The sequence below is a fragment of the Ceratotherium simum genome, chromosome 10 (genome assembly GCF_057802395.1).
Source record: "Ceratotherium simum simum isolate JZ-2026a chromosome 10, ASM5780239v1, whole genome shotgun sequence".
NCBI classification, from domain to species: domain Eukaryota; kingdom Metazoa; phylum Chordata; class Mammalia; order Perissodactyla; family Rhinocerotidae; genus Ceratotherium; species Ceratotherium simum.
The window spans coordinates 31,795,321-31,939,499 of record NC_141909.1 but is presented as its reverse complement, the minus strand read 5'-3'; the positions used below and the strand labels follow the sequence as shown (position 1 = coordinate 31,939,499).

Genomic DNA, 144,179 nt, shown 5'->3' with positions numbered 1-144,179 from the left:
GCTCCTTGTGCACACCCTGCCCCACTCAAGTCAGCTCAGTTGCCAGGCTGCAGAGAATCCAGTCACCAATCTATGCAGGCCCACACGTTGCCTGAGGGCTTGTTGTTGGGTGGGGCCAGTCTCTAGGGTGGGCTGCCTGCCCTGGCTGAGCTGGATTAAATCGGTGCTCTAGCGGGTGGAGCAGACCCTGGGCTAGCAGGTCTCAGGGAGAACTCCAATGGCGTCTGTGTCAGCACGCTCACACCAGGCCACAACAATGGCCGCCGCCAATGTCCCAGTCCCTGGAGAGGTCTCACCCCTCACCGAGATGCACTCAGGGCCTATTAGGTGAGTCTCTTTTCACCACGGCACTGTGCACCTTTCTTTCTGGTGATTTTAGGATGCTTTCTGGAACGGGTGAGTTTGTGCACGGGCCCTTTAAGAGCCAGTTTTAGTTTCTTTGTGAACCGGGTTTTCTGGGGGTGCTACCCAATGCTTTAGTAGCAGGCAAAGTCAGATATTATGCTGCTGGTCTCAATTGTGCTGGGTCCAAAAAATGCCCACAGCGGGGGCGCTCCCCGGCTCAGGGCCCCGCGCCTCCAGGGAGGGCTGCGTACCTGTGAGCTGCTCCCGGCGGCCGTGACGCTGGCGGCTTGTGAAGGCGGCGTTTTTCCTCTCCAGAAGGGAGTCTCTGCCTCTTCTACCCCAGTTAGGATTGTCCGTTGTTGCAGGAGTTCCTCTTATCCAGTATTTCAGTTCTGTCTCAGGGGTAATTTTTCCACGAGTAGTTGTAAATTGGCTGTGTCCACGGGAGGAGGTGAGTTCAGAGTCTGCCTACGCCGCCATCTTGACTCCGCCCCGCACGTCTTTTACATTTAAAGTAAACATATTTAAATGGTGCTCTGTTGTACACCATACCTAAGACCTAGTGAAAAAGCAAAAGTTTTGCAGTCACAGAGCTGAGATCATCCTCCAGCTCCTCTTCTTACTGTGTGGCCTTGGGCAAACCACTTAACCTTGTTGAGTTTTAGCATCCTTGTCCCTCAAAGGGCAATACTCTCCTGATTGTAAGAGTTTAATGATGCTGGATATTATCGAGCACATCGTCCCTTACCTGGAACTTAATAGAGTTGAATAGATGGCAGCTACTACCAGACAATAATAAATAATGTAGCAAACCCTGACCTCTAAAGTGCTTCAAATTCTATTAAAATAGACTACAGAAAGGGAGTCAGATAGAAAGGGAGTCAGGGGGTCATGTGAACAGGTTGAAAATAGGTACCAACCTTACCAAGGGAGGTAAAGTTTCAATTATTCTTGATTGTGGCATCCTATACCCAGGAATCCAAATTCCCAGAGGCCCATGGAGACATTTAATTTAAAGCTTCTGATATAAAAGGTGAGAAGCCAGGAGGCTATACACACTTTTTTCTCTATCATAGACAATTCTGCCTGCTAAACTGGCAGCACCAGTCACAACTCAGTAACTCAGCCTGTATAAAACTTGCTTCAAAAGAGTTCTAAAATACAAGATTAGGATTTCCAGTGGATGTGAAGGTTATGGGCTCTAAGGGAATGAATTCTTGAACTAACTGAAGACTAATGAAAGATTTGTCAGAAACCGGAAAAATAATTTTCTTTTCCACAGTTTCAGAGAGTACATTGCAAAACATTTCCATCTGAGAAACAGTAATGTGACAAAATAGTTTTTGTTTTGGTAGGTAGACAATAAATACAATGACAGTGATTTAATATAGCTGCATGAATTTCTTTCTCCTTTACTGACATGACATATGCATCATTTGTCATCTATCATGCTGGCTGCTTTGATCAATGTACTAATTTTGTACTCTTTAAAATAACCCATTTGACACCATTTGTGTGATATACAAAATCAGAACAAATTTGACATAGAAACCAAGTAACTACATATAACCTTCTATTATATGAGTCCATTTGGAGACTGAAATTTCTAATGAAGAACATTAATCAATTTATAATCCTGAGATATTGGAACTATGAAGGATCTCAGGGACCATCTAAACCAATCTCCTCATCTAACAAATGAAGAAACTGAATCTCAGAAAGGATAAGTGTTTTATACAGGGTCACACAACTAGTTAGAAGCAGAACAGGGACAAAAGCCCAGACCTCCTGACTCCACAGATAGTGCTCAAAACAGCGGGCTGGCAATCAATTTAAAGTAGAGAGACCATTCTAAGAAATAACAGATCCACTGAAAAACATCTTCATGTAAAGTATAAGGCAGCTCTATAAGCAGATAGTCTGAATCTTAATGAAATCAGGATGAGATTAATGAAAATTAAAAAGCCAGGCTAATGAAGACAAACAGAAATTATTAAACGAATAGTTAATATATGTTAATCCTTTTCCCCCACTTACTTTGTGTTGGCTTACTGGGAAATCTAACATTGTATGAGAGCTGTATACAGGTGTCTTCTATCTTTCATCTTAGGTTTTAGAAAATCTGGAAAGGAACCACAAACGCCAAGAAGCAGAAGAGGAAACAAAAGTAAACATAGCTGGGCAACCACATTAATTTGAGAAAACTTAGGAAAGAGCCTATGCATCAAATGTGATTTTGAGAACCAGGTGTTCTACAAACAGAAAGAATTGAGGCATCAAAATCCAATTTCAGCAATCCACTTTGTGCAAACCAAAGGAAATTGAGTGCAAGGCAGTTTGCGATAAGGTTGTCTGTCATTGCTGAGAACATTTTTACATTCATATGAGATTCATCGGCAAAATCATGCCAAGTATCACTATCTTTCAGGATGATGTTGTTAAAGAATATAGCCGTAAAGTCAATGCATTCACCACAATAAAAATTCTATTTAATTTAAATATTAAGAAATAACATTTTTAGATGTGAATTTTAGCTCCCAAATTTAAAAATCCAATTATAATATGGCTGCAATAAAAGAAATTAAGCCTATGATTATCTATATTCAGGCACCAAATCCCACCAGCAGAGCAAGCCAACCCTCAAGGTTCAGTCTCTTAGCGGCCAATAACAATATTCATGGCTAAAATTGATTGTGAGGTGACCCACACATACCCTTGAGAGGGCCAACAAGACTATTTCAGCATTGCCATGATCTATATACAGTTTAATCTCATAGTCACAACCTACAAAAGCAAGACTTCTACTGATATCTGAAATTTTAGAGCTACACATATACTTTATCTCAAGAAAGAGAATGCTAGAATTCTATCTGATTTATTTTTTTTAGCTGTGAATATTAGTTTCCATATTCAGAGATCAGCATTTCCTCTGTTTTTGATGATTTCTTACATAAGAAATAATGTGTTCATTACAGAAAATTAGAAAATATATACATAAATTAAAAAATTAAAATGAATTGCAAGTGACACACAGTGAGAACAACTCAAGGATGTCTGCTCTTTCCATCTCTATATATTATATTTGAGGTCCTAGCCAGTCTGGCTATAGGTTAAGAAAAAGAAAAGGCATTCCAATTGGAAAGAAAGAAGTAAAACTTTCTTTGTTCATAGATGACATAATTTTGTACATACTGAATTCTAAGGAATCTACAAATAAACTATCAGAACCCATAAGTGAATATATCAGAATCATAGGATACAAGGTAAATGTAAAAAATCAACCATATTTCTATAAACTACCAACAACAATGTTTATGTTCCAATAAACAATTGGAAAAAAAATTAAACGCCATTTGCAATAGTAATAAAAATGAAATACTGGGGATAAACTTAAAACATAGGTACATGACCTCTACACTGAAAACACAAAACATTGCTGAGAAAATGAATGAAGATCTAAATAAGTGGAGAAATATACCATGTCCATGGAACGATTGATTCAAAGTTAAGATATTCATTCTCCTCAAATTGATCTATAGAATCAATGCAATTTCAATAAAAATACCATGTCTTTTTTGAATTGACAAATTGATTCTAAAAATCACGTGGAAATGGAAAGGACCTAAAATAGCTGAAACAATTTTTAATATGAAGAGCAAAGTTCGAAGGTAATTTTAACATTTACTGTATAAAGCTACAGTTGTCAAAACAGTGTAATGGTAGCATAAAAATAGATATATAAAAAATGGAACAAAATAGAAAATCCAAATATAGATCCACATTTATCTGCTCAGTTTGGGGTTTTTGGTTGTTGTTGCTGTTTGGTTTTTGTTTACTTTTTTTTTAACAAAGTCACCAAGATAATTTAGGAAGAAAAAAATTGTTTTTTCAACAAATGGTACTGAACAACTAGATGTCAACGTGGAAAAAGAGATGAACTTTGACCCTTACTTCACATTGCATACAAAAATCAACTCCAAATGGATCATCAACTTAAATATAGACTTTAAAACTATAAAACTTCTAGAAAAAAACATGAAAGAAACCCTTTGAAATCTTGAGGGAGGCAAAGATTTCATAAGCAGAACACACAAAAATAAGCCATTTTTAAGGAATTAAGTAATTGGATTTTAGAAAATTTTAAAACTTTTGCTCTTCCATAAACACCACGAAGAAAGTAGAAAAGCCAAGCCAAAGACTGGGAAAAATTTTTGCAATACATATATCTGAGAAAGGACTTAGATCCAAAACATATATAGAACTCTTACAACCCAATAAGAAGAAGATAAACAACCCTATTAAAAACAATATAATCAAAAGATTTGAACAGACACTTTGCGAAAGAAGACATATGTATGGCTAATAAGTAAATAGAAGTGTGCTCAACATCTTTAGTCATCAGGGAAATGCTAATTAAAATAGCAATAAGATACCACTAGAAGCCCACTACAACTGCTAACATTAAAAAGACTAATTAGTACTTACTGTTGACGTAAATGTGGAGCGACTGGAACTCTTATACATTGCTCATGGCAGCGTAAAATGATACAATCACATTAGAGAATGTTTTGATCCAGCAATTGCACTCTGAGGTATTTACCAAAGAGACATAAAAACATGTATTTAAACAAAGTCTTGCAATAAATATTCATAGAAGTTATATTAATAATAGCCAAAAGATGGAATGACCCAAATATCTATCAAAAGATGAAATGATAAACAAACTGTGGTATATCCACACAATGGGGTAATACTCAGCAATAAAAAAGAATGAACTACCGATACATGCAACAACATAGCTAAATCTTGAAATCATTATGCTAAGCAAAATAAACCAGAATTCAAAGAGTATATACTGAAGGAGTCTATTTGTATAAAATCTTAGTGTATTCAAAACTAATCCATAGTGACAGAAAAAAATTAGTGGTTGCCTGAGACTAGGAGTCAAGAGCTTGACTGCAAAGGAGAATGCACAAACATTTTGGGGTGATGGAAATGTTGTATATCTTTTTTGTGGTGGTGGTTACATGGGTTTATACATTTGTCAAAACTTAAAAGTATAACAGAACTTCCAAACTGACAAACAGATAAAAAAGAAAGAAAGAAAATTTTAGCAAGCCAACAAAAGTAGGAAAATAGAGAGGGAAAAATAAATGGTAAATATCAAATAAAAAAATATAAAATCAAGTATGTTACATGATCTGACATATTTTAAAGAATGTTCTGGCTTCTGTTTCGAGAAGAGACTGAAAAGGTGGAAGCAAGATTTCTCCTATATGTTCCTTCTACAAAGAAGAAGTCTTCCCTGGCTTTCTTGTCTAAAGTAGTCACACAAAAGGATATGATTGTAATACATAGAAAAATTTGTAAACAAACAGATAAATTATTAAAATTAATGTGATACTAGCAAGAGTTCTGGATACAAAAATCAATTTTATTTCTGTATAATAAATAATTGTAAAATATTTTTTAAATAGCATTTACAATAGCATCAAAATAATAAATACCTAGGAATCAATAAATTATAAAACGTGATGTAATCTATGCATAAATAGAAGTACAATGATGTACACCTGAAATTTTTACAATGTTATAAACCAATGTTACTGCAATAAACAAAAAATTTTAAAAAAATAAATAAATAAAAAATAAAAAATAAAAAAAATAAAAAAACAGAAAAAAAAAACATTATTGAGAGAAATTAATTTAAGACCTAAATAAATGGAGAGCTATAATCAATTTTCATCAATTGAATGTCATGAATTCATTTCATGAATGTTTTAAAGACGTCAATTCTTCCAAAATTTGTGGATTCAAATTTCTACAGCTTTTGGTAGAAGTTGGCAATCTAAACTCCATAGTAAAATGCGAAAGACCAAAAATAACCATGATGAATAACAAGGTGGGAGTATTTACTCAGCTAAATATACAGCTGCAGTAACTAAAACAGTGTGATATTTCCTCAAGGATAGAGAAATAGACCTATACAACTAATTAAAGTGTCCAGAAAGAAACTTACACATGTCTGATGATTTATGATAAAGATAACACTGCAGGGCACTAGGGGAAAGGAGAATCTCGCAACAAATGGTTCTAGGCAATTGGATATCCAATTGGAAAAAAATGAAACTAGATTCCTACCTCATATCATATAGAAAAATCAATTTTAGGTCGATTGAAGACCTAAATATAAAATGCCAAACAAAGTTCCTAGATGAAAATGTTTACATATATCTTTAGGACTTGGAAGTAGTTTCAACTGAATATAAAACTTCCTAACGATAAAGCAAGAGATTGGTAAGTTAGATTACAATGAAATTATTAACCTCTATTGAAAGATCTCAATGCAAAACAGTAAACAGGCAAGTTACAGGAGTGGAGAAGAGATTTGCAGCACTTGTAATCAACGAAGGGCTCATTCGCAGACTAAAGAGCTACCACAAATCACCAATGAAGAGACGACCCTATAAACTTGAATAGGCATTTCACAAGAAAGGATGACCAAATGGCCAACAAAGTTATAAAAACTGTCCAACTTCAGTGGTAATCAAGGAAATGCAAGCTAAGATCATAAATCAATATCACTATAAACATACCAGAATGACAGAAATTAAAAAGACTGATGAGACCATTGTGATAATTCACTAACCTGTGTATTTATGATTTGTATGTATAGTGTCCTTTACGATAAAAGTTACAACTAATTAAAAAATAAATAGGGAGAATCAACATTAGAAAGTCATTTAAGAAAGCAAGCAATAATATTCTAATGAATGCACAAATACTCAAAAAAATGCTTATAAAAAGTACTTTTAAATTTTGATGAAAATTTAGTTCAACCAATATTAATTTATTAATTTAATGCAATTTCAATCAGAATCCTAATTTTGATGAGTCTTCTATTGTTTTGAGGGGGGATGGATAAAATTGTTTTAATATCTAATTCATAGATTAAAGAAGTGTCTGTGATAGAAAAGAAAATTATGAACAAAGAAATGTGGTAAGGGGAATATGTACCTTACCAGATATTTAAATTTACTATAAAGTCCCTGTAATCTCTGGCCCTGACACAGAGACAGACAAATATATTTGTGGAGCAAAATAGACAGTCCAGAAATAATCCACAAAAGTGACATTTTAATCCCGTGGGAAACAATTGGTTTATTAATAAGTGATCCTGGTGTAATTGGCTATCTGTCTAGAAGAAAACAAGCTAGATCATCTACCTCGCACCATATGCCAAAATGAATTTCAGATGGATAAAATTTAAATGCAAAAATATTTTTGAAGTTTTTAAAAATTAGGAAATTAAGATATTTTCACAAACTTGAAGTAGAGAAAAACTTCTTGTGCAAAACATAATTGTCTGAAGCCATAACTAAAAGAAAAGAGACATTTTTTGACTTCATAAAATTAAAATATATTATATGGCAAATCCACTATAAACATAGTCAAAATAAAAATGATTAACTAGGAAAACATTTGCGGTTCATGTGACAAAGAGCGACTACATCTAACAAGCAAAAAGAATGCCTCTAATTTGAAAAAAAAAAAAAAAGAAAAATGGACTAAAGCTATAAACAGGCAATTCACAGAAGATGAAACCTAACTGGCCAATAAACGTGAAAAGACGCTTAACTTCATTAGTATCTAGAGAAGTGGAAACTAAAGCACAATTAAAGTGGCATTTTTCACCCATATCAGCAAAAATAAGATTTATGGCATTCAGTGCTGATGAAGATACAGGGAAATGGGCACTCTTGTATTTTATCGCTGGCACCATGAGTTGCTCAAGCTCTTCATAGTAAGCTAACGTCAAGAGGTCCAGCAAGTGCTATGAACATTCAAAATATACTACCTTTTGACCAAGCAATTTCACTTGGGAAAATGGATCCTACGGAAACAAAAACACCAGCACATGATGAAGAATACAAGGATGTCTGTTGCAACGATTTTTGTGGAGATAAAAACAAAAGAAAAAGAAAAATCCCTGGTAATGAATGTCTACAATACAGACATAGTGAAATAGATTGTGGAATATCCATTCTATAAGGTAGCTCTTGAAAAAGAAAACAAAGGAAAGGGGAAATGGGGAGTTGCTAATCAATGGGTATAAAGTTACAGTAATGCAAGATGAATAAGTTCTGGAGCTATCCAACGTTGTGCCTATAGTTAACAATACTGTATTGTACACTTACTTAAACATCTGTTAAGAGGGTAGATCTCATGTTAAGTGTTCTTACCACAATTAAACAAAATTTTGAATTAAGAAAAGAAAGGAAAGGAATGGAAAGAAAAGAAAAAGAATCAGTTATCTATTCACTTACAGGGATATCCAAGATGTACTGCTAATTTGCATGTGAGTTAGTACACTATGATAATTTTTTTGTAAAAGAGAAAATGAGATCCTATATACTGAGAAAGCTATGGAATTTTAACATCCAACATGCATATTAGTTTGGAACACCTAGGAATAGAGGGCATGAAGAAAAATCATCTTTATATTGCATCTTTGCGTTGTTTCACCAATATCAATGAGCACACATTTTTATAACTACAAATTTTACTAAATAGCTTTTCCAGAATACTTGTTGGCTGATTGAAAATGTACATTTGACTCTGTTGACCTCACACATTCTAATACAAACTCTCCCTTAACCTCTCTATCAATCTCTTTCCTTTCCCCCTCTTTCTATCCCCTCTCTACCTCTCTTGTTAGCACATTTTCCTCACCCATTCTTGGAATGAATCATTTCTGCTAATTCCTTCTCGTAGTCATTCCTTTGCCGTGTGTTTGTGGTCTCTAATTTACTTATTCACTTTTCATGGTACGAAATCCCCCTACAAATTCAGAGAAATGTAGGAGACAAATATGGAAATTGAAAAATTAATATAGAGTAAGATAATCTCCTAATGTAACATACATTGGCTCCTAGAGGGAAGTATGCAAAAGTACATTTTGAAATACCAAAAACTAACCAGCCGCCTGGGGCTGAGCCTTTGGAGCAGAGTCCTGGAGAAAGAGGAGTGGCTTTGCCCGATGAACAAAGGGGAGGGCCGGCATTCCTGACACAAACAGAGGTTGTATGTTGCCATTCATTCATGAATGACACATGAATTATAACCACATGAATTATAGAAGACTGCCTATTGAACTAAAATTGTGCTAAAAATAAATTTCCTTTTCTGAAAAACATAGAGAAGTAAAGATGTTGCCTAGCTAGTAGAAATGGTCAATAAAAAGTATGAATTTGGAATTCAAATTCAGGAGAAGAAACAAGATCATGCAAATGTTTCCCTATTCTCCTGCAAGTTTCTCACATTTGTATTTTTACTCATTTTACAAGTGCAGTCCTTAGCCTCACAGAGCCTTGTAGGTATGATGAGTATACAAATAAAGGGAACACAGAGTGCCGTGGTTGTGCATACACTCGTCATCTTTTTGTTTAATTAACTAATTATAAAATATTTTGTTATATATATTGATTCTCATGATTTGTTGGGGGGGTAGTTTTTCTTTAAGGTTGGTTAGTTTTTTGTTTTAAGGAAAAATGAAGATGTTTGAATTGGGGAGTGGGCGGGAAAGAGGGGCTGAAAGATGACTGCTACTTGCAACTCCGCTATTGAAATGACAGACCTAGAAGAATGTGGGTAGAACTCGACTGATTTCTCCTCTTCCCATCACACCACGGAGCATCTCTGCTACAGGGACAGGAACCAAAGAAAGGAGGGAATGTGACAGAATCAGGTAGACAAGCCTCTTCTGCTCTTTGGCTGGTCATCCTCTAATACACAGAAATACCTTCACACAATAACACAAAAGAAAATTTTGTTACTTAGGAAACTTTTGTGTGTAGCAGAATTATAGACCTATAGAGAGGTTAACTGGAAGCTATCTTAGAAATACCTATCTCGGCTCTTTCCTTCTGTAGATCAGATCAGAGCAGAGCAATTAAATAAGATGCTTAAGATCTCACTGCTACTAAGTAATCTTTTCTCTCCATAATTCTACCTTCCTAACATAAATCTTTAGAATAAGATGAAAACAAATATTTCTTGAATTTCTGCAAGCATTAATTAAGATCTTTCTGAAAATTTGTACAGTAGGAATGCTACTTTAAATACACAAAGGAAATTTGCTATTAAACTCTGAAATGAATTTTTTTAATGCAAGTAAGTATCCTTTCATCAATATTAGGTTTGGATTTTCAAATACTACCGTACTTTTCTGAGAGAAGGAAGTATCTATATCATATTCTTAAACAATCAATGCTCTTGTCGCAATAGCTAGAGAAATCACTGCAATGATCCTATCGACTCTATCATTAGATAATTACTGAGAAATGTATAATGTTTCTATTCCACTAAATAACGTCCTCCAGTGTTTTTACCAATAGAGGAAATCTTAAAATTGTCCAATTAGAATAATATCAGCACATTTAACTGAATTCAACTTCCTTCAGAACTTCTGTTAATTCTGACTTGCCTTTTGCTTCTGCCTCCTGTAGACCTTTTTTTTTCCTGGGATTTTAATTTTTTTATTACACTTTTTTGTCAGCTGCAGGGCATCACCTGTTTCTAAACACTTGGCATTTATGACTGAAAAGTTGCTATATAAATACTTTGGGGCTTTCCTTTATAGCCCTTGTCAACCTTTTCCAACTACATTTCAATCTTCAGTGATTATATTTCCAAGCTAACCTTAAATAAAAGAAAAATATTCAGTCATGGTCTAAGAGAAGGCATGAAGTTTGTAAAGGAAAGTAAGTGAAATCATGTCATATTTTGGAGAAGGATGTGAAGTAATCACAGCATATTCTCTTCCTCCCTATCTTTATCCAAGGTCTTGGTTTTCCTTTCAGTGGTTATAGTGCAACTTCAACAACACCCTCATACTAGTGCAACATTTTATTTCAACAAATACTGCAGTAGGTTGCAGGTGCTGGAACTTCACAGTCAAATGGGACATGGCCCATCCCCTAGGAGCACACAGTCCCTCACAGGAGAGAGATAGTCCAGTTACTGTATTATAAGGGGATTAGTGCTATGTACAAGAGGTATTATCATGTGTTGGAAATTTTTAACTTTTAAAATGAATATATGGAGTAAAATACATGAATCATGTATAGATGAGAAATGAGAATCCAAGAAGGAAGATAACTTGCAGAGAAAAACTTTGCTTAGAAGACTCTGGCTGTGGCTACCTTTGGCCATTGAAAAACAGACTATTCTTGAATTAGGTCCTCCCTCCTTGAACATCCCAAAGTATTTAAATTCTCTTTCAAATTCCAGCCTACTTCTACCCCTTCCATAGATCAGTTTCCGTCCACTTCACCTGAGGGCTCTTTGAGATATATATACATAGACCTAAACTAGTCTCCAACTTCTTTGCTTGTTCCAAGCACTCTTCTCCCTGGCTGTTTCCACCACAGGCCTTCTCCAGTTCTTAGAGACTATAATTCCTCGCTCTTATCTCTAAACATCCATGTGGTGGCTGGAATTCAATTTAGAGTCTGGAACTAGAATCAATCACCGCTTTGAGGGAGCTCCGAAGCACCTTCTGCTCCCCCCTTACCCCCAACCCCCCACGAATAGTAACTGACGTTAGCACAAATAAGACATCAGCAAGAAATCACGAACTCAGGGGTATGAAACCTGCCAAAAAATAGAGATGAAAGAGATAGTAAAAGAGTTGAAGCCTATCAAGACAGGACAGAAACAAGATTTTAAATAGAACAGCAAAGTCTGATGGGGTAAATTTTCACAAGGTTCTCCAAGGTCAATGGTTGATTGCTTCCTTTTCTCCCGACTTGGGTTATTGTTGGAATTTGTTTTGTTTTGCTTTGAATGCCTCCAATAGCTTCTTCCCACATCTTGATCACCCAAAAGGAAAACAATATTTTTCTTGTCATCCAGATGCCACATTTAGCCACTTCAACCCATACTTAAAGCACCAAGAATTCTGTCTGGAGAATTGAGTGGGGAGAAAAAGGTAAGGGCTCTGGTTCCATCTGGGTTTGGTCAGTCCCAATCTTCCAGCAGGCACTTGAAAGAAGGAGGCTTTTAAGCCTCACAATACTTGGAAGCAATCCCTGCAGCTTCAAAGGAATGTCAACGGGAACCTTCCCTCAGTGTATTTTCTAGCTTCTCTGTGATCTAAATCTCCCTAGCTGAAGCTCTGAGGTGGAACCTGCTGTCTACAGTCTTCCTGTTTCAGCCTGACCCAAGAACACACAACCTGGGTTCTTTCTGTGGAAGGAGCTGTTGGACATTTTTCTGGTTGCCTCATGCCTTTTTTGAAACTATATATATCTTTGGGCAAGGAATTTCTTGTTTTCTAAGCAAAGCTTTAACGTTAGGTATTATCTAAGGGGAAATTCTAAAGACCTGCTTCTCACACAAGATATAGTGATTTCAAACATCATCTGGTCTATTATCTTATAATATACTCCCCAACTGAAACCATATTTATTTTTTATTTTTTGTGTGAGGAGATCAGCCCTGTGCTAACATCTGCCAATCCTCCTCTTTTCTTTTTTTTTTTTTTTTTTGCTGAGGAAGAGTGGCCCTGGGCTAACATCCGTGCCCATCTTCTTCCACTTTATGTGGGACACTGCCACAGCATGGCTTGCCAAGCAGTGCTTCGGTGTGCACCCAGGATCCGAACAGGCGAACCCCAGGCCACCGCAGGGAGCGCGCACCTAACTGCTTGCGCCATCAGGCCGGCCCCTGAAACCATATTTAGTAATTATTCATCATGATAATATTTCCTGTGTAAACTTGTGCCATGAAAATGTTAACTCATGAATATTAAATAATGAATGTGGAAAGATAAAATTATTCAGTATTTTCTCAGAAAACCTTAACTTCTTAATAGTTTCAACATATTCTACTCAAAAAAGCTTATATGAGTCCTATGCAGCTCAGACAAAATATAGACTAGTGGTGGGCCTAAAGTTTATTGTAAATTTTTTAGGATTCAGTGAATTTCTTCATAGAGACAGTGATATAAATGATGGCACCAAGCCCCGTTAGCACATTTGATTCCATTTGACATTAATTCTACCATTTCTGTTGTAGTAAACCTCCATGTATTCTCAAGAATCCTAAAACACATCACCCATGTCGTCATACCGCCTCCTCACACATACTTTTCCTTGTCCCACCTCCAGGACTGCATAAAGGGGGAGAAGAAAACTAATATTTATTTAGCAACTACTAAATAAGTGCCTAGATGGGGTAGTATGTTGAGGCCTACTTAATTCCCTATCAACAAGACATTTGAAAATCCGGTCATTAGAAGTCTGAAAGGGCCTATAATTATATAATCATATGTTAATATTGCAGTCTTTTGAGTTATTGCAGACCTAGAGCTTTTCTCTACGCACCAGGAGACAAAGCTTGGTGAGAAATGTAAAGATGACTAGGTTAGTGTTTCCATTCTCAGTGGATCTTATAGAAGAACGGACAAGGCAAACACCTAAATAGGTAACGCCCTTACAGCAATACTACATTCGTCCTGTATCTTCATAAGCAGCATGTGTCTAATACTGACCAGGAGGTTTGGAGTCAGAGCCAGCTGTGCAAAACAGTTTTAATAGGTATTAACCTTAGGATTTTAACACATTATCAAACTTAACTTCCACCATTGTCGTGAGGTTTCACGGGAGAACATATGGAAAGCATGATTTGCAGTGTCCTGTGTGAAATAAGAACTTTAAAAAATGCTGGCTCTCTTCCCTTCCCTCCCTGATATTTCACATCATATGTGGAATTTTAAAACACTTTTTAAAAAGATGAAATTCCAGATTTCTGAACCACAGAAGAAAATGTCCAAAGCTAGCAGCATAACTGCTACTCTCTTGGGCAGCCTACACAGTAGTTGTATCCTGCTGGTATCTTATTTCCACCGTATACAATTTTCCCCATCCAAAGAACTGTGGGAATGTGGGTCATCTATACAGAATGGGTCTTTCATCATCACTTAGCGCTGACCACAACTTGCCTTGGAGTGGAATCCGACATACAATTGCAAAAGTTGCATCGCTACAAAAGGACGTATTTCCAAGCTGATCCGATATCATTATTTAGAAATAACTTTCTATTATTTTCCTTTATTTTCTTGTTTACTAAGTGTCCCTTTGTTCAGAATGACCTGGCAAAGTGAGGATAACAGGAACTTGCAGTGAATTTTTAGAAATCCATTCAGAAGCCTCGGTGAGAGAGGGAAGAACTGAGAGCCTAGGAACATTTGAGAAAATGCCAGTAGCTTGTTCAGAACTTGCTTATTAAACCTCAGACCCAGTTAGCAATGAGGTCTTCTCTTTTAGGTGAATAAGGAATGATCTCTAAGGTGCCTTCTGGCTCTAAATTTCTGTGATTTAAAGTGAGTGGGATTTCCTTAAAAGAGCAAGCTTTTTAATGATATGAGCAGTGGATGTGAACCCTAAAGCTCTTCTTCAGAAATTCATTTCAAGGGACTGATTTCTGCTTTCAGTATTCATCAAAGCCCAAGCCTGTACTCACTCCGTGGAGGCGAGCTTCTTCAGAGGAGGATGCCTTTGTGTGATGCACACTGCCAAAGCAGCATGCATTTTTAACCCAGGCTCACAGTACGGGGTAAATCGACAGGAAATACTTCAAGCTGATCAGACCATTCTCTAACTTCTTCGCCCCAACCTGGGGCAAGGAATGAGATACAAAGTTCTATGAATTTTGTTTATCATTTTAATTAAAATTCTTATTTGTTTTCAGTCTAATTCTTAATCTAGGCTCATCTTAAATTCTTTTCAACATGGATGTCTGAGCTGCTTAGGATAACCCAAGACAAACACGAGTTACCATTCAAGTCTGAGCAGTCTTCTCTAAGAGGCCAAGTTAAGAGGAAGAAACTGACCTAAGAGAAACTAATAAGAGCTAACATTCCTGGCATTCGTCTAAGGGCCTTGCATAAACTCATTTAATCTTTGTAATTACCCTAGGAGGCAGGGACAATTAATATCACCATATTACAACTGGAGAAAATTGAGGCATGCATGATAAATTTCCCAAAGTTATATAAGATATTAAGTGATAGAGACAAGTTACAAATCCAGGGGCAGGTGCTGCCTTACAAGGGCTCTGTGTCAGACAGATATCCTCGGACTGATCCCCAGAGAGTCTGATTCATTTTATGGTGGAGTGGGACGAAGGACGAAGCAGTGGAGCTGGCTCACTATGCTCAGGAACCAGCCACTGCCCTCCTCCCACCTCACACAGAGGCACACCGCTGGGTAAAGACCAGGTATCAGTATTTTTTTAAAACTCTTTTGATAATTTTAACATGCAGATGGTGTTGGAAACTACTCCTGCTAGATTGTTAACTCCTAATTTCATCAAGGAGTGAGATCAGAGGAGAGAGAGAAGGTGGGCTATTCAATTTTTTGTATGCAATGTATTTGATACAAGCATGCATTTCATAAAATAATATGCTATATTTAAAGAAACCAATAAAGAAATATCTTTTTCAAGGTTGCCTCTGTCTTTTACTTCTAGATGTAGAACTAGCAGTCGATGTCACACTTCAGGCGTGGCAATGGAATGGCGATAGCAGGTAAGGAGGAAAGGTTCTTACCGCTGCCTAGAAGCAAAAGTCAAGAGCAGCAAAGAGTCAGTGTTGTGAATAGCCAAGAGTAGACAGTCAACAGACAGAACGGTTCCAGGGAGGAGACTCCGGGTGGCTCCAGTACCAGATAGGAAGTGAAGATTGAGGAAATTAGGCAGAGAGCTCTGATACCAAAGACCTGGAGTCCAGCTATGGTGCCTGGGCTTCAGAGACAAGAGAAGAGTTCAGACTTGAGAAGATTGGCAAGAACCAGGGGAAACCTTGGTCATGGAAGAACTTAGGTCCTAGGAAGGATGTCCAGATGTAAAAACAATATGGAGAAGTAACACTGAGGCCCAGTTCCTGAAAAGCCAATTAACTAAGCCAAGGTTCTAAGAGAACCAGAAACAAAACTGGCCTGACGATGAGCCTCTACTTGAGCTAGCTAGGTGCCTGGGGCCTTGGCCATGTCCCTACCATGTCCCCAGGAACAAAGACAATTTGACTTCTAGAACTGAAATTCTGCAGGGACAGTAGGCAAAGTTTGATATATATGATGTCATTTCAGCAATGTGACACTCTGTGAATTATAGTTTTTCTTGCTATGTAATTTCAGGTACATGGGCCAAAAAATAAAATAAATCAGAAGCCATTATAATTGATCAACATAATGAAGCTACACCATCCCTATTACAAAATTTCTTATGTAACACAAATTCTTTATCTTGCTCTAGCCTGATGATTTTTAGCAAAAACCAACCAGTGTAGTAAAAGTGAATAAATTAATAAGTAGAAAGTGTAGATGTCAACAGAGCAACATAGATGTGAAACACAAGGGATGTGTATCATATAAAAGCCAGATTATAGATCAGAGGACATGGCCCCATTATATTCATATAATGATTAAGTTATCTTTAAATTTTTCAGTTGACATGAGAGGAAACTTTTGAGAACGAAAAATGACCCCTAATGCTGACCACTAAGAAATATGTGGATATCATGCTGTACACCTTAAACTTATATAGTGATGTTTGTCAATTATTTCTCAATAAAATTGGAGGAAAAAAGTAATATATGGATAGACAAGAAACCTATTGTATTGGCAAAACTTTTTCAGCAGCCTAATTCAGATGTATTCTTTGAAAACGGTATCATCCTTTCAGTCTGATCCATTTGCTTAGAAGTGATGATGATAGATCAAATACAGTTGCTGTCCACAAAACCTCAAATTCATGGAGCCCCTTGGGGACAGAAACTCCAGTAATGCCTAACACATGGTAGATATTCCATGAAGATTTATTGAATTCAAAGGATGATATACAATGATCTCTATATTGCATATCACTGGGGCAGATCTGAGATTGCAAGGTAGACGTTTCAGAAGAAATTTACATGTTCGACCAGAACACACATTCTTGATGAAGGCTTTTTAGTCACTTATTGAAGTAAAATAGGAATCTTTGGAGGGATACACTTACTAGGATGATATGTACTACAGACATTTATAGTCTTTTAAATATCAGAATTACTTTGTGCCACACATGGGAACATATGGACTCGTTTCCTTACTAATCTCTCTAATGGTATATTTACCTAAAATCCATGTTTGTCAAAATTTATTATTTTATCTATGCTAGATCAGTGTAACTCCTCCTGAGATTTTTTTCTATCCCTTTAGTTTTCTATTTTGACAAACCAAATAATTCAAAAATGTCTTTAGCCAGTGTGGAGACACTTCTGTTTTAATTTCTTATTTCTATAAAGAGTTCAACAAATTAACAGCCTTTTATATATGTTAGCATTTTCTCAGCCTCTTTCATATTTTTGTCATCGTTTCAAAGGTATCCTTTTCTATTTTGTTCATATTCAGGATTTTTTTTTTTTTTTTTTTTTTGCCTGATTTATCTAAGACAACTTCCATTTTATTTAAATTTTTGCTGAGAAGTTCTGTGGCTGTGCCAAGAGGCTCAGCGTTGGAGACTTTGAAGCTACACAGCCAAAGAGGCATGAATCACTCCTTTTTGCCTAATAATCTCTAATTAGTTGGCAGGTGAACTTCACTTTAAACAGATGATTTGGCAAGGAGCTCAAGCTGTTAGACAGTGAGACAAAGACAGAGAAGGGTTTTCTAGGTTATTCTGCCCCAGGATCTCCATTCACCCCAGGTTCCACCCCAGAGAGGGTTTCCATTCATGTGGAGTCTTCAATTTAGTAGGAAGCCAAAGGCAACTCAAATTTCTTTTAAGGACTTCAGCACTTATATTAGTTTCCTATGACTACTGTCACAAAGTATCACAAATTTGGTGGCCTAAAACAACGCTTGTTTATTCTCACAATTCTGGAGACCAGAAGTCCAAAATGGTTTCACGAGCCTGAAACAAAGGTGTCAGCAGGACCATGATCTAGAGGAAAATCCATTACTTTGCCTTTCCCAGCTTCTAAAACTGCATTCTTTGCATTGTGGCTCTGGACCCATCTTCCATCTTTAAAATCTGCAGCATAGAATCTTGCTTCAGTGGTCACATTGCCTTCTTTGTCCATATTAAATCTCCCTTTGCCTCCTTCCTATAAGGACACTTATAATTGCATTTAAAGGCCACTCAGGTAATCCAGGATAACTCCTCTTCTCAAGATCCTTAATTTAACCAAATCTGAAAAGTCTTTTTTATCATATAAAGTAATATTCTTGGGTTCCAGGGATTAGAATCTGGATATCTTTAAGAGCCATTATTCAATCTATCACAGCATGTTTTCTTTCCAAAATTAATGACAGACACCAAACCACAGATCCAGGAAGTTCAGAGAACACAAAGCAGGATAAAAAGAAAATTCATTTCTTTCCATTTTTTAACTTGTTTTACTAAACATGTATTTGTGTGTGTTTTTTAAACCTTTGCACCTCAATACCACAGCTTTCTGTTATTCTTATTTATTCTATTTTTTTAATTCACTCACTCTTCCCACTTAGAGTTGAGCACTTACTTTGTGCCAGACAAAGCAATAATCAGAGCAGATTCAGATAGGACATAGATGTTGAAGTGATTAGAAAGGAAATTTAAGACAACTATGACTAATACATGAAGAGTTCTAACAGAAAAAGTAGACAACATGTAAGAATAGATGGGTAAGGTAAGCAGAGAGATGGAAACTATAAGAAAAAATCAAAAGGAAATATTACAAATCAAAAGCACTAGCAGAAATGAAGAATGCCTTTGATGAGCTCATTAGTAGACTGGACACAGCGAAGGAAAGAATGAGTAAGCTTGAATATAGGACAATAGAAACTTCCCAAAGTGAAATCAAAGAAAAAGCAATAATTTTAAAAAATAGAGCAGAACATCCAAGGACTGTGAGACAATGTAAAAAGATATAAGTACATGTAATTGGAATACCAGAAGGAAAAGAGAGAATGAATGAAGCAGAAGAAATATTTTAAGTAATAATGACCAAGAACTTTCCAAAATTAAAGATAGACACCAAACCACAAGTCCAGGAAGCTCAGAGAACACCAAGCAGAATGTTTTTTAAAAAAATCACCTTAAACCTAGGCATATCATATTCAAACTACAGAAAACCAAAGACAAAGAAAAAATCTTGAAAGAAGCCAGAGGGGGAAAAAATACCTTACCCCTAAAAGAACAAGCATACGAACTATAGTGCACTTCTTGCTAGAAATCGTGCAAGCAAGAAGCAAATGGTGTAAAATATGCAAAGTATTGAGAAAAAAACCCACCAACCTAAAATTTTATGTACAGCAAAATTATCTTTAAAAAATAAGAGAGATAAAGACTTTATCAGACAAACAAAAACATGGAACTTATCACCAGCAGAACTACAGGCAGAAGAAAAAGAATATTGGTCAGAAGCTTGTATCTACATTAAGAAAGGAAGAGTGCCAGGGAAGGAGTAAATGAAGGCATGATGGTCAGTTTTATGTGTCAATTTGGCTGAGCTACAGTCTTCAGTTGTTCAATCAAACACTAATCTAGATATTGTTATGATGGTATCTTGTAGATGTGATTAAAGTCCATAATCTGTTGACTTAAAGTAAGGGAGATTATTCTAGATAACCTGAATGGGCCTGTTTCAATCAGTTCAAAGTTTGTAAGAGCAGAGCTTGAGTTTTCCTAAAGAAGAAATTTCACATGTCGACAGTACCCTCAGCTTCAGCAGCCCAAGAGCTCCAGGCTGCCCTTCCTGACAGCCTGCCCTATGGATTTTGAACTTGCCTAGCCAGCCCTCAAAATCGCATAAGCCAATTCCTTGTAATAAATCTCAATATAAATCTCCTACTGGTTCTGTTTCTCTGATTGAATCCTGACAGATAAAGAGTTAAAATATTTTTTTAATTTTGCTTATTCTTATCTAAAAAATAACCGTTTGTTAAACAATATAGTAACAATGTATTGGGTGGTTATAGCATATAAATAAGTGAAATGAATGACAGCAACGTTAAAAGGGATGGGAGGGAGGAATTGGGATGCTTTAAGTTACCTGTATCTACATGATATGGTAGAGAGTTATTCAAAAGTAGACTTAGATTAGTTAAAAATATGTATTTTAAACTCTAGGACAACCACTAAAAATTTTTTTAAAGCATATATAATTGATACACTAAGAGAGAAGATAAAATTGAATCATATAAAATGCTCAACTGAAGAGGGGAGAATGAAACAAAGAAAAAATGCAAGGAATAGGCAACGGTTACAAATACTGTAGATGTTAGTACAATTATATTGGAGGGTGTTGTATAGATGAAGCATGGGGGAGTTTTAGGGTGGTGAGTCTATTCTTTATGATCCTGTAATAGTGGATACGTGACACTACACATTTGTCAAAACCCATAGAGCTTTACAGCTCAAAGAGTAAACATTAGCGTATGAAAAATTTTTTTAACATTTAGGAGGTCAGGGGATCCCAGGATGGAAAGTAGTATGTGACAAAAGAATGTAACTGTATTACAAATACATGAAACAATCTCACTGAACGGAGTGGGAGAACAAATGTTGATCTAAGTAACATCGGAAATGAGTGGAGACTGTAAGACTAAAGGCAAAAGAAATTGTAGATAAGTGCTATACTCTAGTTGACAAAGTTATTTCCCATAGGAGTACTGGCTAACAATTCAGAAACCACTGCACACGTGTACCGGAAGTTAGCAATTAAATAAATGGATGGTGGATGGTTGGAATCACATTTCTTACTTTGGAGTGAAAGCTTACAGACAAGCAAGGGAAGGAGGCTAGAATGATCCATGTGGATTAGAGTTGGAGACATAAGTATAAACTCATGGTTAGCTTAATGTAGATACAGATAGATATATTGTGGAAATATTTAAAGATATGTGTATATGCACAGATTAGTGCACACACATATATTTCTTCTCTCTGTCAGCTGAGAGGGCCAAGAAGCAAGAACACCCCAGTATTAACAAGCACACCTTGTTAAGACCTAGTACCCAGGTCTTAGTTTCTAACACCATTCTTCAATAAAAGAAACTAGGACTCCTTGGAGAAAGAGCCAAGGAGCAGGAAATATAAAAATTGTGTCTGGAGTATCTTGCACGTTCTTCCAGAATGTAAAGACATGGGGCAGGCCCGGTGGTGTGGGGGTTAAGTTCGCGCACTCTGCTTCTGTGGCCCAGGGTTCGCCAGTTCGGATCTTGGGCGCAAACCTACGCACTGCTCATCAAGCCATGCTGAAGCAGTATCTGACAGAGAGGAACTAGAAGGATGTACAACTATGACATACAACTCTCTACTGGGGCTTTGGGGAGAAAAAAGGGAAAAAAGAGGAAGATTGGCAACAGATGTTAGCTCAGGGCCATTGGTCCTCAAAAAAAAAAAAAAAATGCAAAGACGTATTAAACAACAAAAAAAAAGGAAAATCACAATGATAGGTGTATGTCAAAAGGACACCGGAGCCAACCAAAGGAGCTCAGAACGCCCTCGGCTGGAACAATATGAGTGACCAAATAAATAAAGTAGAATTGAATTATAACCCAGAATATAAAATAAATATCTACGAATCCATACTGGTATAAATAAATGATTGAGTAAATAAATAAATGAGGGAGAAAATACAAATCTCCTATGCAGCGAATTCCAAATTTACGTAAATATGCTGCCCTAGAGGAGGGGGATATCACTACCCTTAAATGTGGGCTACACACAGTGACTTCCTTCAAAAGAGCACAAGGAGGAAATGGGGGAAAGAGCCACTTTACAGTGGAGAAGCCTGACACACACTATGTCAACCAGGTGCTCGAGACTAAGAGCAACAAGGAGAAATCATGTTGATAGTACATACCTTTGACATGATATGATGAGAATGGTATTTTATCTCTGTGGTCTTCCTCCAAAAACTGGTCCTCTCAGTCTCATCAGGAGAAAAAGATCAGACAATTCCCAATTGAAAGACATTCTGCAAAATACTTGAGCAGTACTTCTCAAAACTTTCAAGGTCATCAAAAACAAGAAAAGTAAGAAACTGTCATAGCCAAGAAGAAAGTAAAGAGACATGGTAACTAAATGTAACGTGGTATCCTGGATGAGTTCCTGGAACACAAAAAGAACATTAGGTAAAAACCAAGGAAATCTGAATAAAGGATGGATTTTAGTATAAAATATATATATTATAGATGGGTATGTATATGTACTAACATATATATAATTGGAATTTTAACTGGAAAGTCTTTAATGTGAGTGAAATTTGTTATCTTTTCGTATGTTTAATTCTTTTTTATAAGGAGATGGTTTCTTTGAAAATCGATTCTTTGTGGAAGGAAGAAAGGCAGGATAGAAGGCAGGAAGGAGAGAGAAAACAAGACATAGGGATAAGGAATGCTGAAACAGAAAGTGGATTTCTCATTTTAATTTAATTCATTATGTTTCTATTATCCTTAACTTTGATTTGTTTTATTTTAGTTTAGTTTTTAAAACTTCCATTTTCTTTTATTTTTAATTGTTATAGTTTTAATTTACACTAATATCTTCATTGTTAATTTTCAATCACTTCATTTTTTAAATTACCATTCTTAACCTTTTGTCCTCTCCTTGGAACTCCATTCCCATGTCCTCATCTTTTATTCAAGCTTACTGTATCAACTTTGTTTATGAAGATGCATGTTCTGACTACAGCGGGAAAAAGCAGCAAACATGAGGGGTGGGAAAATTACTCTCCTGCCTGTATTATCTGCTGCAGAATAATAATCATCCCAAAATGCAGTGACTTAAAACAACAATAGTTGTTCATTAGCTCTCATGATTTCTGAGTCAGGAATTCATACAGGGCACCACAAGGCAACTTGTCTCTACTCTGTTGTCTGGGGCCTCAGCTGGAAGATTTAAACGCTGGCGCCTGGAATTGTCTGAAGGCTTGTTTACTCGCAAGTCTGGCATTTGATTCCGGCTGTCAGCTGCAACCTGAGCCAGGGCTGTTGTCCAGGACACGCACATGGCCTCACCATGTGGCCTGAGCTTCCGCACAACATGGTGGCTGTGTTCTAAAAGTGAGCAAGCTGAGAGAGAGAGAAAAAGAGAGCAAGGTAAAAGTATACTCCTTAATTATAACCTAGACTTGAAAGTCACACAGCATCACTTCCGCCACACTCTGTTGGTCAAGGCAGTTGCAAACACACATCTGGTTTTACTTGTTTATTTATTTATTTTTTGTGAGGACGATCAGCCCTGAGCTAATATCCATGCCAATCCTCCTCTTTTTGCTGAGGAAGACCGTCTCCAAGCCAACATCTATTGCCAATCCTCCTCCTCTTTTTTTCCCTTTTTCTCCCCAAAGCCCCAATAGATAGTTGTATGTCATGGTTCCACATCCTTCTAGTTGCTGTGGGACGCGTCCTCAGCAGGGCTAGAGAAGTGGCGTATCAGTGCGCGTCCAGGATCCGAACCCGGGCTGCCAATAGCGGAGGGCACGCACCCAACCGCTAAGCCACGGGGCCGGCCCCCACACATGTAGTTTTAATGGAGAAAGAATATTGTCAATGTCATAGTCCCTGAAGAGCAAAATGGGATGGGATATGTATTTTTAAATGTGCCACCACATTTAGAAAATACAATTTGTTAGAGTGCCAGAAGCATCTGAAGCAATCATTCAAGCTGCCCCTAAATGAACCTTCATGCCGTCCAAGTTTGGATAAATAAATAAATAATAAACAAATAAATAAATAAATAAGCTTCACCTGGTTAACTTAGACTGATTCAAGACAATACATTTCTCTGCCCTCCATCTGGTTTATTTCTCCCAGATATTGTCAACCACTCACGCGTTCTACAAATATTTTAGAGTGTCTGCCATGTCTCACTCACTGTGGTAGGGTCTGGAGAAATAACGGTAATGTTAAAGAATCCCTGTCCTTAATGAACGACTGTTTTGTGGGCAATACAGAGAGCAAACCAGAAATTATAATTCAATGTGTTTTGTATGAGAACAATGGTAAATACAGGGTTCCATGGAAGTACGTGAGATAGACACATTACCTAGGCGTGGGAATTTGGTAACAACTTCCCAAGGGAAGTGAACCTCTGACCTAGAAAGGATGAATAAGCAGGAGTTAGCAAGGAAATAAGTATCCATGATGGAGGAAAAGGAGGGGGCAGAATTATTTAAAACAGAAAGAAGAGCAGGTTCACAGTTCCAGAGGCAAGACAGAGTATGGCACAATCAGAAAAGAGTTCCTCATGGCTAGGAACAGCCATAAGTTTTCGAAAACAGCCATGGAAATAGTTGAGGTTAAATTGTTAAGTGAGAGCTAGATCAAGAAAGATATTGTAAGTCGTGTTAAGGAAGTTGGATATACTCCAGCAGTCAGACCTTTTAGTCCCAAGATGCTCTTTCCAAGGCTTCAGATGTCCTATGAAAAGCAGCTGGAGCTATCCTCTCTAGCACGGCCTCCTTCAGGCTCTACTCTACCCTCTACTGTACCCTTATATACCACGTAAGGATATGTGCTAGGTATACAGGTTTAGTATACCTAAACCTGCGCCTAATATATCCTGCTGCACACAAGGATGCAATAAATATTTGTTGAATGAATTGCCCACAAAACTGTAGCTCATTAGTTTCTATCTTATCTTTGTCCTATGGCTTCATACTTGGAACGCCCATCTCTACTCCAGTCCCTGACTATTCGCTTTGGATGAAAACACCACTGGACAGTCTTGCTGTCAGTCAGTTTCCACCTTAGATGCTGCCTTTGGACTCAGGCTCAGCTCTATAAGCTGTGGCCTGAAAACAAGACCCGTCCTCCTAGACTTCCCAGCCACTACTCCAAGCCAGGAGCAACCAGAGCTACTGCTCCTCTGAAGATTCTGTCAAGCACCTAAAGATAGTAATGCATTTGAAAATTCATGGTCTCCAACATCTTCAAGATTTGTCAAAAGTCATGGAGTAGACCCGGGTGTTGGTTACACCCAGGGAATGTTGGGGCTCACACAAGTACCATTGGCCTTCCTTGATAAGGAACAAGGAGGTGCTGAACCTCCTGATGTACATGCATGCAAGACAGTACAGTAGAAGGGCTACAGCCATACAGAAGTCTTATTGCATCAGCCTCGATCTGAAAGACTCATGTATAGTTTGGCTCATCTATTCATCTCCTTTATTAGTAGTAGCATTGAAAATATTATAGATATCACAATCACTACCACCCAGCTCTCTTTTCCTGTTTCATTCATCAAATTGCCTGGAATTAGAGCCTTCCATAACAGCAGGGAGTCTCAAAATTTAGAGTTTACTTGGAAAGCTCACACAAGTGATTCAATGAGATCGTGGAAGCAAGTTTCTCCAACATAGTGGCTGCTTAGATTTTGATGACCTGAGTTACGGCCATTGGAAATGGGAAAGCGAGAAAATTTGAGAAAATATTTATTTATGTTAGAAATAGGGTAAATCACATTGTGGAAGTTAAGATCCTGATTTTTACCTGGGTAATTCCTTTCTGGCAGCAATGTAAGCCAAGACCACCTGCTCCAAAGTGTGTGAGTCTTTGCGTCTGTATGCCTGGGCCAGGTTATGCTTCCTCCCATAAATGACTGTGACTAACACGCTTAAGCTGGACACAACATCCACTGATGGTTCCCTGTCTTCAGAATTGTTAAAAGCCACTCTGACTGGCAGGCACACATACTCATTATATGACTTACTGTCATTAATTCTGGGGATAACGTCTGAGGCAACCCTTATTTCCTGCAAATTTGGAGATACAAAGTTGTTCAACATCAGCCACAGACTTCCCCAAAACTGCCAGTCAGCTTCAGCCTTGGCCTTGGCCCTGGCCTTCAGAAGGCTGAATAGCCAAATGCATATTTCAACATCATTTCCAGCATCGCTAAACTTGCGGCTGATTTTCTTGAGAATGCTTGGTTATCATCGTAACTACTCAGTCTAGCAACATCTAATTATTTCTTGTTCACGTTCTTTATAGCCTTCATTATATCTGGATCAGAGATGATTTTCATAGATGTTAACATAATTTTGAAGATTTTCCTGCTTTTGAGGTCTTCAAGTGGCACAGTTGAACTTCTGCTTTTAATTTTTCCTCACAAACGTGAAGAAAGGATTTTTGTCTTCAAAGAGTTAAGCTCTAAATGAAATTAAATAAATAAAAATTAAATGCAGTTCTTACAAGTTATTTTGTTTACATTTATAAATGTTAATATCTCAAATGACTCCGCATAGTTTAAAATTATATCATCTGCTCCCTATTATCCCATCTTATATTATTTAAATTTCTATAAACACATACCTAAACTTATATACTATGCTTCCTAAAGTTATCAAGTTAAAACACTCAATATTTTAGTATGTGCCAATCTATCTCCCTACTCAATTACTTAAAGGTTCTCATTATTGCTTTTTTATAAAACTAACAACTTTCTTAATCATCTTTTATTACTGCACATTTGACTTCAGACATCTGTTAGAATTTCCAAACGTAAAGCACATAACGACATTATGTTGCTTCAAGATATAAGTAGCATGCATACCTATATTTGAAAGCGAAGTCAGATATTAACAAGGACTCCCAAATATGTCTTGCTCATGTCACTGATCTGTTATGTTGATAAGATATGTTATCTTGACAAGATATTGTGGAAATCTTCCTTATTAAAAGCACAAATGCCAGGATGCTAGAAATGAAGTAAACTTTCAGCTATTTGGCCTTTCAAGGGCTAAGATGGAGCATACAAGCATATCCGAGCCAAACATGGTGGCCCAAGGTGCCGTTTGCTGCACTTAGGAGTTCTGAGGGAAATCCTGGAATTTCCCAGCACTCAGTCAGCAGGTCAGTGTAAGAAGACATACTGGGTTGAAAACTTCAGCTTTGGGGTTGATTTAGATGCCTTCTCCCAAAGGTCTCTCTTATATTCTAGTTCTTATTCAACCCTGACGGGCCTTGACAAATATATAAAAAATGTTATTCATATGAAAGGTAATTACTTCACAGTAGCTACTTTTCTGCATCTTCCATATTTGTAATCATGCTGACTCTCTTCTGTTGTTTTTTTTTAATATAAAATATGCATACTAAAGTGTAGATAAAGGAAAACTCTTCCTTGATTGTCTCAGGTTTCCAACTGTCAGTGTCTTCGGTGGTCACTGTCCCCAAAATTTGTCTCCATCTTTAGGAACTCAGTTGGGTCTCAAAGAAAATAATCAAGGGAGCCAGCCCTGTGGCCAAGTGGTTAAAGTTCCACACACTCCACTTCGGCAGCCTCAGTTTGTGGGTTCAGATCCCAGGCGCGGACCCACTCCAGTCATCAGCCATGTCGTGGTGGCGACCCACATACAAAATAGAGGAAGATTGGCACAGATGTTAACTCAGGGCTAATCTTCCTCAAGCAAAAAAAAAAAAAAAAGGAAGATGGGCAACAGATGTTAGCTCAGGGTGAATCTTCCTCACCAAAAAAAAAAAAAAAAAAATCAAGTCATGGAAGTTTATCCTTAGCATCCAGTATACCCGCTACACACTCCCTCCGTCCTCCAGAGGAGTGCCATTCCAGACATCTGGGGCTCAACCTTTTCACCAACCTCTCCCAGCCTCTTCCCCACAATTCTTTTATCTCTGTTTATTTTCCCAAATCTCTGACCTGCCTCAGGTAACAAGGGAGAGAGAAGAGAGCAGGAAGGGGGTGTGTTCTGAATATGTTGCCCCACTCTTTGGACAGATTTGTGTTTTATTGAGGCGTTTTAGAGAAAGATTTATCCCAAAGAAGTTATTACAACAGTGACAATTTTAGGCATCCAGCATAAGTTACTGAGAGTAATGTTGATGATGGAGGGAGACATCTTTTGAACAAGAGAGCTTTTCTGCACCTCACAAAACACTACAGATCTCATTGTTAGCGTCTCAGTTGCACAGGGTCAGGTATGACTTCTCCAACATCCCCCAGCCTTGCTAGGGGCTCCTTCTCCGTGCTCTAATAGCATCCTTCATGTCCCAATCAGAGCACATGCTATCTATACCACATATTTCTATTTGTATGTTGGTCTCCTCCAGGTCAAAGTAATTTGGCCAAGAGAAACAACCAGCAGATAATGGAGATGGGATTTGAACCTGGGCCTCTCTGATATCAGAGCCTATGGGCTTTTGATTTTTATGTTGTGGCTTCTTATCTGAAAATGTATACAAAATTGTGTCAAACTATCTGGAATCATTACTCCTGAAATCACGAATCCTATTACTTTGTGATTTAGTGTCCTATTAGGTGAATTATTACTATCATTTCTTTGGTTTGCTTAGGTCTAATATTTGTTAAATGAAATCTATTTAAACAATACCTATCAATCTGCTTCTCACAGTATATATACTCTGAAGTTTGTAAAGTCATGAAGATTAAAGAGAAATATATACCACATAAAAATAATATCCCTGAGCACAAAGGCCTAATAAGATGTCCCTCGCATGTACACCCCCCCAACAACAATAATTTGGCATCTCTCCATGGAGAAAAGTGCCCTCAGGGGAGCTTTTGGATCCAGGTAGGAGACTGTGAAACCACAGTGCAGTCCAAGACCCAGGAGAGACGTTTTGAGAAGACAGACTTGCAACCAGGCAGCTGACTTGCCAACTGTGGTCCTAGCTACAAAAATGGAAACTCCATAACCCTGAAGATCTGGCTACAGTCCCATTTGGCTTTGGGTCTGTCACCAGCACTATATGTCAAGGGAACCAGGAGGAGTCACACCCAACCATGCATTGGGTAGTAGACATATAGACCTCAGTCCTGTGGACCATGCAGAGGCCCATGAACTGGCTCTAGCCCCTCTTGGCCATTATTGCTGGTTCACAAACTGGCCTCCATACACAGAGGGCAAGGAGAGTTGAAAGAAAGAGGCAGACCACTCCAGATTGGCAGATGGCAGGTTTAATAAGCAAGAGAATTTGCCTATGAGGCTGGTCTTGGGCGGCCACAAGATGAGTAGATCTCCACACCAACCCACCAGAACCTTAAAAGTTCATATAGATGCCTTACCTGGATTCAGTCATGTATTAAGTGCAGATGGTCTCAACAACACTTTACTCTCTCAAGGCTACAACCTTGAAACAGCACCTAGTGTGGGAATGGTGGGCAGAATGTACATTCCAAGGACAGGGGTCAGGAACGAGGAGCCTCTGATTTCCCAGGTCCAGTTTGTGGGTCAACTGTGGGTCATGCCCTTCAACGACCTCCGCCAACAATTATCAAAAAGCCAATAGAGGGCCGACCCCATGGCCTAGTGATTAAGTTCCATGCACTCCAGTTTGGGGGCCCAGGTTCAGTTCCTGGGCACAGGCCTACACCACTTGTTGGCAGCCATGCTTTGGTGGTGACCCACATATGAAATAGAGGAGGATTGGCACAGATGTTAGCTCTGGGAAAATCTTCCTCAAGCAAAAAGTAAAAAAAGAGGAAGATTGGTAATAGATGTTAGCTCAGGACTAATCTTCCTCAGCAAAAAAAAAGGACAATAGATAACAAGTGTTGGCGAGGATGTGGACAAAAGGGAACCCTAGTGCACAGCTGGTGGGAATGTAGATTGGTGCAGCCACTATGGAAAACAGTATGGAGTTTCCTTAAAAAATTAAAAATAGAACTACCATATGATCCAGCATTCCTACTTCTTGGATTATATTCGGTGTATATATTTCAAAGAAATGAAACCAGAATCTTAAAGAGATATCTGCACTCCCATGTTCATTGTAGCACTATGCGCGATGACAAAGATATGGAAACAACCTAAGTGTCCTTTGACAGATGAATGGATAAAGAAAATGAAATATTATTCAGCCATAAAAAAGAAGGAAATCTTACAATTTGCAACAACATGGATGGACCCTGAGGGAATTATGCTAAGTGAAATGTCAGACACAGAAAGACAAATACAATACGATCTCACTTATATGTGGAATCTAAAAACTAAAAAAAAAAAAAAAAAAGCCAAACTCTCATAGAAAGAGAGAGTAAAATGGTGGTTGCCAGGTGCTAAGAGATGGGGAAAATGGAGAAATGTTGGTCAAAGAGTGCAAACTTTCAGTTTTAAGATGAATAAGTTCTGGGGATCTAATATTCAGCATGTTAACTATAGTTAACAATACTGCATTACATACTTAAAAGTTGCTGAGAGAGTGGATCTTAAATGTTCTTACCACACACAAAAATATTATATAAGGTGATAGATGTGTTAACTAACCTTATTGTGGTAATTATATTGCAATATATATGTGTATCAAATCATCATATTGTACACTTTAAAGTATATAATGTTATATGTCAATTATATCTCAATAAAGCTGAAAAAATTAATTTTAAAAATATCCCCCATACAGTCTTGGCATGCAGTAGGAGCTCAATGAATGTGGAGACATTTCCAGAGGAGAGGCAGCAGGTGGTACCCAAAAGAGCACTGAGCTCTTCCATTAACTTAGATAAGTCACTTTTCTTCTGAGTCTCAGCTCCTCTTCTGTAAAATGATGGGATTGGTCTCATTACTTGGAAATCCTAGTGTTGAATAATTTGCTGCTGGCCCTGCAACTCCAAATCAAGCACATTTATATTGTTTTTCTGCAGAAAGGAACATATTTCTTTGGAATACTCCAATTGCAGAATTACAGCAAAAGAGAAATATTCTATTTACTCAATCTATCAGTTTACGTAAAAATAGAAGAGCCTCAGAAAACCGTAAAACTCAATAAAGTATTTTAAATGCGTAAGTGAAAATAATGTGCATATGTAAAAACCCTGAAAGCAAAGAATAAACTTCCTTTGATATCTGGCAGCCCCAGAAAGGGATGATAGATTGTTCATTTGCTTGTTTGGAATTCCATTTATATTCTATTCAGTGCTGTACGATTTAAAGCATCATGAAAATGTTGTAGCTCTTAGGGAAGAAAAAGGAGAAAAGAGATAATAAAGTTAATTCTTGGATTAAACGAAAAAAATTAAGGAAGATGAAACAAATCTCAAAATACAATGAAATCAGATACCTTCCAAGAAATAAAGGAAGTTATCATGCAGGTAAATGCAAGTTTAATAAAAAGAAAGATAAATTTATAGTAGATATGCCACATTGCTGAAGCATATAACTAAACAAATACCAGAGCTTCACTCTACAGATTTAAATACGTAATTGCTTCATAGTCCTACTAACTCAATTCAAACCTATAATTGTTTAAGCCCCTATTATAAGCAAAGTTTTGCAAACTCTCCAATAAGTTCAGAAAAAAAAAATTGCTACACTCAGCTGTGGCTAGGAGAACAATTAGAAGACATTCAATAGCATTTCTCAAGTTATAAGAAAATATTCAGCTATGGTTTATTCTAATTTAGACCAGCATCCACTTAAACCCAAATCTTGCACAGTCCTTCGTTTGAGTATTAAAATCAATTTTTATTAAAAGCTTCAAAAAGCGTTCATTTGAGTTTTCTTAAGTAGCAGTACCAGGTGGTCCCATAGGCTTAACAAGGATTTGATTATAAGGGCAAGGGAAGAATAATTTCAACGGAAATATCTTTATTCTGGACATCTATCTTGCTAACTTGTCTCAACGTGCTACCTCTCAGCTAAAGTTTCATCTTTATCCCTAACAGAAACCAAGCTGAAATAGCAGGGCTTATTAACATCAACTGGACAAAATTCCCAAATTGGAATTTTACTTTGGCCCCATTTTCCCTGACTGTGTCCTATGTGAGTGAAGTTACAGAGACTATGTCCAGAGATGACCCTGTAAATAAACAGGCAGGCTACATGGAAAGAGTTCCAGATGAGTTGTTATGCCATGGAGTCAAGTTTTTAAGATAATTTTAAAGGGAGAGGGGCTATAAAAGGAAAGAAGAAGGGATTCATTTGCAGCTGATGTTTCAGAAAGGAGAGCTAACGCTCAAATATGACATATGTTTAATAAGTCTCTGTCTTGCCAAAGTGACTAGTTAACCCAGGAGGTAATCCTTTCTGAATTAGGCTAGAAAAACATTTGACCAGCTGTTATCACTTAAATAAATTTGGATTTAAAAAATATGAGGAGGAAAACACTGCTAGCCCAGTGACCTTCCATTCTCCCCTATCGTCTCTATTCCTGTGTATATTTCTCTTTTTTGCTATGATCCCCAATTGCTACATAAGGAAGTGAAACCTCCTTTGTTCTGCTGAGTGTTTTTATGAGTTTAGGTTATGCAAGTTTTTTGGGGGGTGGGGGTTACTTTGAAGAAAGCAGGAAAATAATCTTGAACTCTGGTTGATGTGAGATAAAAGAGAGGCAGAAAAATTGAGGACTATATGAGTGAAAGCTCCAAAAATTAACAGAAATCATGAGGCAAGCTTTAGACTCTCAAAACTATGATTTTAGCAAGAGTCTTAGAAAACAAGCCAGCCCTGGTGGTCTAGTGGTTAAGATTTGGCTCTCACCCCCGCAGTTGGGGTTCCTTTCCCAGTCAGGGAGCCACACCACCCATCTGTCAGTTGTCATATTGTGGCGGCTGCATGTTGCTGTGATGCTGAAAGCTATGCCACCGGTATTTCAAATACCAGCAGGGTCAACCATGGCAGACAGGTTTCAGCGAAGCTTCCAGGCTCAGATAGACTAGGAAGAAGGATCTGGCCACCTACTTCTGAAAAACTTAGCCATGAAAAGCCTGTGAATAGTAGTGGAGCATTGTCTGATAGAGTGTTGGATGGTGAGATGATGGTGCAAAAAGACTGGGCAGGGTTATACTCTGCTGTACGTGGGGTCGCTAGGAGTCAGAAGCGACTTGACAGCACTAACAACAACTTAGAAAACAATATTTAGATATCAGGAGCAAAAGAGACTTTATTTCATATCTGGGTTACATATGAAAATAAGCAATGGAACGTATAGGAATCTGAATATAGAGATTGAAATTGCTGATACTGAACAAGGTCAATTAGAGTTAATTATGGGAAAAGTTAATTATTGAGTCTTTGGTCTAGAAATCTCTAAAGTCATTTAGCCCATTCCCCTGATTGCAACCTGGATGCATTCAAACCATCACAAGCAAACAGCATTCCTTCACTTCCTTCTTATCAGAAGAATCCACTGCCTTCCTCCAGCAACAGCTCCCGTTCTCACAGTTCAGGGAAATATTTTCCAAAGATCTACATAACTGAGTGACTCTCTAGTGCTTACAGATCTACCTACCATTTAAAATCAATAGAACTTATCAGATTTAATAAATTAATCCATTTTCCTAAAAAAAAATTTAATAATTTAGCAATAAGATTAATAATGGAAGGTATTGCTGAAACTACAGCTAATGTTTCCTAGAAGGAATCAGAAATTATATCAAGACTTTCAAATACCTTGTATCTTTACCTAAAGTATGATTTCAAATTTGGTTTCTCCTAGAATGAAGAAATATTTTATGAAAATATACTGGCTGAAAAGTAACATGTCAGAGTTGTTTGCATTTAATTGGGGTAGAATCACTGTCAATTAAAATGGGTCCACCATGCCTTACTAGACCAAAACAGCCAAGAGGTTAACACAAGCAATTCAGCACATCATTAAAATTTAGTGATGCTCAGGGTTGGAAGTGGCCTTAACTAATGAGGAGACAAGGCAAGGATGGGTGATTATAATGCATTTCAAACAATAAAACTTTAGCCATCATAGTTAGTTCACTCTTTTTTAATCTTTAATGTATATTTTCTCTGGTGAAGTGACTGAAATGAAGGCAAATTTAAAAAAGAAGAGAAAGGAACTAGATAATCAATGAATTCAATACACATATGTTGAATAATGCAACATTTCCCATAATAGAAATTGCCCACTTTTGGGTTTTAAAAATGCTCATTTTCTTTTTTTTAAATCAAAAGTAAAGACATATGTGCTAACAGAAACAGTATACTCTTCTTAGCCCCCCAATTTTTCTCTTTCATTCACCAAAACTGAATGTACAATTGTGTACAAATAGCCTTCATAAAAAATATATATTATACCACATTTAAATAGTGATCTCCTTTAATAATTAGCTGGAAAGAAACATTTTTATTCTTATATTTTTATTCACACATTACTGGGAAGTGTCATACACTGATTGAATACTAACAAATATTTTTATGTCAGTATTTTTCTTCCTGTGGACTCGTGCAGACCACACACCACAGAATAAATTTATTGCCTACAAAAAGCCTCTGCAGCAACTGTCCATGCAGATGACCTCATTAACTTTGGTTATATTCAAAGCATTGATCAAAACCAAAACAATCTTGGAATGAGAGAGAGTTCAAGGTAAAAATGGGGAAAAAAAAAAAGAACAATTAGCCTACTTTTCAAATGACTCCAAACAGGTAAATGTTGGTAGAAAGCCACATCTTTATCTATCCGCATTTAGATTCTAGCCTTTATTTTTTTATCCTGGTCCATTCATGGAGGAATCCTCCCAACTAAGCCCACGGAGGGAGCAAGACCCACACAGGCGGGTCCGGTGGGGTCAATGGTGTATCAGTCACAAATGCAGGCCAGAAGAAAACTTAGTACTGTTCCATTTAATTCATTTAGAAAGTTATTCTTAGATTACAATAACATAATTTAATAAAATTAAATTTATTTTTGACAGAAAGTGTTTGGTCTCAGATGTCTTAAACGATTTAATTATGGTAGATTTTGTTGATGCTGATGCTGTTATCTTACCCTAAACTGCATATGTTAGGTTGATCCAATTCCAATTGATTGTGCTCTTCTCTCCTGAAAAAGCCCTATTTGGAAGCTGGTTATTCTGTCTGCTTCTGCGGAATGGTTTCTGATTTTCTTTTTTGTTTGTTTTGGTTGGATTGAATTTTGGCTTTGTTCACATCTGTTTTTGACTTACTTTATAATCTTTGGTTTTTTTGGTATGTTAATAGTTTCAAGTCTTTGAAACAAACCTAGCTTGTGAGAAATCCTATGAAATAGCTACAAAAAGTCAAGAAGAGGAAATTAAGCACCAAACTGCCTTTTTTTATTTTGTAGGAAAATGAGGTTACTTGCATATGCAAATGCCCTCTAAGACTGACCCAGACAGAGATTAATTGCTTTGTCCACAGGTGTATCACTGTCAAGGAAAGATTCAAACTCAGATTTTTCATTTTGCCTTAGTTCAGCAGATCATTATAATCAACAAACATTTCCTAAATACTAAAATACTAGACATTAGAATACATAGGAGATACATCCTTTACCTTAAAAAGTATACCCTCTAGTTAAGAAGACAGAACATCAAGGAAAACAATAGACACAGAGTGCATGAGATAATGAAAAGGCCTGGGGTCAGTGTCAGAAGAATGGTGTTAAGTACAATCACTTTACCTTTCTATCCCTAAGTACATCTGTGAAATAAAGATATTTATACTTGCTCTGCCTTCCTACACAGGCACATTAAGCATCAGATCAAAAGAATGTGAAATGCTCAGGCAAATTAAATTGGAATTATTTAATTTAAAAATTGATAATGAAGACTCAATATTTTACTAACTATCCTATTTTAAATGTGACACGTGCCAAAATTCTATATTGAACTTCTTTATTCTGCAAAAAATTAGGATTTTGAAAATCACTCTAAGGGTTAGCAAGGAAGACCTATTTCTTGGTGCTTTTCCTTCAGTGATATCAATATGACACATTTCCCAAAGATACAGATAACTTTTTTTTTACTCTTAACACCAGACTCTGAAGAAGTTCTTATGTCATTGAGGTTGTTTATACAATCTTGAAACATGCACTTCTTCCCTCAGAGAAAGCAGACCCCGTCTTCATACCCAGAAGGCGTACTTAGTTAGTTCTAAGGGGAATCGCACTTCCTTTTTTAGTGGTTGGTTCAGTAACAGGCTTGTGACTCAACTCAGACCAAAGGAAAGTATAAACATGTCTTCTTGGGAGCTTCTGGGAAAAGTATCCCCGCTTAAGAGATCTGCAAGATGGAATAGTTTCCCTGTTCTACTGGATGTTTTCATGTCCAGAAACTACAGTGGCCATTTTGTCATCTATGCATGAAGCCACCACTAAGAATTGCAGATCACAGATGGAAAGAACATGAATATCAAACATCATTGAGCTATGGACTCAACCAGCCGTTAAGGGCAGTAACCAGGCTCCTACCACTGGTCTTCCTGTTATATGAGAAAGTAAATTTCCTTAGTGTTTAAGCCAGTTTGAGTCAGGATTTCTGTTACTTTTAGATGAAAGCATTGTAACTGATATAACATACATGTCATAATAACATTTATTTAGTTCTTATTATGGACAAGACCTCATGCTAAACACTTCATACATTATCTCATTTTATACTCAAAACGTTATCATTTAGAGATGAAGAAACCAAGTCTCAAATAATTAAGTGAATTGTCCAAGACCACTCAGAGCCAGGTTTGGGACACAGGCAGTCTGCCTCCAGGGACTTTTTTTAAACAAAACATTACCTTCTCGAGTATTTTAACAATCACTACTAGAACCAAGCAAAAAGATATGTTTCTTTAAAAATGTACTTGATGAATTAAACATATAATAGGTAGAATATTACAGTTTTCCAATTTTCTGTCCACTTCACAAGTATGACTAGCCAAAAGTTTGCTTAGAGATTCTACTTCTCTCAGACTCTTGGGAGTTTCCCCAAAAGATGAGAGAAATAGTAAAACTAATTTTGTAGAGAAGCCAGTGGAATGTGTAATTTTTAATGAGTAAGCTTTTTAATGTAGTTGAATTTTTAATGTAGTTAACATTAATTTACAATTATTAAAATAGAAGTATAAACCCTGCTATAATAGCACAGAGAATCTGAAGCCTCTAACCAGAAAGCAAGAGTCTTATACCTGTTTTGTTGTAAAGGACATAGAAATGGTCAAACAATATACGATTTTTTTCCTCTTGAAGGGGCTGCTGATCTGACTCAACTGCGTTGAGGATCAAACATTTGGGTGGGATTAGGATCAGATTCTCTAGGCTTAAAGGAGAAAAGTAGAGGCTGTGAATACTCAGAGCCAGGGGGAACAACTGGACCAAAAACTACTGGGAGAAAATGAGATTCAAAGACCCAGAGACAGAAGCCAAGTGTCAAATCCAAGGGAAAAAGGCAGGAATCAATGCGAGGGCCAAAAATCCAAGTGATCTTGAAATCAAGATTCTAGTTGATCAGAACCAACCCAGCAGAATGTGAGCTTCCAGGAGAACTGTCTTCACTACTTCTGGGTATTCATGCTCCCCTGAAAGGGCCAGCAGGTATACGATGGCTGGGAAGATGACAGTGGCTTCGAAGACTAAGGCTGGGCAAACTGCCAAGGATCTCAAAATAAAAAGCAAGTTTTAAGCACTAAAACATGAATAACTACAATGGCATGAAGCAAAAGTATTTGTTGCAGTGGTGAAAATCTGAAAGCAGAATCTTTCTCTTGATGCAGCAAAGGATGTCTAGTAAGAAACAGCACGAGAAGACACAGGTGTCATGGTAATTATAAAGGTCAACAATTCTCAAGCACACTTGAGGATGTTAAAGTTCTAATAATGTTCAATTGGTGAGAAAGAGTAGAGGTCAAATGTCTTACATAATCCTTCCACCAAAAGACACCAAGATGAACTGAAATTCAAATCTGGATGTAGGACAGCCATCTGGAAAATAATGCTGCAAAACTACTACATAGCAAGTAAGTCAATCTATGAAGATTAAATGAACTGTGGCCTGCGGGAGACTATGCTATGTACTGCAGGCCACACCAATCTATGCATGTGAATGACTGTCGATACCCAAACTTGAAATAATTTCAGTGATGGGAATAAACATTAAATATTTACCAGCTGGTGAGCTGCTGGATCAATGGGCTTATCTCCCTCCTTTGAGTATATCCACTAATAAATGAATAGACTTGGGCTTCCACCAGCAAGAACAGTTTGCCTGAAAATTGGAAATCAATGATACACTATGGTTACATCAACAGGTTAAGCGATAAACGGAGGCTGCTGTCATTTTTTAAAAACTACTCTAATACCAAGAAAAAAAACAAGGTAAAGGAAAATTTTTCTTATGTTTGCTTTATTTACTTTCGAATTTATAAAATAAATTCTTACGGAAGTCTCAGGCTGTGTGCACTTTTTAAAAGAACATATTGTCCCAAACTAGCAATGTCTCCTAATACTAAATCCAGTTCCTGTCAATCTGTCCCTAAAAATACTTTAGGTTCAGATTTTCAGTTGGTGTCTATGCTAAGAAAAAGTATGATGACTAAACTTCTTGAGGAGGAATTGGGAGATGGAGTTACAATAAACAGTGTCATGGGAACCTGTAAAAGGAAGAAAAATGTGTGTGCTTTCCTTTTAATCTCTATTTTATTCTATTAAATCTCATGCCTTATAAAATACGCTGAACCAAAAAAGTTCCCAAGTCATGATTTATCATGGAAAATTCTGGTGTTAATGTTGTCTCTCAGAAATAGTAATCTCAGTCTCTAAGAGTAGATTTAACTAAAGTCTAGTAAGCTTGTTTAAGGAAATGGTTGATAGTAAGATAGCCACTAATATACTGAGTTTCTCCATTTACACATTCCTTCAACAGACCCAATTATACACCCACACCAGCATGATAAGAACATCTTCATGGCCTTCATTCTCTTCATCCCAAATCAAGTGGCTATGTGACAAAAGCTGATCTAAGACATGCCTGATACAATGCCTTGGCACGTGAGCCAGAAGCTTCATCCCTGACTAGTACATTCTTCCTAACCTGAATCAAAGAGCTGGTCGCAATCAACTCTAAGGATGAGACAACAGTGACAGATGATACCAGGGGACACATTGGTGGAGTCAGAAAATATGTCTCCTCTTTGAGAAGAGAATTGGCACTAATTAAAGAAAAAGATATGTTACCATTTGGTACAAGCCAGGAGCCCTACAAAGTAGAAAACCATTTCAGGGGCCTAAAAATACTTTGTTTCTTCAGCTGCTATTTTGAAAATTGCTTTTCACTGTATGATAAAATTCAGTAGGATTCGGAATATTTGAGAGGAACAAAAAGCGTTGTCAGCTCTTTTCTTTATCATAAAGTCTATTCTTCACCATTTTGCATTTTATATCTCTGTATTTTCTTATTTGCAAGATAAAAAACCACTAAAAGTTAGATTATTTTTCTATAGAATATATCTTTTTTGTGAAAATTCCAAAGCCTATTAAGCATTGTTTGTAAAATGATATGGAAACATACATATGTCAACAGCAGGAGTGAGTTAGTTCAAAATGCTCCTGTTATTAATCACTCAAGTTGTAAACAGATAGATTAGCTTGATTTGGTTTTCTTTTCTTTTCCTTTCTTTGTTCTCTCAATCTATAGATTCTGTGAACTCTCTGGGGAAAGATCGCAGTCAGGGTGTGTGTTTCCTGTAGCTTCTGTATCAAGCCATATTAAAAATGTAGACACCAATATGCCACCTCTTATAAAAATGGTAATTTCATTCACTAAACATTCAACATTCATTTATTGAGCCTCTACTATATGCTACTAATGCTGGGATAGGAGATGAAGAGACAAGACAGTAATCCAGCAGCAAAGCATCTGATCCCAAGTGTTTTTCAATTAAATGCAGTTCAAATGTAAAAATATGCATGCAAAAAGATGGAGGGAGAGAATATTTCAGTTCCCAAAATTCCTCTTGGTGCAAGCAATGTACATTTTTGGAAAACAAAATACTCTGAAGAGTCATTTCAGTGAGATTTGAGAAACCAGAGGGCAAACTCAAGTAAAAGATTTTCATTAAAATGTTTTCTAAAGATCAGAGGCCAATTAAATGTGGCCTTGTGTTCTAAGGTCCTGTGACGGATGAGCAAGCATGCGGGGGTAGGATAGTGAGAGAACCGGATGGCTCTTCGTAACACAGGGCAAAGGAGCTTGAAGGCCTCTGGGAAAATGCAAAAGGAGAAAGAGGATCCAGAGAAAGGGAGGGAGGCAAGAAAAAAAAAAAAAAAAACACCAGCAGAACCTTGATAGAGGCGAGGCCAAGAAAGACGTCCAGTGAACATATATATCTAGTACGATATGTTTTTCAAATGCTGTATGTTATGTAACATAGAACTCTCACTTCTACTCAGTTCCTCCCCTCCCCCGCCTCCCCCAGGCCTCCTTCCCCATATCCTCCCCAAAAAAGTACACACACAAAAATCTTCCATGTTTATTGGATTTCTTGACAAAACCATTGAATGTACAATGTTCTAAATCTGCGTTGGTGCAGCCCTGAAACATAATCAGGGCATGGCTGAAGGGATAGCTGACATTATGTTGGTTACATACACAAAATATATAAGCAGGGCAGACCCAGGTTTTCTGAGGCCTAAAGTAATACAATTTCAGGGATTCTTTTTTAAGAAAAAATTCTACAAAAATACAAAGTTAGCTACAGGGTCTTGGAAGGAGTCCATATAAGTGAGGGGTACTAAAACTAAAGCTTCATTTTCTTCAAAGTAAATCCACCTTTGCCTATAAGTCAGCCAAATTGTGGGGACTTTTCCTAAAAGAAATATGTATATTGTTCCAGACTGTTCTTCACAAAAGACAAGAACCTCAGAACTCTGGATAGAGTGGACGGAGGATGGGAATATATAAAAATAAAGTTGTTTGTAAAGTCAGTGTTTATCATTAATTATCTAAATCATTTCCTATATACCCACCATTGACACATTCTTTTAATTAAATGCATTTCTGATATAGAAACCATCTGATTATGTGACTATAATCAGACAGGAAGAGTTTATGTCGTTACACTTAAATACATGGTAATTCCCAGTGTCAAGGTAAGTATATATAGAATGTTGATTGCACTGGTTTCTAGTTACTCTTATTAAGATTTGCAGATAATTTGCATGAATTATAGTGCATGTTATTCTTATAATTATGGGTGGAAAATAAGCACATAGTAGATTGGGCTTGTTTTATTAAATTCTTCTAACAATGAGGGATGTATGTCTGAGAAAGAAGGAGATGTCATTGTTGTCAGCTTGCTTTGGCCACCCAACTTTCCTAATCTATGCCTTTCCTTCAGCTCAGTGCCTTTCCTACCAGAATTTTCCACTGAGAATCCATATAAAAACATCAGAAGAAGAACATAAAAAGCATGATAAAGAAGCAGATTTTTAATCTGCATATTGTCTTTTTACCTGCATTCATGTTGCTTTGTGTTAGATGACAAGGCTCAAGGGGCAGCAGGAAATAAAACTCCTTTTTGTGGTTCTGCTTTGCCACAGTACAGGGGATGCTGGCCCAGTCGCCCTTACCCCTTCTCTTGGCAACAACGTCAACTTTTCCTTTGAAGGACCATATCCCTCCCCATTTTTCTAGTCCCACGGGGTTATCTCAAGGGTGCTGAAAGAAGGCCATGTGACCCAGGCCAGACCAATTGGACTTTCTTCCCTGGGAGGCTGCATCTATTTATAACAGCATGAAAAACAGATGGAAGCCATTGGAGCTGAGTTTTTCCAAGGGCACTGTCCGGAGAAGACACTGTCAGCGAATTCCTGACCGTTCATTGCAGCTGTTCCAGCTCCTGTCCTTCCAGAGGTTTGGTGATTCAGCAATTCCTTGGAATCTGTGAGCTATCTAGCATCCTTCCTACAAAGTCTTTATATGCTTAAGTCAGAAAGAGTTGGTCTCTGCTGCTAGCAACCAATGTGCCCCACCATGGGGAGAGAGGTGTTGACCTCTATGTAGAGGATAGTCTATCACTAAGTTAATGGAGTCTCACTTTCTGATTTTTCACTCTCTATAATCTTGGAGCTACATCCGAAGTAAATCTGAAAATAGTTGTAAAATCAAAAATCCCCTCCCTCTCAAAAAGAAACCTTCCATCCAAAATTTTAAAACATTTAGTTCCTTTCGTATTTCACTAAATCTGCCATTTCATGTTTAAAAATACAAGCAAGATGGAATATGAGAATAGTGGTGTTTCATATGGAAATTCCAAAAAGGAAATTAGTACTTTTCAAATGCTTCTAAGGCTAGATGAATTTTGGGGTTAAAAAATTCTCTCTTGTGGTTTGAGACCTCCATGAGATTTTTCTTTAAATCCTCTTTAAGATCTAATTTGCAAGTTTACATTCACTCTTGGGGGACTTTTAGGTAAAAAATGATTAATAGGGGCCGGCCCCATGGCTTAGCGGTCAAGTGCGCACACTCCGCTGCTCCGGCCCGGGTTCGGATCCCAGGCGCGCACAGACACACCGTTTCTCCGGCCATGCTGAGGCCGCGTCCCGCATACAGCAACTAGAAGGATGTGCAGCTATGACATACAACTATCTACTGGGGCTTTGGGGGGAAAATAAATAAATAAATAAAATCTAAAAAAAAAAAAAGATTAATAAATTTTTTAATTAGTTAAAAATATTTTGGGCAGATTTGCATTTGTGTGTATGTTTGTATAACTCAAAAGAGATTAATTTTGACAAATTGAAATTATAAAGCCAGTTACCTCTAATAGCAGTCTAACTGCTTTATCTACTTAAACAACAAAAACAAGTAGATATAGAGAATTTTCCAAGCGCAGCAATTTCCTAATGTTTTCACTACCAGCCTAAGAGGTTACTATAAGACACTCAAATATGCACAGAGGACGTGGGCCCTCTGTGGAATTACTCAGAAGAGATTCCCACTTACTATCTTCCAATATTAGTTCATGCTGGCCCTTTCTCTCCCTTGACCAAGACAGGACTTAAATTCAGCAGCTGCAGAGCTATCTGCTCTAAGGACTTCAGTATAAGTTTTCCAGAGTTGGACCAAATGTATTTCTAGGCTTGTATATGAAAGTACTTTTAAGACAGCAAAGTAAATCTATGTCCAATGTAGTATTATGTTAAATATTCATAAATTGTTAATAATCACAAAATAATCTTTGACTTTTTCTGCCTGTACTTCTGGATCATTCAAATTAAAACAAGTTCTGTCAAAAAGTAGTCTATCTGATCATTTAGAGATTACTTGCTAACCATACCTCAAGCCAGGATGTGGGAGCAGAAAGCGTATGGTTTCAGCAACACCTATAAACCTCTAGATAACATTTGCTGATACTGAGATTAGGGAGATAGTGTGCACTATGGTGTCAAAGAGAAATGCAAATGATAAAAATCTTGGTGACAGCCATATTTTGGGCCCTCTTTAAAAATCCAAGTTGAAGTAGAATATTAATTGCTTTCATTAAAATAGCAATGTGAGTTATGGGGTAGGGAGATGACTTCAGAAAACGTGATTTTGTTGCTCATGTGACAGAGATGGTACACAGGGCCGTGTTTCCACATGTCCCAGCTCTGGGAAAGAATATCAAGTCGTTTCTCTTCAGTCACACCAAACAAAGGCCTTAGGGTTTTCTCTCCCATGTCCCACATCCCCTGTTTGTCAAGGGCCTAAATTTCTGTGTTTGTTTGTATTCTGTAGATGAGGTTGGAGTGACATTGGAACTTGTAAGTGTTCTGGGTCACTCCAAAGAGGAGATCCATACTGAGGGGTTCAGACAGAGCTGAGCAGGCATCGCTTTTGCCTATTACATCAGCTCTTGATGGAGGTCCTCACAGGTATCTACTAGAAGGATAGCTGTTGTGGCTCCTCTCCTGTTGCAGGCTTCAGTCACACGGATGGAGATGGGCAGGCATTGACTGGGCCACCATTCCCTCAATAGTGTTCACGTGGCAGAAGCTGGCAGATTCTCAAGGATCCTCTGCTCTTCTTAATGTGATTCCTTCCAAACCCATTCCTCTCATTGCATGGCTCACAGACCTCCCCAAGTGTCACAATCCATGCATATTCCTATAACACCACACTCCAACGCTGACCACTCTAATCCTAGTCTGCTGAGCCTTTTCATTCATTTTCTTCCCTGTAAATTGTGTGTGTGTGCGCACGTGCACGCACCCGCACGCGGCACTCTGCTGCATTTCTCCCAAAGTAAACTTTGCGTTCCTATAAATGACATTTGCTGGCATCTTACTGCACCCCACACAACCTGCCCATCCCAGAATGTGGGAACCAAGTTAACATCTGGAATCTGTTTCTTCAGAGTACTAGGCTAGCCAAAATCATGTAGGTTGGGCCTAAATCCTGGTGAAGTGCTCATACTTTTCCACTAGAGAATCACTACTTGTTTTCTCAGGACACTCCCCTTTCTCCCAGCATCACTGACCTCATCCACTCCACCCAAACAAGATTGCTTGGTCCAGATGTAGGCCTGGCTTCCCCTGACAGTGGACAAACTTTGGGTAGTTCTTGCTCAATAAGGATGAGCAGTTTTCTTGCCTAAAGGCAGAGAAAAGTATTGGGTGAAATACCAGCCCAATCTCTTGCCAATCCTTCCTCCTCCCCAGAGTTACTGAGGCTCTGAGGTGTGATCACCTAGTCTTAAAGGTAGTTTTTGGCTCTACTTTCTGGATCCTCTCTCACTTTTCCCCGGATCTCCCAAGGCTGCTTTAACATCTCAATTTCTACCTTTAAAATCTCTTCTTTGCCTAATTAGGGGTCAATCGCTCCCTTCAAAGTGAAGACCCTCCTAATATGTCCCAGCCCTCCATACTTCTCATCTAAGATCATACAGCATTCCCTCTCCAAGAAGAGATTCAATACTTTCAGTACCTCAGTATCTGAAGTTGGGATCTTTCCATTCCCACCCCTTTCTGTGATAACACCTTCAATCATGGGCTTATGACAGTCTCTGTTCCAAAATCAGCAGGGACTTCTGAGAATCGACTTCCTTGCTGTGCACCGTTTTTCTCATGGGGTCACAACTCTGATTTCAAGCTGACTTGTTCCAATTCTCATCTAGAATTATATTAGTTTGTGGAGCAGGTGTGCCTTATACAGGATTCTTCAGAATTCCAGACAAGTGTCCACGTGGAAGAGACATGAATTTCAACAATCACAAAAGGTGAGTATTCTTCGGTAGTGCTTTCTTTATATTTTCATAACTAAACATATCTTATACACTCTTTCTTTTCTACTGACGCTAAAGACTTAATCATTCCAAGTATGACTATTAAAGAATGTTAAAATAGAATGTTTTAGTCTGAGTTGTGGCTGAAGCCCCCAAAATAATAGAGGCCAACCATTCCCACATTTCAGTTCCTATGGTGGAGGTAGCAAAAAAAAAAAAAGAAAAAGCATTTACACGACCATTGGCCCCAACCGACTACTGAGTATAAAGGGAGGAGTGTGGAATCTTTGTTGTCACCTCTAGTCAAGTGAGAAGAGCTTCAAAAAGACCAATCACAAAGCTTCCCGTGCACAGATGGGATTAAAAGGGTTCTAACACAACTAAATTGTGTTCTTCTCTCACAACTTTCTTTGCATGACTGTTCAGCATGAGGAGGCTTATTTGTTCCCACTACTTTAGATGAACTCTAGGGTAGGCCCCGTAGGTTATCTGGCCCCATAGGTTATTATCTCAGATAATGTCCTCAGTCATGTCAGTGCTGCCTAAAACAGACTTGTTTTAGTAATTAATGTGTGCTCCAATGTAATAACTGAAAGCCCGAATTTCATTCAGAGTTAAAACTTCTACTTCCCCTAGCTCAAGCCCGTGGTGGGTGGGAATCCAGCAGTGGAAAAGGAGGCAGAAGGCAGATTCTTCCTCTTTTATTCTGTCAGCATCTCCAGGAACATACTCAATTTACTGGCTACAGCCTCTGACCCCTGAGGGCTTGCGGCATAGAGAGAGAAAGGAGTTAAAGACAGGAAAAAATTTTGCCCAATTGGCTCCAATCTGGAATTGGTTTCCACAGAGATTGGCAAGTATTTAAAACGGATTCTTTCTTCCGTGGATGTTTCTTCATAGGCTCTTTGGCAACATGTTCTATGCCAATCCTACTTTTGTTTTCTCTCAGATCCATCCCTCACTCCACCTGCTCTGTGTTTCAGCTGAGCTGGCTTCTTTGGGTTTGACAAATTGGAGGCGCTGAATGGGGAAGAGAAAGTGGGAGGGAAGAGAGAAGCCAGGGTACTTCTCTCAATCTCACTTCGCCTCCAGGGGCCTCTCCAGCAGTGGCTGTGCTTCCTCGGAAGATCGGGTCCTCCTGAAAAGCCCCACCTGATTTCCAGCTTCTTTCCAGCGGCCCTAGCCCCTGGGCTCCAGTAACACCACCTCTCACTTTGTCCTCCAACCTCAGAAGGCAGTGGCTTCCTGCTCTTACCGATCTCTGGATTACCTCTTCATCCTCTGTCTGGTTCTCAGCTCCTCTGTCACCTGTATAAACAATTTCCTGCAATAAATTTCCTCCACTAAAATACTTGAAGCTGTTACTGTTTTCCTAGTTAGACTCTGACAATACACCCCAACATACATACCCACTGCCTCCCCCATTACTGGGACCTCACTTACAATGCTCTGACCTGGGAGTGTCCTCCGGGTAGCCACTTGCAGCTTTTCCCTCCATCCCTGGTCACTGGGGACACTTGAGCATCTTTCAGTTGAGGCCTTCTTTCCCTTCCAATGCCATCTTGGATGGAATCTAAGATGAACCAACTGCACATGTCCTAGATCTGATCCTCAGGAAAAACACAATAGAAACTGTCAGTGGAAGTCTAATTACTTCCTGTCTTAGCCTGGGTTCCCCCAAAAGCAGACTCTGAGACAGACTTCTGTATGAGCACTTAATATGGGAATGTGATTCCAAGGAATAGGAGTGAGGGATGAGGGAATGAAACAGGGATGCTGTATTAGTTTTCTATTGCTACTGTATCATATTACCACAAACTTAGTGTCTTAACACAACGTAGATTTATTATTTTGTATTTCTGAGGTCAGAAGTCTAAAATGGGTCATATGGGTTAAAATCAAGGTGTTGGCAGGGCTGGTTTCTTCTGGACCTCTGAAAGTAGAATCCATTCCCTTGTACTTTTTAGATTCTAGAGGCTGCTAGTATTCTTTGACTTATGACCCCTTTCTCACATCACTCCAACCTCTTGCTCATACCTTCTACTATCTCTAACTCTATTGCCTCCTTCTTATTAAGACTCTTGTGATCACATTTGGATCATGCAGATAACCCAGGATGATCTACTCACATCAAAATCCTTAACTTAATCACATCTGAAAAGTCCCTTCTGCCATTAAAGATAACATATTTACAGATTCCGGGATAAGAACATGGCCATCTTTGGGGTGTCATTACACCCACAGATGCACTGGCCACTGCTATGGGCAATTCATTCCTGCAGAACCTTCTACGTAGTCTTATGAAATCCATCTCAGAACCAGCCACCTAGGGGAAGAAACGGAGACAAAGTTATCTGGCAACACCCATCTCCTATTGATCAGTGTTGTCCCCAGAGTGTTATCTCTCCCATAAGTCCAAGAGCCATATGCATTAGTGCCCAGTGGGGTCCTATATCCCATGCCACAGCCTCAGAGAAACCCCAGCACAGGAAGCAACAGGTTCAAGGTAAGGTACAGTCAATTTTTACTTCCCAAAATTGGTTGAGGCCTGCATAGCTGGAATAAGAAGTGAAGCCTAGAGAATTTGAAGAGATACATAATGGGTGTCCAATTCACTTCCCCACTCTAATCCAAAGACACAGGCAGCTTTAGCCAGTTTGTTTCTCTTTCGCAGGCATGAGTCAGGTGTTACTCTGCTCTTTCTCCCTTAGAACCTGTGGGGGATCAGAATTGGCCACCCCAAAATGTATCTCTTTGGCTTGATTATTTTCAAGAACAGAAGACTCTGAAGCAAACTTTGACCTTCCCCCTAACTGCCTAAAAGAATTTAAGATAGCAGGCCTGTTCCAGGAAGGAGCTGATACCATAAGATAACTATAGCATAATGTAAACTAGGTGTGGTAGACAGGGGGATCCTTGCTACAGCCGTTTTTATCAAAGTTCTCCCATGGGTCTTGTTGTCCATAGATGGCCCGGCAAACACTTGTTTACCAAATATTTGCTTTTCAATCTCCACGTGAATTGCCTTCCTCTCCTTCAAAGTCCCAAACCACTACCCCCAACATCTTCTTTTGTCTTCAGCTGAAGATGGTATTAAGGTGGTGGCTTCAGCCATTTGGGTGAGTTACTTGGTTTTCCTAGGTTTCTCCCATGTATACATGTTATCAAACTTTGATTTTCTCCTGTTATTCTGTCTCAAGTCAGTTTAAATCTTAGACCAGCCAGAAGGACCTAGGGGATAGAGGAATTGTCTTCCTCCCCTACAAACCCTTCTCAAAGGGCTTCAGGTAAAGAGGAAGCATCCCCATGGTCACAACTCATGGGAGTGGGGGGAGGAGAGTGCAAACTTTTCAAAAGCCTAAAAAGGAAGAATCAGAATATATCTCTAGTGACTACTGCAAGGAACTATAGCTCCCAAAGATTGGACTAAAGCACCAAGAAAGGCAGCTAAAGAAATTATTCTCCCCCTAGATAGAGACAATGCTTACAGAGACTTCAAACTCTTCTCAGAGAGCACTAGAGAGAGAGATACCAGAGAGGGAGCAACTGAGCCCCGACCTGGAGTATTTCTAAAATGCTGCCGGAGTGACACAATCAGGAGGTGCAAGAGATAAGCTATTCAGGTCATTCACATCCTCAAGGACAACCACTCTTTCATGAACAAGCATCTGGACTTGTTGAGAACCTTAGGGCTGACTTCACTCTTCTACCATTTACCAGAAATGGGAGAAAAGTATCTGTTTGTGTCTGGAGACTGGAAGTAGAGCGAAGAGCACCACCTTCACACTGATAATCCAGATTGTGAACTAAGACAACACTGTCTCAATTATCAGATAGACAAAGATTAAAAGGAGAAAAACACAGTTTTGGGGAGGTGATGAAAAAATGGGCATTCTGACAACTGCTTGGAAAGTATGAGTTAATAGTTTTTGCAAGGCAGTCTGGCCTTATCTGTTAACATGTAACAGGTGCAGGCTCTTTGTCTCAGAATTCAAGTTCCAGAAAAAGAATATCTTACAGAAATGCATAAACAAATGAGCAAATAAGTATATTAAAACGTATTTATTACAACATTGCTTTGATTTGGAAACCATCTGAGAGGTGGTTTTAGAAAAGAAGAATGAGTTAGTTCTGTATGTACTGACATGGAAGGGCTCACGATATGCAAAGAGAAACAAGCAAGTTCAAGATAGTGAGTGTGTTATGATCCAGTTTATATTTAAAAAAATAATACTTGCATGTGTGAAAGCTTATGAATGACTTGACTATAATGTCATATCCTTGATGTGCTGCGGAGCAGACTTTGCATTATATTGTCCCTATCACAGCCAACGTCAGGTTCTCAAAAGAGAAGCTGTAGCACCAGAGCTGCTTCCTTTGTGCGGCTTCCTCCTTTGTTTATCATAATAGCCAGTAAAATGGGTGATTAAGATGATACGAATGAACATGAGCTCTGTGTTAATGAGAGTGCCCGATATTGCTAGGAAAAGAAAATCCATTGTCTTGAACAAAAGCTGTATACGATCAAATGCTAGATATGCCCAGTGATGTTTAGGTTTTGTCGCTATTTTTCTAACTATAAAAGTTACTGAAATCCATATAGGTAAAAATTAATTTTGCTCAAAAATTCTAAGCTCTCTAGTTCCAACCTCTTTTTCTATTAAAATAATTTATGTGATTTTTTTAAAAGCAAGATGATATTCTTGAAGAAGGCAATTATGAAGCTATAGCAGAATAAGTTCATATATGTTCATAAAAACCTAAAGAGTCTGAAGACTTCAGGCTAAACATGGCAGATAGAACACGGATGTTACTCTCTTGCAAAACCCCACTAAAATAAGACTGGAGGAATAAAACCCAGATATAGACCCACAAGGACCAAAAGAATGTAAGAGGATACAATAGTGAAAAAGAGGCCTCAACACATTTTTGGAAGATGGAAAAGTGTTAAAGAACAGAGAAGGCTGAACAAGAAGTGCCCCATTTGTGGTGGGAAGGGGGGTGAGGCTAACATGGAGCAAGTCACTTCATTCCACAAAACTCAGACAGACTCAGGCACTGGGGGCACCATTTCCTCAGAAAGTCAGGCAGGGGACTGCAGACAGGAGTGTCTGAAAGCCTGTAATAAGGAGGTTGACATCTAGACCCCCCTCCTCATCTGACACATCCAGGCAATTGCGATGGAGCAGAGCTCAGAAATATGTTGCCGCTCCGATCCACAAGATATTGAAACTCCTGCTGCAAGGAAGTTAATGGTAAGATATTCTCTGGAGGGAGAACGGCAAAACGCTTGGGCCTGCCACTTGCATCTTTGTAATCCTGGGAAAACTACCATCCCAGGAGGAGGTAGGAGCAATCCAAGAGAGTGGAAAGGGCCGAGGAAAAGCTTGAGATCTTCTAAGGGAGAAGACCAGAGCACTCTCCAGGGGAATGAGAATTTAGCTCCAAGACTGAGAAAGTAAAGCTGTTTAATGGGCATTATACTAGATGATATATTGTCCCTTTGCAACTGGTTTTGCCCCAAAGTAGCAAGCATTCCACAGTTTTGAAAGCACTAATAAAAAAAAAAAAAAGACCATTTTCTACCCTGGGAGAGGAAAAGAAAAGAAGTTTTTAATCTAAGATGGCTGAAGACATCAAATTTAAATTCCAGACTTGTAACCTACTGCAGTCAGCACAAAACCCCGCCAACACAGACAGCTTATTTGGGAAATACCCAAAGCAGCAAAATCCTAGAGCAAGTGTGCGTACATTGCTTGTCCTTGGAATTAGATAGAAAGAAATCTGGGGACATACAGTAGACCCCCTTTGTCTGCAGGGGATTACATTCCAAGACCCCCAGTAGATGCCCGAAAACGTGGGTAGTACTCAACCCTATATATACTATGTTTTTTCCTACATACATATTTGAGGTGCGACAGCAAACCTAGCATGAATTTCCTTCTCCTTCTTTACAATTTCACAGATAGAGGATTCGTTCTTACCATAGATCTTAGCAACCTCAGCAAACAATTTTTTTTCTTTCCTTAAGTCTAAAACTTTCACCTTTTCAGTTAAATGAAGCACTTTACAGCTTTCTCTTTGGCATATCTGAATTGCCAGTATCACTACTCTCAAGCTTCAGGGCCATTATTAGGTAAAATAAGGGTTACTTGAACACAAGCACTGTGATATTGAGACAGTTGATCTGATAACCTAGCCGGCTATTAAGTGACTAACGGGCAGGTAGCATACACTGTGGATACACTGGACAAAGGGATGATTCACGTCCTGGGCGGGACTGAGTAGGATGGCACGAGATTTCATCAGCTACTCAGAACAGTGCACAATGTAAAACTTATGAATTGTTTATTTCTAGAATTTTCCTTGTAACATTTTCTGACCGTAGTTAACCTCAGAAAGTGAAACCACAAATAAGGGGAGACTACTGTATGGTGGTGACCGAAAACTTCAGTCAGGATGCACAAGCCAATGACACCACAGTTAGAGAACCACCCAGAGCTACTCAGTGTTATAGGAGAAATATTTTTCCATATGTGAGTTTTCTGTTCCAATCCATTCAAATCAAGAGAAATGGATCCTATGAGAAGTGTTCACTAAACCTGGTTACAAACATCTAAGACCAGTCCCAAGAAGAACAACAATTTGAAAAATTCAACAAATTTAATTCAACTTACAGGTAACAGTGAAACCTGAGCCACCAGAGGATCAATATCAGAATCTATCTCCACCCAGCTGTGTCAGTTATCTATTGCCACAATACTGTTACATAAATACAACCACAAAACATCAGTGTCTCACAATAAGAAACATTTGTTTCACTTTCTTCCCTTTTTAGGCCATTTGGGTAGTCCTGCTGCTCTGGGATGGGCTTAGCTGACCTTGGCTGGACTCACTCATGGATCCGCAGTCAGCTGGGGCCTGGCTGCCTAGTGTGGTCTCAGTATTCAGTTGGGATATCTCCTGTCTGATTCATGTAACCCCTCAGTCCAGCAGGCTAGCCCAACCTTGTTCTTCTGAAGGAGGCTGGGGTCCAAGAAAGCGAGCAGCAGCACCTAAGGCCTCTTGGGGCCCAGGCTCAGAATGTGCACGTCTTCATGTTTGCTACATTTTATTGGCCAAAGCAAGTCATAAGGCCAGCCCAGATTCAATGGTGGGGAAGTAGATCACCTCTTTATAGGAGGAGCTAAAATTTCACATTGCAAGGAGCATGGTTACAAGGAGGGGTGATAAATGGGGGCCATTAGGGCAATTAATCTACCACACCAGCATCTCAGTGTAAGAGGATTAGTTCTGTGAGTAAATTAAAAGAATTTGATTAAAGACAGTGTGGGATCCTGAAAGAAAACCAATGGTATTAGTAAGAAAACTGCTGAAATCTGAATAAAGTCTGTGTTTTAGTTAATAGTAATATTAATTTCATAGTTCTGACAAATTCATCATGGTTATGTTAATAAGAGGAGAAGTGAGGCGAAGGACATGTGGGAACTGTACTGTCTTTGCAACATTTCTGTTAAACTAAAATTAATTCAAAGTAAGAAGTTTAATTTTAAAGGGACATTATAAAAAGAATCTGGGGTGCAACACCTTGACTGGGTGCATCACTGAGTCATGGAGAATGCTCCATCCTATATTCAGAAACCCCTGTGGCCTGGGAAAGTTTGGCAGCATGTGGGGCACTGAAAAGCCAGAGCAGGTGGTTTGGCCAGGGCCCCGTCTCTGCAGACCTCCCGGGCAACGGCTACGCTGAGCCTCAGGCTTCAGCAGGCGAGGCGCCAGGCTCAGCAGGGCAGGTGGCTGTGCCAGCAGCCTTTCTCAGTGGGACTGAAGGGGTGTTGACCCAGCTGGCTATGGTGGTTAGAGGAAATGCCACATGGTCACAAGGCTTCAGTGCTTAGGGATTCTCTTTTCTTTCCTTTTTAAGTGAGTGAAACCCAGACTTAGCCATCTCCTTCTGACTTTGTGAGAACGACAAATTGTGATCTTCTTTGTGCTGTAGCTCTGAGTCTCACGTGGAGGCTAAATGAGACATGTAAACACGTAATTATGGTACAATGCGATAAGGCCCATGTGGTGGGCATATGTTTCTTGTCTGTTATGCTCGCCTCCTTCAGGAAATCCCACACCCTTCCAGGATGGTTAAGATAGGGATATCTCCCACACCCCTACCGCTGTGTGCCCCAGAATTAGGCATATGACATATAATCCAGACCTGGTGCTCAGAGCAACCCATCCCTCTAGACACTGCAATTGGTCAAGGGAGAAGCAAACGTCCCAAGGTGAGCTAATCAGACCATCTCCAGCATATTTAAGATAAGGTCTCTAGGAAAAGAAAAGTCTTTCTTTCTCTTGTACTAGAAGCAGTTATAAAAATACCCTGTCTGAAGCTAAAGATTACCAGAAGAAAGAGCCAAGATATGGAGAGAGAAAAACATCATAATGTAGTTTAAACCCCTGGATGCAGCCAAGCATGAGGCCAGAGACACTTCTTGGACTTCCATACACAGAGACTGATTTTTCTGTTTTTGTGTGTTTGTGTGTGTGAGGAAAATTAGTCCTGAGCTAACATCTGTCGCCAATCCTCCTCTTTTTGCTGAGGAAGACTGGCCCTGGGCTAACATCCATGCCCATCTTCCTCCACTTTATATGGGATGGCGCCACAGCATGGCTTGCCAAGCAGTGCGTAGGTCCACGTCCGGGATCCGAACCCGGGCCGCCACAGCGGAGCTCGCGCACTTAACTGCTGTGCCACCGGGCCCGGCCCCTGATTTTTCTGTTTTGAGAGGAGGTAATATTGGGATGCAGGAAGAGCTAGTCAGCTGGGGAAGCCTAGTTTCCCAGGTCTTTACCAAACACTTCTAGCTCTATGCTCCCCACCTCAAAAAGGCTAAAATTTCCTCATTTTAAAAAGACGTCCCTGAGGATGAACTCACCTCATTATCCCAGCCCACTGCTGAAGGACAGGGACTACGATGCAAGTGGGTAAAGACTTACTGCCAAGAGACAGAAACGCCAAAACCAGGGATTCAAGGACCGTACCGCAGTACGATTGCTGGTCTTGGCTCCCAGCCCATTGGATTTCCAGAAATTGAATCGCCTGGCTTCCCTTTGAGATTTTAAGGAAGTGTTATTTCCAGAAACTCCACAAGCCCTGCAAACAGGCTTATGATTGATTGCTCAACTCCTAAGGCAATCTCCAGACCCACAAACCTGCATACACCAAAAGGAAAGAGGCTACAGTTCACCAGCAGTTCTTCCTGAACTGTATGAGTAAGTTCAAGAAAAGGGTTGCAGGAAGCCATATTCTAGCCTGCCTCTGACCCAAGCCCCAATGCAGTGTCATCAGCAATAAATCAGATACTGCATCTACATCTCCATCCAGCTTGTGTGTCTAACCTACTATTGATTCAGAATCTGGAAAGGAAGAATGGTAAGTAATTAAGCTCTGCCTCAAATCCCAATACCAGGGAGTTGGTCATTTATCCTGTAGGCTTTAGGGAACAGTAGGGACTTATCACCAGTTTTAAGCAGGTTTAAGGCAGATAAGACTTGTGGTGTGTTTTGCAGAGGTAACTATGCAGCACGGTGGATCGGTAGGAAGGGAGTAAGTCTGGAAACACGAACAAAAAATTGAGTAAATGATAGCAATAGGAAAACGAATAAAGGCTTAAACTAACAGAGTTGCAATGAGTGTGGAGAAGCACTGAGGGACACCGAGATTATGCAGAAGATGAAGAGCTACCAATATAGGAAATACAGCAAAAGGAATCCATCCTGCAAGAGAGCACCAAGATTAAACTTTGTGGACTGTAAATGGATACAAGTCACTCGTTTTGTTTTTGTTGGAGGGAAGGAAGAAGCAGACAGCTGGAATTCTGTCCGAAACAGAAGGAAAGATTTTTAAATCCCTGTTTATTTTATGCTTGAAAAGGATTTGTCGTGAAAATTGCCAAGCAGTATAGATGCTCTTAGGGATTTTGGCAAGATATACACAAAAGAATGCCTTAGTTAGCTACTGAAATGCAGCCCCGTGGGGCCTTAAACCACAGCAGGCACTTAGGAGCCTCTAGGTCCACTGCACAAGGTTTTAGGTTAAATAATGAGGCTAAAAGTTCATTCTTTCTGGGTTCGCTTTAACCTGGATGAGTGCAGGGTGCTAAGTAATCCTAAAGGACTCAGCAGACTATAGAAACATGCAGACCAGAAAAACTTGAAACATATTTTTGTGATTTTTAAAAGCTGGAAGAGATGATTACCTGCCCAAGGGAGTTTAGCATCAGTCCTGTTCCTTCAACATCCCTTCCCTTACTGGGATTCTATTAAACACTGCATTCTTCCTCCATCACAGCTTCATATTAGTCCCTAAATAGTTCTCCCAGGGTGCTGAATAAATACCCACTGGCAAATGTAGATTCAGTTTGGCAGTTAGAGTTTGTCCATCATACACGGTCTATGTGAGGGTTAAACAAAATTTTGCACATTAAGCAATTAGCTTAGATCCTGCCATATAAAAAGCAATCACATATGGTGGCTATCCCAAATTACACATAGCGTTGAACACTCTGGCTTTAGCTACAGAAGAGTTTAGCAAAAACACAGTTTGCTGTACAAGTATATGGTAACCCACCACTATTTTCTTTCCAGTTTGTACTTCTTCCTCCCTTGATGCATCTGCAGAATTAAATTTATCATAAGAATTCAGGAACTTAGATGCTTAAATTAAAAAAAAAAAAAAAAAACCTCAATGGTAATCAAAACACCACCTAAACATTCTTTGGCTAGGTCCAAGGTTATTATTCACTAGCACACTTAGGCTGCTAACCCTTTGCAAAGAGTAAAAAGTTATTTCTCATCATCAGTGGGAAGGCTTAAAGTCATTTCCCAGAAACAACTTTAAAGTTCTTTCTCCAACTTAGCCAGCTGCGCTTGAATTCAGGGTTTCTGCCCTAGAAAGGATGTGGTTGTGTCCAAGTAGAATGAGTCACTGAATTCTGAGCAGAAAAGTTTTCATCCCTTTAAGAGGAGCAGTGAAGAGTTCCATTTTTATGGTGAAATAGTGCTGCAAGTGGACCAGGACAGAGCTATTCCATTGCATTTCCTTTTTTTCATGCCTTGCAGCTAGGAGAGGGAGGGAAGAATTGACAAGAGAGAAAGAATATTGGAACTCTGGCAACCGGCCACTTGGCATTGTGGATTTACCAAGTCATCTTGGCCAAGGAGAAAAAGCCCTTGAGTAACAGGATGGAAGCTCAAGCCCTTTGGAATGCTCATTCAATGTTGTTGGCTGTCTGTAGGGAGCCCTAGACCTCATCAAGGCCTGCTGACCTAGCTATTGCTGATAGCTGTAGAGACTGCGTCCCATCTCTACCTTCTTTGGATTCTATCTCTAAAGCTATGCCATTATTTTTGAGATTTGCAACAGTTCATCATCTCTCGATGTCAATCATGTGAAGATGAGTAGTCTGTTGAAAGAATGAAGTTTTCAGATGGACTTTTGAATATGTGACTGCCCTAGGCTTTTTTTTTCTTTTGAAACATCATTGCTAAGGATGGACCAATTTAATTTGGTCACTGCTCTTCTATATAATACATCCTTGAATCATCACATCTACTTTGAAAAAGGTCAAGTCGATAATATTAATTCCATCTGACAGAATCATGTAACAGGTATGTAATGGACACCTACCAGAATTCACGCTGCTCTGCTAGGTGCTTTGGGAAATACAAAGCTGAGTAACACATAATCCCCACTGTCTAGTAGCTTTTCATCAAGAGGAAAGACAAAGCAAAAGCACATGTAACTACAGTATGGAGTGAGCTATGAAAAGCTTCTGATTGTTTTCCATAAATTAATGGCAAATCACTGAAGGATTGTATGCAGGAGAGTGACACGATCGTAACTACATTTTAGAAATCTCACCCTGCCGGAGGATGGAGAATAGATTTAAAGAGAGCAAGGGAGGCAAAAAGCATTAGAATCCACTGCAATAATCTAGGTGAGATATGAAGGAGGTCCAACTGAATGCACGGAGTACAGAAAGAATGCAGAGAATGCATAAAAAGATTTTAGTCAGGGAAAATTAACAGGACTGGTGGCAAACGATCGATTGATGAGGGACGCTGAGGGAATGTGAAAAGGAGCATCAGGACCTCTGCCTTCAGCAGCTGGGTGCAAAGCAATGCCGTTCACCGTTGGAGAGCATGGCAGAGAAGGCCTGGCATTTAGGCCAGGCCAAGACAAAAGAGCATGGGAAGTCCACAGGGAACAATGACACCCACGACAGAGTATGGGCTACATGCAGTAGCATCTTAGCAGACCAGGCAAGGAAAGCAGGCTGTGGGCTGTGAATGCCAAGCACAGAGTTTGGACTTGAATTCAATGAGCAAAGGAGAGGCTTTTGAGCAGTAGAACAGCATGATTGAGACAGCTCTCTTGGAAAACTAACCTGATCAACAAAGAGATGAAAATTCCAAAAGGTTAAGTGGTAAGACACCTAGTTAGTGTCAGAGATGGAACCAAAACGCCAGTCTTTGGACTCCTGGTCCATTCTGTGCAAGGAGGAGGAAACTTGCCTGCTTCTCAGAATTCTAAATATGTACTTCTCTCTCCAAGATGTCTTCCTTATATATATTATAATAAGACAATAATAATAAGATATATTTTACTGAAGTTTTATTCTGTGATAGTGGTTATTTCATGCACTATTTCACAGGAAACTATTTGATAGATTAGGAAACTGAGATTTAGAAAAGTTAAATAATTTACTTATTATTTACTTATTATTTATTATGCCACACAGTAATGGTGGAGTCAGAATTTAAGCCCAGATCTAACTCCAGAAATCAGCTTTTAAATAGTCTGCTATTCTGCCCTTTAGGATAGTTTGCTTAAGAAAGTTCAAAAGAAGCTAGAGAGAGAACAGCAGAGTTTATATTTTTGTAAGGGTGATGAACAGTGATTTTCTTGTGGCTGTGTAGGCCATTGTAGCAGACAGTTGTCTTTTACTCAGAGCCACAGGGAGAACCTAACACCTCACCGTTTCCAATTGCAACTGAACTATTTGGGAAGAACAATGAGTTCCTATTACACTGGAAATAAAGATTGGGGAGGAGGACAACATGAGAGGGGAGTGGACTGCCATTAACCTCACTTATTTTAAGTAAACACTTTGATGAACAAAAACAATCAGGAAATTAAAATAAACCAGATTCTAATCAGTGTGTGTGCTTTATGCCTGTGTGCGCTTGTGTGTGTGTATGCACTTACACAGGACTCGAGGGGAACACTGGAAAACCAAACAGCCAAAGTCAACATGAAGGAATGAGCTTTCCTGTTAACTTCTTAGAGCTATTATTTTCACGACATAAAATTCTGTGTGTTGGTTCTTCCTTTTGATTAAAGCCTTTAGGTAGATTTTTTTTACGAATGCCATTATTTGCCAAAGTAAAATTTAATAAAGAAATTCCCATGGGAGCATAATGATGAGTTTTTTTAAACGAACATGTTATAATATAACTTTATCTCAACATCTCTTTTTACCATGTGTATTCATGACCAGGTAGTGAATTTAAATCTGCTCCTTTCATAATTCGTCTCTTAATAAGAATGGAGGTTGATCTTCATAAGAAGTAAGGATCCCAGGAGAGAAACTCCTATGCTGGGCTAAACACTCATGCTAGTTGAGAAGGGATTATGGGAAAAAAGAACCATAAAAAAGCACCATGATCAAAGAAACATGACTAGAGCATGCAAAAATTAATTTTTTTCCTACTGATTCTTTAATTTTTGCCAACATTAGTGATCTAATATTCTCAGTTTCATAGTACTGTCTGGATTATATCAAAGTCTTGGCCCATTGTAATATCAAATTAGGGAGTCATATGATCAATCCTTTCAGTGGCAAAGCAATTAATTATGTATGACTACTCTGAAATGAACAAGCATTGATTCAAAGTAGGAGTATAGACAGAAGTAAAGGATGAGAATGAAAGAAAAAAATGCAAGGAACCCGGCAAAGGGACCACTCAGAAGCACAAGAAATGATTCCTTATGGAAAACAGTGTGTGATTAAAATTTATATTTAAGTTGCTATAAACAGATGAAACAATTGAAGTAGTTTAAGAAAAAAGAAATAAGTAGTAAATCTCAAAGATGTTGTTACTATAGCTATTGAAAACTATAAGATGAATAGATATAATACACAGTGAAACTAAATGCATTCAAAAGAAAGAAAAGAAATGGAAAATATCAAATAAAGCAACATGATAATCTCAATAATGTGCTGACCCTTAAAATGTTGTAATACTAGATGAAGATTTAAGGGTAGCTTATTCCAGGATACCCAAACATAAAAGAAAAATTATTTATTGACATGACAGAATTATCTGAGATCACATGAACATCATTCATCGTATGTTTTATAAGTGAGACAAAGGTCTTTAATTTAAAAAAAAGAATTTTTATGCTTAGTATGTCAAACTAATTGTTAAAATAAAAAAGGATTCAGTCTAAGATCACCAAAAATATTACAAAAAATTATTTACAATAATTCTTCTGTTCTCTATTTTGCTATAAATTGGAAAACTTAAGAAGACTTATCATAGAATCATAGATTTGGAAAGAACCTCAAGCAGTTGTCTGAAAATTCACATTCTTCCAGACAGTAATGATTTCAAACCAGGCAAAACTTATTCCTATTTAACCTTCTCTTACGAGGCTCAGAAAAGGAGTTGCTACAATCAGTCTCGAAAATGCCTACCAGTCAATTCCCAACACCCTTGAAAGATCATTCTGATCTAACTCTAACGTGGGACCAATAAAAACACAATAATCAATTTTCAGAAAAGACATTTTTCCTAAATATTATTGTCTTTTGAAAGTATAATAATTTGTTGCCTTCTTCTTCTTATTAAAACATGTAAATTAAGTTATTTGTAATGTATTTTGCTAACACCAAACATTATTTAGATTAAGTAACGAGACCAGCTGGTCCAAGGAGGAAGCTGGGAAAGTCCCAGACAAGCACCAGTCTGGATCCAAGGAGACCCTGTGTCTGCTGTGAGCAAACCATGAAGTGAATGACTCTCCTGGTGAATCACCACAGCTAATCTCTGTCCAGAAACGGCAATGCTGTGCACTACCTGTAGTTGGGATCTTCAGCCCTAGACTTGTAAAAGGTCCTCCGTAATCCAGCTTCTTTTTAACAGAAAAAATGAAAAGCTAAGAGAAATCTCTCTCTCTTCTTAATCAAAATCCCTGAAGATTTCGGCTTGAAGGCTGTAGAAAAGGCGAGAATTTGTACCTTGTGAAAGTCACAGCCTTGACAGCAACAGTGCCCCCTCTGAACCCTCCTCATCTCCTTTAAAGTTCTACCCAGATCTTCATACCTGCAATTAATTAGTAATAATCATGCATCTGCTATGTGCCTGGAATATGCTATCATTTGCTGAATATAGCATGAAAGCATTTTTGCTCAGCTTGCCACCTAAAAAAAAACCACAAAAAACAACCAAAAATATCTAAAAATATAGAGGAAAATCTTCCCCTTTCGCAAAACACAGGAACTGTCACAACCACAAACCACACTCCCTGAGGCCCACCTGCCACGCACCGTGCAATCTGGCCTGAGTCAGGTACCTGCATCGGAGCACAGCTCCTCAGATATCAGGCAGGATGGAGACATACCCTACGAGAAGTGAGAGGCACAGTCAATAATCTTTGAACTGAAACTACAAGTTCTTGGCATGAGGACAGATCATGAGAGAAGCCGGGAATATTCCTGAACAGTCATAGTGCAACATCACAAAACAAGAGAGAAGAGGGAGCTCAAGGAAAAAGCATGACATCTTGCCTTTTCTATGAGATGATCCATCCTCTTATCCAAGGGAAATAGCCAGAAGCACAGTGGAGGGAGGAGAGGAAGCAGTTATGAGGAGAGAACAGTGAGCCTGTGATCCAAATGACTTTACTGTTAGCTGTACTATCTTCTGTATACTGAAAAACACTTCTGGCAGGGAGAAAGTTTTCAAGACAAGAAACTGTACAGGGGTAATGGATATCCATGGTTCACTCCACCACTGCTACCACCTCACTGTCACCTCTTCTCCACACACATATACACGCACACACACATGCACACACACACATACCAGGGCCAGGAGTAAGGTGAGGCAAGCAAGGAGTCCAGGGAGACCCTGAAACTGAGTTGCCTCCTTAAATTTTGCACTCCAGGCACCTTACCTCGCCCTAATCCCAGTTCTGACACACACACATAATCACGTCAATTTGTCAGTAAATATTTGGTCCTATGCAAAAACGAGGAATAAATAGGGGAAAGGAAAAAGATGAAGATAAGAGACAGGTAGTTCTCCTTGGTCGCATAGGAAAAACAGGCAAAATTATTCAGGGACGGGGAGGGGAAGCCCAAAGATGAAAAGAGTTCAAAGAAGAGCTTGTTAGATTACAGAAGAGTATGCTAAGTAAGTAATTACAGCTCAGGAAACAGATGGAGGAGGAAAATAAAAATATTTCAGAGATGGAAACTACACTAGAAGAAATGAAGAAAATGGAATAAGCACAACTGGATGTATCCTCAGAGACATAATAAATAGGCTTGAGAAAATTAAAGAAAATCAGAAAGAAAAGAATAATCTATGAAAATGTGTCTAGAAAAAGTGACAGATATGGAAGAGAGACAAGAGAAATTTAACACATGCATAATTGTTCTCGAAGAAGAACAGAATAAGTGGAACAGAAGAAAAAAGTTACAAAGATATCGTAGAAAAATAAATGAATTTTCATGAACTAAATCCTTCCATATGCAAACTGTAAGTTTACAACATTTAACTGTAAAAATGAACACAGTATGATTAACTGCAGAATATATCCTGGCAAAGTGACTGATCTTCATTAAAAATTAACAAATGTTATTTAAATCTGAGAGTATAAAGCAAGTAATTAATCAAGTAGACCCAAGATTTCTCCACAAAATTTCTCAAATCTAGGAAACAGTGGTGAAATATTTATAGTCTTAGAAGCAAGTTTGAGCCAAGAAATTTATATACAGCCAATTTTTTCTTTAAAAGCAAAAGAAAAATCTCCTCAAGTGGGTAAGAACTTAGAGAATAGAATCTATGACTCCATGAGACCTAAAAAAAAAAAAAAAAGAAAGAAAGAAGAAAATTAAGAAAACATAACTAGGAGGTAAAATCCAGTCAACTAAAAAGTGAACCAGAGGGGAAGTCAAGATGGCAGCATAAGGAGACTCTGAACTCACCTCCTCCCACGGATACAGCCAATTTACAACTACTTGTGGAAAAATTACCCCTGAGACAGAACTGAAAACTGGATAAGAGGAACTCCTGCAACAAAGGACAATCCTAATTGAGGTGGAAGGCGCAGAAATTCCCTTCTGGAGAGGAAAAACGCTGCCTTCACAAGCCGCCAGCTGCATGGCTGCCCAGGAGCAGCCCACAGGTACGCAGCACTCCCTGGAGGCGAGGGGCCCTGAGCCGGGGAGCACCCCCATTGTGGGCATTTTGTGGACCCAGCAAAACTGAGATGAGTGGCAGAATATCTGACTTTGCCTGCTACTCAAACATTGGGGAGTACCCCCAGAAAAGCTGGTTCACAGAGAAATTAAAACCAGATTCTAAAGGGCCCACGCGCGAACTCACCCATTTCAGAAAGCAACCTAAAATCATCAGAAAGAAAGGTGCATAGTGCCTTGGTGAAAAGAGACTCACCTGACAGGCCCTGAGTGCATGTCGGTGAGAGGTGAGACCTCTCCAGGGACTGGGACATTGGTGGCGGCCATTGTTGTGGCCTGGTGTGGGCGTGCTGACACAGACGACGTTGGCGTTCTCTCTGGGACCTGCTAGCCCAGGTCTGCCCCACCTGCTAGAGCACCAATTTAATCCAGCTCAGCCAGGGCAGGCAGCCCACCCTAGAGACTGGCCCCACCCAACAACAAGCCCTCAGGCAACTTGTGGGCCTGCATAGATTGGTGACTGGATTCTCTGCAGCCTGGCAACTGAGCCAACTTCAGTGGGGCAGGGCTTGCACAAGGAGCAGGTGGAGAGTGTGGGGCGGTGGTGGAGTGTGTGGGGCTCTCACCGTGGAGAGACTGGGTCCACTTCAGGAAGTCAGGGTGTGCACACGGGGCAGGACTGTGTTGACTGTGTGTGTGGACCTGTAGGCGGCAGGGCTTGTCAGCTACAGAAGACTTGTGCTTCTCAAAGACCCACATAGGGGGTTTGCTCCACCTTCCACAGCCTGAAACAATTGGGTGCTCCCATGCCTGAGGCCAGCCCCACCCAGCTGCAATCCTCAGAGAGCTGACAAGAGACCTAAAGGCTGGAGGCTTATAGCAATTGTAAGCCCCTGAGCCTAACAACCTCCACACTGGGGGTCTCCTCACTTAAAAGAAATACTGCAACACAAATGTGGTATTAGAACTTGCAGCCAACAGTGCTGGGGCTCCCCACACCTGATAAAGAGACTGAAGGGCCCACAACAACTACAAACAGCTGAGCATTACAACAGCTGGCCAGGAGCATAACTCAGCCTCCCTGGGTGCCTACAGGGAGAGCAAACAGGCCACAACAGAAGGACATACGTAGCCACATAGGAGTCACCCCCAGAACATTGAGAACTGAGGGAAGCACACTGCAGACCTCCTAAGGCATCACTTATATAAGGTCACCTATCCAAGAACAGGAAACGCAGCTGACCTACCTACTATGTAGACACAAGCACAGGGAAAGAGGCGAAATGAGGAGGCAAAGGAATACATTCCAAGTAAGGGAACAGGACAAAACCCCAGAAAATAACTAAGTGAAACAGAAATGAGGAACCTACCTGACAGAGAGTTCAAACTAAGAGCGTTAAGGATGCTCACTGATATGGGGAGAAGAATAGATGAACTCAGTGAGATTGTCAACAAAGAAATGGAAGATATAAAAAACAACCAATCAGAAATGAAGAATAAAATACTGGAAATGAAAAATTCACTAGAGGGGCTCAAAAGCAGAGTAGAGGATACAGAAGAATGGATCTGCGAGCTGGACAAAAGACTAGAAGAAATTACCCAAGCTGAACAAGTAAAAGAGAAAAGAATTAAAAAGAGTGAGGACAGTCTAAGGGACCTCTGGGACAACATCAAGTGCACTAACATCTGTGTTATAGGTGTCCCGGAAGGAGAAGAGTGAGACAAAGGGGCAGAGACTCTATTTCAAGAAATAATAGATGAAAACTTCCCTAACCTAAGGAAGGAAACAGACATCCACGTATAGGAGGCACAGAGAGCCGCAAACAAGATAAACCCAAAGAGGCCCACACCAAGACACATCATAATCAAAATGTCCAGAATTAAAGATAAAGAGAGAATCCTAAAAGCTGCAAGAGAAAGACAAGTTACATACAAAAGGAAGCCCCATAAGGCTATCAGTTGACTTCTTGGCAGAAACCATACAGGCTAGAAGAGAATGGCATGATATATTTAAAGTGCTAAAAGGAAAAAACTTACAGCCAAGAATATTCTACCCAGGAAGGTTATCGTTCAAAATAGAAGGAGAGATCAAAAATTTCCCAGAGAAGCAAAAATTAAAGGAGTTTGTCACCAAGAAACCAGTGCTACAAAAAATGTTAAAGGGACTGATTTAAGGGTAAAAGAGAAGACCACAAATAGGAAAAATTATCTATTTCCATGATAAGAGGGTAATGGATAAAAATGCACAAAAAAGAGGTTAGATATGTATCAAAAACATAAAATGAGGGAAGAAGGGAGTTAAAGAGTAGAGCTTTCAGACAGAGGTCAAACTAAAGAGACCATCAATTCTGTATAGAAGGAGAAAGGAACAGAGAAGTACTACTAAAACACTGAGGAAAAAAAGTTTAAAAATGGCAGTAAGTACATACTTATCAATAGCTACTTTAAATGTCAATGGACTAAATGCTCCAATTAAAAGGCATAGGGTGGCTGATTGGATAAAAAAACAAGACCCATATATATGCTGCATACAAGAGACACACTTCAGACCTAAAGACACTCACAAACTGAAAGTGAAGGGATGGAAAAAGATACTCCATGCAAGTGGCAATGAAAAGAAAGCTGGGGTAGCAGTACTCATATCAGACAAAATAGACTTTAAAACAAAAACTGTAAAAAGAGACAAAGAAGGGCATTACATAATGATCAAGGGAACAATCCAACCAGAGGATATAACACTTGTAAATATCTACACACCCAATGTAGGTGCACCTGAATATATAAAGCAATTATTAACAGACATAAAAACAGAAATAGACAGTAACACAATAATAGTAGGGGACTTTAACACTCCACTTACACCAACAGATAGATCATCCAAACAGAAGATCAATAAGGAAACATTGGCCTTAAATGACACACTAGAACAGATGGACCTAGTAGATATATACAGAGCGTTCCATCCAAAAACCAAAGAATACACGTTCTTTTCAAATGCCCATGGAACATTCTCCAGGATTGATCACATACTAGGCCACAAAACAAGTCTGCATAAATTTAAGAAGATTGAAATAATACCAAGCATCTTTTCTGACCACAACGGTATGAAACTGGAAATCAACTACAGGAAGAAAATCAGAAAAGCCACAAATATGTGGAGATTAAACAAAATGCTACTGAACAATGACTGGGTCAACAAAGAAATCAAAGGAGAAATGAAAAAACACCTGGAGACAAATGAAAATGAAAATACAACATGCCAGAATTTATGGGATACAGCGAAAGCGGTTCTAAGAGGGAAGTTTATAGCAATACACACCTATCTCAACAAACAAGAAAAATCTCAAATAAACAATCTAACAATGCACCTAAAAGAACTGGAAAAAGAAGAACTAACAAAGCCCAAAATCAGTAGAAGAAGGGAAATAATAAGAATCAGAGCAGAAATAAATGAAATAGAGACTAAAAAAATAATAGAAAAAATTAATGAAACCAAGAGCTGGTTCTTTGAAAAGATAAAATTGACAAACCTTTAGCTAGACTCACCAAGAAAAAAAGAGAGAAGGCTCAAATAAGTAAAATCAAAAATGAAAGAGAAGTTACAACGGACACCTCAGAAATACAAAAGATTATAAGAGAATAATATGAAAAGCTATATGCCAACCAATTCGACAATCTGGAAGAAATGGATAAATTCTTGGAATCATACAACCTTCCAAAACTGGATCAAGAAGAAGTATAGAATTTGAATAGACCAATCACCAGTAAGGAGATCGAAACAGTAATCAAAAACCTCCCCAAAAATAAAAGTCCAGGACCATACAGCTTCCCTGCTGAATTCTACCAAACATTCAAAGAAGACTTAATACCTATCCTTCTAAAACTCTTCCAAAAAATTGAGGAGGGGGGAAGCTCCCTAACTCATTCTACAAAGCCGACATTACCCTGATACCAAAACCAGACAAGGACAACACAAAAAAAGAAAATTACAGGCCAATATCACTGATGAACATCGATGCGAAAATCCTCAACAAAATACTAGCAAATCGCATACAACAATACGTTAAAAAGATTATACACCATGATCAAGTGGGATTTATTCCAGGTATGCAGGGATGGTTCAACATTTGCAAATCAATCAACGTAACACACCACACTAATAAAATGAAGAATAAAAATCACATGATCATCTCAATAGATGCAGAGAAAGCATTTGACAAGATACAGCATCCATTTATGATAAAAACTCTGAATAAAACGGGTATAGAAGGAAAGTACCTCAACATAATAAAGACCATATACGACAAACCCACAGCTAATATCATCCTCAATGGTGAAAATCTGAAAGCTATCCCTCTAAGAACAGGAACCAGACAAGGATGCCCACTCTCACCACTCTTATTTAACATAGTACTGGAAGTCCTAGCCAGAGCAATCAGGCAAGAGAAAGAAATAAAAGGGATCCAAATTGGAAAGGAAGAAGTGAAATTGTCACTATTTGCAGATGACATGATTTTATGTATAGAAAACCCTAAAGAATCCACCAGAAAACTTTTAGAAGTAATAAACGAATATGGTAAAGTTGCAGGATACAAAATCAACATACAAAAATCAGTTGCATTTCTATACACTAACAACAAAGAAGCAGAAAGAGAAATTAAGAATACAACCACATTTACAATTGCAACAAAAAGAATAAAATACCTAGGAATAAACTTAACCAAAGAGGTGAAAGATCTGTACACCAAAACTATAAAACATTGCTGAAAGAAATTGAAGAAGACACAAAGAAATGGAAAGATATTCCATGCTCTTGGATTGGAAGAATTAACATAGTTAATATGTCCATACTTCCTAAAGCAATCTATAGATTCAATGCAATCCCTATCAAAGTTCCAACAACATTTTTCACAGAAATAGAACAAAGAATCCTAAAATTTATATGGAACAACAAAAGACCCCGAATAGCTAAAGGAATCCTGAGAAAAAAGAACAAAGCTGGAGGTATCACACTCCCTGATTTCAAAATATACTGGAAAGCTATAGTAACCAAAACAGCATGGTACTGGCACAAAAACAGATACACAGATCAATGGAATAGAATTGAAAGCCCAGAAATAAACCCACACATCTATGGACAGCTAATATTTGACAAAGGAGCCAAGAACATACAATGGAGAAAAGAAAGTCTCTTCTACAAATGGTACTAGGAAAACTGGATAGCCACATGCAAAAAAAATGAAAGTAGACCCTTACATTACACCATACACAAAAATTAACTCAAAATGGGTTAAAGACTTGAATATAAGACCTGAAACTATGAAACTTCTAGAAGAAAACATAGGCAGTACGCTCTTCCACATCGGTCTTAGCAACATATTTTCAAGCACATGTCTGACCAGGCAAGAGAAACAATAGAAAAAATAAACAAATGGGACTACATCAAACTAAAAAGTTTCTGCACAGCAAAGGAAACCATCAACAAAACGAAAAGACAACTTAACAATTGGGAGAAGATATTTGCAAACCATACATCTGATAAGGGCTTAATCTCCAAAATATATAAAGAACTCATGCATCTCAACAACAAAAAAACTACCAACCCAATTAAAAAATGGGCAAAAGACCTGAACAGACATTTCTCCAAAGAAGATATACAGATGGCCAACAGACACATGAAAAGATGTTCAAAATCATTAACTATCAGGGAAATGCAAATCAAAACTACAATGAGATATCACCTCACGCCCGTCAGAACGGCTATAATTAACAAGACAGGAAACAACACGTGTTGGAGAGGATGTGGAGAGAAGGGAACTCTCATACACTCCTGGTGGGAGTGCAAACTGGTGCAGCCACTATGGAAAACAGTATGGAGATTCCTCAAAAAATCAAGGATAGAACTACCATATGATTCAGCTATTCCACCGCTGGGTATTTATCCAAAGAACTTGAAAACACCAATGCGTAAAGATACATGCACCCCTGTGTTCATTGCAGCATTATTCACAATAGCCAAGACTTGGAAGCAACCTAAGTGCCCATCAAGGGACTAAGGGATAAAGAGGATGTGGTATGTATACACAATGGAATACTACTCAGCCATAAGAAACGATGAAATCCAGCCATTTGTGACAACGTGGATAGACAATGAGGGTATTATGCAAAGTGAAATAAGTCAGAGGGAGAAGGTCAAATACCGTATAATTTCCTTCATTAAGTAGTAGATAATAACAACAGTAAACAAACACTTAGAGACAGAGATTGGATTGGTGGTTACCAGAGGGGAAGCAGGGAGGGAGGATGGCGGAAGGGATAATTTGGCACATGTGTGTGGTGATGGGTTGTAATTGCTATTTGAGTGGTGAGCATGATGTAATCTATGCAGAAATAGAAGTATAATGATGTACACCTGAAATTTATACAATGTTATAAACCAATGTTACTGTAATAAACAAAGTTAAAATAAAGATAAAATAAGAACAACAAAAACAAAAGTGAACCGAAATAAATCACCTTGAAAAGGACTGGTGGTAAGCATTGAATCAGTGTGTATATAGAACTATGCTTAGATCCAGCAATAACACATCTGGGTATTTATCTAAAGGAAATGAAAACACTAACTTGAAAAGATATCTGCACCCCCATGTCCATTGCAGCATTACTTACTACAGCCAAGACGTGGAAATAACCTAAGTGTCCATAGATAGATGAATGGATAAAGAAAATGTGGTGTGTGTATGTGTGTGTATATATCTTTAAAGCTGACTAAGATTCCTTTATATATATGTGTTATATATATACATATGGGATGTAATGTACAGTATGGTAGTTATAGTTAACAATACTATATTGTATATTTAAAAGTTGCTAAGAGAGTAGATCTTCTAAGTTCTCATCACAAGAAAAAATAATTGTAACTTTGTGTTGAAGCATGTTAACTAGACTTATTGTGGTGATCATTTTGCAATATATACACGTATCAAATCATTGTGTTGCACGCTTTGGACTAATACAATGTTCTATGTCAATTATATCTCAATAAATAAATAAATAGAACTATGCTTAAACAAAACACATATTTCAAAATCTTGAAAATAGAAAAATTATAGTATGACTAACAAAAAACTAGAGGATAGGTGAAAGTTGAAGGGAGGAAGTGTGCTAATTTTCTAGTGCACAGAGCAAAGAATCAATAGGTACTGTCTATATTTACATCTATAGTTTTAAAAATGACTACATTCTTTCTATTTTCTTAGCAAGATTCCTTGAGAGTAAATTCGCCTTACAGTGAAAATTTATCAAGTTCAGCAACAATTTATTTTAACTTTGTTTCTTCTTTGTTTGGTTAAGCTAAAATAAAACAAAACTTAATGTATGTTATTTTCAAATAGCATACATAGAATAATCCCATTTTTATAAAACTGTATGTATCTCTACATATCTATCTTTCCAATATACATAGAGAGGTTTCTGAAATAACCACTGGTCATTTCTGGGTGGTGCAACTTAGGAAGATATTTAATTTCAGTTTTGTACTTTTCAATATTGTTCGATTTTTTGTGGTAAGCAAGTATGATTTTTTTAAAAGATAATGTTGTTATTCTTTTTTAAATTATTTTACTGAGGTCATATTGACATAACATTGTATAAATTTCAGGTGTACATTATTATACTTCAGTTTCTATATAGACTGCATCATGTTCACCACTAATAGTCTAATTTTTATTCATCATCATACATATGTGCCCCTTTACTCCTCTCGCCCTCCCCCCATCCCCTTACCCTCTGGTAACCACTAATCTGTTCTCTTTATCTATGTGTTTATCTCCCACATATGAGTGAAATCATACGGTATTTGTCTTTCTCTGACTTATTTCACTTAGCATAATACCGTCAAGGTCCATCCATGTTGTCACAAATGGCATAATTTTGTCTTTTTTATGACTGAGTAGTATTCCATTGTGTGTGTGTCTATATATATGTATATACCACATCTTCTTTATCCATTCATCCATTGATGGGCACTTGGGTTGCTTCCATGTCTTGGCTATTCTGAATAATGCTGCAATGAACATAGCAGTGCATAAATCTCTTTGAATTGTTGATTTCATGTTCTTTGGATAAATAACAAGTAGTGGATTAGCTGGATCATACGGTATTTCTATTTTTAATTTTCTGAGAAATCTCCATATTGTTTTTCATAGTGGCTGCACCAGTTTGCACTCCCACCAGCAGTGTATGAGGGTTCCCTTTTATCCACAACATCTCCAAAACTTGTTATTTCTTGTCTTATTAATTATAGCCATTCTGACCCATGTGAGGTGATATCGGGTAGTTTTGATTTGCATTTCCCTAATAATCAGTGATATTTAACATCTTTTCATGTGCCTGTTGGCCATCAATATTCTTTATATGACTCAGACGCCAAGAGAAGGAAACAGGAGGAGGAGAAAGAAAGAGGGAAGATGTGGAAAGAGAGGAAAAGACTCAGTGCACGCACTCAAGTCTGAGGGAGACACAACACATTAGACAATCAGTGAGAAAGTGCTGAACATGCTGTTGCCAATAAGAGCTGCCATCTAAATTCACAAAAGGAAAACTTCATTTCAGGATGGAGTCCTCGGCAGAACAGCAATAGCGATAGGAAGTGAGATGTGCCCAAGGTCCTGCTGCTGCCCTCATGCCAGCAAAGCCCCCAGGAGTGTTTGTGCCCTTGATTCTCTCTGCCACCCAGTAAAATACAACCAATTCTATTCTCCTTTCTTTTGCCCTGATAACGGTGTTAATGGGAACTAATGTACACTTGTGGTGTTCACCCCTTCCCTTGAAATTTGCATTTGTTAGCCTTTTGGTGGACACAATGCCATGATATAAAGGAAAAATTCATAGTGAGAATTTCCCCTACCAATGCTCGGTAGTGGCAGGGAATATTGTCAGGGGAAATTCCAGTCTAATTAGACTTCTCAGCAAGTACTTGTCAAGTGTTTGTCAAGACCATCCCACTAGAAACAAAGTTCTTCGTTTCACTGTGGAGACTTTTGATGGTGCAGTTCTGACATGCGGATATCTGTGACTTTCCCTCCATCCCTAAATATTACCCCACACCTGAGGTGGGGGAATTGCAGAATCCAGAGCAGATCAGGAGAGGATGAGCTGCAGGAATGGGATGACGGCTATGATCAGATAAGGACCAGGATAAGGTATGACACAGAGATCGAGTAGGGTATCTATTACATATATTATATAGTAATTTCTTTTTAAGATGAAAGTTTAACATTTGTTTAAATGAAATAAGAATGAAGGTCAAATTGTCCACAGCAGCAAACCACAATGTCAAGATATCAGGTACCCATTATAATGTGGTTTGGGAAAGCTAGGATGTCAAAAGAAGTGGGGTATTCGTCAGGAATCTTTGATTGCTAATGGGAACACCGCGACTCAAACTTGCTAGACAAAAAAGAGAAGTATTGGCTCATGCAACTAGAAAGTTCAAAAGGTCCAGCCAGCCTCAGGCATGACTGGAGCCCAGTGCTCAAAGATGTTCTTAGGATCTTCTCTCCTGTGTGTGCTGGCCTCTTTCTCAGGAAGCTACTACACACCAGCATGGCAAAGACAGCCCCCAGGAGCTCTAGGAGTTCATAATCCTTTGAGCTAGTGATGCCAGCAAAAGGGCCACGCCTCACTCCTGACAGTTCCCAGGAATGGCTATAATTGTGCTGGTGTGTTTGCCTGCTCAGGCTGCCATAACAAAATGCTACCACAGACTGGGTGGCTTGAACAACAGAAATTTATTTTCTCACAGTTCTGGAGGCTAGAAGTCCAAGGTCATGGTGCTGTGAGGGTTGGTTTCTGGTGAAGCCTCTCTTCCTGGCTTGTAGATGGCCACCTTCTTGCTGTGGTCTCACATGGCGTCTTCTTTGTACACATGCAGAGAGTTAGAGATCTCTGGTGTCTCTTCCTCTTCTGATAAAGACACCAGTCCTATTGGATTAAGGCCCCACCCTTATGACCTCATTTAACCTTTATTACCCCCTCACAGGCCCCATCTACAAACACAGTCACGTTGGGGGTTAGGGCTTCAGCACATGAATTGAGGTGGGGAGAAGACGCAATTCAGTCCATAACAACATCCTGAGACAGGACCTTCCAGGAGGGAGACATCGGTTCCTGGCTGCCAACCCAGGGACATTCCATTGTAAGTGTGAGAGCTGCTTAACCTGAGTCAATAGAAGGTCAAGTGTGTTGTCCCACTGTCTGGCTACAGGCTTAACCAAGTTTTAACAAGTGTCACCATCAGGAGCTGCAGGGGAAGCTTCAGGATGGCGAGACATTATGGCTGGGAGGTCTCCAGCCCTTCTTACCATTTTAGTTGAGATGAGTAGTATCCAGGTAGTGACAATGGTAGGAAGTGTAGGGTTCTAACAGACTTTCACAGAAGAGAGGAGGTGGCAATTTCTCAAAAGAAACCTCATAGACTTGAAATTCAAGCTATAGAAACCTTATGTTTGAATCCAAGCTGCAGACACCCAATGAATGGAGGATATAGTTCAAAAAATTATGGTCCATATATATTCTTTTCTCCTAAGTGATGAGACTATAGTTTTCCCTTTTGTATAAGAGTAATCACAATACTTAATTTCAGGGTTGTGATGAATAAATGAGATTGTAGATGTGAAGTATTTAGCCCCATGCCTGACATTCTCAGTGCTCAACAAGCACGACTTCTTTTTCCCCTTCCTCAAACATGAGTATCCTTCCTCCTCCCAGGAAACTGGGACTTATCCTGGTCTCTGGCTCAGCCTGAATATAAAACTCACAGGTATTTTCTTACTGTCACTACCAGTTTTTAAGGACCACCTCTAGGTTCTTGTGTTTCCAATCAAATCTTGTCAAAATGAAAAGAAAATAAAGTTTTTTCATGAATTTCTTAAGCTTTCTGATTTCCACCAACGTGAAATTTTGGTTGCAAATCTATCTTTAACTGATTTTGTGTGTATGTGTGAGGAAGATTAGCCCTGAGCAAACATCTTTGCCAATCTTCCCCTATTTTGTACATGGGTTGCCACCACAGCACAGCTGAGGAGTGGTGTGAGTCCATACCCAGGATCCGAACCTGTGAACCTGGGCCGCCAAAGCGGAGAGAGCGGAACTCAACCACTGTGCCACAAAGCCAGTCTCTATTTTTTTAAATCAAGTCTACTTTAAGTATGTATGTTTCATTATGATTGATCCAGCCAGTTTGTAGTTTGAAACAAGAAATATCACAAGTGCCTACTCCTAGAGCTTGGAGGTTGGGGTGGGCCGGATAATACATCCTTCACCAAATGAGAATCCTATTTCACAGGGATGATGAGGCACAGCAAGAGGGGCTGACTCTGATTTTAGAGGAGATAGAATTATTTCTATTGCTTCTCCTCTTAGTCATAATGGATTTCTAGTTCTATAAGTCAATCTCATTTCCTAGTTCTAGTTATTTGATCTGTTAGCATCCAAAGAATATCTCTTTCCTTTCCTATTTCCATGTTTCAAATTCCCATCCTACAATGATTTCTCCCCTCTCCTCTCAATACATCCACATATTTCTCTTACCATTTCTCTCACTCCAAAGCCCACCCTGTCTTTTCTTCCTATTAGCTTGCTACACCAAAGCCATTACAGGAATTGGCTGTCTCTATGATGCCTTAGTGACAAAACAGTGGAAACGTCCATGACAGCTGGGTCCTTGGATGGCACATAGGTTTCAACTAATGTTTTGTATTCAGTTCACACTGTGCTCTGGGTCTCGCTGAGAGGATCAGTAGGTTTTATAAGAGTGTTCTTTAACCACTTCCACAAATGTTTTTACTGTCACGCTCCTGACTTCTCTAAAATTAACAAGCAGAAAATTCTTGTGATCCCAGTGGAAAAATAATATAGCAATGTGGTAACAATAAACAAATTCCTTAATCAGTTGACCAAACAAAATACTCAATCCTGACTTGCTGAACCCAGGCTGGGTGCTCCTCCCAGCCTCCCTGCAGCCCACTCTTCCAGTGCAGGCTTGCAGACTTCCCTGGCAACCACTGGGGACCACGACCTCACAACTCACAGCAAACAGAAAGAAGGGGAACCCACTACATGAAGTGGGGTTAGAGCCCCAAGCCACCGGAAAAGCTCAATGCCAGGCTTCCATCATCTGCCCCAGTGACAACCTGTACCTTTGTCAACTAGGCAACTTGGAATACCCACCATTTCTAATCTGTGGACAGACCACAGATACCATCTGCCCTGCGCTCTCAGCCAGTGAAAGAATTCTGATAGTAACATTCCTGAAGTTTAGTCACCCAACCTCTGCTAGACTATTTCTAGAAGGCCTTGAGGGACACTGTGGACAGAGTCTGCTCTCTCTTTCACTTCTCATTTTGATCTCTTCTTTTGCAAGCTAAACAGTGCCAGGTCCTTCCCTCATTCCCAGTTTGACACATTTTGTGGGTCCTTCACTCTCTTAGTTGCTCTATTCTTATTACACTTGAGTTTCAAAGCTAGTTTCAAAACCAAGGGTGTTCACAACTCCAGCAAATGTTACTGATAATATTATTGATACAACATTACAGATACATTATTATTTCTCACTGGTGTCCATCATGGTAGACAAATGTCAGGGGCTTTAGGAGTGATTATTTAGTATTCCTCATTACATACTGGAACACGTATTAGCTACTGTTTAGCTTCCACTTTCTGATTCTTCTCAAATAGTTGGGCAGGGAATGAAAAAAAATCACATCTATTTTCTTGCAAAATCAAAACATATCTTATAAATGTCAAATTATTTTCCAGGTATGTTTTTGTTTGTTTAATGTGACAACACTCCTGAAAAGAATGATCAGTAAGAACTAAAGAGCAAAGAAATTTAATTCAATAAAGATTGGAGGAAAATACATGTTAAAATATGTGGAAAATCTATGTGACACAATGAGTCAGACCTTAAAGAGGATCACAGTAAGCAGAACTAAACCTGGGAGCCAAACTTTTTCAAGATTCTGATTGTGTCTGTAAGCTAAAATGCAGCTATGGAAGTAAATATTAAAGAAAGCAGCAAACCTAGGCCAGTGTCCTGATTCCTATATTAAGAGGACAAGTGCTAGACACCGTGAGGTCATTATATGTTAGAATCACTGCATAGTAGGCTGAGAAAAGGGAAGGAGAAATCGAAGGAAGGCGAGGAAAAAAGGAACGAAAAGAAGTTAATAACAGAAGAAACCAAGCCTACTTGCCTCGTACGAAAATGCCATTTCTGCCAAGAGAATAGAAAATGATGATAGAGTATTGCATTTTGAATAACTTATCTATCAACAACCTCTGTTGTGTAGCCACTATGATGGTTTATGCAGTAATCGGTAGAAACCCTCCGTTATCTATATGGTCTAATGTGGATTTGCCAAAAAGAACATAATGTAAACACCCTAAAAGAAGAAAACTCTAAGAGACATAAGCACACACCCAAAGCAACCACCGGACATAGAGAAATTTTAAAAAAGAGAAGAATTGCTCTTTTCTGACTTCAGAGTATGCCTGGGTTTGGTACGGAGAAGGAGTTATCTGTGGGTTTGTGCTGTTTTGTTTTGTTTTCCGGAAGATAGCATCTGCTGAGGGACTTTTAAAAATGGAAAGAAATGCTACTGCAGGTTTAGCAGAAAACATGAAGAGCTGTCTTTCCTGAATCACAAACAGCAGCAGATAAAAAGGAGAAATGAACTAGAAGGTCATCTCACACTCGCGGCCTTCTGGGTTTGGGGTTTTCCTTTTTTCTTTGGCCACTACACCATAATCCATTTACATCTTGTTTTCTTTGTTGAATCAAGAAAAACAGGCACGCCAAAAGCAATTATTTTCCAGAAGCTCTGCTTGCTTAGCATCATGGGAATTTGAGGCTGTTATCTACTGCATTTGGGATGATTCTTCAGGGTAACAACAAAATCTCTATGTTTTATGAACTTATTTTGTAGTTTGATGTTCCTACCACCTTTACTCTTCCTAAGGGATTTCAATTGTATCTGTCCACCTTCCTTGTTGTTATGAAAGTACAATTGATGTTCACTATCTGAGGCTGTCCTGCATTAACATGAGAGTAATATTAATAATATTGTAATTATAATAATAATATTAATAATAACATGAAACTTTAAAACATGAGAAACAAGGTTAATCTCAAAATCTTATTAATCATATTTTGAAAGGGATAAAAGACTTGGCAAATTTTTCTTATTTTTCTGATCAAGTAAAGGGAAGTTGGTCAAACCATCAGTTAAAATGTATTCAATTTAGATCTACTATGTACCCAGAATTATAACCAGGCATTGTAAGAGGCATGGCATTTTTAAAATACAAGACATGGTCCTGGATTGGGAGTCAAGATGGCGGCGTAGGCAGACTCTGAACTCACCTCCTTCCGTGGACACAGCCAATTTACAACTACTCGTGGAAAAATTACCCCTGAGACAGAACTGAAAACTGGATAAGAGGAACTCCTGCAACAACGGACAATCCTAACTGGGGTAGAAGAGGCAGAGACTCCCTTCTGGAGAGGAAAAACGCCACCTTCACAAGCCGCCAGCTTCACGGCCGCCGGGAGCAGCTCACAGGTACGCAGCCTCCCTGGAGGCGCGGGGCCCTGAGCCGGGGAGCGCCCCCGCTGTGGGCATTTTGTGGACCCAGCACAATTGAGACCAGCAGCATAATATCTGACTTTGCCGGCTACTAAAGCATTGGGTAGCACCCCCAGAAAACCCGGTTCACAAAGAAACTAAAACTGGCTCTTAAAGGGCCCGCGCACAAACTCACCCGTTCCAGAAAGCATCCTAAAATCACCAGAAAGAAAGGTGCACAGTGCTTCGGTGACAAGAGACTCACCTAATAGGCCCTGAGTGCATCTCGGTGAGGGGTGAGACCTCTCCAGGGACTGGGACATTGGCAGCGGCCATTGTTGTGGCCTGGTGTGAGCGTGCTGACACAGACGCCATTGGAGTTCTCCCTGAGACCTGCTAGCCCAGGGTCTGCTCCACCCGCTAGAGCACCGATTTAATCCAGCTCAGCCAGGGCAGGCAGCCCACCCTAGAGACTAGCCCCACCCAACAACAAGCCCTCAGGCAACGTGTGGGCCTGCATAGATTGGTGACTGGATTCTCTGCAGCCTGGCAACTGAGCTGACTTGAGCGGGGCAGGGTGTGCGCAAGGAGCGGGTGGAGAGTGTGGGGCGGTGGCAGAGTCTGTGGTGCTCCCGCCGTGGAGAGACTGGGTCCACTTGGGGAGGTCGGGGCGCTCACACGGGGCAGGACTGTGTTGACTGTGTGTGTGGACCTGTGGGCGGCAGGGCTTCTCAGCCACAGAAGACTTGTACTTCTCAAAGACCCACATAGGAGGTTTGCTCCACCTTCCAAAACCTGAAACAATTGGGTGCTCCTGTGCCTGAGGCCAGCCCCACCCAGCTGCAATCCTCAGAGAGCTGACAAGAGACCTAATAGGCTAGAGGCTTACAGCAATTGTAAGGCCCTGAGCCTAACAACCTGCCACGCTGGGGGCCTACTCACTTAAAAGAAATACTGCAACACAAATGTGGTATTAGAACTTGCAGCCAACTGTGCTGGGGCTCCCCACAGCTGATAGAGAGACTGAAGGGCCCACAACAACTACAAGCAGCTGAGCATTACAACAGCTGGCCAGGAGCATAACTCAGCCTCCCTGGGCGCCTACAGGGAGAGCAAACAGGCCACAGCAGAAGGATACACGTAGCCCACATAGGGGTCACCCCTGGAACATTGAGAACTGAGGGAAGCACACTGGAAGCCTCCTAAGCCATCACCTACATAAGGTCACCTATCCAAGAGCAGGAGACGTAGCTGACCTACCCAATACGTAGACACAAGCACAGGGAAAGAGGCAAAATGAAGAGGCAAAAGAATACATTCCAAGTAAGGGAACAGGACAAAACCCCAGAAAAGGAACTTAGTGAAACAGAAATGAGCAACCTACCTGACAGAGAGTTCAAACTAAGAGTGTTAAGGATGCTCACTGATCTGGGGAGAAGAATAGATGGACTCAGTGAGAATGTCAACAAAGAAATGGAAGATATAAAAAAGAACCAATCAGAAATGAAGAATACAATACTGGAAATGAAAAACTCATTAGAGGGACTCAAAAGCAGAGTAGAGGATACAGAAGAACGGATCTGTGAGCTGGAAGAAAGACTAGAAGAAATTACCCAAGGTGAACAGGTAAAAGAGAAAAGAATTAAAAAGAGTGAGGACAGTCTAAGGGACCTCTGGGACAACATCAAGCACACTAACATCCATGTTATAGGTGTCCCGGAAGGAGAAGAGCGAGACAAGGGGGCAGAGAATCTATTTCAAGAAATAATAGATGAAAACTTCCCTAACCTAAGGAAGGAAACAGACATCCAGGTACAGAAGGCACAGAGAGCCCCAAACAAGATAAACCCAAAGAGGCCCACACCAAGACACATCATAATCAAAATGTCCAGAATTAAAGATAAAGAGAGAATCCTAAAAGCCGCAAGAGAATGTCAAGTTACATACAAAGGAAACCCCATAAGGCTATCAGCTGACTTCTCAGCAGAAACCTTACAGGCTAGAAAAGAATGGCATGATATATTTAAAGTGCTAAAAGGAAAAAACTTACAGCCAAGAATACTCTACCCAGCAAGGTTATCGTTCAAAATGGAAGGAGAGATCAAAATTTTCCCAGATAAGCAAAAATTAAAGGAGTTTGTCACCAAGAAACCAGTATTACAAGAAATGTTAAAGGGACTGATTTAAGGGGAAAAGAGAAGACCACAAATAGGAAAAATTATCTATTTCCACGATTAGAACGTAATGGATACAAATGCACAAAAAAGAGGTTGGATATGATATCAAAAACATAAAACGAGGGAGGAGGGTAGTTAAAGAGTACAGCTTTCAGACAGAGGTCAAACTAAAGTGACCATCAATTCTGTATAGAAGAAGTAAGGAACAGAGAAGGACTACTAAAACACTGAGGAAAAAAAAAAAAAGTTAAAAAATGGCAGTAAGTACATACTTATCAATAGCTACTTTAAACGTCAATGGACTAAATGCTCCAATTAAAAGGCATAGGGTGGCTGACTGGATAAAAAAACAAGACCCATATATATGCTGCATACAAGAGACACACTTCAGACCTAAAGACACTCACAAACTGAAAGTGAAGGGATGGAAAAAGATACTCCACGCAAATGGCAATGAAAAGAAAGCTGGGGTAGCAGTACTCATATCAGACAAAATAGACTTTAAAACAAAAACTGTAAAACGAGACAAAGAAGGGCATTACATAATGATCAAGGGAACAATCCAACAAGAGGATATAACACTTGTAAATATCTACGCACCCAATGTAGGTGCACCTAAATATATAAAGCAATTATTAACAGACATAAAAACAGAAATAGACAGTAACACAATAATAGTAGGGGACTTTAACACTCCACTTACACCAACGGATAGATCATCCAAACAGAAGATCAATAAGGAAACATTGGCCTTAAACGACACACTAGAACAGATGGACCTAGTAGATATATACAGAGCATTCCATCCAAAAACCGAAGAATACACGTTCTTTTCAAATGCACATGGAACGTTCTCCAGGATTGATCACATATTAGGCCACAAAACAAGTCTCCATAAATTTAAGAAGATTGAAATAATACCAAGCATCTTTTCTGACCACAACGGTATGAAACTAGAAATCAACTATAGGAAGAAAATCAGAAAAGCCACAAATACATGGAGATTAAACAAAATGCTACTGAACAACGACTGGGTTAATGAAGAAATCAAAGAAGAAATCAAAAAATACCTGGAGACAAACGAAAATGAAAATACGACATGCCAGAATTTATGGGATACAGCAAAAGCGGTTCTAAGAGGGAAGTTTATAGCAATACAGGCCTATCTCAACAAACAAGAAAAATCTCAAATAAACAATCTAACAATGCACCTAAAGGAACTGGAAAAAGAAGAACAAACAAAGCCCAAAATCAGTAGAAGAAGGGAAATAATAAAAATCAGAGCAGAAATAAATGAAATAGAGACCAAAAAACAATAGAAAAAATTAATAAAACCAAGAGCTGGTTCTTTGAAAAGATCAACAAAATAGACAAACCTTTAGCTAGACTCACCAAGAAAAAAAGAGAGAAGGCACAAATAAGTAAAATCAGAAATGAAAGAGGAGAGGTTACAACAGACACCTCAGAAATACAAAGATTATAAGAGAATACTATGAAAAACTATATGCCAACCAATTCGACAATCTGGAAGAAATGGATAAATTCTTAGAATCATACAACCTTCCAAAACTGGATCAAGAAGAAGTAGAGAATTTGAATAGACCAATCACCAGTAAGGAGATCGAAACAGTAATCAAAAACCTCCCAAAAATAAAAGTCCAGGACCAGACGGCTTCCCTGGTGAATTCTACCAAACATTCAAAGAAGACTTAATACCTATCCTTCTCAAACTCTTCCAAAACATTGAGGAGGGGGAAGCTCCTAACTCATTCTCTGAAGCTGACATTACCCTGATACCAAAACCAGACAAGGACAACACAAAAAAGAAAATTACAGGCCAATATCACTGATGAACATCGATGCGAAAATCCTCAACAAAATACTAGCAAATCGCATACAACAATACGTTAAAAAGATTATACACCATGATCAAGTGGGATTTATTCCAGGTATGCAGGGATGGTTTAACATTCGCAAATCAATCAACGTAATACACCACATTAATAAAATGAAGAATAAAAATCACATGATCATCTCAATAGATGCAGAGAAAGCATTTGACAAGATCCAGCATCCATTTATGATAAAAACTCTGAATAAAATGGGTATAGAAGGAAAGTACCTCAACATAATAAAGACCATATATGAGAAACCCACAGCTAATATCATCCTCAATGGTGAAAAACTGAAAGCTATCCCTCTAAGAACAGGAACCAGACAAGGATGCCCACTGTCACCACTCCTATTTAACATAGTATTGGAAGTCCTAGCCAGAGCAATCAGGCAAGAGAAAGAAATAAAAGGGATCCAAATTGGAAAGGAAGAAGTGAAACTGTCACTATTTGCAGATGACATGATTTTATATATAGAAAACCCTAAAGAATCCACCAGAAAACTTTTAGAAGTAATAAACGAATATGGTAAAGTTGCAGGATACAAAATCAACATACAAAAATCAGTTGCATTTCTGTACACTAACAACGAAGTAGCAGAAAGAGAAATTAAGAATACCATCCCATTTACAATTGCAACAAAAAGAATTAAATACCTAGGAATAAACTTAACCAAAGAGGTGGAAGATCTGTACACCGAAAACTATAAAACATTTCTGAAAGAAATTGAAGAAGACACAAAGAAATGGAAAGATATTCCGTGCTCTTGGATTGGAAGAATTAACATAGTTAAGATGTCCATACTTCCTAAAGCCATCTATAGATTCAATGCAATCCCTATCAAAGTTCCAACAACATTTTTCACAGAAATAGAACAAAGAATCCTAAAATTTATATGGAACAACAAAAGACCCCGAATAGCTAAAGGAATCCTGAGAAAAAAGAACAAAGCTGGAGGTATCACACTCCCTGATTTCAAAATATACTACAAAGTTATAGTAACCAAAACAGCATGGTACTGGCACAAAAACAGACACACAGAGCAATGGAATAGAATCGAAAGCCCAGAAATAAACCCACACATCTATGGACAGCTAATCTTTGACAAAGGAGCCAAGAACATACAATGGGGAAAAGAAAGTCTCTTCAACAAATGGTGTTGGGAAAACTGGATAGCCATATGCAAAAAAATGAAAGTAGACTCTTACCTTACACCATACACAAAAATTAACTCGAAATGGATTAAAGACTTGAATGTAAGACCTGAAACTGTGAAACTTCTAGAAGAAAACATAGGCAGTACGCTCTTCGACATCAGTCTTAGCAACATCTTTTCAAACACCACATCTGACCGGGCAAGAGAAACAATAGAAAAAATAAACAAATGGGACTACATCAAACTAAAACCTTCTGCACAGCAAAGGAAACCATCAACAAAACGAAAAGACAACCTAACAATTGGGAGAAGATATTTGCAAACCATACATCTGATAAGGGCTTAATCTCCAAAATATATAAAGAACTCATGCATCTCAACAACAAAAAAACTACCAACCCAATTAAAAAATGGGCAAAAGACCTGAACAGACATTTCTCCAAAGAAGATATACAGATGGCCAACAGACACATGAAAAGATGTTCAAAATCACTAACTATCAGGGAAATGCAAATCAAAACTACAATGAGATATCACCTCACGCCCGTCAGAATGGCTATAATTAACAAGACAGGAAACAACATGTGTTGGAGAGGTTGTGGAGAGAAGGGAACTCTCATACACTGCTGGTGGGAGTGCAAACTGGTGCAGCCACTATGGAAAACAGTATGGAGATTCCTCAAAAAAGCAAGGATAGAACTACCATATGATCCAGCTATTCCACTGTTGGGTATTTATCCAAACAACTTGAAAACACCAATTTGCAAAGGTACATGCACCCCTGTGTTCATTGCAGCCTTATTCACGATAGCCAAGACTTGGAAGCAACCTAAGTGCCCATCAAGGGACGAATGGATAAAAAAGCTGTGGTATATATACACAATGGAATACTACTCAGCCATAAGAAACGATGAAATCCAGCCATTTGTGACAACATGGATGGACATTGAGGGCATGATGCAAAGTGAAATAAGTCAGAGGGAGAAGGTCAAATACCGTATGATTTCCTTCATTAAGTAGTAGATAATAACAACAATAAACAAACACATAGGGACAGAGATTGGATTGGTGGTTACCAGAGGGAAGGGGGAGGGAGGAGGGTGACAGGGATAATTGGGTACATGTGTGTGGTGATGGGTTGTAATTAGTATTTTGGTGGTGAACATGATGTAATCTATGCAGAAATAGAAGTACAATGATGTACACCTGAAATTTTTACAATGTTATAAACCAATGTTACTGCAATAAACAAAAAATTTAAAAAAAAAAAAAAAAAAAAAAAAAAAGACATGGTCCTTGCTTCTACACAGTTTAAAATTTAACTAAAACCATTTCAAGAGCCGTGAAAAGGCAGGCAAGAGGGAAGGAGGTCTCAGGAGGAACAGAAATGCCAGCAAGATCCTGGAGAGGTAGAGAGAGGGGACTCCAGCCCAGGAACAGCAAGATTACAGGCATGAGGGAGGGAAGCTCTGAGAATTTTCAGGAACACCAAGTAAACCTAGGAGGAAGCAAACAGAGAAAGCCAATTAACATGTTAAAAGAGAGTTTCAGTGATTTCAGTCCTAGGAAGGGGTCATTTTTCTGCTCTTTAGGGAATCGAATGCTCTGAATAGATGTTTTTTGTTTTTTGTTTTTTTCCCTCATTTATCTCAAGTTCTATTTCCTTGACTGAACAGATTCCTTTTTTATTGTTTTATTTTTGGTAGTAGACTACATACAGGACCTGAAGCAGTGCTTCCTCATAACCAAAGTACTACCTCTTTTACTGAAGAAATCACGTGTTAACAGCGCAAGTTCCTCACACCGGCTGCCTGCCCTTACTGTCCAGCCTAATAATAGTTGGGGTGCAGGGGAGAAGGGAATAAGAGAGCATGAGGGCTAGATGGGCTGAGTTTGAATTTTTCTGTTTTGGGGGTTCGGGGGGATTTGCTTGTCAGTATTTTATGTACAGATAATGTTCTATTAATTACTTAACTTCAATTCATTTGAAATGGAAATAGTGCCAAAAACCCATACCTGAAAAGAAGGACAGTATTTATTTCATTAAAGTGTGGTAACATCCATGAAAGTGTCCCCTTCTTTCTTAAGGCATTATATCTTTGAGGAGGCACTCTATTTTTCTGTGTTCAAATAATATCCTGCAGGTTACTGTAAAACTGTTGTTTCTGTTGTTTAGCTTTGAAATTCCCCTTTGATTTTCCTCTTTCAATTGAGCCAAAGTCCAGGTAAAGCTGTGAAACAACCTGAAAACAAATAAAAGGGAAGGCAAATAGCAATAGATACTATTTACTGATATTTTTCATATGTCAGATCTCTGCCAAGTGCTTTGTCTGCATTATCTCATTTAATACTTCCCACCATCCTATGAGGTAGGCATTATAATCTTCATTTTATAAATGGGGAAACAGACACAGAGAGGTTGGGTAATTTTCCCAAAGTCACATTTAGCAAGTGATGGAGCTGGGATTCAAGGCCTGCCCTTAACCACCATGCAAATTCCAATACGGAGGATGGAGAAAGTGAAAGGGAAGAAGGGTCACTGGAGGATATGGAATTAACACAAGAGAGGAACTGAGGGCCAGCCCCGTGGCTTAGCAGTTAAGTGCCCGCGCTCCGCTGCTGGCAGCCCGGGTTCGGATCCCGGGCGCGCACCAACACACTGCTTCTCCGGCCATGCTGAGGCCGCGTCCCACATACAGCAACTAGAAGGATATGCAACTATGACACACAACTATCTATTGGGGCTTTAGGGGGGAAATAAATAAATAAATAAAATCTTTAAAAAAAAAAAAGAGAGAGGAACTGAAAAGACGGTACTGGTGTCAAAACGACTGACCTATCGTTCTGAAGCAAAAAGGTGGCTGAACAAGAACTAGGATTAAAGAATTTAGAACTGATGAGAGACACAGAACTGATGATTGACACCTAGAAGTTTAAATGCTTGATCTCGGCTATAAATAATCTAAGCCCCTAAATTCTCTACTTTTATTATAAATTATCTGTGTGGGCTGTGTCCAGCATGGCTATAGACAAACTGGGGAAAGTGACCTTCTCAGAGAAGCCAAAGACTAGAAGCTCCAATGTATTGCCCAAGAAGGAGAAATGGTCTCTATTTTTATGCCTGGATGGTGACAACCTCTTATGAGGAAGTAAGATTGATAGCAGAACCATGGACTAGAGCAATTAAGCTTTCTCAACAATATCATGCTTATCTTCAAAGCACATTAAATATCTGGAACATCTCATCATTGTTCAGACCACCAGTGTTAAGAAGAGACTATTTAGAAAGACAATAATTTAAATGTAACAGGATGCTTTTGCAGGCTGGAACAGAGATTGTGTTGGACCAACATGTGGATTTAGGCATCACTCCTGGAAGTACTTGGGATCTTCCCTAAGACCCTAGGAAAAAGAGTCTTTCACTGTCACAGGATGTTCAGGAACATGCAAAAAGTTTCTAGCCACATGTCCACCGGAAAGGAATTGAACTGTGACAACGATGACATTCAGATACATTAGAAATATGTCTGCTGGGAAAGCCAAGAGGAAGCAAGATGTCAGGGAAGGACAGCCAGGTCCTCAGAGAAAAGCATTGTAAATGAAGAGAGAATCTGTCATGGGGGGTGAAAAGTAGCACAAGACCTGAGTATCCACAGGCAAAGCCCTGGCAGGTACAGTGCAAAGTGATGCACAGACGCCCACCCTTCAAAACTCAGTCTCTGGTGATGTCTCAGCCCTTAAGTGCAAGCTAAAGGAATTCACTAAAGCACACTTGGGCATCTCCATCTCTTGGGATCTAAGACTCAGAATTTCAGCACAATCCATAATCCTAAATAACTGCTCTCATGACTAATGCCATCCAAGACCCAGGGAAACTCTTCACATCTCTGGCCCTGTCTTGGGAAGAAATGACAACTGTATCCAGTGCCATGAAGGTTTGTGCCCTTTGCCACTGCCAACTTCAGAGACTGACAACCTGTCAGAGTGCAGGGAGCCTTCGAGCAGCTAAAAGCTCCTAAGTAAGGGAAAAACAAATTAAATAATGTGCCATAATCCTCTCCAATATTATGAATGTAATGGATTCTTTTGCATAATGAAGTATCGTTTCCCATTACTACTGAGCATCCTTTGTCTTCCTTTTCTTCATGTTCCAAATTGGGGTTCTGGAGCTCCAGAAATTAGCACACCGTTCACAACAGTTGCATGTGGAAGATGAGGAACATTCTTCAATATTAAATCATTTGTGTTACTCTTAAATTATACATATATAAGTTTATACTTTGAAACTATACATAAAGATCAAGACATAACATATGCCTAAAGCAAAACATCACTTCTTTACATTGCCATCTAGATGGATATTGAACACTAGAAGTAGTAATGGATTTATTTTTATAGATATAATTAAATGATTTAATTTATAATCAGAAAATTAAAATGCCAGCTCTATTTAAAAATTGATTGAAATTTATGCTATTCATTAATTCCAATTTGAATTTTACTTCTTAATTTCAAAGATCTTTTTTAACATTTCAGAAGAAAAAATAACCTTTTTGAAAACATGAGATTTTATTTTTCAATGTTTACATTTATTTTAATTTATATATTTTTTAAATGTGTTCAAATTTCATACACTCTAAAGTTACATTTTATTTTTTCATACTTTAGATCTTCAAGGTTGAGAACAAGCTGAAATTATGATAGAAAATATAAAATGGAGTTCATAAAAGTAAAAAGGCTGAAATTTAAAAGGTAAAAATTTTGTTATAATGAAAGGATATTTGTCACGATAGGGGGATAAGATATATTTTATGTAACAATATGTTCACTTGATTTATACTCTTAAGTATTTAGACTTCTATGTTGGCTTCCATTTTTACTCTTCCTCAGGCCTCAAAATGTTGGGGGCTGGACTATCTAGGCACCCCTTAAAAAAGAGAGAAAAATGTAAAAACACTTTTTTAAATATGCAGAGCTGTATCTCTAAGACTTGAAGCCACTCTGCTGTGCGAATTTTGCCACTGGAGAGTTTGGTAATATAATTGGTACAGCTGTATCTCTCTCGGAGTCTGTTCTATGAGGCATCTCCCACCCACCCACATGCCCAAGAAAGAAAGAGTTGGGCTCTAGAAGGAGAGGAAGGCATTTTCTTGTTGACCAAATAGGGAGCTGAGCACAACAGGTCAGGGGGCAGAATTCCAGGCCATGGTAACTCAGAGGATAAACACTCTGGGTCATTAGAGGTCAAGGGCAAGTCATGCATGCCAAGAAGAGTAGCAGGAGCCACTCTAGGACCAGAGAGGCCAAGACAGCTGGCTTCCGTGAAGGCATCAGCAGCAGCCAGAGCACAGGGACAGCGGCTCCCCCAGGCAGCGACTCTATTACAAGAGGCCCTCTCCTCCTCTGTCTTCTGGAGGATTCTCTGAGTAACACAGTAACCATGACAAATCAGAGCCTGCCTCTCACAAGAAGTGGCTGTTGATCCATGGGACGAGAGGACTACTACTGTGCAAGTCACCTCAACCAGGTGACTTCCACAAGCTGGTGAAATGTAGGAAATATTCAGGTTTTACAGATACAAATGGAAATATTTTGTATAAATATTATTATAGGTAACAATATACCAAAGTTGGCCCTTAAGTAATGTAAAACTGAGAAATAAAGACATTATTAAGCAAGACTAATCCATTAAAAAATTTTCCCTAAATACAATAAAATGCTATTTTGAGATATATAGTTAAAAATCTAGAATTTTCAACTTTTTTGTCTCAAACTTAAACTATACAATATGATATATGAGGTACTTTAAGAAACCAAAAAATCTCAAGAGATAACTTTGTGAGCTTCAGGTTGGTTCGTTTCTTTAAGACATAATAGATATGCTTTGCTCTTCTAGGCCGTAAATGTCACAGGCGCCACTTAACCAAAAGGAATAAACACACTTGAGATAGAGGCTGCCTGCTCTAAATCAAACACAGCAAAGAAAATGCACTGGGCAAGTATTCTTTCCCAAAGAACCATAAAACCTATTGTAAGTAGCTTTTTTCCAGGGGGATGATTTCATTCCTTTATAACAATCAACATTTCCTTGAAAACAAATGGGAGTTTCTCCCTATGCGTCGGATTTTTGCCTCCGAGAAACAATTCCACTTGGGAACTTATCTGTCCAGTCATAGGTGAAAATGTGAGAACTTTCCAGAAGAACATGCTCTGTAAATCTCCTATCAAAGGGAACGTCTAACTCCCTCAGCCACAGGCAGGTCTTTCCAATGACTCTGAAGGTCCTTGCAGGAGTCAGCCTTCCCAAATGGGTCCACCCCAGGCAGATGAGGGGCATCAGATAGACATAATGCAATGGAATTGTCTGAATGGTTAATATCTCTCCTCTGCTACTTAAGGAGATTTTCTTCAGACATATAAATAGGGATCATATTTATCACACATGTTAGCTATCCTAGAACTATTTTAAAAGAACTCTTCCAACTGACCTCTTTTAAACAAAGCATGCCTGTCTGTGTAATTGGAGAAGCAGCCCACACCCAACACCAGTTTCACACTTGGAACACATAGGCTGAGGAATTTTCCCAATCATCTCTCCATTTTGTTGGCTCTCTTACATTAGCTGTGTCTCCCACTAAGCTATTTTGAGGATAGGAATTTTTACTTAAAACCACTACAAGCCAGCATTTGATGAGCACTCACTGTATGTCTGACATTGGGCTATGAGCTTTGTGTGAGTTATCTCATTTAATCCTTTTGCAATGCTATGAGTTAGGAACTATTATTACCCTCATTTTACAGACAGGAGTACTGAGGTTTAGAAAGATAAATAAACCTCTAAGAGGCATATTTTTTCACATTTAAACATCTCTGAATTCATTAGCGTATCTAACAACAAAGGCTTATTACAGTTGTAACTGGCAGCAGTTCTCTTCCTTAATGGTACAAAAAATGATGCCGTGTCTCACAACCCAGGGCATCTTTGTTTCTACGACCTTGTTTAGCCTCCTGTCTTGGTCATATTTAATTCCTCCATAGGAACCAACCCCATCCTGGTACAGGGTAGACATTCAATAATTCTTACATTTTAAAAAATGTGTAAATTTAAATGCTACCAAGGAACATGTGGTGGAAGGGAGGAAGGGACTGCTAGCTATCTAAGATATCCATTCTCCCCGGCTTCCTTAGTGACTGGGCACTGATGGTTAGCTGGGCCCCTGGCCACCAGGAATAAAGAGTGTATTTTCCAGCTCCCTTGCAGCTCAGCATGCTCAGGTGATTAAGTTCTAGACAATGGTGTGTAGGCAGAGGTGCTGTGTCTCACTTCTGAGCAATGTCCTTAGAGGGAAGCAGTGTATCCTTTTTTACTCTTCCTCCATCCCACTGCCTAAAACATGGAAGTGATGGCTAAAGCAGTGACAGCTCTTTGGGACTATGTGAATAAAGGCTGCACCTTAGGAATTGTGGAGCAGAGAGCAGGAAGGGGCCCGGGCCCCTGATGACTTTGGGATACACCGTACCAGCCATGGAACACCTCCCTCTTAACTATTTTACATGAGGGAAAACACCATGTGTGTTTAAACAACTTTAATTTCAGTTCTCTGTCATATGCAGCCAGATGTAATCCTATGCAATACAGATTTTAGTACCCGAGGAGCAGGGGTTTTCAAAACTTCCCATGGAATTTCAATTGGCTCCAACTAACCTAAGAGAGTTAACTTCTAGAGACCCTCCTGAGTCCGAGGGCCAATCTTTAACCATGTGAACTAATCTGATGTCTAGATTAAGCTTGAAGCTGGATTGATGGGCCACAACAGGGCTCCTCTATATGCCTGTCCTTTCAGGGTGAAACTAGGTCTCTATTTCCATTGACAAAGTTGCCCTGTGATTTGGGTGTAAAAGTTGGGATATCTCAAGTAGCTTATTATACTAGCTTGTTAGCTGGCACGAGAATGACTACAGTGTAGTCATATTTATAATCCAGATCCCAGAAAATTTAATGTACACCATACAGCTCAGACAAAAATGACAAAATAACTGGGTGACGTGTTGTCTGATAGATCAAATGGGCTTGTCACATGTGCATCTGCTCTTCTTATGAAGCAACAGAGACGACATCATGTACAGTCCTTTCTGTCACCACTCAGTACCCCCATGTATCTCCCAAGCAGGCAAAGACCCCACACCTATCAACATTTGCAGCTCCCTAACACCATCCTTTCAAATAGACTTGAGCAGGTGGAATCATCTATTCCAGCATCTTTTCTGGCCCCACACAAACTCCCCAGATGCCCCTTCCTCTATATGCCACTGATGAGAGTTTTGATATAATCCATGTAACTTTGCTCTTGTAAAGGAAGCTAGACTGAAAATTCAACTGTAAATATAATGAGAATGACCTGGAATGTGTCCCTCATTTACATATCATAAAAATATCTGAGGGACATACAAGAATCATTCTAACTAATCTCTAACATAATACTGCAATGTCTATCTAGAGTAAGGGAACAATTGCATTCAACTGAGTTGATGCCAAGACACAAATTTCCCGTGGCGCCACAAGGTAAATCTGCCGTGCTTATGGGCAGTTCATTTTCCAGCCCTGCATTTACGAGGCTTTAAAAGCATGCAACACACACATATCCCAGCACCTCCAAATTATCTGGCTAAATTTGCATTTATGGAAGTTGTTGTCAGGTGAAACTTCTGCCAAAATGTAAAGATAAGCCAACAAGTTGACTAAATGAAAACCTGTAAAAGGTGAAGAGGAAACAGCCCGTGGGGGGAAAATGAAAAGGATTCAATCTCATTTATATAAACTTCAATCACCTGTTGTAGCTTTGCAGGCCCGCCGCGCACACCTCAGTGCATATGGTGGATAAAATGTCGTGGAGTCAGCCTTCACTTGACCTCCGTGCCTGATATCACCCTCCCGCCTCGTTATTTGAAGCTGTCCCCCACCTTCACCCTGGCTTAGTTCTTGAGTCTTCACCTCTCTCCTTACTGGCCCCACTTCATCCTAATTTAATTGGTTAACTTATTAAAACTCACATTTTCCATCTGCAATAACACCCCATCCTTCCTGTCCCCCAAAAAGTAAACTACACCTTCAGATCTTGAAATGTCCTATTTTGCCTGCCACATCTTCACTGCTACCTACTAAAGAAACTCTCCACCTTTGTCAGGACAGCCACTAATCCTTCAGAGACAGGAAACAGAGATGCAGAGACATTGTCATATACTCAGAGTAGGCTAATTAAATACATTCTGCAAATATAAACAACCCATCTGTCACCCATGAGACTTGGAAGACAAAGGGGCATTAGCTACCACAATTGGCTGACACTGAAGTCCAAACCACAGGGCAGCCTGAGTGATTTGGGGACTTGAGGCCACCCTGGAAGGGCAGCCACACTTGGAATCCCCATGGCTGCCAACAGCTCCGAGCGGAGTTTCCTCCAGCAGTCCCAAGAACATATGCTGAAGTCTCAACCCAGGATCCAGTGGGGTCCTGTATTAGTCAGGGCTCTCCAGAGAAAAAGAACCAATAGGATATGAATAGAGAGAGAGATTTATTCTAAGTAATTGGCTCAAGTGATTGTAGAAACTGGCAAGTCCAAATTCTGCAGGGCAGACCGGCAGGCTGGAAATTCTAGCAGGAGTTGATGTTGCAGTCTTGAGCCCAAAGGCAGATTGGAAGCAGAATTCCTTCCTCTTCCAGAGACCTCAGTCTTTTCTCTAAAGGCCTTCAACTGATTGGATGAGGGCCATGCACATCATGGAGGGTAAACTGCTTTACTCAAAATGTGATGATTTAAATGTTAATCACATCTAAAAAATACCTTCACAGCACCATCTGGACTCGTGTTTGACCAAACAACTGGGCACCATAGCCTAGCCAAGTTAACACATAAAATTAACCACCACAGATTCCAAGAAGCCTGGACTCCCCACCAGGACGCTCCAAGCACTATGCCCTGTTCTCTGGGTCACTTAGCCTGGGAACTGATCCATCCTCTGTAAGTACAAAGTCACCCTCCTCCCATGGTCCCATCCCAAACATCAGTGAAAGATTCCAAAGCCCCACAGGCTTCTCAGCTAACCCAGATCCCAGAGGCAGATCTCTCCTTTCTAGAGCACAACACCCTATCTGAACACAGACAGTGGGCTCTCATTCCCTGCACCCTTGCATAGATCATTACGGAATCCCCTCACCTCACCAAAAGAGTTGAACGATTGATACAGTCACAAAATCCACCTGTCACATACTTTTAGGCTGTGACTCTTGAATATCCAAACAAGGCATTCTTAAATATTTATAAATCATTCAGAGATTCCTAGATTGATATCATTTTACTTAAGAATTGGGCATGTATAGCCTATCCACATCTATACATGCCAGAAAATGTGTTCATTTGATCTCTAAGCTTACTCTTAGCTTAGAGATAAATGAATAGCTTAGAATAAAGCTCTTCCCTACTGTTTTTGAAACAGAAATTACAACAGTGAGAAAACACAGATATAGGAAGATACATCCCATGCTCAGAAGCCGCATGAAATGGGTCACTGAAGCCACAGGGCAAGTCAGGAGACAGAGATCACCAAAAACAAAACAAGAGGAAAAGCGTGTAGAGCACTCACTTCCCTGCAGTCGCCATCACTTTTATGCACAGAGGCTTCGTACAGAGTTCTGGAGGCTAAGGGAGAGGAATGCCATTCAGAAGAGTGAAAAACAAGATATGAAAAACAGCATCACCCCAAGGGATTAAATTTTCCAAATACTTATTCTCTAGCAAGACAATTGCAAACAACTGTAGCATCATAAAATAAGTTACTGCAGATCCTAGTAGCCTATAGAAATTAAATTAGTTCCTCTATTCTTAGCGCAACAGATTATTCAAATAGTCATGGACACTGCAGACAGCACCCAGGGAGCCTTGTGATAAACAGGGAAGTGGCCACCATTTCTGCTTCATGCTGGTCTGTTCCCTCTCCTAAGAGGGAGGCAGAATAGCCTGAAAGGCTGACTTTATCAGCCTTGATATCATCATCGGTAATTAATATTTACCGAGCATCAAGGGTACACTAAGTGCCTAGCAGAGCCTAAAGCCGTCCAGTGGGTTCTTGGTCTAATTTCAGCCCCAAAATGTCAACAAAGGCCAACCACCAAAAATCTATAGCAAGAGGATGCAGACTTACCTCATCAGACTGAGAATTGCCTGATTACACAACAGGAAAAAGAAGTGGCCAGAAAAGAACTTGAAAGAGGAAAGCAGATTTTTGAAAATGTGTCATTTCTTTCCTTCACCCATTGACCTCTTTTGTAGGACTTTTGCAATGAAGAGAACATTATTTACAGAAATGGCTCACAGCATGGTAGGGAAAAGACCTGAAAATTATTAAAGATTTCTTATTGAATTGAGGAGGTTTTGATTTCTGATGAACGAAAAAGTTCTTCATCACTCAAGTTACAGTTAGAGTCACCGGGAAAACCGAAAACTTAAAACAGCCCTTGTTGCCACATCTTGAATTTGACATACAAAGGAAATTTCCTCATAATAAACAGGAAATCTGGTTCTGCTTTATAGTGGGTCATTTTGGCCTCAGTCAAATTCCTGGTATACTAGCCGGCCATGTGACTTTAAACAACCCACTTAACTCTTGTGTCTCAGTCTCCTCATTTATAAAATGGAGATAAGAAGGAAACAAACCTCAAAGGGTTGTTGTGAGGATTAAGAGAAATAACACATGTAAAACTGCCTAGCATAGTACCTGGCACATAGTGCGTCTCAGTAAATGTTAACTATAATTATAATGTGAGAGCACTTTGCAAACTGTCAAGTATGGCAGAAATGCAGTTTATTCCATCGCCCTTGTACGACATGAGTGGTTACAGAATCAGTGGATTATTGCTTCCAGATAACATGTTACCTTTCTGTGAATAGACCCACATGACAAAACGTCATGGCCTGGTGAGTTTCTTGTCTGGCTAGTGGAGGCTGAAGCAACAAGGAGGTGCCCTCCAGAGCTCGGGAAGTGAAGGACGATGAGGTGCAGCTTCCACCTCCCTCCGCCATTTTAACGGAGGGAAGAGCCTCATCTCCTGGAGAGTCATTCTGTTGCTGGTATAGCAACACTTTTCATCTTGCAACGCATAAATACCTTTAAAAGATTTTTGAGAGTCAATCTACAGAAAGGATAACTCCAAGCAGCATGAGATATTTGGGAGCCTACCACGGAACTGCAACAACAATGTGCTCCTTAACCTTCGCTTTCCTTTCCCCTTGCCCTCCTCTACTCGCACCCTCAAAGTGAGCTCTGGGTCTCCACACAGAGCTGCCATTCCTGAACATAGGGACAGCCTACTGTGGTGCTGAAGTGTAGGCCCATGGTCAGACTACATAGGTTAAAATGCTGTGTGACTTTGATAAAGTTACCTTACTTCTCTGTGCCTCAATTTCCTCACCTGCTAAATGCAGATAGTGGAAATGCTTACACCGAAGGTTTGTTGTGAGGATTAAATGTGATAATATATATAAAAATATAGGTGATCAATAACGATTAGCTGTTAGAATCACCATCATCATTCTATCTCCATCATCTTGACCACTATCTTCTTCATCATCATTGTCATCATTATTATCTTCTTCTTCATCATCTCCATCGTTATTACGCACATTTCTCACTCCTCTAAAAGCAGGCGCCCACAAATTTGACAGTCCCTCATCCTCTCTGTGAAACTGCCAAATCATCTATGGCAACCAGCGTCGCTAAGTGACAGCAGAATACGAGGACAAATGAAGATAGGTCACACATGCACTACACCAGAGGCCTGAATTAGAATAGTTCACAAGCATGAAAGAGGCCTAACACTGCAGTGTTGAGTGGGGAATGAAATATGATACCCTTGAAGTCACTAAGTTTTAACATAGAGTACAAGAGAGCATTCTTTAGGAATGACTCATCTGAGCTCCTGGTTTCACAGATGAGGGAAGTGGGGCCCAGAGGTAAATGAGTCAGCCACAGAGTTCACATCAGAGACAACAACCCAAGTCTCCTGATGTCTAGTCCAGTGCTTTTCCACGACACTCTGGCTTCCTGACAAGTTGTACAAACTCTGATCTGGGTTTAGGGGCAGGGAAAGGCGGGCTCAGCGCTGGGCCTTGCTCACTGGGGACTAGCCCCGCAGCGCCTACCAGTAAGCTGACATTCTTCCCTCCCCTCTCCCCTCTTTATTTCCTCCTTGGTCAGTTCCTCTTCCCCTCTAGGTCCCAGCAGCCTTGCAAGAAGATGCAGCACTAACATGGCTTTTGCAATAAAATGCAGGTTCCCAGGGTCAAAGCCCTTCCCAGCCACCTCCTCTCTCCCTTATTCACCCCTCTGAGTTCCTCTCTGTTCTAGTCCTTTCCGTCTAGGCCCTTTGACCACTAGCCCTATAGACTCTCCCTTGGAGCCCTTATCTCCTTGCCTCTCTTCCTTTCTACCCTTTCACCTTTGCTCTCACCTTCTGCATGAAATGCCTTTCTTCCCCTGCCCCATCCACATCACCTGGCTGTCCCCCTCTCCTCCTGTAAATCTCAACTCCAGCATCCCTAGCTCAGCATTTTTCTGAATCACTCCCACCCACTGCCCAGATGGGATTCAAATGCCTCCCTTGCTGGTTCCCAAATCTATATTTCTATCCTTGCATCCTTGTACTTACCACACTTTTTGCATCTCTGCTTCCACAGCACCTAGAGCTCATCTGCTTTCACATCCCTGGGACACAGCACAGTGCCTGAATTCTCAGTAAATATTTGTTTGAATGAAAGCTACACAAGTAAAAATATCCTGACTATTCCATTTAGGTAAAACTGTCATTGTTTGCATGTCAGTAACTTAAAACCCTTTCACTAGTTCCTTAACTGATGAAATAAGCAACTCTCCTATTTGCTGTTCTCCTGACTCTGACTTCCATACCTCCTCTCATGAGACATCTCCTCTCTTCTTGTTCTTTCTTCCAAAATCTACAATTTCAAGCATAACCTCTCAACTCAAAGGGTTAAAAGAGACTTGAGGTTATAGGGGTGCATGAATTGCAAAATCATTGACTAAATAGGAAGTACAGCTCTTGCAGTGATACACCGAAGTAATGGTAGCGAGGTCCCATTGCCTTCCACACACATGCTGCAGCTGAAGGAAGATGCATTTGAGACCACACCGCCACACTCCACTGGGCACTTTGTGCTGCCCAAGAACCATATTAGGTTCCCCTGGCACACTCCTTCTTCTAGCTCTCACATGTTCTCCTTTCTCCTCAAACCTCCAGCCCTGCCTGCTCATTCTCACGCTCAGCTCCTGTGACCTTGCTTACTCTTTCGCTGGAGGGATGGAATCCACCCAAGAGAACTCCCAGGGGCTTGCACCTCCACGCACCTGTCCCACCCATCTACGTCTGCACTCTCAGACTCTCCTTCTCTCCTGGAAAAGGCTAACGCTTCCACTGGTGCACTACATCCTAACCCTTCCTGCCTCTTCTAGGATATTTCTTCAGCTGGTCCTTCCTTTCTCGTGCAGCATCAATTTTTCCTTCTTATGCTGGATACTTTCGTCAGAATACAACATGCTCTCTCCCTCCCATCTTAAAAAAAGAAAAAAGGGACCAGCCCTGTGGCATAGCGGTTAAGTTTGCGGGTTCCGCTTCGGCGGCCCAGGGTTTGCAGGTTCGGATCCCAGGCCCGGACCAACTCACCGCTTGTCAAGCCATGCTGTGGCAGCATCCCATATAAAGTAGAGGAAGATGGACATGGATATTAGACCAGAGCCAATCTTCCTCAGCAGAAAGAGCAGGATTGGCAACAGATGTTAGCTCAGGGCTAATCTTCCTCACCAAAAAAAAAAAAAAAAAACCACCCTCTCCCCAGTTACTTCCCCATTTTCTCCTTTCCTTCTACCCTTTCCTTCAGAGCAAGGCTCCCCAGGAGCTGTCATGAGCAGTGTTTTCAACTTAACTCTTCCTGTTATGACTTGAATCCATTCCAGTCATACCTTCACCCTCAAAACTCCATGGAGGTCCCCAGCGCCCTCCACATGGCTAAAGCTGTGGTCAAATCTGTCTTCGTCTCATCGACATTTCAGCAGCATTTGAGACAAGTGATAACTACCTTTTTCTAATACCTCCCTCATTGGCTTTGAGGACACATCACTTTCCTGGTTTTTCTCCTACCCGTCTGGACATGCCATCCTGATCTTCTTTTCTGGTTCCTCCTCATCTCCCAAATCTCTGAATGTTGGAGTAGCCCAAGTTCAGCCCTGAAGTCTCTTCTCTATCTATACTAACCCCCTTGGCAATCTCATCTAGATTTATAGTTTGAAATACCATTTTTGTGCTGATGATGTCCAAAGATGTCATATAGGCATCTTAATCTTATCATGTCTAAAACTGAGCCCTCAATATATACCCCCAAATTAGCTCCTTTGACAGTTAATTGCAACACAATTCTTTCAGTTGCTGAGGCCAAAACTCTTGGAGTCATCTTTAGCTCCTTCTTCTCCTTACCATACATCAACTCTGTCAGCAAATTCTGTTGTCTCCGCTTATTTTTGTCTTCCTCAGCATCTTCTATTATTAAAGGGCTCAAAGCTTCACGCAACTACAGAAATTCAAAAGGAATCACAAATGCTGTCAAGATGCTAAAGAACGCAGAAGACCCCAAGAAAGAGCCACAACTCTGCCTGACCCATAGAGTCCTCTTCATTCCCTGCCTCCCCTGATGCTTCTGCCCTACCCCCTCGTCAGCTAACAATATTGTTTAATTTTTTGTTTTGAAATAATTACAGATTCACAGGAAGTTGCAAAGATAGTACAGAGATTCCATGTATCCCTCACCCAGATTCTGTCAATGTTAACATCTTACATAACTACAGCACAATAGGAAATCGACATTGGTGTGTGTGTGTATAGCTCCAAGTCATTTAATCATATATGTAGAATCCTGTAACTACCACTGCAATCAAGATACAGAACTACTGGGGCCGGCCCCGTGGCTTAGCGGTTAAGTGCGCGCGCTCCGCTATTGGCGGCCCGGGGTCGGATCCCGGGTGCACACCGATGCACCGCTTGTCTGGCCATGCTGAGGCCGCGTCCCACATACAGCAACTAGAAGGATGTGCAACTATGATATACAACTATCTACTGGGGCTTTGGGGAGAAAAAGGGAAAAAAAAAAAAAGGAGGAAGATTGGCAATAGATGTTAGCTCAAGGCTGGTCTTCCTCAGCAAACAGAGGAGGATTGGCATGGATGTTAGCTCAGGGCTGATCTTCCTCACAAAAAAAAAAAAAGATACAGAACCATTCCATCACCACTAAGAACTTCCTTGTGCTACCCCTTTATAAGCATATCTACCCCCACTAAGCCCTAACCCCTACAAATCACTAATCTGTGTCCCATCTCTTTAATTTTGTCATTTTGATAATTTTATATAAACCAAGTCAAATAGTATGTGACCCTTGGAGAGTGGCTTTTTTTCACTCATTATAATACCCTTGAAGTCCTTGCATGTATCAAGAATTTGTTCCTTTTTTATTGCTGAGTAGTAGCCTATGGTGTAGATGTTCCACAGTTGTTTATCATTCACTTATTGAAAGACATCTCAGTTATTTCCAGTTTTTCGCCAGTACATACAAAGCTGCTATGAATAATCCTATATGCGTTTTTGTGTGAACATAAGTATTCATTTCTCTGAGATCTAGCTGCCCAGGAGTGTAGCTGCTAGGTTGTATGGTAAGTGTATGTTTAGGGTTTTATGTTTGTTTATTTATTGTTTTCATTTTGTTTAAGAAACCGCTGAACCACTTTGCAGAGTGACTATACCATTTTACATTTCAGGATGTTTCCAGAATCCAACCACTTCTCATCACCAGGCCAGCACCCTGATCCAAGTCATTGTCCTCCCTCCCCTGGATCACTTTAATAGCAACTTAACTGCTGTCTCTGCTTCAATCGGTGTTCTCTCCCTACCCCTTCAGTCTATTTTCAACCCAGCAGCCAGAGTGATCTTGGTAAAATGAAAATCAGGCTGTGTTACTCCTCTGCCTGGGACGGTACCATAGCTTCCCATACCATCCTGGGTGGAGCCAAATTCCTTACCTGACCTGTATAATTTGGCTCTTCCCTGTTCTCTGATGCTATTTCCAATTATCCTCCCCATCATTCACTCCTCTCCAGCTATGACAATGGTCTCCTTGTTCTACGCTACATGTACCAGGTACTCTCTTGTCAACATCACATTTGCTATTCCCTCTGACTGGAATGCTCTTGCCGCATAGCTCATTCCCAAACTCCTTCAGGTCTTTTTTCAAACAACCCTCTCAATAAGGCTTTCCTAGCCACCCTACCTCCCCATCAACCTTCCCTGCTTTGTTTTTCTCCTTAGTACTTTATCTCCTCCTAACGTGCCACATACTTGACTGATCTTGAGTATTATCTCTCACACTTCACCAGAATGCAAGCACCTGGAAGGTAGGGACTTGTGTCTGTTTTGCTCACCGCTGAATCCCTAGTGTCTGGAACAATTCCTGACACATAATAGATGCTCAATAAATATGTTTTAAGTGGATGGATGGATAGATGAGTAAACAATCGCTAACTAGAAAAATACGATTGCCAGCATTTCATGTTTGTTCACAATGTCCCTGTGTAGAATGCCGTTCAGACCACATTGGGATGGAGGCCAGAACAAAGCATCAGAGCATTTAAAAATATTCCCCGAAAATAATGTCAAGTATATATTTGTAAATGGGCACGTCAATAGTACACTTGGCCACCTGGTTAGAGTTCTTGCATTTCTGTCGATAGAACAAAACTCTGGAGCTGCCCCCAGTCCTGAAGTGTCACATCGGAACACACAGCTCAGGAAGTAAACAGGAGGCCACAAGCCCTTCCCTAATAATCTGGAGAACAAGGCCACGGGCAATTTACGCCCACAGTTTGGTTGTCAATCCAAACACAAAGACGGAATCCTTCACTCCTACAATGACTGTTTCTCAAAGCCTGGGAGAATAAAATCTCACCTCATTACCCACTGCATTTCACTTTTGAAACAACCCTATGCTTGCTAAGATAAAGAATTTAACCAAAAACAACAGTCAGAGTTCACAGTGGGTATAAGGAAGCTCAAAGCCAATGAGACGAGCTTATTTACAGGCTAACAGGTACCAATGCAAGGCACGGACATGCTAGAAAAAAAAAATTTTAAGTCAGCTAATTTATACTTTACTTACTCATATCAGTTGCTATTGTTTTGAGTGTTTGCTACGAAAATAGCAGCAATTATATATCACACGTTATGTACCAAGGACTATTCTAAACACGTTACACATATACACTCAACCAATCCCCGCAGACAAGACTAGGAGGTAGATACTATATTGGGCCCAGACTACAGAGAGTTTTAGTAATGTGTCCAAAGACACACAGCCAATGAGGGAGGCCCCCGGACTTGAACCTCGGCAGCCTGGCTCTGCAATTTGTGTTCTTCACTTTGCCTCTCCACTTTGTGCTAACGTCTGTGTTAAAATACGTTAACCCTGAGACCTCATTAAATGTTTAAAACCACCCCAAGAGGTAACAGAAGAGGAAACTGAAGCTTAGAGAGGTGAAGTAAGTAGCCAGGGAAGTGGTAGAGGGCTTCAAACTCAGATTAGCCTGACTCTTCAAGTCCATCTCCATGGCCCCTTCTGGCTTCTTCTAGCCTTTTCTAAACCCTTCTCCTGGCAGGAGGGTAGGCTGCTGCCCATTGGTTGCCCACCCTCATCACCCTCTCCCCAGCCTGCAAGTCTACACACACACACATTAACCTTTCTTTTCTCCTTCCTTCCAAACACCTTTCCTTCAGTTATGTAGGAAAGAAAATAGGATTAATCTATTACTGAGGCTTTCCTTTTAATACTCTACTACTTAAATTCAAATGAAGTTTTTATCGCTCAGGCTTCAGACACTAAGATAAGAATCTTGGAAAGCATTATGGAAATATTTTTGATTGGGGGTGGTCTCTTTCTGATGGACCACAAATTACACCTAATGAGTGGTTGTCTTTGTAAGCAAAACTAGCTAAAACCACAGTAGGCCACATACTGCCTGTGTGATCTCTGACATCTCTGAGTCATGTCATCTCTCTGGGAAACCTCAGTTTCCCATTTGCCAAAGGGGCTAAAAATAGACCTACTTTGAGGGATGTGAGAGAATTCCTTGAGCTATATACAGAAAGCGGTGTTTAGAAAAGTTCCCGACACCAGCTAAGTGCTATGTAAATGTTTACGATTGTTATCAAGATTATTCAATCCCCTGGTCACTGTCCTGGCAAGGAGTGAGGAGATGTGACTTCCCCCCTCCTCCATCCCCAAACTCCTCTCAATCTAGAAACACTTTGTGCCACTGGTTTTCAAGAAAGCTTGTTTTCTGCCTCACGGAGTGGAGAATTGGGTTGATTTAATAATACTTGCTATTTATATAGTGTTTTTCTTCCTTAAAGAACCAACATTTCTTTCCACGAGACCAAACAAAGAAAGATTCTTTAAAGGAAAATTTTTGAAAGAAATGTTGTAGGCCTCATTTTCAGGAATGGAAAGCTGGTTAAAGTTTGCCCACTGTGAGACATGTGACACAAACTACCGCAAAACAAAAACTTCCACAGAACAAGAAAATGTACTTGTTCAAATGCAAAAAAAAAAAAAAGCTATTTTACATTTATCAGCATGTGAGAGTAAATTTTCATTATTCTGAATGCTTGGCATGCTGCTTAGGCTTCTTTTGAAAGAAATTTAAGAGAAGGAAAAGAAAAGAGAACAGTTCAATAAAAAAAATTTTTTTAAAGCATCCTTTGCTTATATAACTCCCACCACGGAGCCTGAGCAGAAATAGACTACCAAGCAATGTTATCCCAGCTCACTGCACAAGCCACTGACAATGTTCACAACACTTGATGGAAACTTCTATGCTTCCTCCTACTTTTTCAGGACACTGTTCATCTTCCTCATTCCGAGTCTATTTCCCAAGCCATGAATTTTAAATTATTCACATTTAACTCTTGCCTCACTTTGTGCACTGAGAAAAGTTCTGAAACTTAGCAGCAGGAAATGCGGTCTGCTTTCTACAACTTCAGAAATACCTGAATGCCTGCTTCCATAATAGTTCACTGCAGTAACTCACAACACTAAGACACATGTTACAACTTCAAATGAAAGGATTTGCTCAGGAAATGTTGAAAGAAACCAGATAAATGGTTCAACACCTGCATGGTCAGAGATGAAGGGGTTTTCCTAAACAGGATATCATAAGACACTCTGCTTCCTGTGAGCTTGAGGACAACAGCTCCATCCTCTGAGCTGAGAGATCTACATCTGGCCAACAGTGACTCTCCTCAACTTACCAGTTTGATTAAAAGATCAGCTTTTGTACCTACTCGCCTTTCCTTTCCAGATGTCTGGCCTGTATTTGACATAAAAGGCATTGGGCTACTTACTATTGGGGGCTCTGTGATTCTGCCCACAAGTAAGACGTGCTTAGCGGCTGGCCCCATCTCAGATGACAAGTCAGCGGGCTCTGTCTGCAGCCATAGCCTCCTCCCTGTCCATGGCTCTCACACATGCCCTTGATTATTCCTACTGTCTGCTTTGAGTAGACTGCCCTCCTTCAGCAAACAGTGCAGCAATTGCTTTGACATCTTGTTATCACACATCCTGTTCACAGGCACAGATAAGAAGAGCTGTGTCCAAATCAGCAAAGTGCTGTTGCATTTTCTTCATTAGACTGAGTGATTAAGTTACCTAATTATGGGTGTCCTTAAGCCCGTGGTGGTCAGATTTATACAGTTGAGCAGGATTTGTCTCACTGGTTGAATCTAGAGAAAACAAACACTAATTTTGAGTTTGGTGTTTTATCCCTGTAGCTCTTTGGTTCCAAGGGTTCTCTTTGAAGTCAGTGCTCTTTGGTTTAGATGATTAGCACATTAATAAGGCCAGAGCCATTAATCTATTCATTTGTCAGTTAATGTCATCAGTTCTGTGTTCAGACTGTCCTAGTCCTAGTCAATTGTCTCAGAAATGACTATAAGCTCCCAAGAAGACAAACTTAAGGAAAAGTGGCTTCATCAGCATAAATCTGCTATCCCAAGATATAAAAGGCACCCACCCTACAAAAATGTGGATCATTTTTCTTGTGTAAACAGTTGCCTTGAATATAGAAGAGTTAATTAAGAGTGTCATTCACCCAGTGTTTATGTGTTTATGTATGTAAACAACTCCTAGCCAGCCCCTGTACTAATACCTAATACCTGTAATAGCTACAGTGTCAAAAGGTCAGACTCTAATATTCACACAAGTAATGGCGTGACCATAACCAAAGCTTTCATGGATTTTTCTCTATGATCTTGAAGCATAAAATGCAATGAAATTGGCTCTGCCCCCAGAGTAATGGTGACAACGTTTAGCATGCCATCAGAATTTATTGTATTAATAAACTGGGCATTAAGCCTGTTCACCAATACAGATCATTTTTAACATGAAAACATAAAGAGCCTGAAGTTGGTATTTCCAATATCAAAACAGCCAGAAGGTGGATGCCCTGACCCAAGGACATGGCCCATCCTGTCCCAGGGGTAGCTATATTCCTATCATGAGGATGAATTAATCAAGCTTCCTTTGCCAAGTGCCATGGATTACTCAAACCACACAACTAACTCGCCTGGTTCTAAGAATCTTTGCGGCTTGTCTATAGGGATAAGATGCACTTATCTGCCGATACCAGCACTCATTTTTTAACTGAATTCAACAAATAGGCATTAACTGCCTAATTCAGACTTAGAAATATAGTATCCTCCCAGAGCTCGAATTCTAGACAAACATTGATCAAAGAATTACATAAATACGTAGAAAATCCCAGTTGTGATAAATGCTTTGAATGAAAGGTAGATAGTCCTAAAAGAGTGGAAAATAATCTGAAGATCAGTATTGTTATTATACTGATCTAGTAGAAATAAATATAATATTTCACTTTCAAAATCCTTGTAGAGATAGATACAAAAACATATTTTTAAACTCTACCTACTCAGATAAAAATAGGAATCATTTTACTATAGTGGATAGGCTAAGCTATGTTGCAGAATAAGTAATAAATAAAATCTCAGTAACTAAATACATCAAAGGTTTATTTCTCACTAGGGGAAAATCACCAGCAAGTCTGGCAGCTCTCCAGGGTAGCACCCTTCAAGCAGTGAATCAGGAATCCAGTCCACTTGCATCTTGGGGCTCCAAACATCTCAAGATGCGGCTTCTAGATCACTGTGGCAACAAAGATCCATTGAGTGAGGGATCACAATGTTGTACACCGGCTCTTAAATGCTCCATCTTACCTCGAGGGTGCTAGTAAATGTGGTGGAGAACATGGATAATCAGTAAATACTTCTGTCACGAGTGGGAAGTGTGTGGTTCTTGAACCCATCTAACTTTTCTGAGACCATTTTCTCGTTGATTAAGTGGAAAGGGTGAGTCAAGCTATCTTACAAGCTGAAGAGGATTAATGTGAAGACCTTTATACGCTGCAAGGAACCAGAGAAAAGGCTATTACTGCTATTTCTACCACAATCACCAATGACACCAACACAAAGGCTAAAAATAAAAATTGAGTTGAAGGATGACCGGCCTGGACTAGTTTCTGGCAATGGAACAGGCCAGCCAGTCTGGCTGGGCACCTATGAATTGGCAGCATCCTGCATCATGTCACCTGGGGACAGAGTAGGATGGCTAGAAACAGCACTGAAGCAAACCACTACCGACACTTGCCCGCCCCTAACCTGGAAAGTACAACTTGACTTCTGGGTCACTGCACATTTACCTAATTTTCCTACTGGACTGGTCTAAAATCATCTAATTGGGTTAGTAGACTAGGTTTAAAAAAAAAAAAGGCTAAATATACCTAGTTACCTAAGTACTTTCTCATTCTATAATATTCTAAAAATAATATTATCCTGGGTCACAGATGAGATATATTACTTGTTTAACTGGCATTATGAGTCCCTGTTTGACAATTATGGAGCCAATGGTCCTGATCTAAATTACAGACCCTTCTTTGCCTAACCAAAAACCAAGAAACCCATAAAGAAGCAATTCCTGGTTATCACTATGGCTCCCAATTGTCTTTGGTAAGATGGAAACTCAGGTGGTGTTTATCTATTTGAGAAAAATTTTATTTATTTATACTCTCTTAAACAACCATCCTTAGCACCAATATATTTGCTTAATATGCTCCCTTTATTGCTTTGGTGATAGATACAATCATTAGGTGCACAGCATGACAAATGTATATCAGAGACCTTGTGCAAATGACGTCAGGCTCTTTATCATGGGTTTTAGTTCTCTATCTGGCTGTGCAGGCTATTCACAGCCAGAACCAAGAGGCAGTGTGCAGTAATATTAAAGACAATACCAAAATAGGAAAAAGGATGTTTCTATAAAAATAAGTAGAGGTGAAAGAGAATGAAATGCAAGTAATTGATTATAAGAAAAGTCTCAGAGATTCCAAAGATCAAAGATAAAAAATCCAAAGGCTTGGAAGATTAATTTAACCACTACAAAAAGATGATTCTGAGAAAAACAACATACAAGACCAATTGAAAAGGAAATGGCTGTTCCAGAAAATAGAATAAAATTGAAAATGCCGAGAAGATAGAAAGGAGACAGTAAACAAAACTGCACTTATTTATTTTAAGAAGGTTTATAGCCAGAAGGTATGTCATTATTAAAAGTTACTACAGTGACCCAAAGCAAATTAAAAAAAAAAAAACAAGAACAGAAACACTCCATTTCTGTTGTCTAATAAGAGAAGTTATAGAATCTTAAGAGCTTTCCTACAAAAATAAAGCTTGAGAAATCATATAAAGAAAAGCAATTCACTATATGACCTTTTTATTACTATTGGTAGAGATTCATTCTTAACTAAGTAGTAGATTATCTATTTTTAGCTTATTTTGTGAAAATTGTCTACGTATTTATTATATAAGGAAAATAAATATGTTGGGATATTTGAAAGGATGCTTGTGTATGTGTGTTTATGTATATATGTATGGTGGAGGTGTGAGTACGTGTGTGTGACTGCTCATATGTGTATGATGTGTTTATGTATGACTTGAGTATGTGTATGTACGTGGTTGTGCATGATGTATGTGGTTGTGCACATGAGTGTATATGCATGGTATGTGGCGTGTGTGTATGAATGTGTGAGTGTGTACAAATGTATGTAATTGTATGACGAGTGTCTTTGGGGTATGTGATTGTGAATATGTGCAAGTCTATGCAAGTAGGTGTGTGAGTCAACGTATGTGAGTATATGTGTGAGTATGTAAGTATGTATATGACAATGTGTGTATGAGTGTATATGTGAGTGTGTGAGTGTATGTGTGCACGTGGGCACATGTAAGCACATGCAGGAGATATTGCAACAGCAGAACGCTTTTAATAAGTCAAAGGGGTAAGACATTTCTAGGGCCTGGAAGGAGACAAAAAGAGTAGCGACATCAAAGGGGTACTTAGCATAGCAACTTGCTTCCTATGAGATCACCTAGACCAGAACCACATTCAGCGCCAAAGTCATTTCCTAAATAGTCCCCTAGAGCTGAGGCCTGCCTTCCTGTCGGCACTTTACTGTTCTTTTTATCCTTATTAGCCCAAGAAGGCAAAAAGAACTCCAGTAATATGCCCAAGTAGCTCCTGAGCAGGTCTTTCTCATTTCTAGGCACTCTGCTACCTCTGCAGGGAAGGTGCCGTGCTCCACCTGTTCATCTAGGCCCTTGACTTCTTCCAAGCCCTAATTAAAAACACTTTCCTTCAACAAACCTTCCCTACCCAACCTCCCCCACTTTCAAGTCTCCCTCAGCTCTTAAGAATAGCATTTGTCATTTTGAATTACATATTGAATTGAATTAACTGTACAAAGAGATGAAATCACATGGCTATCTACACAGGGCAATTATAAGAATTATAATAGATAACTTTTATTGAGAACTTACTATGTGCCTGGCTCTCTGCCAAATAAGCCTTTTCTATACATCTCAATTAATTGTTGCAACATTCCTTTGACATAGCTAGAATCATGACCTTTGTTTTAAAGATGAGGAAAGTGAAATCCAGACAGTTTAACTAATTTATCCAATGTTTTTTTTCTGTCTTCTCTGTTACTCGTACTGTCTAAATTCTATTGACACGTCCTCAAATTCACTGATTTTATTCTGTCTTCTCCATTGTACCACTGAGCCCATCAAAGAAATTTTACTTTGGTTATTGTATTTTTCAGTTCTATAATTTCCATTTGGTTGCTTTTTTAATAACTTCTAATTTTTTATTTTGCTGAGATTTCCTAATTTTTCATTTGTTTCAAGAGAATCCGTAATTCCTGATGAAGCATTTTTATGAGACTGCTTTAAAATTGTTGTCAGATCATTTCTAAATCTGATTCATCTCAGTGTTGGCATTTGTTGATTGTCTCTTCTCATTCGTGTTTTGGTTTTTCTGTTCCTGGTATGACAAGTAACTTTCTATTGCATGCTGGGAATTTGGATATTGTACTATGAGACTCTGGATCCTATTTTATCTTCTTTGTTTAGTAGGCAGTCCCCTGGTGAGGTGCAGTGCAAGGGTGGGATGAGTGTGTATGTTCAGGTTCCTCTGGGCCCTGCCAGTACCACCTTGGCAAGAGTAGGGCACTGATTCATGCTGCATCATTGCAGACAGGGGGTACATAGTCCGTCCCCTTTCTGCCCTACTGACACCTTTGTGGTGAAAGGGGGCCACCAACTCCCACCCCACTGGGCTCTTCTGCCATCAGGGAAGGGGAGGGAGGGAGGCGGAGTGCCAACAAGCACTACCCCCCACCACCTAATTCTGTCCTGTTGCTCCTGGATGGGGTTGCAACTTCCCCCTGACCCCAGGGGAAAGCGGAGTGCTGACCAGCCCCAATGTGCACAGCCTCCTTAAGTCTCACTGCTGCTGGTGAAGATGGCAACTCAGGTGACCACTGGGCCCCAATCACACTACCCTGGCAGATTTGCACTGCCTGGTTCCACTGGGCAGGGCATGGAAGATCAGTTGCCACTTGGTCCTGCCAACACCACCTGGCGGGGGAACTGAAGCACTGTCTGCTTCTGCCATGCACAGGATGGAAGGTTAGCTTCCCACTCAGCCCTGCTGATACCACCCTGTGGGGTTATGGAAGCATGCTGCCTGTGTCCACCCAACAAGGGGATAGAGGATCGAGGGGGCATTTTTCCATTGGTGTTTGGCTTTTGGCTAGAGCAGGGTAGATGTTTTCAGAATGCTTCCTGGTCCTTTGCCTGCAGCGAAAAAGATTTTCTTGGAGCTTTTTGTGTCCATGCCTGTTGGTGGTTCTGGTTTGAGGCTTCTGCAGTGCCTGTACAAAACATATAGATGGCAATAAGTAACCCGGGAACTCACCACCATGTGTCGTTCCTGAAGTCCCGAGGTCCCAGGCAGCCCATTCTCCTTTCGCCTTTCAGAGACTTTCTATTCTTGTTTGTTGTATTATGTCCAGAGATGTTTAGACGTAAAGGGGGGGACTGGGGAGGAATGGAGCTACTCCATCTTAGTGGAGCCAGAACTATCCAAGGTGTTATAAACTCATAAATGGTGAGGCCAAAATTTGAACCCAGGAAGTCTAGTCATAGAAGCTATTATTTTAATTGTCATGCTAGCACTAGTCATAATAAAAAATTGTATGTGTGTTAATTTGCTAGGCTGCCATAACAAATACCATAGACTGGGTGGCTTACATAGAAATTTGTTTGCTCACAATTCTGGAGCCTAGAAGTCTGAGATCATGGTGCCAGCAGGGTTGATTTCTTCTGAGGCCTCTCTCCTTGGCTTATAGATGGCCACCTTCTCACTGTGTCTTCACATGATCTTTCCTCTGTGTGTGTCTGTGTTCAAATTTTCTGTTTTTATAAGGCTAGTCATCTTGGATTAGGGACCACACCAAGAATCTCATTTTAACTTAATTACCTCTTTAAGACTCTATCTCCAAATACAGTCCCCTGCTGAGGTACTGGAGGTTAGGACTTCAACATATAAATTTGGGGAGGGACACAATTTAGCCCATAACAACATGTCACACAATAATATAGTGTATAAAATTGTATATTATATGAAGATAAGATACTATAAATGTATATTATAAATAATATGAGAAAAATAAGCAGAATGTACAGTTAGTTCTGGGCATCAGGATGAACTCAGCAATTTGCACATTAACCATAAATAACACCCACGTTCTCCTTAGCATTATGGCAGGCATAGATTATAGCTGATCACAGGTATGCAAAGGAAGAAGCCATTGCTCCTCTGAGCTACTAGGGTTGAGGAACTGGAAATCCATTGGCTCAACCTCCCCTTTCCTGACAAGACATACCAATGCGTGGCTTCCCGCCTCCCACCCTGGGAAGGGGAGGTGGCTGGAGCCAGTCAGTGCTTCTGAACTGCTTGTTGGGGGCGTGCCAAGCTCAGCCCAGGTCCCTGTGCCCCATTCCCACAGTCACTCCAAGAGCTCGGTCACCTGAACTACAGGGACACCCAACAACATGGAAGAATCTTAGCAACGTAATATTAAACTTAAAAAGTAAGTTCCAAAGCACTGCTTGCAACATGCTACCCTTTTTATAAAGTCAAAACAGTTACAACTGCATATACTTTTTAGGAACACCACAGTAATGCATACAATAAACAATAACACATACAATAAATTATATAAAAAGAAAAGCAGGAAAATGACGAACATGGGTTCCAGGATGATGGTTACCTCTGGGAGTAAACTTCCAGACAATGAAGTGGGATGGAGGCATGGAACAGGTTAGATTTAGCAATAGCCAGGGTCCCAGCTTTTGATTTGGATGGTGGATTCAAAGGTGTTACATTATTCAAAAGAACAAAATAAATAACTAATTAAATAAATAAAAGCAGGGGGAAACTGGATAGTTGAGTTGACAGTCTTAAATTAGCTGAGATTTTGGATTATTTATTGCTTTCCTCTCCTCTTCCATTCCTCCAATTAATGAAGAGTGAACTGTACTTCTCAAAGGATGATTTTGTTTCCCTACTTAAAAAATTTTAGTTTGTCACTGCCCAAGCTGAAAAATAGCAGATCAGTAATAATTTCGGTATATCCTCAGCATTTGCTACCTGAGAAATTTTCCGAACATAGAAACTCCCAGCCCTAATCCCAGAGATTCAGATTCAACAGAAGGAATGAGGTCTGAGAATCTACATTTTATGCTGAACCCCAAAGCAGTCTCCTAGGAAGCCTTCCTGCCTTCAGTGTCTTGGTCATTGAGTGTGTCTTATACATCGCTACCAAACTAATCCTCTAAAACTTTTTTTTATCATATTACTCTTTCTACAAAAATCTTTACCGTTTCATTCTTGCTTGCCAAATCTAAATCCTCTGCCCACCTCTCTAAGCCCTCTGTAATCTGGTGCCACCCTAATTATCCAAATTTATCTTGCACATTCTCCGTAGGCATATCTAAATACAATCAGGCCAGGTTCTCCCTGCCACTAAATGTGGAGTTCTTTAGTGCCTCTGGACCATTTTTTGCGCAGCCCTTGTGTGGAAAGCCTTATTCTCTCTCCTCTACTTCTCCAGATCTAGCCTATCCTTCCAGGTCAGATTCTAATCTTTCCATCCCTTATAAGCCATTTCTGATTTCACCAGCCCATAATAGCCCCTAGTGAATTCCTGTGAAGTGACAGATATATTACTTTCTTTCTCTCTTTACAGATAGTAAACCTCCATGTGACTGAAAAATTTTTTCTTCCTCCTCATCCACTTATGATTTGGATTATGTGGAAACCTGTGGATGTGGTATCATCAGTTTGGTATTCCCTCCTAAGAACTGTCCCTCTCACTTTGTCGCAGGCTAACACCTGAGCCACCCTGTTGGTAGCATGACATCCCACCGCTGATCCTATTCAGTGGAGCAGGGGTGACTCTCTGATCCAAATTGGGCCAATGAGGTCCTTCCCCAAGATGTTTAGACTCAGTTCCCAGAGATTTGAGGCAGTAAAAAGAAAAGTTTGGATGTTGATATTTTGATATCTGCCATGTCTCTTGCTATGGGTAAAAGAGAGGCAGAGAAGGCTAATGTTCCATGGAGAAAAGGAGGTGCAATTGAGCAGAAATAAGCAGAACCAAAGACATTGGAGGTGGTTGAGCCTCTATTTCTAGTTAGTTCCTGTGTCTTGACTGAATTCCTGTCCTTGGGTTTAGTGAGACCCCTCAGTATTTAATAAATTCCCCCTTTTTAGTTTAGCTGCTTTAAATAGAGTTTCTACTACTTTGGTCCAAAGAATCGATCTTCTTTGATCCATTCTTCTATGATCTATTCTCCACGAGGCTGACCTACCACAACTGCCGATCATTGTCCACCTTCCTGAGTCCTCTCTCGGCCTGTAAGCCAAAAAGATATACTATGAAGGTGATTATTACTATTAATTAGTTCAGTCAGCATTCATTGAGTACCCTATGATGCTGGGTGCTAGGGATATCAGACCCTAACTCCAGGAGAGGAAAGTGATATTAGACCATTATTGCTCTCCACACTCTGAAAGAGAAGAAGTTGATATTCAACCATTGGCTCAGCTCACCTCAACTTTGACTTTCCCCAGAATCTCCCTTTGTTCCTGTAATGGATAGTCCCAACATCCCAGGAACCATACTTTTTTGTCTCAGGATTAACATTTATCAATTAAAAGAAAGAAGTGCAAGGTTAGATGTATTTTAATACATTTTCTCAGGTTTGGCAAAATGGAAAGAGGACTAAACCCTCTTCTTATCTCATTGCAAGGAATTCGTATTCTAACACTTCAGAGACTAGACTGTCTCCTTAATATCTGACTTTCAGAAAACAGATCACTGCAGCACATATCAGGTCACTGAATGCTTTGATATTTTTACTTCAAATCTGCACGTTTATATAGCCTACATCCTTATTCTTAAACTATGGATTTCGTGAAGCAATGAGAATTCTGAGCACACGTCAAATATCTAAAATAAATTAGTTAACTATTTGCTCTGTGACCAATGCAAGTATTTTGCATTGCTCCCAACCTGGGTTTCACAGATAACATTGTACCTGGTGTCCCCAAGTCATGCTGTGACCGTAAAGAAATGTTCCTGCTTACTTTGCACTGCATCTACAAAGCACGCATATTTTTGCCTGCATTCAAGCCTTTCAAAGGTTCCCTCTGTGTCAGAGCTATGAATTCTGCGGTACCAACGGTATTTTACCACACAAAACAAACAGTTATTTGCAGCAAAGGATTAGCAAGGGAATAATGCAGGTTCTGTGAAAAAGTTAGAACAATAAAAAGTCAAAAAACGGTCTCTTGGACACTCCCGGGGTTTCTCCCTGTGGACCAATTAACCAACACATTAAGATGTTGGCAGTCCTTCTTATTTTCAGAACCAGAGGCCCAATTACCGGGCTCCAAACAGCTACATTTTACAGCTGAAATGATTTACAGCCCATGTTTTCATTGCGCAGTGCATGTTCCTCTTTGTTAAACAAAAGTTCACAGAGAAGAACTGCGGTTGAGGAAGGAGAGCGGGGAACGTGCATTCGGAAAGACAACTCAAAAAGCCAAATGCAAATTAAAGAAAAAACAGCAATCTTTGGACTTCAGCTCTTATTCTTTTGGATTCAATGCCAAATGTGTATTTTAAAGACACCTTGAAATATCACCAACTTAGCATTTATTTTTTGCCTTTTGTGGAAGTGCTCTTTTGCCATAGGATTTTTGAACAGTAAACCTAATTCAGTTACCAAACCACAAAAGCTAGCAGTCCGTCTATTTTGTTTTATTAACGACCTAATCAGATCGACTCTTGGATACCCTTTCCATTGCTTAATGCCCAACTGTTAAAAATATTTGGAGTGAAGGGTGGGAAATAGACTTCAAAGTGTAATACAGATGTGGACGAAGCCTCAAACCTGTCCCAAGCCATCCGCTGAGGAGGAGCGTTTACTCTCTAACAGCTTTGGCCTCTTTGGTAAATAAAGGAGGCATCCACCCCACCTCCCGGATGGGATTGCCTGGAGTACAAACCCATTCTTCCCTGACCTGGGTCCTATAAATGAATATTCTGTTCAAAGCTGTGTCTTTGGTAATTAAGAAATTACATATGGTAAAAAGAATCTAACTCAGAGAGTGGTACAGATTTAACTGTTGGAAAACCTTTTTACTCAGTGGTTTTTGATGAGGGCCCATGGGAGGGTGCCCTCCAGGGATCATTTGGCAACGTCTGGAGACATTGTTGGTTGTCACAACCAGGATGAAGGGTGCTATTGGCAGAGATTTGGTTCAAATTCTACCAAGTACAGGATGGCCCCCCACAGTAAGGAACTATCCAGACCAAAATGCCCATAGGGCAGAGCTTGAGAAAACCTGCTTTATACTGTCACATGAATTAATGATCAGATCTTTTCAAAAGTTCAGATAACTAAGAGCAGGTTTCCATAAGGTTACAGCTCATCTGAGCAAGGTGCCTAGGGGGAGGAGGAATTAAGAGCAGGAGGTACCTCAGAGGGAGAGAAAAAAACCAAAAAGAATAGTTACTGGAGTTGAACACAAACCTTTCCTACATTTCACTTGGGCTTAAAAACCAATTACCTACTAGACTCTTATTAATAATCAACCTCGTTACCTTGTCTCTGTTCTAAAAGACGACTTGGCACCAATCCTGCTCCCACAGGTGTTCAAATTCTCCATTAACTTCTTTTTTATATAAGGAAACAAATTTCCCTTCTTTCTCACTCACCGTCTTGGGGCTTCTTTCCGAACACTTACAACCTATAACTTAGCTTTTGATATTCAAGACAGAAAATAGGCCTTGTTCATAACAACCATTGTGTATTCTATTTCAAAGTCAATTTCATATTATTCACCCAAAATTCTATATAGATTGTCTATGAAACAACACTGGGAGAGAGGTTTCAGCCAACTTAGAGAAATCTCACGATATAATGGATACTGGCTGTCTCAGTTCTTTCAAAGTATTGACAAACATCTCAATCTATCAGATCAGCATTTCCCATCATGTTTCCTTAGAAGAGTAGTTTCTTGTATGTTGCCCCAAAAGAGTCATAAGGTCAAATAAGATAACAATATTCTACTAAAAATGAGTCACAGTGTGGACTATAGTCCTGGCACTCTGCCAAATGTTTTACTACATTATATTATTTGCTGTCCACAATAAGCTTATGAGGTGGGACTCATTATTCCCACTGCACAGGCGATGTACAGAGGATTCCTATTGTCCGGGGAAGTAACTTGCCCAAGTTGCGTGGCTAGTAGTGAGCCTGGGATTTGAGTCCAAGTCAATCTGTAGTGAAAGATGGTGTTCTTAAATACTGTCTTCTACTGCAGGGTTAAACAGAGTTAAGTAGGAATTCTTTACTGGAGAATTTCTCAGACCTTTTAACACGCAATCTGTAATTATAAGCTCTAAATTCGTTTCCCAAAATGATTTATCTCGTGCACCCTTTTCACCACGAAGCATCCTGTGTGATCAATGTTCCACAGGACCTATTTAGAACTACACTATGTTCTCCATCTGGAAAAAGAGGGTCAGAAAAACATCTGAAGAGAAGCTCACACCAGTTAGTTGGTCACTAAATAACCTGAACCGGCGACCACAGAATCACTACTGAAAAGCTTTATGAAGCAGTACAAGTGTCACAGGGCTGATGAGAAAAGATATATTTCCTGAGAGCAAAAGCTAAAGAGAGTCAGGCCTTTCACAGAGTCTCTTCCAGAATTTAAACCAAGCATAATTTTCTCCCTATAAGTCTTATGCTGAGGTCTTTACCAATGAACAGCTGGAGAGCATTAAAAGTTGTGTGAATATTTTCTTACCTTCTAGAACAAAAGATGTTAAACTGCCAAGGGAGGTTTGGTGACTTATGAAGTGTCCTGTGTTATGAGCAGTTTAGTCGGCTGCAAGATTGGTTCATAAAGGCCAAAAATGAAGCGTGACTATTGAATGAATTTCCACATTTCCATAAAAACATTGTTAGCTTGTTACGCTTTTCAAAACTTTCCTTTTTGTTTCTTACTTTTATAGTCAATATTTAAGTGGGATCATAATTCAGCAAAGATTCAGACTCTGGAAACAAGGGAAAGTCAGGTAAAGAGCATTATATTCCATAAGTCACATATTTATACTTTAGGGAAGCCAAGAGGAGAGACAGTCAGCAAAATAAAACCAGATGTGAATTTGATCTGATTACACCACCCCTTCCAATAGGAAGATCACTTTCAAATTCACATTTTTTTTTCCCTGGGAACCAGTTGCATCACTGAATTCTTTTGAATAAGTGAAACATTGAGCAGCTCTTGCCCAAAAAGAATTACATGAAGCCCACACAGGGCTTTTCAAAATTCATTTGCATTTGAATGATGCAAATTGTAATTTAGTATAATAAAGTCTATGTAACTGAGAGGGAGAAATTATATGAACAACCCAACTCCCAGTCAAGTCTACTCCTAGTTCTTGTCCCAACATGCTAACTTCAATATACATGTCCTATCGGAGACGTTTTTCTGTAAAATAAGCTATATCCTTCCTAACCCTGCCACACTTGCCTGTCTGTGATAGGATCAAATATGACCAACACATTTGGTTATTTCCATTTCATGTATTCTCAAGGATTCCCCAAGAACAATGGATGTTTCTGTCTGAATCTTCTTTGGTACAATAGATACAGCATTATGGTGCCACAGTAAGAGTGAAGCTCTCTAAGACATTTTCAGAATCTGATGTGGAATTAGCATAGTAACAAATCTGTATTATGAAAGATCATATCTTCTCTAGAAAAACAATATTGATCATTTGACTATCAGACAACAAACAACTATAAACATACTTTCTTATTTTCAGACACAAATAGGATAACAATGCAAGAAAAGTTGTCTGATCTTTCCTCAGAATGGTTAATTCATGTAATTTCTAAGCCTGAATATTACAACGCAGGAAAAGGGGGAAAGGTGTCACAATTTGGGGAGAACGTGAAGGGGAAATACCATTTCTCTTACTGTGCATGTATCTCTGTCATTATGGCATGGAACTGTCCCCTTGAAGCTGAACTTAAATTTTGCAAAACACCTTCATAAAAAGTATGACTTGGGGCCGGCCGGGTGGCATAGTGGTTAGGTTCCCATGCTCCACTTTAGTGGCCCTGGGTTTGTGGGTTCAGATCCCGGCACAGACCTACATGATGCTCATCAAGCCATGCTGTGGCAGCGTCCCACATACAAAACGGAGGAAGATTGGCACAGATGTTAGCTTAAGGACAATCTTCCTCAAGCAAAAAGAGGAGGATTGGCAACAGATGTTAGCTCAGGGACAATCTTCCTTACCGAAAAAAAGTATGGCTTTTTATGAACTTTTTATCCACTCTTAGACTTCAGAGAATTTTAGAAATCACCTAGTGTTCCCACCCAGCATCTTCCAATCAGGACTTACTCCTTAACTGATGGGCAGTAAGCCTCTCTTTAATGAGGAGGCAGCTAAGGACACTTTGAGGTAGTTATATCCCATGCTGTGTGTTTCTATTCCTTCTAAGTGCTTCCATAAACAAATGCAGAATTGACTGTCACAAAAGTTCCTCAGTGCCCTCAGGAGCAACACAGACTAAATCTAGTCCCTCTTTAAAAAGACTAAAAGGCGCACTATTCCACTCTCAAGAGGATCTGCTCTCCCTGGAGCCAATCACGGCCCATTCACTCAACCATTCTTCATGTGATGGGTGTGGAGACCCAAGCATCCTTGCCTCCCCTCTTGGACACTCCTTCACAACCTCCTCTTCTTCTACCCACCCTTTCGTGTTTGGATTTTCTCATTTTCCTTCCTCTCCTCCCTTCTCTTCTCAAACCACACACTCCCAACTATCACGTAGATGGACAACTACCAATTCTGAATCTTCAGGACAGATTTCTCTTTCAAGCTCAGCTCCTAACTGAACCATGTGCATGTATCAAAAGCATCTCGATCTCAAAACGTCACAGCAGCATCTTTCCTCTGCATTCTTTATCTCAATTAATGTTATTTACCATCAACCAAGGAAGATATTTTTGAATCATAATAAATCCTGTTTCCCCCTCGATACATCCTTCCAATACATCTGTTTCCTAAAACATCCTTGAATTCTGTTCCCTCCTCTCCATCCCCCTCCTACTGCCATAGTTCAGGCCATTACTCTTTTTTCCAGGGACTGTTGTAACACTCTCAATCCATTCTCCCTGCCTCCAGTCTCACCCCATTTCCCTCACTGTGGCCAGAATGATCTTCCCAAAACACAAGCATCTTTGTGTCACATCCATCTTGATCACAATAAAAGAAACTATAGCTAACTAAACTCTCTTTCATATCGTGTAAAAGGTGCCCTTACTGGCCATGTTTTATTGACCAAAAAAATGCAAAGAAATCATATCCTTTTTAGAGAAGAAGTTTGAGTTAAACAAAAGAAGCCATTGTCAGAAAGGAAGAAGTGCAGCTTTACAAAATGTTTCCACACAGCTCATCAGTTCTAAGCTGTTAGTTGACAATAAACATATGGAAGGAAACTACAGTATAGGACAAAGATTTAAGAGCCCCATGAAAATACCTGTATATTTAAACGAGACATTTTCCAGACCCTCGTACCTGGGTAAAATCAAAAGACATGTTCTGAGCCTTTCAGCTTTTAAGAAAGTTAATCTTCCATTTCCCCTGTCATTAATAACTCTCTGGTACTTTTATGCCTGTCTACCCACACAGATTATAGGGGGTTTCTGATAGAGCTCTCTAGTAGAGATAAATGCACTGGGGAGAAGAGTTTGAAAGGATTGTGATTCAGTAACATAAACAGAAACCTGCATTACATCTTATTCATGAGGCAGGTTAACTTCTATATCATATGAATTGTCACTATCACAAACAGCATCACATTAGAGATGAAAACGGATTCCGTTAGTCTTCAGTCACTTTCACGGAACAAAGCAGAGTGATTTAACTATATATCCTTAGGATCCTAAAATTGACTTTCCCTTTCTTCACTCTTAACAGTTTTCAATACATACACACTAAGAGTCACAACTTTGGAGTTTCTTGAGAAGTTCCCAAACAACATATTTCAGATTTGTTCATTTGTCTAAATTTATTTAGAAAAAAATATTTAAAGGATGATGATGAACTGGACCTAGCCACATTCCAGACGAGCAGCGTGTCTTAAACAAATTTTCAAATTCACTTATTTCTTTTCGACAAAATCCACAGTACATTCTCATTTACAGTGGTATAAAATTAAAGAAAAAGTTCTTTTTTATTATTGTTATTTGACCTTGAAGAGTAATCAACTCTGAAAAAAACAAAACACTAAATCATGAACAATAAATGATTCCAATTATGTCCAGGCCTGAAGTCTGACTTTTCTCATCTCAAAAGAACTGACATATACTCTAGAAATAAAAGGGGTTTTCTGGCATGTTTATAAGTGTTTATGTAAATGTGAAGCAATGAGGCTTCTTCTTCTCTTCCTTCAAAAACAGAAATATTTTGATTTAGATTTTCATTTTTCATTGACCTTCCTTGCTTTGGAATCATATCAAGATGCTGGTACAAATCTGCAAAGCCACAGTTAGGTGTTGCCAGCAGCCCCTGAATGAGTTTATCTTTACTTGGCATAGGTTTAAAATATTGTTTCTTAAATGGGTCCATTAAGGGATATTTTCATGCTTCTATGGAAAATCAAACAGAATGCACATTTTGGTGGTCATATCACAAGATCCTCCCCCCCCCCCAGGGACTGTGAGGGTGGGTGTGTTCATGGCTGAGTCACTGCCCTGTTTGTCTGCCCAAACAAGATGACTTGGGTCAAAATTGCATAGAAAATGAGGTTTGATTCTCTGTTTTGAAAAAGGAAAAATAATTGCAGTAGTTTCTGTTCTAGCTTTGCCATAAAATGATTTTTTTATCCTCTCCAGGAACTTAGAGACTATTTCAGATGCAACAGAGAACTTGAAAAGAATGGAATGGAAAAGAAAGAGAAAGACGTTCTTAAACGTGACACTTGAACAACATCAATCCTCTACCCAAATGCAAAAAAAATGAGGACAATATCTCCCTATGGTGGATAAAAAAAATTAAAACTAGTGAGTGAAAAACAAGAGCACTCTGAGAAGATGTGTTAACAGAGGATTAACCTCTGAAATGCTAATAAGATAGGGGAGGAAATGATAAGGAAATTAGACTGTATTTCTTCATGCTGAGCCAAAGAGATAATAATGCATCATTAGACAAGAATTTTTTTTTTTTTTTTTTTTTTGATGAGGAAGACCAGCCCTGAGCTAACATCCAATGCTAATCCTCATCTTTTTTGCTGAGGAAGACTGGCCCTGGGCTAACATCCGTGCCCATCTTCCTCTACTTTATATGGGAAACCGCCACAGCATGGCTTATCAAGCAGTGCGTCAGTGCACGCCTGCCCAGAATCCGAACCCGAGAACCCCAGGCCGCCGCAGCAGAGTGTGCTCACTTAACCACCTGCATCACCAGGCTGACCCCTAGCCAAGAATTTGTATATGTGCTTCAATTTATGAAAATCTATATATATTTTGCCCTATGTTTTTATGCATGTAAAATCTGAACATTTTTAAACACTTCAAAATAGCGCTAATTGCAGATATTTTATTTAACTTTAATGTTTTAATAGGACCTATAACTCATTAATTAAGGATTCATCTCTATATTTCAGCTCTTGGTTTAAGGCCCCTAGTACCACATATGTCAATCCAGGGCTGTCTAGAGCATTAACTTAAAATGTCAAAAGTGTAATTCTTCATTACAGCGGAAATAGAATTATAAAAATTAGATCTTTCAATTACAAATGACATTTACCACTCTAATCAAGGTTAGCCTTACATGTGGTTGGGGTCAGAGGTAGAATGAGAATGATTCTGTACTCCAAAATAACTCTAGCACAGGTCTGCCATTGAGGTTTTGTTTCCACCTTTAGTAAATACTTCCATTATCTTGGTTCTGAGTCATAGCAGCCATAATAATAGCTATATCTTATTGCCAGTTTTCTAGGCACAAAATACCGTGTTCAGCTATAGGACATAGCAGTCCTTATGTATGGATGCTAAAGTCAGGCTCTGTGTATTTGAACCCTGACTATTGGGAAAATTATCTAATCTTGCTAAACTCCATTTTCTCAAGTGTGAAATGGGCTTAATGGTATCTATATCAAAAGGTTGCTGTGAAAACGATGAGAAAGATGATGACCAAGAAAAGTTAGGCAATTTTCCTAACATCACACATGACTAGGAAGTGGAAAAACCAGATTCGAAACTAGTTCTTCTCATTTCAAACTTTCTAATTCCCATAACTTTCCGCTTATCACACCACCTCTGAGGGTGAGGAGGATGACATGCAGATAGAAGGTGTCAAAGATGAGGAAGACACTGACCCAAGCAGTGTTTCTAAACACTGCTTATAAGACTATGTAATTGGAATTACCTTTTTGCAAAGCCATTTAGAAATGTAAGTCAAAAACCTTTAAAATGTTTGTATTCTTTGACTGAATAATTCCACTTCTCGGAATCTATCCTAAAGAAATAGTCACAAGTGCAAAGAAACATTTGTAGTATAAGAGAAAAAAAATTTGTTTTTTACAAATAAATAAATTTTTATAAATAAGAGACCCAGAATTACAAAATGGTTAATTAAATTCTATGGCATCCATTGGTGTTAAAATTTATCTTTTTCCACATTTTGGCATCTCTGAAATTGGAAGGTGTCTTATAGTAGCCGACATCTTATTATGCCCATCAGCCACACAGTAGGCACAAAGTAACTGTTATTACCAGACATGCATAAACTTGGTTACAGATGTTCATCTTGTCATTACATCAATTGAATTATGTACATTGTTGGTACTACACATGTTGATTTCACTGCCATTTCAGATGTCTTCAAAAGTAACACTGTGATTCAGCATTGAGATGAAGTTATTGTGTACACAAAAAAGGCATGCCAACAGAGCAGCAGTGGGTAAGTTTTATATTGGTGAAGAAAATATTCATCATAGGAGGAATGATCACTATTCCATAATTTGTCCAAATGCAACAAATCATGTAAGTGCTTTATGGAACCTAAGTGGATAAAACTGTGCTACATTTTATTTTCTGAGAAATATGCAAAAGAAGCATCTCCTACATGCTAAGCAAGGCAACTAAAGGCAAAAGAATTGCCAGATCCCTACAACAGATGAAAGAAATGTCAAAGCATCAAAAGGCTGGTGTGAGCAACAAATGTGTCATGTAAGGAGATCATTAAGGCTCTATGTCACAGCTTAATTGGAAACATTTTTTTTCCTTTCATAGCAGTTTGTAAAATAATGTGTCCTAAAGTCAATGGCATCTTAAAATCACATTTAAAATAAACATTCCCTGGAGACTTAGAGTAACCTTTGGGCTTAAATAAAAATACAAAATAACACAAAATTGCAGTCATAACTATGTAAGATAACTTTAAAACAGTATGGAAAAAGTGAAAGCAAATACATCAAATTGTTAAAAGTCTGTAAAATGAGATTACACTTAATCTTTATTTTCTTCTTTTTTATGTTTTCCAAATTACTACTAAAAGAATATGTTTTTTAAATTAGTTACAAATAATATTTAGAATATTAAAAGCAAAGATGGAAATGTACCTTACAGACACTACTAACTTCCAAATAACCAATTACTGTTATTTATCCAAGCCTTTTTTGAATTCATTTATATCTCATATGCTTATTCTTCTGTAAAAAGTACATGCTATAGATTCACAAGCTTCAAGTTCTATCTCCTGCCTGGTGTTCCTGGATCAGGCCAGTGCATGTCAACCCAATCTATGTTCTTCACACCTTGATAACCTTGAACAAAATTCTCTTAGCCTTTGTTATTCCAACCACAAATGCTCATTTATTAATTTTTTCTCTAAATATTGAAGATCTTTCAGATAAGTTAAGGACATTTCCAACTCACCTTTCTTAGTATTTTTAATTATTATTCCAAGTTCACCACCCTAGGCTAATCTGAGATCAGGTCTATAGCAGACCAAGTATATTCCTACCTTACTTATCCAATTGGGGCATCTTGCCATTTCTTTTCTATGTAACAGAAGCTAAGAGGAAACATCCTTTCCTGAGTATATTAGTGATCAAAGGGCCTTTTAGTGGCATATCTTGCAGCCATGGACTTTTGGATAGTAACTTTAATATTAAACACTAGAATTTCTGAGGTCACTAAAAAGATGAATGAGGAGAGCAGAAGCTGAAGACGGAAGAGCCATAAGAAGACACAGAGCCTGAATTAAACCTCGGAACCAGAGAACCCTGCACAAGCTGGGTTCATACTGGGGAATGTAACCCCAGGCCCATCTTTCTCTCTGCCCTAAATCTTTCTAAGTTTTATTGCATTTACAAAATCCGTCTCTTTCTTCTCTTGTCTCTCTCACTCTTCTACAATCAAAGTAAATTGTGCCCAACTGCCACAGGCAGCCTTGGATTGCAAACAGGAAACAGGATGAATCCCAACCTTGCACGTTTGGGCGCCTCATCCATCAATGCTAACAGAAGACTTCCCCCAAAGCGGCATCTGTATTTGTCTCGCAGTTAGCAAGGTTCCATCCTTGTGCCTCATGCATTCTTCTGTCACTCACAGAATCTGTGGGTGGCCCTCCTGCAGATGTGGCAAGAGTATTGGAGTACCACCAATTGATTCTGCAAATGATGGTCACCATGCCCAAATTAAGCTCTCCCACTGGCACTATCAATCCTCCAAGTCTATAAATCAAAATTTGATTACCAGAACCTCTGTTTTCACTGCAGTCCCTCCTACAAGTAAGTTCATTTGATGGTGTAATTATAAAATCATTTAGGCATTTAACCTGTAGCCCACAAGCATGTTCAACTCCCTATTTCTGCCCTTTCCCACTCCCAACTAGTTAAAATAATAAATAAATAAAATATGGCTTTCATGCTACTCATTTACAACCGATAATAAATGTCTGAATTTATCTGAGATTGAAGTTCAAGCCTTACTTTGCTGGTCCTAGACTTTTGGACACAGGGGCCTGGTGGAAGAAGATGGGATGCAGGGATGCCACAGCAATATAGAGTTTACTTCAAATCAGAGACACCACACATCACCTCAATGCAAGGAGAGGAGCACCCAGAGTATAAACTTGGATGAGGAGGGGCAAGGGTCTGCTAGAAGTGTCTTGTCACTGTTACATTAAGACCTAGACTTCGGAAAGTCAAAATCTGCCAAAAATAAAAAACCAGGCTACATCTCATTGCTCTGTCATGTGTAAGATGTTCATTAGCATTTCATGCAGGCAGGCAGAAAATTGCTGGAGAAAGGAAGAAATCACATCCTGAGCTCAGCCCCCATCAAGAGCTGCAAATTTGGGATTTCTGCACAGGAGGAAACCATACCCTGCTGGCAACACACTGATCATCAACCCAACCCACAATGAAAACACAAAGAAAGGAAAATACCCCTGCATCTTTATTGCTCTCAGTACCTGCGAGTATTTATCAGACTTAGGAACATTTCCTGGAATCATTACATAAACACTCTTTTCACCTGAAGGACTGTGCTCCCTACCTGAATTCTGTTTAATTCATTAGAACAGAGGTATAATTAGCTTCTTTAATGATCAATTTACTAGAAATCTATGGAAAGGAGGAAAGAGGGATGGAAAGGCATTATTGTGCCCAGAGTACCAAAAGGAGGCTGGGTTTCCATCTCTGTCCCAGCCCCATTCTCCCAGCACTTTTCAGAAGTGGGGCCCTCTCTAATCATTTAAGCTGCCTCACAGCCCCAAATGATAGACCAGCCTTGATGCTGGATTTGACTTTCACCTTTGAGGTTCTGTTGGCTGCAAGTTCTCAATTATCTATGGCAAATGTGAAACACGTGAAGTAAATGAAGGCCAGCACCTCCAATACTTTACCTCATTCTTCATCACACCTTTTAGCAAAATTGATTAATCTGGAACAAAGTGGACTGTTTTAAATTTTAACCCTTCCTCCTGTAATTGCCCTGCTTCTGGTGGGAGAGTAATAAGCAATGACATGTTCTAAAGGCCGTGTGTTGAAGGGGGACAAAGTGACCTGGAAAATCAATGCCTGAGTTCTGAAGGGTCAGTTATGCATCTAAGTCACTCCACCTCAAGATGAGGGCTTAATCTCGTGGCAGCCTCAGTGACCAGTCTGTGGCCTAAACAGTGCTTTGCATCATAAATTTATGCAGATGGAGAGCACAAAATAAGAAACTATTACATTATCTTAAGTGTGTGTCTTTGAATTGACTTTCTGTCACCTGCCTCTAAACGACCCCATGTTGCTGCTTGCAGAGGACTGACAGCTTTTAACTGCTGTTGTCACCATTCATTCCACTCTGACATCTCAGATCAAAGCACCAAACCTTAGTACCTCTTTCTTTTAATTTTCTATCAGGATTTATTCCACATCGTCCAGTTCTAATGGTTCATCACTTAGAATGATAGAAATCAAAAACAACCTGAGAATATTATTTAGCCATTTAAAAATCATATTTTTGCAGAACATTCAATGACATAGGAAAGTGCTCAGCATATATACTATTAAGTGAAAAAATTAGGATACAAAATTATGTATGCAATGTGATCTGTTTTGATTATATGTGTGTGTAATTCCAAAATATTAATCTTGATCATTTCTTCATAATGCACTTGAGTAATTTTAATTTTCTTCTTTATGCTTTCAAAAATTTACTAAATTAAGCATGTAGTATTTTTTTTCCTGAGGAAGATTCACCTTGAGCTAACATCCGCTGCCATTCTTCCTCTTTTTGTATGTGAGCTGCTGCCACAGCATGGCCACTGACAGACGAGGGATGTAGGTCCATGCCAGGGGACCAGGCCCCAGGCCACCGAAGCAGAGAGTGCTGAACTTAACCACTAGGCCACCGGGGCCGGCCCAGCATGTATTATTTTTATGAGCAGGAAAAAAAAAATTCTTTTTAAACGCTACACAGATGCAAGATATTCCTCAATTTAAACCTGCATTTTATTGCTTATTTACTCCACATCCTACTCCACAAACTTCACTTGCTATTATCTGGATTCCCCAAGCCCCACATGGTTCAACTTTGTTTCCGGCATCCAGAATGCAGATGAAGCGAGCAGGCTGACTTCTGGGTGACTCCTCAGCACATCATGTGTCAGGAAGCAGAATGAGCCAGAAGAACTGACTTCTAGTCCACATCCTGCCCCTAATAGTAATGCAGGGACCTTGGAAATCCCTCTGAGCATCCTGGGCCAACTTCTCCCCATGTATGAACTAAAAGCTTGGGCTGGATGACCCCAAAGGCCCATCTAGCTTGAAGTTTCTACTTTTCATGAGCTGGCTGGATCCAGCTGCAGCAGAAAGTTCTAATCACCACAAGCGTGAGGTTACTGCGAAATTCCATTCACAAGGCAAATGATTTTCATTCAACACAAAGTGATGAAAGCCAAGAGTCATAAATATCCAGGAGACCCAACATGCTGTTTTATATCAGAACAAATCTCTCAGGCAAAATATTCATTGCAGAAGTAAATACAGCTCGAATATCTACAGTATTGAAAATGGGGGCGGGGGTCAAAAAAGAGATAGGCAAGGTAGCCTTTCAGGAACATTAAATTATGTAATGTTCCAAACATAAATAAGGAGTTATCTATACACCTAACATTTGAGTTTAATGGAGTCTGAACTCACCTGAATCATCAGGTGGACTCAGGTATAAACACCTGGAATGATTACAATAATCTCATCTGAACAATTAGTTGTAGAAAGTATAACCCTTAACTTGGACAGAATTATTGTCATTTTAAAGTTAATTTATTAAAATTATACAAGTAAGACACAAATTTACCATAAAATAAAATTCTAACTGTACAGATGTCCGTAGAGTAAAAAAATGGATATTTCCCTTCAAGCCTCACCCTCTCCCATCCCACTCCTCTACCCACCGGTAACCTATGTTTTAGACCCTTTTTTTCGTTTTTTGTTTTTTAGGAAGATGGGCCCTGAGCTAACATCTGTTGCCAATCTTCCTCTTTTTCTTTTTTCTCCACAGAGCACCAGTACATAGCTGTATATCATAGTTGTAGAGTTGTAGCTCTTCTATGTGGGACGCCACCTCAGCATGACTTGATGAGCGGTGAGTAGGTCTGCACCCAGGATCTGAACCGGCAGACCCTGAGCCACCGAAGCAGAAGGCACGAACTCAACAGCTAAGCCACCAGGCCAGCCCCAACCCTTTTTGTTTTGAATGTACATATCTTCACGTGGTTCCCAGCTCTCCCAGAGAACTACAAGAATATCTATAAATATCAGATGTCTTTGTTCTGTCAAATTTAACTAAAAACTTGACAAATTTCTTACTAAAACAGAATAGTTGCTTTTGAAAGAAAAATCCATTATTTATATCTTCTAGAATTGATTCTGTTATTCTCTTTCTCTGCTAATCTTATCTTTAAAATAATAAGCAAATAAACATGGGTATTAAAGGAGGAAGTGTTACTAGCACAGCAAGAACAGCACAGAAGCCTGTGTGTGTGCGGTTGTTGGCCTCTCGGACATAAGCATATGCAGACCTTCATTAGCTCAGACTTCACTGAGTTCAACAGATGCCCCCAGGTTAGTTACCATTTGGAAACACAGCCAGTCTGTGGGCGCTGCTAGGAGACAGCATTGCAACTATCCCTTCTCACTCGTCTTTCTTCTCACTCTCAACTCTTCCTTCTCTGCAAAACCATTCCCAGACAGAGCTGAGGGTTCGAGAGGAAGAATCAGGGTATTTTGGAGATACTAGAAATCCAGAGATGGCTCTTAGAGGTTAGTCCCTAAGGTTTCATTATCTAAATACTGACATGAACAATGTATTAGTGGTAAAACCAATTCTGTGGAAAGTCTCAAAATCAATGAAGAATTGCAGAGATCGCTTGAGTGTAGAGCCAATAGTGGAAAAAAGTAATTTAAGGAATTAAATACAATTAACCAGACAGCACAGGTCCAAAAAATTATTACATTGGGCTCAGGGAGGGGAAATATACTATATCTACTAATAAAAACTATCATTTATTGAATTCTTAACTATTCTAAGTATCTTACATAAGTTAAACAATTTAATTTCACAACAAACCTAGAGGAAGGCACTATTATCATCTCCATTTTAAAGATGAGAAAACTAAAGAACAGAGAGTTAATCAGCTTCATCTTCACAGGATCTGGGGTCTCCCTCCTATTAGCAAAACGGCTTCAGCAGTGTCAGCCTTCACATCTCCTTACCACACCATTCAGAGGAAAAGAATGTCTTTTCTGGAATTCACATTCTCATTGGCCTGATTGTGTTACACACTCTTCTCATGTGGATAGGGAGACTCGGATATACTGATTAGATTAAGCCAATCAGAGCCCACCTGATTATATACTGAAAGATATAAGTAGCGTCAATCTCATCTAAACTTCCTGGTTGAGAATGGAGGTGGTAAGAGAAGGGGGATAATGGGATGCTGGACTGGTGACCACTGAATGTCTCCTACACTACCCTTCAGCCAGAAAAAGAAGAACAGAGAGTTTCTCCAACAGTATAATTATAATCATATCCCAGCTTGAAACTATTAATTCCTATTGGCACTATTTGTTCTGGAACAATATGTCCTCCATGCAGTTACTTTTTTAAGAAAAGTCAAATGTTTATTCTATCCCCTCTTCCACAGAATCAATTTCTCCCAGAGACTACAATAGTTTTGCAGTGTATGTTGGGCCCTCTCAGGAATGTGTGTAATAGTATTTTTGTCAGGAAATTTGATAGTGTAGAACTAAGACTATCACATACTTTGTGATTAGAGGAAAATCAAGATTTCAAATGAGAAGATTCTTCCTACCTAGTCATCTTCTATGCGTGTGTTATTTCACCCCTGAGTTACGGATTTAGTGTTTTGCCTACACACAAGCAAAACACACAAGTAAAATCAAGAACTGTATGAGTCCTTATTAAGTACTCAAAATGATTCCTCTGCTTTTACTCTAAACAAATAATTAGCCATCCAATTTAAAAGATGTTCTCAAGTGGAGATGCCACGGTGTTCCTTGGGAACACATTTTAAAGTTTAATGATCTTCACTATCAGCATGATGCTTATAAAGAAACTGACATTGAATTCAATTTAATCCAATGAATGTTTGCTAAATATAGAGTACCTACTGTGTGACCATCTTGCAGTTCATGCCCATGTCTCAATAGAAAACATCCTCTACGGGAGCCCTCATAAACTAGAAGACCACAGTAGGTTGTACATAAGTTGATCAACGAATTGTGGATTTGAGTAGCTGTGCTAAGAAAAGCGTCATGAAAATATGTGTAAGCATTATCCTCCACCTCACCTCTTCAGGAACTCATGTCTGCATTTCCTTTTCCTAGTCCCTCCTCATTTCCATGGCTTTCCTCTGAACCTTCTGCTGGTTTTCCACAGCTATGATAAATTGACGTCTCATGATTGAATTCCACAAATAGGAACAACCTAACGGATTCTAGTAAAAACAGTGACTTATTTTGGGAAGCAGATTCCCAACCACAACATTTTTACATTACGTTGTGCTTGAATGGAAAAGAAAAATAAATATATAGCTGAAAGAGTAAACATAACAGACATCAACTAATATTCCAGGGAGAAACACTTCATATCATTGTTACTAGGGATGACTAACCCAATAAATCCCTTAGCTAACACCAGCTGTCCACAATCAAAATAGACCAGCAGCCATTCCCAGGCCCACGATATACATATGTGCTGCTGAGAAGGACTAATTCTACCAAGGTTTAAGCAGCTCCCAAGTTCATTCAGTTCTGCTCCTGAAGAAGCTTCAAAATCATTTTAGACCTCTCCAAGGTGATTTAAAGCTCCAGAGCAGGCGTATTAGGGGGTGACTGAGGTCATCTTGTTTAATGCAAGAATCTCGCTACAACTGCAGTTATCCATTGATCCAGCAATGGAAGCTGGGCAGGGCTGCTCCAATGACCCTTGTCAAGCTCCAAATATTGGGAAGCCATTTGTTATACTAAGTCAAAGTGAAGTCCTTACACTCCTTCTCTCTGTCATTCCCACCAAAGTATGTCTAATCCTTCTTCCAACGACAAGCCTTTGAATAGAGGAAGATAGCTATCGTGTTCCCTTCTTTGTCATATCTCCTGCAATCTTCTTCACAGAACACCCTCCAGCATGCACATAGTTTGCATCTATCTTTCTCCCTGTCACTTTGGTTAAGCAAGTTAAGTGATACAAAATCTAAGTTTTTTGAAAAACCTACCTGCTTTCTTTTCTACCATATTTCTTTTGGTAAAGGCATTTATATTCATTTTGTAGTCACTCAGAATTGAACAAATAAGTGGACCAGTATATGTGATAATAAGCATTTATCCTTAAAGATAATTATTTTTGTCATGAGTCAACATTTATACTGCTTTGCGTCTGTTTAAACTATACTCTGCTGATTTCCTCTACCTTTGAGTCTCTCTGTATTCCATCTTCCCCATTCAGTCATTCTTGCCATGTGGATTAAGGTCAGGTAGCAAATGGCTCTATTCTACATCATCTAATTGATCATGCTGGTGTGACATTTCAATCTCTGCTTCATCTGGAGAAGCAGCCTCATGTTAGATGGTAACGCTGTGGAGGAAAAAACGCAAAGAGAAAAAGCCTTTTAACCTTCAGAAAATGATAGTACATTTTGTGATTCTCTTAACACCTGATTATTTTCTAAGCAGTAAAACTTTCAATTTATTAAGCCATAGGTGGGTAGGTGATGCTTTTACAAGAACATAAGATACTATTTTCAGTGATTTTGTGGCAATCACACAAACTGGGAGAGACTGAAGTAATGATCAACGATGAAAACCACAGACCTGAGTCCCAAACACTGAGGTGCTCTGTCTGCGCATTTCTATGCTGTTATTGACATAGATAACTCTAAAATGTAACTCCAAAAGGCAGAGTTCAGACTTCATCTGAAAGACCGGGGTTATAATCTTGAGTCAGACCAAAGTATTCAATATAAATCCAGCCTCTACTGCATACAGCACCTTTACCTGTCTTAACTCAGCTATCCTTCAAAATATCCTATCAAGACCAGGAATATGGACTCCATTTTACAGATGAGGTCACCGAGGCTTGGAGACTTGTGACTTGATGAAGCTCATGTAAGTGAGCTTAGTGGAGTTAAAATAGGAAATAGATCAATCATTGATTCAGTATATTTCGTTGAGTTTATCACAGTATTCTTCAGTGTTTATCATAGTCCTCTCTGAGATCTAATATTACAAAATTAACTCCTGCTTTTACTTGCCCTAGATTTTGACAAGTGACACAGGCAAAAGAAACAGACAGAGGGTAAGAAGGATCCTAAGAAGGCTGCAAACATATGTCCTGAAGGATATGTCACTGGGCACTGCCCGGCAGCCAGCCCGGATTTTGGCCTCAGTGACGAGGGAGAGAGAGAAGCCATCATGTGCTTCTCATTCTGCACGAACACTGCAAGGTTGTCTTAGCATCTGCTGGTGGCCATACCTCCTTCTGTTCCCTGCTGCAGAAACCTGACTCTAGATACCCATTTCCAGTAAGTATATAGGACCTTCCAAAATACTGGGTCTCAAGATAGAACCCAATTTTCCACTCTCTCTGGGTTGAGGTATGAAAACCTATAAAAAAAAAAAATGCTCTAGGGGGGACCATTTTTTTTCTTGCTCATTTTCTGAGATCCTTGAGAAGTTTCCCATTGAAATTTTTTTAGAAAAAAAAAATCCTTGGGGAGCACAATTTTCCTTCTGAAATTTTGCAGATATTTCTGAACCTTCACACCAGTTACTCTGGGATTAATCACATGAATATCATGAATCTTTTTTAGGTAACTAAGCAAAGAACAATTTTTCAATCTCTGCTTTGCCATTTTCTTTATAATTGTGGGCTAGTGACAAATGTTCCTTCATCTGTAAAATGGTGATAATATTAGCCTACTTCAGGGAGATTTTGTAAGAATAATAGAAGAAAAGCCTTTAAGCCAGGCTATAGCAACCAGCCCCACACAATGTTTTCTAAGGAATTTGGGAGAAGTGGGAGGGAGCACAGAGGGAGTAGGATGATAGAGGGAAACTCAGAGAAAGAAGCCCAGCCCACCTCTCCCCTAGGTATAGCATCTCACCTTATCTTTCTCTAACACAAGCTCTCTCCTACGATCTACTTCTTCTGGTCCAGCAGTTTCTCCAACAGACCGCCTCCAGGTCCCAGGGATCTATTATGCCCATGTTAAAGATCTTTGCTTAAGATTTTGTTTGAGACTTTCACATTTCTATACATGCATTGCTGCTTTCAAGACTACACAAAATATGGTAATGCCATGGCTAAAGATTCTCTTATTAAGAAAATTATAGTAGTGTGGAATCTGTTCACGTTTCACCTTGGAGACCACATACATTACCATCCACTTCGTTTTTAAATGGTTGACATGCTCCTTTAGCTCCATGTCAGTAAAGCAAAGTCTGGTCTACAGGGTAGACCATTCTGTAATTCTTACATACGTAGTCAGCCTGGGAGATAACAAAGTAATACCCACCGTTGGAGAGCTATGGGAAAAAAAGAGACCAAACTCAACTGAACACCATCATGTCAGAATAAAATAAAGCCACAACTGGTTTGGATTTGAAAGGAAATCATATTTTTTGTAACTATGTATGGTGACAAATGGTAACTAGATTTATTGAGGTGATCATTTCACAATATACACTGACATCGAATCATTGTGTTGTATACCTGAAACTAATATATGTTATATGTTAACTATACCTCAATTTAAACAAAGGAAGTTACATAGAGGAAAGTATATTTCTTTTGGTCCACCCAATTAAATAAGATTTAGCTCTACTAGTAGTTGCAAAATACCCACTCTTTTCTATTGAAAGCACTTAGTTTGCAGAGAATGTGTATCAGTAATTATAGATCAAGCCACTAAGAAAAAATCAGGATTCAATATGTAACAAATTAAAATTGATTTTTTTGATCACAGACGTCACAATGTTTTCAAATTACTATAACACACTTTAATAATGACCACTAAAAAAGAGTTAGGCCTCTAAATTGTATTTGTGTATGAACTTAAAATAATGTGATCACTCCACTTTTTAATTAAATAAAATTTTAGTATCTCTATTGAATTTGATCAAGATGTTTATCCATAAATATAGCTAAATAACAACTAACTCCTTCTTCCATAAACAAGATCAAGACAAAAGATATACTCATTGAGCATAAAATCTGATAATTTTTAGGTTAGCTTCACAAGTCCTAAAAAGGACTAGACTAGATGATTTCATATTCATTTCTCCTTTCCTTTCCAACTCCCTGCTCTGTATCATAAGCCAGACCCCTCTACACTTGAGATCCTTTTCCCGAATATGTCAGAAGGCCAGTGATCCTGCTGTAATTTCAACCCCTCCTTCTCTGTGCCTTTCCACTCAACTTCTCAACAATTATAAAATCAATGATGTGTCATCTCTAAGTTACTATTGAAACACCCCATAAATCAACAGATGTGCTTTTGATTCAATGCATTACCCTCATTCCTTTTCTGCTAGACCCTAAAGAAGAAATCATTCAGATTAGGGGAAATTATTTCCAGAAGAGAATCATCAAAGAAGCGTTTCATGGCCTTCTAAATCTACATCACATCTGTAAAACTTTGTGAAGTATTAATTAAGCACCATCACTGCAAGATACTACTAAAAGTGGAATAGGTCTATGTATATACACAAATGCATATATATAATAAATCAAATGTAAATAAATATATACTATTGCAGTAGATGATAGTTGTACGCATGTGTGTTTAATATTTTTGGCAGCTCAGCATCCACTTCTGCTTTCTGTAGGATGCAAATTTTATTTTGGAGAGTTTCTTCTTTCCTATTGTATTGTCTTGGTGGAACAGTAAATTCAGATGCCTGCCTCCCACTAAGAATGTCAAATAAATAGATTTCCTCACACTGTCTCAGAAGAGCCAGAAGCCCAGGGAATCAACTGCTATCTTCCAGGATTTGCATCTCATGTGAGAGATGCTAGGGTGGAAGAAGCTGTTGGAATCCCATACTATCCACATGTGGTGCCCTGACATGATTGTTCCTGGTCTGGAAACATTCTCAGTCCTTCAGAGCAGCCTTAAGTAATGACTATTACCACTCCCTGTTCTCAGCTTTCCAGTCTATTCGCTGATCTCCTGGTAAATTTCCAGGAAATTCCTTTCTTAAATTGCCCAAAGTCAGTTTCTGTTGCCTGTAACCCAAGGACCCTAACCATTACAGCTACTGATGAATAAACACAGAGTAAGAACACACATTAAATATACTATTTACATTCTGGACAATTAGTGTATATGGGTAGATGCATTCTGTTGATCAATGAGTAAAGAGTTGAATTTTCAGGCAGGAAGTTGAATTTTCAGGCAGGAAGGCTGCCATGAGCTCTTTTCAGGGGAATGACAAGAGCTGAGAAAACATCTTTTTCAGACATAATATATATATTCCAGATCTATTGGTATGTCCCCAAATTTCATTAACACCTTCAATGGAATATGAATTAAAATTGGCAACAGGGTTGTTCAGTAAGAACTCCAACAGCAAAGAAGTGAGTTACCTCCCTGTTTTGAAAAATTTCATATTTTATGCAGCAATTTTAAAGAGCATTTGATCTAACTATTCCACAAATGTATAGTTTATTATGCTCAAATAGCTAAGGATGTTTTATTTTTCACCCTTTGCAATCTTTTTTCCTTTTCTTTTCTTTTATTGAGGTCACATTGGTTTATAACATTATATAAATTTCAGGTATACATCATATTTCAACTTCTGTATAGACTGCATCATGTTCACCACTGAAGTCTAGCTGCCATCTGTCACTGTACAAATGTCCCCTTTTACCCCTTTCCCTCCACTCCCACCCTCTTCCCCTCTGCTAACTACCAATCTATTCTCTGTATCTATATGTTTGTTTGTTTGACTTCCACATGAGTGAAATCATATGGTAATTGTCCTTCTCTGTCTGACTCATTTATTAGCTACTTACCATCCTGATTCCCCCATATCGCCAGGCAATGAGGGGATTTCTTTCTTTGTTGATGCAGAACATTAACTTAATGTTGCAGAATTTAAGGTCTTCTCTTTTATAAACTTATAATATCCTTTCTCTCCCTGTGCAGTAAGTCTGATTTAATTATCTCCCAGAAATCAGTAAAGGTACTATTTTTGTCTTTGCTTGCTCTTAATCCGTATTTGATTAAAGTACCACATGCTTAATTGGACTGGGTTTCCCTCAACCTCCTCAATTCTAAATATCAAAGGCAGCAGTGGGACTGCTGGGGTGATTTTAACAGGTTCCTTGGATTCAACAGACTGTTCTGGGATAAGCAGTAAATCGGCATAATCCACAGAATGCAGGTTCCTCTTCTCCTTGGTGCTGCCCTGTACTGCCAGGCCCCCCACACCTCTTCTGAGCACAGGTCCCCTTCTCTTTCACAGTTCTAGCCAGCAAGGGAAGAGACGATATTCATAGGAATGAGGAAGGTGGGTGTGTGAAACGTATTACTCCCCATTCTAATAGGCTGGAATCTTTTTCAATCTTGTAGGTCTTTGCAAGACTTCAAGTGCTATTTGATTGAAGCCCTGCAATATTGACAAGAAAGGGCTCACCAAAACCTTCAACATTTGAAAAGGAAAGAGAAAAACATAGGTCCCATCAACACATATTTTTAAAGAAAGTATAAGTATCATTGTGATGCTTTTACCAATGAGTGAGTTTTTAGGATGTCAAGAGAAATAGAAAAGGAGACAGAGAAAGAGAGAGAGAGAGAGAAAAATCTCTCTTAGCTCAAAGAGAGAGTGATATGATACCAAAATTATTTTCCCACCAGGAGACCTTTCCAGGGTCTCGATGACACAAGGCACAACTGTAACATAGGCAAGTTGATAGAGGTAAGGACAATTTCAACTCTACCCTCTATGTTAGTTTCCTGTGGAGCTGCCATAACAAAGCACCAGAAACTAGATGGCTTAAAACAACAGAAATTTTTTCTCTCACAGCTCTGGAGGCTAGAAGTCTGAAATCCAGGGATTCGCAGGGTTGGTTCCTTCTGGAGACGCTGAGGGAGAATCCATTCCATGCCTCTCTCCTAGCTTCTCGTCTCTCCTTGCTTCTGGTGCTTGCTGACAATCCTTGGCGTTCCCTGACTTGCAGATGCATGGCTCCAATCTGTGACTCCGTTGTCACATGGCACTCTCCTTGTGTGTCTCTGTGTTCCTGTGTACAAATTTGCCCCTTCTTGTTAAGGATACCAGTTATTGAATTAGAGCTCACCACAATCCAAGATCTCTCTCTCCTGACCTCACCTTTACTTCTCTCTTCTTCAGAAACTTCCTCCCTACTTTTCTCCCCAAAATACTCCAGCCACAACTTCCAGGCCACTATGCTGATGCTATAGCCAGAATAACAGGTACCCTTTCACGGGATACCTGGTGCTGCCGAGTTAATCGTGTTTTTTGGTATTAAAGTTGCAGAGACTGGTAGCCACTTCCCTTTTCTTTTCTGGACACACGGCTGGACCTCACATCCCAGCTCCCTCATAGTTAGGTATAGCCATGAGTATACCTATGAATTCTAACAAGTAGATTGTGAGGGATGTGCGCCACTCACAGGTCTGGCCCACGAAACTTCCATGCACAGTAATCCGTGCTCTTTCCCCATGCACTAGCCTGATGCAACAAACATAACCACTTTGGAAGCCACATGGCAAGGATGGCAGAGCCACAAGATAGAGGGCGCCTGGGTCCCTGAATCACCAACAGGAGCCTCCAATCAAAGAATACACTTTAGGGCATCACATAAGCAAGAAATAAACTTCTATTCTGTTTGTTATACATTCTTTACTCAAATTTGTTACAGCAATGAATCTACCTTAATTAATATGCACCTTCTTTCTGAGGTGCCCCCCATATCTGTGTGCTTTCTTACACTGTTTTTCACTAGAGCATTTCATCAGGCAATAGTGTTTCTGAAAACACTGCAGATGGTGTAAAAGAACCTGACCCTTATTGATGATAAAACTTCACTGAACAACAGGCTTCTATATTATTGTGCAGAAGAAATAGAGCAAGCTTTAGAGTCAGACTGAGTTGGATTCTTTTCCCACAATATTCTGCCCAGGTGATCAGTATCAACTCACTTTATCTCTCTGACCCTAAACCCTTCTCTGTAATTGGGATAACAAATTATCCCAATTAATTATTAGGTTAGTTGCAAGAAGTAAAGTTTAAGGAGTAGAATCAATGCACATAGCACAGTGCCTGGTACATAGTAGATTCTCAATAAATAGGAGCTAATACTATCATTATCATTTGTATGTATTAGTATTTGCTTGATGCATCTTTTTTGTGTGTGTGTGTGAGGAGATCAGCCCTATGCTAACATCTGCAAATCCTCCTCTTTTTTTGCTGAGGAAGACTGGCCCTGGGCTAACATCCATACCCATCTTCCTCCACTTTACATGGGAGGCTGCCACAGCATGGCTTGCTAAGCAGTGCGTCAGTGCATGCCTGGGATCCGAACCGGCGAACCCCGGGCTGCCGGAGCGGAGCCCGCACACTTAACCGCTTGCGCCACCAGGCCGGCCCCTGATTGTACCCTTTAAGTATAGGAACAATATCTTATTCATGCTTTTATCCTCAGCATGAAGTATGAACTCCTAGAAGACATGGACTATGACTAATTTATCTTTGTAACCCCACAGCTACAAGAGTGATGATTACTTCAATGAAGGAAAGCTATCCTTCGTATCAATATTATTCACTAACTGTGACCTCCAAAACAAGGATCATGTCTCTAACTCGTTCTCTAGAATCTAGAAGATGATCTGCACATAATAGGCCCTCGACAATAGTAATTAATAAACTGATTTCTCTCTGGTAGGTAGATGATATGATTCTGGTCCTGCGGATTGGTGGGAGAGAGTAGTTGCTATTAGCAGATGGGTCAGTAAGAGAATCTAGATTCCAAATCAAGAGTAGCCCGGAGTTCCCTCCTATTATGTGTATGTGGCATCGCTCCCCACCACCACCAGAACATGGATTCAAAGCTAAGCATGCTCCAGTTCCCACTTGTGTAATTAAAGGTAAACAGCACAGCCTTCCCAGCCTACCTCACAAAGTTGTCATGAAGGTCAAACACCACAATAGGTGTGAAGTGATATACATGTATAAAAGGATTCTATTATTGTTGTTATTGTTATTATCACAAAGCCAGCTTGTATCACAAAGAGTACTTGTTATCAGTACTCTTGTGGTTTTGATCCTTTCCCCTCATCTGGTGGAAGATCCTAGGTCATGTTCTTTCCCTGCATAAGGCATGAACGTAAAGTAAAATATTATTATTATTAAGACCAATATTCTCATATTAAATATTACATAAAGATAAACATATTACATAAAGACAAATATTTTTATTATTAAATTGACTGTTTCTTGGAAACATACCCAGAAGTGACTCATTTCCTAAAAAATAGAGTAATAAAACATTTCATTTCACCGACACAAGACTGTAACACAGGCAAGTAAGACTAGCAGGTGATAAGTCACTTTTCACTTTATCAAAATTGTTTTAGTAATGAGTAGAAATGAAAAATAGGAATCAGGAGGAGAAGGCAGAGCAAGCACTGATGTGAGAAAAATAGGTTGAAATTAAGCTTTGACATAGCTGGAGGAAATGTAGTTCAATCACACTGTATATAAATAATTGTCCTGATTACATCTAAAGAAGTTTGAAAGAAGGTGTGGTCAAGTCAGAGGGGACACCAGGAGGGCTGCCAGGCCTCAGGCCTAATGACCCCTCAAAGTTACATTTCCTTGTGGCTTTCTCCCTCGGGCAAGGCCAAGTCTTACCCTTTGTAGGCTCTGATATTTCGTGTTGTCAGCATGCAAGAATGAATCCAGCTCTTGAGGATTTAAGCTCATGAGAGACTGAGTGATAAAGAAGAAAGACAGTCTATTCATTTACACGAAGCCATGTGGTATTCGGGATCTTCATGTGTGCCTCCTTTAACCAGCCCAGCCTCTCTGATTATGAACACACAACATGGAAATACAGACTGAAAGCAGAAGTTCACTTTGTGAGCCTGGCCTCGGAGCTAGTTGGAGGATTCGGATTATATGACTTTCAGTCCATTCATCACCACAATGGGAACACACCTGCCTCTAGGGGTCAGCACATCAAGTCAGGGAAGATGGCCGCCCTCCACCTTCCTAAGATGGAGTTTGAATGGACAGTGCCAGCATGGGCCTCTTTGTCTCTTGTTTCTCTGCATCCACACTCACCCATCCTTCACTCCCCCACCTACGCCTGGATGTCATATTCTTTCTCATTCTTCATAATATTGATAAGGTCAAACAGCGTTCCTGAGCTTCCTGTTGATTGCATGTGAAATGCTTTATTTCTAAGGTGAATCTTGCCAATACCTTCTCTCAGGGGCCATGTGATACTTTTAGTCAAGTTGTCACCTCTGCTTATAAGAACTAGTGTTACTTTTCCCCAGAGAAGAATATATTTGGCCTGTTTCTGATGCAAATGCTACACATTTGATGGTTTCATCTGTGAATCCTTAGGTATTCAACTTTCATCTGAGAGACAAATATTCTTATCATTAAACTGACTTCAGAAGCACAAACTCCTTGCCAAAGGAAGTCTGGAATGAAAAATTTTGTAACCAAAAAAACAACGGGTACCTGAGGAGCATGGAGGTGATTGAAATAACCATGGACTGGGAATCAGAACACCTGGGTGCCTGACCTCATTCAGCCACTAAAGCTCTGGCAGAACTTTTTTTTCCCTCCAGTCTCAGTTCCTTATCTGGAAAGTAAAAGAGTTAGATGTGATCATTTCCAGGGTTTCTTTTAGCTCTAAATTTTTATGATTCTAAGATACTAGAGCTGACATGCCATACTACTGAAAATCATTGCTAAGATGGGGAAAGGAAAAGAGCTCCTGGTGACTGAGCCTTTCCAAAGTTCCAGGCTCTTTGCACACACCATCTCATGCAATCCCTACAACCACCCTAGGAGTAGGTCTATCATCATCTGCATTTCACAGGTGAAGAAACTGAGGTCCCGAGAAGTTAGGTGATTTGCCCAACATTATGCAGTGAATGTTTGTGTCCCCCAAAATTCATATGCTGAAGTCCTAACCCCCAATGTGATGGTCTTTGGAAGTGGGGCCTTAGGGAGATGATTAGATTTAGATGAGGTCATGAGGATGCATCACTGTCCCTCCTCATGATAGGATTAGTGCCCTTATAAGAAGAGACCAGAGAGCTTCTCTCTCTCTCTCTCTGCCTTGTGAGGACACAGCAAGAAGGCGGCTGTCTGCAAGCCAGGCATTGAACCCTTACCAGGAACCAAATCAGCCAGCACCTTGATCTTGGACTTCCAGCCTCCAGAGCTGTAAGACATAAATTTCTATTGTTTAAGCCACCCAGTGTGTGGTTTTTGTTATAGCTACCCAAGCTGACTAAGTCATCAGTTAGTACTAGATCTGAATTCTGGGCTAAAAATAGAGGCCAAATAAAACCAAAAAATATCTGAAGAAATTGTCCCCAGGGCAGACTGCTGAATGCCAACAGTCCCAGTTCTTAGGTGCTGCTACTCTGAGGGCAGGATTAGAAATTAATTTGTGTCAGTGCCAACCCTACCCCTGAATGCTTAGCAAATGATCTAGATGATCTGGTTTGAAGGACAAGCACTCTAGAGGCCACCTTGTGCAAAAGCATCTCACTGGCTCAGGAGCTAGGAAGCTGGGCACCATTTGAAAGCTTCTGGAATAAGCACTGCTCTCTTCCTGAGGCTCTGCAAATTCCACTGAGTTAGGAGGCAGACACTCATTGCTCTGAACTGGCCTACTAGATGCAATTGGCAAAACAAGAGAGCCCCAGATGCCTAGAGAGAAGGTGGGGATGGGGAGGAGAAAAATGACTAGAGGAGACAGGAGAAGGAGGAGAGGGCAGATGAGGGCAACCACCTACTTCTCCCTTTGCTGGGACCAATCCTACAGTGGAGAATTCTGCCCCTGGCTTGAGCTGGGATGCTAAAGCCATTATTTATAGCTTACAGCCTCCCAAATCAGGCAGCACTACTCACATGGGAAGGTTACCAGAAGAAGCAGGGAGCATGTCATGATGGGGACTTTACTACAGCAGATGGTGGCCATGTGAGCTGTGATGGCAGCTTGTTCAGAGTGGATTCCATTCTGCTTGAATGGCATCTGTTTCCCTGCAAGGGCTGAGCCTCCAGATCTGCTGACACTGCTTCTCTTGAATCCAAGTCTGTCGCCAGCTCAGCACCCGGAGCCTTCAGCCCACGGCGGGCTGCATTGAGCTCAGGCAGAAAATGGAAGTTCCCCTTCCTACCTCATTAAAGGAACCATCTGAGTTCACTTCTCTAACAGGAGCAATTTGGGCTGAATTTAGTCTTGAGCAGTGATGAGCAAAGGCATCAAGTTTCATGATCCATCCTATGCGTTAGTAAGAAACGCACTGGAGTAAGAAAGAAATCTCGGCACACGTCCTTACTCTTATGGGGAATATTCGACTCCATCTGCTGCTTCACATGCTGAGTGCTATGGATGGCAGTCATTTCTAAGAAACCATAAAAAAATTTTTTACAGACCATACTTTGCATTTTTATATCCATTGAGCATATTACTAGGCACCAGGCAGAGAATACTATGGGTCACAAAATCTCATTGTCTTTAAATGTATCTATATTCAAAAAAGGAAGCCATTCTGGATGTTTCATCTGGAATATCCAGATAATGAAGATGCCACAAATGAGATTTTTCTTATAACATCTTTCCTAATCCTTTGCTTCATTTCCCATGTGTTGACCCAGTTTTCATTTCAGCCTCTTCAGCTCCGTCTGGGGCATGAGATTTATTGTTCCAGTATGGACCGTAAGGAGGAAAGCATGAGAATGAGATCATAGCTTTCGCTAAACCCCACTGCCCCAAAACACAATGAGAGGCTTTTGGCAGCCTGGCCAGTCCAACAGGAAGGCCAGTGGCTGAGAAACAGCGCCGAGCTTTAGCTAAGCACTGGGTGTTGAAAAGTTTCATGCAAAAATCCTGAAGCAGAGCAGTAAAATTTTCAGGGAGTGAAGTCCCCTGACTCCTGTCCCAGAAATAGTGTTTATTGGGTGGTTGGCCTCTGGCTCCCAGCAACCCAGTCTCAATTTCCATCAGGCAAATAGAAATGAACGCAAACTTTCCGCTGCCCCTCCTCCCCACCCTCCCAAAGCGACCAAGGGTTTGCAACAGGCTCTGACTTTTCTCACTTCCTTCCTGAGCACAAGCTCTCAGCACCCTCTGCTCCACACAGAAAGTGGATGACAAAGAGTCAGGCTCTGGGGAGCAGAAACACACAAAGCAGAGCCCCAGGCATGGGGGCCACCGTGGGGGGAGTGTGGAGAGGTTCAAAGTGCCCTTAGAGTTTAAGGTCCAGGCATTTGAACATCTGTCCACCTTAGTCATTTACTGATGGAAAAACTAGCTCGGAGGGGGCAGTGGGAACCTAAGACTAAAAAATTAGGGGCAAAGCACGGCCTAAAATTCAGGTCTCCTGATGACTCTCTGCCTTCTACTCCTCACTGTCTCCTTGTGCAAGGAATGAGAAGAGAAAGGAAGTAAGAGGATCTTGGAGTGGAAAAGTTTGAGAACTGGAGAAGTCCAGCCTAAGGGTTTTCTGAATTAGAAATTGTGCAGCTTTAACCTGCTCTGCCCACATTCCTCACGAGGCATCTGGCTGGCGGCTCCTAAGACCTGTCCCCATCGCATTGTCCCAGCTCTGAATGCGGTGCGGCAATAACAGAACTCAGCTCATTCCCCAGCCGCAGAGGAAGAGCCCTCGGGATCCCAGGGCCTCCCTCTTGCAGCCTGGGCAGCCTGCAGCTACAGTGGAAACATGTGGAAACTTACAAAAGGGAAGCTGTGGTTCAGCATCCGCAGAAAATACGTGGAGACGGAGTGTTGAGGGCTTCAAGCTAACCCACAGCTGCAGAGGTCCCTGTCCTACCACCTCCGCAGGCGTCGTGCAAAAGCTGGTGCCTGGGGCAGAAACAGTCCCATGAACTCATTTTAAAACAGGGTTTTGAAAGTTAAAAATAAAAAACACAGTTTCCTCTTCTTTAGATTGTGGATCTACTTGTAGCACAAAACCTAGATGTTAACCCGGGGCCACGGCATCTTTAGGAAATGCATATTCACGGTGAGATCCAAGCCTCCAGGATTTTTCATGTGGGTCCTCCAGGTGCTGTTACCTGCCTTGTCCCTTCTCATGTACCAAGATAACAGTGATCACTCTTTGTGGTACATGCTAGGGATCTCAAATACATCAGGCAAAGTACGTGTTATTCTTCCCATTTTACAGATGAATAAAATGAGGTTAAGAATTTCTAGTTGCACAGTTTGCCCCAGATTTACAGCTAGCTGGTAACAGGGCTGCGATTCAAACTCAGGCTTGAGTCTGAAACCTGGATTCTTTCCACAGTGCTTCTCCTTCCCCCCATCTCAGGTACAGTTGGTCAAAGCTCACTTAATCAACTCAGACCTACTCTCCTCAAAGCTGAGCGCATAGAAACCCCAGTACACTCACCCACCCCACATTCCCCTTGAACATAAAGACTCAGCAAAGGTGAACTCTACTGTCACTGTCTCCTCAAAATACTAACCAAAGAAAGGCAAACTACCTCCTTCTTCATGAGATACCTAAAAGTTCTCCTTCTGATATGCCAACCATGGATCCACTTTTAAAATGAGTTCCCCATGCTGGCTGCTATCAAGTTGGTTTCATCTTTCTGTAATACTTATAAACATATGCGCATACCAGCCTGTCTACTTCAGGTTATAATTCTAGACAGAAGAAATCTAGAATGTCTAATTTTTTGATTCATGTCAGACGGAAAATAACTCAGAATTAGATATTTAATGAATTTTTGAACTCTACAGTAAAGATGATGATGATGGTGATGATAATGACGGGATAAAGGCCTGTGTGGCTCTGTCCTGTAAAAGACCCAGAGCACTTCACCGAAATTATCCGTCAAGATTTCCCAACGAGCTGCAGTAGAGGACTCAGTAGACTTGGGAAGCAGAATCTCTGTGAACTGGTTTTCTCTGGTAGTACCAGATAAGGGTTTAGTGCATCCTCTCCCCCAGGGCACTTACAGCGGGAGCAGAAGAGGCTCAGAGGCTGCAGGAGGCAACTGCCTCAGGAAGAAGTGCCTGTCAGCAAACAGAAGCATCACCTGCTC

At 39.6% G+C, this 144,179-nt stretch overlaps 3 long non-coding RNA genes across 6 annotated transcripts; all 3 read right to left on the bottom strand.

The window, feature by feature from the left end:
- Positions 1-40,550: 40,550 nt before the first annotated feature.
- Positions 40,551-77,813, bottom strand: LOC147916091 (uncharacterized). 2 transcript variants are annotated; one of them, XR_015553396.1, is made up of 4 exons: positions 77,683-77,813; positions 47,431-47,627; positions 46,745-46,905; positions 40,551-46,609 (listed from the first exon to the last, which is right to left on the bottom strand). It is a non-coding gene; the product is annotated as an uncharacterized LOC147916091 (long non-coding RNA). The 2 variants fall into 2 exon arrangements; XR_015553395.1 differs by having other exon boundaries at positions 46,745-47,627.
- Positions 77,814-84,797: 6,984 nt separating this feature from the next.
- LOC147916090 (uncharacterized) lies at positions 84,798-138,215 on the bottom strand. 3 transcript variants are annotated; one of them, XR_015553397.1, is made up of 5 exons: positions 138,029-138,215; positions 135,916-136,134; positions 131,993-132,082; positions 130,300-130,464; positions 84,798-84,885 (listed from the first exon to the last, which is right to left on the bottom strand). It is a non-coding gene; the product is annotated as an uncharacterized LOC147916090 (long non-coding RNA). The 3 variants fall into 3 exon arrangements; XR_015553399.1 differs by lacking the exon at positions 84,798-84,885 and adding an exon at positions 106,604-109,081; XR_015553398.1 differs by lacking the exon at positions 84,798-84,885 and adding an exon at positions 115,610-115,846.
- A 2,048-nt stretch (positions 138,216-140,263) lies between these two features.
- On the bottom strand, positions 140,264-143,018 carry LOC147916089 (uncharacterized). Its single transcript, XR_015553340.1, has 3 exons — positions 142,846-143,018; positions 141,015-141,511; positions 140,264-140,319 (listed from the first exon to the last, which is right to left on the bottom strand). It is a non-coding gene; the product is annotated as an uncharacterized LOC147916089 (long non-coding RNA).
- Between the last annotated feature and the right edge of the window lie 1,161 nt (positions 143,019-144,179).